General features: G+C 38.6%; 1 protein-coding gene across 1 annotated transcript; it reads left to right on the top strand.

Moving 5' to 3' along the window:
• Positions 1-57,240: 57,240 nt before the first annotated feature.
• prlra (prolactin receptor a) lies at positions 57,241-102,818 on the top strand. The gene is made up of 9 exons (XM_066710808.1): positions 57,241-57,432; positions 84,779-84,881; positions 85,288-85,417; positions 90,675-90,844; positions 93,767-93,930; positions 97,764-97,905; positions 98,807-98,903; positions 99,712-99,781; positions 101,366-102,818. The coding sequence occupies exons 2-9, from the start codon at positions 84,821-84,823 to the stop codon at positions 102,338-102,340; spliced, it is 1,809 nt and encodes a 602-aa protein (XP_066566905.1). The 5' UTR covers positions 57,241-57,432; positions 84,779-84,820; the 3' UTR covers positions 102,341-102,818.
• Positions 102,819-121,896: the final 19,078 nt, after the last annotated feature.

Genomic DNA, 121,896 nt, shown 5'->3' on the forward strand with positions numbered 1-121,896 from the left:
ACTTTATTATTGTTATTGACAGATTGAATGTCTGCATGCATAGACAACATCATTATTTGTACACAGAGACAGCACAAACTTACCCATGCGTCAATCAATCACTGTTTGCTCAAATAATCATTTTCAATCACACAAAGAGCAGACATTTGTGCTGCAGTCAAGACACGTAGACTCTCTGCAGATTCCACACAGACTGCGGTACATCTGTACAAGTTCATCGTCTTTGTGAAATGTATTCATCTATTGGTACTGTTGGTACGTCAGTCTGCTCTTCTGAACAAGGAAAGAGAGGGGGTGGTAACTGAGGATACATTGGAAGGGCGTAATTACAGTGGAAGAGCTGACAAGTGAGTTTTGGACATGGTAGATATCAACTCCAATCCTTGTATTGTATTGGATGTACTGTATTATGAACAAAGGAACCTGACAATATTTAGATTTAGTCATTCAGTTTGACCATTTGATTGAGGGTGATCTGAGGCCGAACTGAGGCTGATATTGATGTTAAGTGATCTGAGAAAGGCAGATCATACTCTTGAGGTGAATTGGGGTGCTTCGTCAGAGACTATATCCTCCAGGTTTCCATTTACAAGAAAAACATGATTTAACAGAAGCTCAGTAGTGTCCACGGCAGTGGGAATTCCTTTCAATGGGATGAGCCTGCATGCTTTAGAAAATCGATCTACTGCCACAAAGATAGTAGTATAGCCATGGGACTTGGGAAGGTCAGTGATGTAATCAATAGGTATGTGGTACCAGGCTCTGTGTGGCACAGGGAGTTGTTCCAGGAGACCATCAGGGGACTGACAGGAGGTCTTTGATTGAGAACAGGTTGTGCAGGCAGCAAATCATGTGATGTCCAGTGGATCACCAGAATTTTTTCTGTATCAAGGAGATGGCACATTGCACACCTGAATGTCCAGAAGCAGGATAGGAGTGAAGCTATTTCAATAGCTGAGGATGCACTGATGTGGGGACAAAGGTATACTTTACTGTACAGTCAGGCAGAGGTGATTCAGAAACTTGAGCCTGCTGTATCTGGTTCATAATATCTCACTGTAGAGGAGCAGGAGGATGGCAGAATGGGTTCTGTGGAAGACGGAGTGATTTTATTATCGAATTCCCGTGACAGGGCATCTTCCTTTGCATTCCTGGAGCCTGGCTTGATTAGTGATGGTGAAGAGAAATTGCTTTAAAAAGAGAGCCCATCTTGCTTGGCGAGGATTGAGACATTTGGCAGACTGGATGTATTATAAATTACGGTGATCCTTCAGGGCCAGGAAGGGATAAGCAGCTTATAAAATGCCAGTTTAATGGCCAGGAGCTCACAGTTGCCGATGTCATAGTTTTGTTCAGCGGAGGATAGCTTCCGTGAGAAGAAGGCACACAGGTATAATTTTGGTTGTATGCGCTGCTCAGATCAAGTTCGTGAAATAGCGATGTCCCTGGACTTGTTTTAGTGCAGCCGGCACCAGAGGCAAAGTATAAAGATATTTTGCCTCGGTTCCACTGGCTTAAGCGTCCGTGCCATGCGTGCCATGCTGGAGGCGTCCGTCCTTTTTGCAAAACAAGGCCGTTGTAGCAAGTCCGTCCCTGTTGTGGGAGGAGCAGAGCGATTGTGGGTTTGGTTTGTGTTTTGTTTTTAAAACAAAGACAGATAACACTACGAGTGATAGAGCCTGATGTGGAAAGGACTTTTGTGTCTATTTTATTCTTTATGCTTTACATGATTGAAGACAGCGTAATAAATACACAGGTACGTCAGTGGTAGGACATTCTCTTCTTGCTCTAAAAAGATGGCCTCATCCCTCATCCTGGCAAGCTAATTTGGACTGTATTTCAGAATGGAGTCCCAGTCTGAAGACTGAAGAAGAGCAAACTTGTCCCATATGCTGCTGGCTGCCAGCATATAAAACTTTAGTGCATAGTCAGCTGCCAAAGAAGTACCCTGCTTAAGGGCAAGAAGCTGTTTGCCGGACATCTCTGAAATTATAGAGGAAAACACTAAGGGAGCAAATTATTCTCCCTTTGCTGCGTCCAAACAGTCGAAGCCCATTGGAGCATCTTTCCAGTCAAGAGGGTTGTCATAAAGGCTATTTTCACTGAGTCATCAGGGAAGGCTGTTACCTGATGAGAGAAATACAAAGAACATTGTAGTAGGAAGCCCTCACAGCCTTCGGGGAACTATCATATCTTTCAGGGACCGCTAGATATGGTCTCATCTGCTGGTACTGCAGCAGCAACAGCATCTTCTGAATGAGATGAATCCGGGAAATGGGTGAGAGATAGAGGGCTGGTAACCAATTGTGTCAAAGGGAATCCAAAAGGCATGGTCAAGGAAACATGGGTGAATGGTACAAGGCAGAGAATCCAGAGACTGGTGGTCGGGGAAGAAAAGCTAAGGTCAATATCACCTAGGTAAATACAAAAGATAAAGGCTCTGAAATGTTGTGGAAGGTTAAACAAGACACAGAAGGTAAGAGACAAAGGGTTTATTATATAGAGAGGGTGAGGAGCAAGGGAACGAGGATCAGGTGAGTTAATTTGTGCATATAGACAGGAGTGATGATTCAATTATCAGCTGATTATTTGCCACTCCTGAGGGGCAGTACCAGAACAGGATCCTCCCGTTTGGATTGAATGGGGCTCCAGACACATTCCAGAGGTTGATAGACCGGGTGCATTGACCTCATTGTCAGTATGCACCTGCTTACTTGGATGATGTAATCATTCATAGTCACACCTAGGAGTCCCATCAGGAAAGACTGCAGGTGGTTAAAGATTCACTGCAGGAAGCAGGACTGACTGCAAACCCAAAAAAGTACATGCTCGGTGTGATCGAAGCTAAAAATATGGGGTTGTCAATAGGAATACAAAACAGGTTACGTCCTGTTACCAAGAAGCAGGTAAAAGCCTTCCTGGGTCTCATGGGCTATTATAGAAGGGTTATTCCTAACTTTGCTACAATTGCTGTTCCCCTCCGTGACCTCATTAGAAAAAGCCTGCCTAATATGATAAAGTGGAACCCACTTGTCCATACTTTATTTTTGTCTGTCAACGAAGCACCCGAGGTGGCTAAGCCGAGGAGGAGGGTATGTAACACAGTGTAGGGCAGGGTTATAGAGGTTCACTGTATACCTGCCCTTGTACTCCATTTCTTTGCTGTTTGCCAAGGATAAAAACTACCCTCAAGTTTTGGTACTTAACTTCCTGTTGGCTGTCAGCTGACCACCTCAAGCAGTCAGTTGACCCACCACCAGTAACAGGTGGCTCAGGTCTCACACCACTTGTGGACAGGAACAAGGAAGGTAACTAAGAGGCAAAGTAAAAAGTGAGCTAAGAGAACAAAGGAGAATATCAATATCAAGATTATGAATACCTGGCTTTTGACCACTTTTGGATTACAATCCCCCTTTGGAATAGACCTTGGACTGGCTAACGACACTTCCCCTGATAATTGAACTCTTACTGATCTATTGACCATGAATTCTCTTCTTGTATTATTGTTTGGTGTACTGGCACTCAGCTTATCTGACCCAAATTAGAGAGGGACTGGAAGAAAAGTAAGATAAGGCTCAAAGAAAAGCTAGGTTTTATTTTTTTATTTTTTTGTGCTCTGTATTGCAAAGTTGTCTGTTTAAAATAAACACAGCCATAGCCGTTGTATGAATCTCTATACTTGCAACCCACGCCTACATTTCCCCACCACACCCAACCCCCCACTGTGTCACACTTGTCTTTATTATTAGTTCCTTGTCTAAACTTGATCTTACATGTTACATCCCTGACTTCGGAGACAGAGGGCTGGCCACAGGTGGACTGGTGCCATTCTTAACAAGCTTACCAAGACCTGGATGTCATAAAAGTGGCAGCATATGCAACCTTTAAAGCTGAGTTCCACCCTTAATTGGGAGAAACTACAGCAGTCCAGGCACAACGGTACCACAACTGGACCTTCACAACAGCAGAACCACACCCACAACAGATGTTTGAACTCATGAGACTTACCCACAAGTGACTACAACCAGAGCCTCTGGAGACAACAAGTATGATTGAATGACTTGTAGTAAATTGTTATCTCTGCTCACCACAGGGCACCTCCTCTGCTCCCCCACTGTGCCCAGACGTCGCTGTGTTTCTCCTCCGACCTCCCCATCCCATGTCTGAGCGCCTTGCCCACCTGCCTGCAGTCTCTGGGCTCCTGCTGCATCCCAGTCGCCTTCTAACCAGACCTTGGTCACCTGGCGATTGCGCCTACCTGCTGGTCCTGGGGAGGAGGTGACCATGAATCACTTCTTCCCCATGAATGGCTCCCTACCTTTATAAAACAGGGAAGCGACAGGCTTCCTGGTGTGGGAAGTAGGAGGTGAGCCTGGGAGTTGGAGAGTGTATTGTGTTGGTGTAGCGACTGAGAAGAACGAGATAGAATTAAAGACAACAACAGTAACGGGACATTGCTTGTGCACTACAATTACAGACTTATAATTCAGGAAACATAATAATTCAGGAAACATGTCAAGCAATTGTAAACATCTACAACATTATGATTGTCATTAGAGCCATAGATGCTTAAATTGCCACACCAGTTAGGGATAAGCTGGTTTATGTACAACTCCTTAGTTACCACACATACTGCTTAATAATCGGATCAGTGGAGCCTGATCTTGATCTGCTTCGTATAACGCCTTTTCGTGATCCAGATCCAGTGAGCCCAGATCTGATCCCGTTAGTACAACCAGCCTCAGAAGACAGGTGAGATGATCCAGACATGGCTGGATGCTGCAGGGGAGAACCAATTTGGAAATCTGACAGCATGGGTGGAAATCATACTTTAACTTCATCTTTTACTGTTCACAAACGCTTTTGTGACTATTTCAACAACATGCAAAGTTGTGTACCATGGCAGGTGAGTCCAAATAACCAAAGAGAGAGATGCATGGTCAATCAAAAGGAATTTATTATGGACGGGCACATGGAAGAGGTGTTTAAGAGGCAATCTCAAGAACAGTCTTGGAGAAGTTGCAGAGTATAGGCATTTTTGATGTAGACCAGACAGGACAGAAAGCTCGATTTCTGCCTGACAACTGGTCAGGAAGACCCATATATGGTCAAACCTGGGCAAAATGAAGGCATACATAATGATTAATATAAGGGGGGCTTATACGATGTATCAAACCCAAATTGCTGGTGAAAACTGATTCTTATCACACCCTGTTTTTTCTAGGTATCAGAATTCCCTTCAGTGGAACTAAGGGGCCTAGCCCGAACCATGAAAAACAGCCCCAGACCATTATTCCTCCACCACCAAACTTTACAGTTAGCACTATGCATTTGGGCAGGTAGCATTCTCCTGGCTTCCGCCAAACCCAGATTCATCCTTCAGACTGCCAGATGGTGAAGTGCAATTCATCACTCCAGAGAACACATTTCCACTGCTCCAGAGTCCAATGGTGGTGAGTTCTACACCACTTCAGCAGAAGCTTGGCATTGTGCATGGTGATATTAGGCTTGTGTTAGGCTACTCAGCCATGGAAACCCATTTCATGAAGCTGCTGATGAATAGTTCTTGTACTGACGTTGCTTCTGAGGCAGTTTGGAACTCGGTATGGTTTGTTGCTTCAGCACTCGACTGTCCCGTTCTGTGAGCTAGTGTGGCCTAATACTTTGCGGTTGAACTGTTGTTGTTCCTAGATGTTTCCACTTCACAATAACAGCACTTACAGTTGACCGGGGCAGCTCTACCAGACATTGGACTTTTGAAATTGACTTTTTGGAAAGGTGGCATCCTATGACGGTGCCACATTGAAAGTCATTGACCTCTTCAGTATGAGCCATTCTAGTCTATGGAGAATGCATGGCTATGTGCTTGATTTTATACACCTGTCAGCAATGAGTGTGAATTAAATAGCCGAATCCGTTAATTAGAAGGGGTGTCCACATACTTTTGGCCATGTAGCATATGAACAATATTATTAGGTGTGGCTATAGATAATACAAGTCTGCTGACACATCGTGATGCTGAAAACCAAACAAAATAACAAAAAAAAAAACATTTGTTCTGCCACATTGCTGGTATATTTTTTGCACCATTAAGTGTTTTGTGTATGTGGTGTTTCAAATTGAATACTGTCTTCCATCACTGTTATTATAATGTACACTTGATTGTTAATGCTGCTGCTAATTTCTAAATTAAATGTAAGTTTAATCATTATAATAATATAAATATAAATATATTATATACATTAGAACTAGTAGTAGTAGTAGTAGGTTTATTTTTGGGGGAATAAAATAGATTTTTTTTTTGTGAAAGTCGTTGTACCCTACTCACCAGATATACCAATAACAGCTGGGATGTTCACCCATGCATTGTCATGTGGGTTTACATTACTTCTGATTAGTCAGAATCTTTCCAGTCTAGACAAAAAAATAAAAAAAATAATTGATGTCACTCATGTCTCTGTCACTGGCCGTATGGAAGCTCCTATTGAAATACAGGCATCACTTAAGCCCAGTGTGTATGCACTATAAGTCTTCTCAAGGGTTACAGTGCTGGATCAGACCCATTTTCACAATAATGGAAGAGTGCTAGATGATAGAGGGGTGCAGGAAACCATATACGATCCTCATTCCACGTCTTACTGTTACCTCTGAATCTCATAATTTTTCCCATGAATGACTACCTAGATATGACAATGTATTAAAATGTGAGGACGGCACGGTGGCACGGTGGTTAGTATGGGGCGCCAAATGTAAAACAGCGCACATTTTTTTCGAGTGTCTTTTCTCACACATTTAACTTAAACCTTATCAAATACTTTTTTCCCCCACTGTATTTAACATTTACATTTAGACTAAATATTTATTTAAAAACTATATATTTATTTTGTGACTCAGATTTAGGATTTAGTTAAATATTTAATCAAACGATAAATATTTATTTTTCAAAAACGGAGATTAGCATTTATTTAAGTATTTATTTAAATTAACGAAATATTTATAAATGTGGAATAAACGGATTAAGTATTTACTAAATGTGGAAAAAAACACAAGGTTTAACTTAAATGTATGAAAAAAAGACATGGAAAAAAAGAGTCCGCTGTTTTACATTTGGCGCCCCATAGGTTAGCACCGCTGCCTCACAGCTCCAGGGTCCCGGGCTCGAGTCCCGGCTCAGGGGGCCTGTCTGTGTGGAGTTCACATGTTCTCCCCATGTGTGCGTGGGTTTCCTCCCACCATCCAAAGACATGCAGGTTAGGTTAATTGGCCACGCTAAATTGCCCAGTAGGTATGTGTGTGTTTGTGTGTGTGTTTTGCCCAGCCATGGCTTGGCGTCCCATCCTGGGTGTATTCCTGCCTTGTGCCCTATGCCTGCCGAGATCAGCTCCAGCGTCCCCGTGACACTTGCCAGGATAAGCGGTTTCGAAAATGGATGGATGGATTAGAAAGTGAAAATAAAATATTTAAATTATTATAACATTGTTAAGGGAGGACTTTATTCATGAAACACTGCAATACCATCGCTTTGCTTAATTTCTAACCCATCTCATTCCATTAAACGTAAAAATAATGCTAAAGTAAGCCAAAAATTTTGGGTACTGCACAACCACCCATTAAGTGTGTGACATACTTTCTCTTAGTAGTTAGACAGCAGTTCCTTTACTGGGGAAAGGACCATCTAACATTTCCGTCTGTTTTAAGTCACAACATCTATGTTTACAGTAAACTGTCACAAGTCAGTGTCAAAGCATCTGAGCAAGGATTTTGCACTTATTAATACTGGTTCTAGGAATGTAAAATCTGATACCAATATTAATTGTTTACAGTGTTTGTAGGACATAACCCCTCCCAAACCCACTTTAAACTGAAAATAGCAAACGCTTGTCTCTTTCATCATTGTGGCATGTCTTAACAAGTTATATGCTTAAAACACAAAGTATAGTAGATCAGAAGCAGTTATAGAGTAACTGTCAGAATTTGCTCTCCATTTTCTGAATGTGAAAAAGTTTAAATTGTGAATCTTCCAATAGACCTCATAGGTAAGATGGAAAGGAAATATATATATATATATATATATATATATATATATATATATATATATGAATAAATACATATAATTGTGGATTCTGGTGGGGTTTTAAAACCAATAAACCTCTCCAATAAGCATTATAATTAATAGTGAATATATATGACATTGTTCTTTAAACATTTTGATTTAATTTTACATTTAACCTTGTCTCTCCACCCCTTCCTTTTTTGTCTCACTTAGGTGTCACATGTTAAATTGCTTGTTGTTTACACACCTGCATTTAAAGACCCATGAAGCATTTTTGCGGGGATGTCAGGCTGTGTAATATAAAAACAGTGTTCAAATTTGTGTACACATTTTTTTTATTATTTTTTAGTCTGAAGTGCCAGATTTAGAGAGGGGCACTGATGTAGCAGGTATGCATAAATATTTCCAGACCAGCTTCAAATGGTGGGGGAACCTCACACTTTCAGAGCCCTAAAACTTTACAGATTTCCTCTCAATGTTTAGGACAGCAAGGTAGATTTTTATGTAAGATACCATGTCTCTCATTTTGCAAACCAATTAACCATTCTCTTAACTTACATAAAGCGGTCACACTTTATAATAAGGTACCTTGATTCCTCATTAATTAATATATGAATACCACAGGATAAACACGTGAATATGTCATGCACTTCATTGTTAAAGTTTTACCAATAAAGATTTGTTTATTACACAAATATATAATAAACCTATAACCTAGTCTGGTATATTGGATAGCATCACTGATGCCACTACCTTTATTTGACTGAGGGTTGGGGTTGGTGTCCAGTATTTAAACAGTGAGGAGCAAGCAGGAGGAAAGGAGTATAATTATATATTTGATTCAATAAAATATATGGCTGTTAAAAAAATATTAAAACGATAGGTTGTGAATGCAGCCCGGTTATCTGAAAAAGGAAGCACTGCCCAAGGGGGAGGGGATTCTGCGTACTGCTGTAGGAACCCAGTTGAAAATGTCACTATGAAATCTGCCATTGGCCGCTGTACACGTCACTCAGAACAGGTTCCTTCCCACTTCTTGTTCAGGTCCGTCCTCTTTTGCCAGGAGCAGGACTCCTGTGTGACCTTGCAACCCTTGGGCAGTGCTTCTTTTTTCAGATAACCAGGGTTACATTCGCAACCTATCATTATCTTTTTAAGTTGGAAGCACTGCCCAAGGGGGAGGAGTTACTGTATAACAAAACTGTCATAAGGGAAGAGGCAGCGAGCTGATAAGGGAGCCTGCCCAAGGTGTACTGCTAGGGAACCTCGGCAACACAACTCCAGACAGTAATCTCATGGGCCCCATAGGGCTGCACCTGGGCCGCCCAGGAGCGAGGACCATAGTCACGCTCTTACTGGGAACTGTCTAGAATCAGCATATACAAAGCAGGGCTACACAGGTTAACTCTTATGCCCTCTTCTTAAAATGGCAAGGTCGGCTGCTCTACTAATGCAGCTAGGAGCGAAGTCATAATCTACTTGCACAGTATTTGGCGCGGGCAATCAAGCAACTTGTGCGGCCTCCGCGCATAATCATGGCAGTGGACCCCTGATCCAACAGGAGCGTGGGCCACAGACCCACTGAAACACAGCATAATACACAGCCGGCTAGTCAACAGAGTTATTAGCTCTACCGTGCTTACAAATGAACTATGTATTATTATTATTTATTTCTTAGCAGAAGCCCTTGTCCAGGGCGACTTACAAAATATCAGAACAATACAAAGTGCAATAATACAGTGCAGTTCAGGCATAATACATTTAGGGTGCCAATGCCAAAGGCTACCAATGATAAATTAGGGATATAAAAGTTTATACAGGGGCTAAACGGCATTTTTTTTTACAAATATTTATATATATTTTTTGTTGTAATTGTATTGTTGTAATTAAGTTATTAATCAAACATGTCAACACAACAAACCTCAATAGAGACAAATTTTAAAACTATGGACTAGGGCTGTGCGATATGACAATATATATCGTATGACGATAGAAAAACGTCTATCGTTTCATATTATGCTCTATCGTTTATATCGTGGTGTTGCAAATCCCACTCTTTACGGCAATATATTTCATCATTAGGATGCTTTGCGTTCTTCCCGGTTCTTCCACATGTGTCGGATGCAGCAAGAAATGTGCATCAGAAACACAAACAGACATGGAGGAGAGTGAACTGACACAGAATAACCAAAATAGACAAAAGAAACTTTAATGCGCAAGCGCACATGTTCTGCCCCCCTGTCGTCGCCGGGCTAAACTCGATCTGCAGGCACCCCCGACAATACGTCATCGCACCCCCACCCCCGCTAATTTAGACAGATACAATTTGTATAAAAATTAAAGAATAATAGTTTGTTTGCATTTTAATAAATTGCAAGCAATGCAAACAGATGCCGAAAGTTTCATTAGATGGTAAAGTGGTACAACAGCTATTATTATTATTATTATAACTATTTTGTATTAACACGTGCTGTACCAGTAAGCAGAATCAAGATGTGACAGTCAGAGAAGAAATGTCCCTGTCTAACAGATGTTAAATGCGCCACTATAAACCCAGATGTGGTAAATCTACCTGAATCTATACCATTTTACAGCGCATGTGTTGCGTGATTACTATTACTTGTGTTGTTGTTATGTGACAGTAAATCATGTGTATATGTATGTATGTATGTGTGTCTATATATATATATATATATATATATATATATATATATATATATATATATACACTCACCTAAAGGATTATTAGGAACACCATACTAATACTGTGTTTGACCCCCTTTCGCCTTCAGAACTGCCTTAATTCTACGTGGCATTGATTCAACAAGGTGCTGAAAGCATTCTTTAGAAATGTTGGCCCTTATTGATAGGATAGCATCTTGCAGTTGATGGAGATTTGTGGGATGCACATCCAGGGCACGAAGCTCCCGTTCCACCACATCCCAAAGATGCTCTTATTGGGTTGAGATCTGGTGACTGTGGGGGCCAGTTTAGTATAGTACGAATACAAATTGTACAAATTGTAGCCTCTTTTTCCTATTTGTAGTGGAGATGAGTGGTACCCGGTGGGGTCTTCTGCTGTTGTAGCCCATCCGCCTCAAGATTGTACGTGTTGTGGCTTCACAAATGCTTTGCTGCATACCTCGGTTGTAACGACTGGTTATTTCAGTCAAAGTTGCTCTTCTATCAGCTTGAATCAGTCGGCCCATTCTCCTCTGACCTCTAGCATCAACAAGGCATTTTCGGCCACAGGACTGCCGCATACTGGATGTTTTTCCCTTTTCACACCATTCTTTGTAAACCCTAGAAATGGTTGTGCGTGAAAATCCCAGTAACTGAGCAGATTGTGAAATACTCAGACCGGCCCGTCTGGCACCAACAACCATGCCACGCTCAAAATTGCTTAAATCACCTTTCTTTCCCATTCAGACATTCAGTTTGGAGTTCAGGAGATTGTCTTGACCAGGACCACACCCCTAAATGCATTGAAGCAACTGCCATGTGATTGGTTGGTTAGATTAAATTGCATTAATGAGAATTTGAACAGGTGTTCCTAATAATCCTTTAGGTGAGTGTATATATATATATATATATATATATATATATATATATATATATATATAATTCCATAACATAACACACGTAATAGTAATCACACACCATTTGCGCTGTAATATGTTGCATTCTGCATATATTTACCAATATATAAGCACACATATATGCAAATGTTTATGTCCCAATGGTCATGTGAACTGGATTTATAACTTTAGTCTTGTTCAATATATTGAATATTCCTAGTTTTAGTCAGTAGGAGGAATTAATGTATGTTTACTTTACCTAATAGACTATTACAAATATATTGTAAACAAATATAGTACAATTCATATAACACATATTCTGTCATTGGTGTTACTTTTATACAATTACATAATCAACTGGACGGACAGTAAAATTAACCACTTCCTGGGGTATAAGGTCAATCAGATGTCATAAACACAAGGTGAGTGAGCATGTTCTCTTTATGTTTTAACAAATTTGAATATTTTGTTCACAATTTAATTGGGTACTAATACCTGGTTAATTCCTGATGTAACACAATTTAAGTGAAGGATGATACATATTACAATAAAGTTTACAAAATCATACAAATTGCTTAAATGTGTTTTTAAAGGTTTTATGAAATTGTATTTCAGATGCTGCAGACTATATCTTGGAAAAACTTTCCTTTCCACAAATGTGTCATTGGTGTTACTGACATTGGTGTTACCATTCTCCTGGTTAACGTTTGATAACATCAGTGACAAATTTGTGCATTTCATTAATAGGTTTGAGTACTTTTATTATTCTTATGATATAAGCTCTTACAGCACATCTCAACAAAAAACATAAGACATACCTCAGGGATATTGAAAGTAAAAACAGAAAAAGTATAAATGATCTGTCAGAGAGGTAAGAGAGTACAGTACCTAGTGCTTCAAGTATTTTACATGTATGAGACATTTAGCCCTAAGGCTCATTTCAAATAAATACAATACAAAGAACATGTCTGCAAATTATTAATTCTATAATTATGTTTTACAAACAACAATGTGAAGGGCACAGAAGGGTGGTCAAAGCAAAGTACAGGTGCTACAAAACAAAAGTTGCAAGTGGAGAAAGATCATCACAAAAAGCTCTCTGAAAAGTACAGAAAAAGATTCTGTCAGTGCACACCAGTCTCAACCAGAAAGCCCTGGGTCAATTCTGTACAGTTGCCCTGTACCATCACCAGTCAAACTTTTCATTATGCCTTGGTGGGTGATTTGAAGGATCCAATGATTGTCCTAAAAAAAAAGGCCTGTGGGCAGGATAACCTTCAGTATAGAAGAGTCAACAAAGTGGCCTCAAAGTTGCAGAACCTTGTGAATACAAGCTCTTTTTAATAAGAAATTATATAAGCCGGCTTAGCACAGGCAAAAAAAAAAACACAATCACAGTGAAGAAGGTGAAGAAGCAACATCTGCTCAACCTGATTGTTCTGATGAAGGCCAACTGGCTGAAACATTAACAAACAAATTGAGCCTTATGTTATTATAATAATAATAATAATAATAATAATAATAATAATAATAATAATAATAATAATAATAATAATATTTTTTTTTAAATTGGAGCTTTAGTAAGTGTGCAAGTTCTATTTTTCGACTATCTGCTCAACCTGCACCAGAAGTCCTTGTCAGAACTACCACCTGAGACCTTTTTGGCTTGTAGCACCAACCACTGCAGACCATGACACCTACCAGTGCAAAATACAAGAAAATGTACAGTAAATGGCTGACAAACTTTACAATTTTAAGCTTTCCTCCACAAAAAGTATTGTGGAAATGTGCGATGCTGTAAGTAATGACATTTCTCTCTTTCAGTGGACATGAGCAAACATTTACCACTGCAGTGTTGAATGACAGTCTGAGAAAAGTTGTGCAACAATCACTGTCAGGGATGTGCAGAAACACTGGGGGGCAGTGGCTCAAAATTAAAATAAAGGCCACCTCCCATTGCAATGACTGGTGGGGCGGTGGTGGGGGGTGTTGACGAAGTGCCAACCTGGGGGTGGGTGGGTGGATAGAAGGTACTGATGAAGTGCCACCTGGCAGAAGGCATGATCCACCAGCCATCTGGGCTCATATTCATCAAGTCTTAGACATGGTGAAAGACAGGTATCCACCCATAAATTGTCTATATTTGTTTAGCGATGATCCTGAAACTCAATACAAAAATAAATGTAAATCCACCTTCTCTCCACTGTGCCACGCAAGAAAGGCTTCCATTTCCTGGAATTTATTTGAGGCTGGCCATGGAAAGGGAGCTCCAGATGGATATGGTATCTCTCTAAAATGATCAACTGATTCTGTGGTTGATGTTCATCTTGGTTCAGGTCTTTACAAACAACTTAACACTTTCAGTACATCTGTTCAGTTTTTATATCAGTTTTATATTGAGAACCATAAGGTGATGACCTGGGTGCAGAGGATGTTGGAGGTGCCTTCTCTCTTCACAAAAGGGACAATGAAGATGCATCAAGTGATAAGTCTCTCACCAGGTAGCCTAAAATGTAGAGACATAAGCTACATGTGGAAGCTAGCTGATGGTGTGCTGGACTGCCCATGTTTTTACCGTCAGCATTTTGAGTAAGTGCTGAAGGTCAAACTGCAGAACTCTGGGGAAAGTAATTTGCAAAATGACCTGTGAACAGCAGCCAACAACACCTCTGCATCTTCTATCCCAAAACTATATAGGCTGGATCAAATCAAAACTGATCATCTTGTACAGTGGTACATTGTCCTTTATGATGAGCACAAATCCTGTAATTATTCTTGAACTTGAAAAGCACAATGTTAAAGTTAAATGCGTGCACGTAAATGTAATCAATAAATTATAATGGCCCAGCCCAACAGAAGACATCATGTGGTATTCTGATGACAAAATTCTGGGTTAAATTTCAGAAACAGTGTCACAGTGTCTGCCAACAGCATTTACAGTGAGTGTTGTTAGGTTACATTTTCAGATTACAGCAGAAAACTCTGTAGGGATATTTATGACTTCAATATTTAAATGGTCACTTGATCAATTTATTCATTTTTGTTCTGCTGATGAATTGAAAGTGTGTTTAGATAATGTAAGAGAATAAATTAGGATATTGTCAATGTAGACAAGAAGGAATCAATTTAGAAAATGCCTCAGTACATCATTAACAAATGCCTGGAATTCGTAGAGTCCACTATGAATAATAAATGCAGTCTTCCACTCATCTCCCTCACTGATTCGTATGAGATTATATGAGCTGCATAAATCCAGTTTGGTGAAATATCCCGCACCTCTAATCTGTTCAAGGGCAGCGGGCAAAGGGGCAGGGGGTAGCGGTACTTTACTGTGACAGAATTGAGTCCTCTGTAATCAATACAGGGACAAAGTCCTGCATCCTTTTTGGTCATAAAGAAGAAACTGGCAGCAGCTGGTGAAGTAGAAGAACGATAGGTTGCGTATGCAACCCCCCTTATCTGAAAAAGGAAGCACTACCCAAGGGGGAGGGGTTTCTGCGCACTTCCGTAGGAACCCGATCGAAACGTCACTCTATCAAAGCTGCGATTGGCCACTGCGCACGTCACTCAGAACAGGTCCCTTCCACTTCCTGTTCTATATAACGTGACGTCAGCGCAGGTTCGTTCTCTTTTGCCAGGAGCCAGGACTCCCACGTGACCTTGCAACCCTTGGGCAGTGCTTCCTTTTTCAGATAACCAGGGTTGCATTCGCAACCTATCGTTATCTTTCAAGTTGGAACCACTGCCAAAGGGGGAGGGGTTACTGTATGACCAAGCCATCGCAAGGGAGGAGGCAGCGAGCCGATAAGGGAGCCTGCCCCAAGGTGTACCGCTACTCCAGACAGGAGCCACAGAGGCCCCTTGGAGCCAAACTGGGCTGTCCAGGAGCGAGGACCGCAGTCACGCTCTACCGGGGACTGTCTGCAATCAGCATATACAAAGCAGGGCTATAGAGGTCAACTCTTACACCCTCTGCTTACGATAGCAAGGCTGGCTGCTCTACTAGTGCATCTAGGAGCAAGGCCATATAACTACTTGCACAATATATGGTGGGGACCATCAAGCAACGTGTGCGCCTTCCGTGTATTAACGTGGCAGTGAACCCCTGATCCTGCAGGAGCGGGACCACAGACCCAATGAATAACACACAGCTGGCTAGTCACTGAGTAGCCACAGTTCGACATAACAGTATACACAGTGTGGCAGCAGGAACATTCATTCTGCCTCCGCGCAGCACAGGAAAAACATGTTCACTGAACGGTACAGAGCATCCAGCTCCACTGTGCTGTCATAACAACAAACACATCACAGGGTGCAGGATGCAAATCATACACCACCACGTAGCACTGGAGCAGTTGTCACCTATTAGCGCAGCTAATGCAGGACAACAGCAGGCTCTACCATGACCATCAAACCATAACATTGCGGTGTGCAGGAAACCATTAATGCACTCTTCGCATGACATGGGAGCATTGGCCAATTGCTCCACTAGCCCAGCTAGGAGCGAGGCCACACCAGTTCTACAATGTTGTACAAATGAACAACAATATATATCGTGTGGCAGCAGGAACATTCATGCCGCCTGCGCACAGCACAGGAGCATCCAACTCAACTGAATAGTACAGAGCTCCACTGTGCTGAGAAGTAGATTTTGTACAAACAAACTATATACACCACGGGGTGCAGGAATGAACTCATGCATCACCTATGGAACACAGGAGCAGTTGACGCCTGCTGGTTAGACCAGCTAACACAGGGCAACATTAGCTCTACTGTGTTGACAAATTGACTATATACACAGCGGAACATGAGAGCCTGCTCACGTGCTTACTGCTGAGGGCAGCAGCAGCAGACTCTTGCTCTATGGCACACAGCCAGAGTGGGCCACAGACCTGCTGATCAAGGAACTATGTACACAGCAAGGCAGTGAAATTCGAGTGCCATCAGCTGGGAAGAGCGGCAGTGAGCTCCATGCAGCACAGGTCAGGCGGAGCCACAGTCCTGCTGTTTAACACATTTTATATATATATATACAGAGTGGGGTACAGGCAGGCGCATGCACTGGAATAGTGGCTACTACCGAGTCTGACAGACCCCAGGCAATCAGTCACTCCCACTCAGGGGCCAGGCCCAGTGCTGGAAGAGGCCCGGATTGGGGTGCCAAAGCATGCCCTGCATCTGGGACAACAAGTCCGCTCTCACTGGAAGCTGCAAGGCCACCAAGGGGCTATCAGCAGAACTGTCACTCGTTCTCTCCTGACCTTCTCCAGGACCACCGGGAAAAGAAGGAACAGTGGGAACGCGTAAAGGAGACAGCGTGGCCACATGTAGGCTAGCGCATCGATCCCTAGGGTTCCTGAGCGGTCTTGGACGGAGAAACATAGTGGGCAGTGTGTGGACTCTGCAGAGGCAAAGAGGTCCTTGTCCGCCCTGCTGAACCGGCTCCACAGTTGCTGTACCACAGAGGGGTGGAGGTGCCATTCCCGAGACTGGGGGGCCTCCCCGAGAGGGTCTGTGCCCACAGAAGCAGACAACATGCTAGACAGTACAGTCTGCATGACCAGAGACCTCCTTGCCTGTTGATATAGGCGACCACTGCTGCGTTGTCTGTCCAAACCAGCATATGTCTGTCCCACAGGACTGGCAAGAAATGAGACAGTCTAAGGAGTACTGCTTATAACTCCAGGATGTTGATATGGAGGGCCCGTACTGGCTCTGTCCACCTGCTCGGTGGTAGACTGGCTCCAGGAGCACACTGAGGGTCAAATTATGAGGGCTCCACCACCAACGGAGCGCCTTCCAGCATGCCGGAGTGCCTGTGACTCGGCGTGCATAATCGCAGCGAGGATGCATCTGTAAAGACTCAAACCACTGCTGCAGCGTCCTCAATCAGAGGGTCGGGCTCAAGGGAGAGGGTCTGTGATGCTACCACTAGGAGGCTCAGCAGCCTCTGGCAAGGGGACACCCTGATGCGAGCTCAGTCAGAAGAGGGAGAGACACATGTATGAGACAACTCTTTCTGGTGCCAGCGCATAATTGAAGACAAAGTCCATGCACTTGGAACACGCGAACACTCGAACACTCAGCCCTCTTAGGCAAAGCAGAGGAATTTCCTGTGTACCTGTGCAATAGGGATGTGAAAGTAAGCAACTTTCAGATCCACTGAAATGAACCAGTTGCCGGGCCTGATGGCCTGGGACATGGTTCGCAGGTTGAGCCTGCTGAAGCACAACACCCTGAGGTGGCGGTTCAGGCGTCTCCAATCCAAGATGGGGCAGAAACCACCACTTTCCATGGGAACTAGGAAGTGTGGAGATGAAAATCCCCTGTGCTGCCCCAGTGGGGGCGCATCGCAAATTGCTCGTTTCTCCAGGAGAGTGGCGATCTTGACACGAAGTGCCACACACTGCAACGGGCTCCTCACTCACGGTCCCACCATGCCTCAGAAGGGGGGTGGATGGGCCTGAAACTACGGGGAGTAGCCAGCTGTTATAATTTGGAGTTGCTGGGAGCTGTACGGGTGGGCCAGAGACCACTGGAATGTCACAGGGTCGAGGCACAGGAGGGGGAGGGAGCAGAGGTCTGCTAGCCATCCTTCTGATGCCTGTCATGCCGGACCGCCGGGGGTCAGGACGTAAGGCCTGGCGCCGGGCTGCTGTGTGGTTCGCCTGCCTGCCGGTTCGAAGATCAGCAGGGGGGCGGGATTGCTGCCTGGGCTGCTGCCTGGGAGCAAAGGTCGAGAGAAATCGAACACCTGATGGCTGCCTGCGAGGCTGGGCCGAGAGAGTTATTGGGTAGACCCTGGCTCGCTACAGGGACTTTTCCCTCTCCTGGGGAGTGCGCCTCAGCATCTCCTCCATGGAGGGCCCAAACGTAAAGCCCGGCAATATGGGCACGTCAAGGAGGCGGGTCCTGTTCGTGACAGACACTCGTCTTGCCTGTGACAGCCAGAGCCGTGCCTCCACAATAGCTGCCAAGGAGCGTCCAGTTGCCCTTGCGCCATGACGCATCACATTGACCAGCAGGTCAGCCACCACCGCTACCTCTTTTATAGGGGGTGGGGCCTGTGATCCATGAGCTCTGCCTCTGATTTCAAACCCGCATGCGGACTGAGTAATAGGCAGTCCACCTCCCAGATTACGTGTCTGCTGTCCTTGTCCATAGACAGGGCAGAGAGGCTCCCCTCAGAGTCCCGTGGTACATGGGCCAGCAGTAGAGACTCGACATGTCGGGGGGTCAGGGTCTGCTGCTGCTGTTTGTGCTGTCTGTGCAGGCAGGAGGGCACAGATGTGGTCCATCCTGCTATTCAGGGCAAGGATGGCCTTATCTCTGCCTCTGTCTGTGAAGCCGGTTCTCTGTCGCCGATGGTGTGGCGGGGAGGGGGCTACCGACGACTCAGAAGAGGGGGAGGGAGCCCATGGGAACGCACTGCAGGCACGTCAGGCAGGGGGTCACGGCTGCCGTGGGGGGAGCAGCTGCCGTGGCAGGTGCAGTCACGGCTGCCGCGCAGCAGCAGATGCAGACGGAGAAGCGAGCATGGGGGGGTGCATGTCTGGAGGAGGAGACGGAGGGGCTCGGGGAGACGCAGAGATCAGCGGGGGCGCTGGTCAGTGTGTGCACCAGGGGCACACAACAACTGAAACACCGCCACGACAAGTGGAGCCCCTAGCGGGCCCACCGCTATAAGTCCGTCTCCACCTGGCAACGTTTATATACACGGGGGCACTGTAACACCAACTAAACGCAACCTTGCTGTTGCCGGACTGAACAGGTGCTGGATACAAGTGCCGTGTAGGCCCGTAGGCCTAACCACACCGTGTGTGCTGGGTTTTTCTGGGGACAACCGGGTGACGTGGAGTCCAGGGTCCGAGGGGGCTGAGGGTAGTTGACCACCAGCCGTAGCGGGATCTAAAACCGAGGCCTACACGCACGGACCAGGAGAGCTAGCAGAGCTCATTCTCAGCAAACTGAGAGAGCGAGATCTCCTACAGCCACAGCTGCGGGCTGTACATAAGAACATAAGAAAGTTTACAAACGAGAGGAGGCCATTCGACCCATCGAGTGATCCAAGGATCCTATCCAGCCTATTTTTAAATGTTCCCAAATTTTCAGCATCTACCACATTGTTGGGGAGTTTGTTCAAGATTGTGACTACTCTCTGTGTAAAGAAGTGTCTCCTGTTTTCCATTTTGAATGCCTTGAAGCCCAATTTCCATTTGTGTCCCCGGGTGCGTGTGTTCCTGCTGATCTGGAAAAGCTCCTCTGGTTTGATGCGGTCGATGCCCTTCATGATTTTAAAGACTTGGATCAAGTCCCCACGTAGTCTCCTCTGTTCCAGGGTGAAAAGGTTCAGTTCCCTCTGTCTCTCAGTAGTACATTCCCTTCAGACCTGGTATAAGTCTGGTTGCTCTCCTCTGAACTCCCTCTAGAGCAGCGATATCTTTCTTGAAGTGTGGAGCCCAGAACTGTACACAGTATCCAGGTGAGCTCTAACTAGCACATTGTACAGTCTGAACATTACTTCCCTTGTTTTAAATTCTACACTTTTGACAATATACCCTAACATTCTGTTTGCCTTTTTTATTGCTTCCCCACACTGTTTGGATGGAGAAAGTGAGGAGTCCATGTAGACTCCTAGGTCTTTCTCATGCGATACTTCATCTAGTTCTATTCCTCCCATAGTATAATTATAGTGGACATTTTTGTTACCTACATGTACAGTGAGGGAAAAAAGTATTTGATCACCTGCTGATTTTGTACGTTTGCCCACTGACAAGGAAATGATCAGTCTATAATTTTAATGGTAGGTGTATTTTAACAGTGAGAGACAGAATAACAACAAAAAAATCCAGAAAAACGCATTTCAAAAAAGTTATAAATTGATTTGCATGTTAATGAGGGAAATACGTATTTGACCCCTTCGACTTAGTACTTGGTGGCAAAACCCTTGTTGGCAATCACAGAGGTCAGACGTTTCTTGTAGTTGGCCACCAGGTTTGCACACATCTCAGGAGGGACTTTGTCCCACTCCTCTTTGCAGATCCTCTCCAAGTCATTAAGGTTTCGAGGCTGACGTTTGGCAACTCGAACCTTCAGCTCCCTCCACAGATTTTCTATGGGATTAAGGTCTGGAGACTGGCTAAGCCACTCCAGGACCTTAATGTGCTTCTTCTTGAGCCACTCCTTTGTTGCCTTGGCTGTGTGTTTTGGGTCATTGTCATGCTGGAATACCCATCCACGCCCATTTTCAATGCCCTGGCTGAGGGAAGGAGGTTCTCACCCAAGATTTGAAGGTACATGGCCCCGTCCATCGTCCCTTTGATGCGGTGCAGTTGTCCTGTCCCCTTAGCAGAAAAACACCCCCAAAGCATAATGTTTCCACCTCCATTCCTCCTCCTCCAAACACGGCGAGTTGAGTAGATGCCAAAGAGCTCGATTTTGGTCTCATCTGACCACAACACTTTCACCCAGTTCTCCTCTGAATCATTCAGATGTTCATTGGCAAACTTCAGACAGGCCTATACATGTGCTTTCTTGAGCAGGGGGACCTTGCGGGCGCTGCAGGATTTCAGTCCTTCACGGCGTAGTGTGTTACCAATTGTTCTCTTGGTGACTATGGTCCCAGCTGCCTTGAGATCATTAACAAGATCCTCCCATGTAGTTCTGGGCTGATTCCCCACCGTTCTCATGATCATTGAAACTCCACAAGGTGAGATCTTGCATGGAGCCCCAGACTGAGGGAAACTGACAGTTATTTTGTGTTTCTTCCTTTTGCAAATAATCGCACCAACTGTTGTCACCTTCTCTCCAAGCTGCTTGGCGATGGTCTTGTAGTCCATTCCAGCCTTGTGTAGGTCTACAATCTTGTCCCTGACATCCTTGGACAGCTCTTTGGTCTTGGCCATGGTGGAGAGTTTGGAATCTGATTGATTGATTGCTTCTGTGGACAGGTGTCTTTTATACAGGTAACGAGCTGAGAATAGGAGCACTCTCTTAAAGGGAGTGCTCCTAATCTCAGCTCGTTACCTGTATAAAAGACACCTGGGAGCCAGAAATCTCTCACTGTTAAAATACACCTACCATTAAAATTATAGACTGATAATTTATTTGTCAGTGGGCAAATGTACAAAATCAGCAGGGGATCAAAAAATTTTCCCCTCACTGTAATACCTTGCACTTGTCTACATTGAATTTCATCTGCCAGGTGTCGGCCCACAACTGAATGTTATCTAAGTCCCTTTGAATAGCCTGTGCTGCTGAGATTGAATCTGCTGAGCCACCTATTTTAGTATCATCTGCAAATTTGACAAGTTTCCCCTTTCTTGTGGATTGGAATGACATTTGCTGTCTTCCAATCAGTTGGCACATCCCCTATTCTAAGTGTCATTTGGAATATTTGAGTTAGAGGCCTACAAATAATTTCCCTAATTTCTTTAAGTACTGTTGGAAATATGCCATCTGGCCCAGGTGATTAGTTTGTTTTTAATTCTGCTAGTCCCTTTAGTACCTCCTCCTCATTTATCCTGATCTCTCTTAGGATTTGCCTGGACTGATTGTTAACCTGTGGAATGTTATCTGCCTTTTCTTTTGTAAAAACCTCTGTGAAATACTCATTTAGAACATTTTCCACATCTTGTTCGTTTTCCAAGATACTCCATTTTTGCCCTTTATCTGTTTCACTTCCTCCTTTATTGACCTCTTGCTGTTGTAGTATTGAAAAAAGCTCTTTGCATTAGTTTTAGCTCCAAGAGCTATGTTTCTTTCTATTTCCCTCTTTGCTTTCCTGATCCCTTTCTTAAGATCTCTTTGCAGCTCAACATATTCTATGTATTTTGTTTCATCTCCGTCCCTTTTGTATGCGCTATACAAAATTTTCTTCCTCTTGATATTTTTTTGCATACTTCTATTAAACTATTTTTTTGGTCCTCAATTTACTAAGCTTTGGTACAAATTGCTCCTGTGCCTCAATTAATATATTAAACTATAACCATCCATTTTCAACTGAATCTGTATCCAGTGTGCTCCAGTCTCCCTCTTCTAAGTGCCGCCTCATACCTTGTGAATGAAACTGAAACCGAAAGCACAGCCGGACCTCCAGTGCGTGGACGGGACAGAATCGGGATTAGCTATCAATAATAACTAAACACACACACAAGACGATGTGTAGCAAAAACGGTGGTGAGCAACACTATGAAGTGAGCCAGCCAGCTGAAATACGCATTTTCAATGTTTATTACAAACACAGACACAGAGAGCTTACGTTCTCAAGTCCAGCAAAATGGCAAAAGAGGACGAACCTGCGCTGATGTCACGTTTTATAGAGCAGGAAGTGGAAGGGACCTGTTCTGAGTGACGTGTGCAGGGGCCAATGGCAGCTTTGATAGAGTGACGTCCCTACGGAAGTGCGCAGAAACCCCTCCCCCTTGGGCAGTGGTTCCAACTTGAAAGATAACATATGATTCCCAGGTCCAGAGCCTCCTTGATGTAATCCTCCATGGATAGTGACAGGTATGTAGGGGGAATCCAATTTGAGGTCAGGTTAAACAGGCGCAGGGTCCCTGATCATACGGACGCACCAAGACAGATAATGCAGGACCGAGGGTCGAATGAGAAAAGCCAAGGTCGAGAACACTAAAGATCACAAAGAAAAGGCTCACAGATGCAGCATTAGAGGCAAACAAACCTTTGCAAAGAAGCAGTGTCACAAAGAGGTATATACAAAGAGTAAATGAACAAAGAGATGAGGAGCAGGTGAGGTAATTGTTCCAGGATGTGGAGATAATTCAATAATGAGGAGAGTCAAGGTCGAGACGAAAGACGAGCGGTGGTGAATTTGGGTATGGTTAGATCAAAACATGACAAGAGTAGGATCAAAATAAATGTAATATTTCTTGGTTAAATAAATTTGAATGTGAACTCAAATGCAAACGGTGCATAATTTTAAAAGATTCACAAATGCCACCTTATAGAACATATAGATATTTTATCTTAGTGGCAAAACTCTATGTGAAATCATTACTTAGTTGATTGTTGAGATTGTCCAGGATACTGGTTTCTAAAAGCTTTTAATTTCTGTGTGATCTCCTGACTTCCTGAATAGTGGAAAAACTACAAAATCACTGGATTTGTCCTCATTGCGGGAACTTGAGTCATTATTCCAATATAATGGAACATTTAATTTATACTTGAGAGGTTTCTTATCAATATTTAACATGGTTAAATATTACAAAAGAATTAAAGTGCAAACATTCCCCAGATGGCAGATTAAGGGCCAAACTGCCCACAGATATTCTGTCTGTCAGGGAAGGGTTTTTGCTTTGTTAGCAATATCATGGGTCTCATCAGATGTAACTGAATGAAACACTACCTTGTGCATCTTGTCCAGGAGTATCTGGAGGATGATAAGTGATATGAGGTGTATCATGTAAATTTTGTTGTTTAGTCAACAATAGAGATGTGGACAGTCTTCTGCACATAGTTGGAAATGCTTAAACATTTTTCCACTGTGCAATGTGCCATTCCACTGCTACTCCATGATACATGAGGAAATGAGGAGAGGTCAGTTGTTTCAACAACACTTCATGGCAATACCTCTGTTGGGCCCTGAATGGAGAATCTAGCTGTGTTGCAGTGTTGAATTGTGCTGTAGCCCACCTGTGTGTTGTCAACTGTGCCCTCTGTGTTTTTGTTAAGGTTTTAACCCTTAGCTGTGCAGGACCAACAATATGTATAAAAAACGTTCCACATACTGTAAAGAGTGTAGGCAGTTGTAGTCTTTACACAATTAGACTGCATGTTCGTGTCACTGAGATCTTCCTGTTCCTTGAACCCTCTTTGTTGTTACACAGCATTCAAATGTGTAGATCTCAATACATGTTATTGCTAGCTTATTCATTTAATTTATCAAGATGAAGATTTTTTATTTTATTAAAAATGGTCATGCCATGGCCCGGGTGGCCCCACCAGCTTAAATTAAATGAAAAAGGTTTCATGATACTTCCTTTTTAAAAAACATTTAAATTAAAATTAAAAATAAAAAGACGGACTTGCTACTGACACGATTTAAAAATCTGAGATTAAAAATATTTTCAAATGCATCAGCTGCATTTGTAACTATTTCAGAATCACCATCAAGACATACAGAATATGCTTTCGGTTTTTACCAAAGGTGGGTATGCAATTACAATTATTGTAATCTCCTTCCTTCTACTGCTGTTTGGGATAATCCATCTATGGAGGACATAAATAAGTAGCATATTGAATAGACTTTCCATGTATGTATTCAGTATCACACAATTTGTCTGCTTAATTTCTGCTATATAAATATTACAGTAAACCTCTACATGTATCTATCTATCCGAGCTCCTCTAGGGTATAACTGAACTTGTTACGGGTCCCTCTCTACACTACTAAACAGATAAACAAAGACACACAGCAACCATTCCAAATTGCAATCCACCAAAGTCACAGTCCAAAACAAATTTCAGATACGGGAGTTCAGTTTGTGTGTGTGTGTCTGTGTCTGTGTGTATGCATACATATGAGGTAAGTCCTGAAAGATTAAATGTGACCTTGGGAATATCTTTCTAAAAACAAATAATCACAAATTTATAAAAAAACAAAGAAGAGGAATTGTTGATAGAAGAAAACAAAGAAATGTTTAAACATTGTTTTATGTGTTTGTTTTTATATATGTTAATTTAATGGCATATGAATTTCTGATAATGTCTGAGCGGATCTACCTAGTTTTTACTTTGACATTTATAATGACTTATATTTTTCCAGTATTACAATGCAGGCAACTCATCGCCCGTTTCCAGAGTTCCAGTGTAACATAGAGAGACATTAATTTTAAGCTGATGTCAAAATGCATAAGCAGGTTAACAAGTACAGTTTGAGATAAAACCTTCAAAGCTTAATCAAGATCATCTATTTTAGCATGGGGAAATTGTACTGAGGTAATAATTACACAGGACTTTATGAAAGGTAATTTATTCATATTGTAAACATTCTTGTGTTATATGCCTTACTGGTAAATCTTTAAAAACAGATGCAAAACGTAATGTTTTGTTTGCATTGCTAGGTAGGTCTGGTGGGTGGAATGCAGTCATAAGAGATTTATAACAGGAAGATTGCATGGAGATTTGGGAATGATTGTACAGTGCAGTAAATATTGCATTTTGAAAGGGGTTTCATTGCACCTTACTGTTTTTCTCTGTGGTGTACTGTCATCAACTAAGTGCTTTTATTCTTGAAGACATAATTATTTTAGTACTCATTTAGGTAATGAAGGGTGAGGGACAGCAGTATATTTTTACAGCAGGTGTAAAAATACCATTTTAGCTTACCTCCCTGAAAAATCTCAGACCCAATCATGCATTTCTTCAGTACTGATTGTACACCAAGACAGACTTAAAAAATACACCATCCTTTTACTTTTTTTAAGTATTTGGTGACTCGGGATCTGTATTAATGGCTCTTTCGTTTGCACTTTGTTTAGTTTTTCCAAGATAAAGGGGCTTATATCGCTTTGGATCAGATAATCAGCAAAACAGTGGACAGAATAACAGATTTCAATACGTTGTTAAGATATAGGTTAATTGATATAAGAAGTGAGGCTAGTTCATTCCTAATGTATAGACATATCTTTAACAGTAACTGCTTTTCTGTCCTGTAACTGAGAAACTTTGACAGCCAATCCTATTTCTGTGTGAAACCTCATGCTTCAAGTTTGTTAAGACTCATGACCACAACAGGATTGGAGCATGGTTTACCAGAACAAAAAAGCCCAAACCAGAAAATAAAGGTTAGAAATAGACTGAAAAATAAACATCAGGAACACAGCAACAGAACAGAAACAATGGGTGCAAACAAAATCCCAAAATTGGATTGACTGGAGCATGACACAACGTTACACAGGTCCTCTAGTGAGGCGCCATGAAAAGAGCCCACGACATGGCCTGTCCCCTTGTGGAGTGCACCAAGATGTGCTCTGGCACGGGAACCTTTGCATTTTCATAGATGGAAGACGAATCGCATCTGCCACGCAGTGAGCCAGTCATTGTTTTGTCCCTGCCCGCCCTCTGGTGGTAGACCCATAGCAGACAAAAAGTTGGTCGGAGATGCAAAGTGTGCAGTCCTCTCCATATAACACCTGGAGGCCCAAACCAGACACAGTGTGTGAAGTCTGTGGGCGTATTCTTCCACAACTGCGGAGGAGGGATTGGAATGACTCCAGGATGATAGGTCAATTGATGTGAAAAGCCGACACAACCTTGGGTAGGAAGGCCAGGTTTGTCCTCAGTGTGACACTGTCAATGCATGCAGAGAAGTTCAGACAGGCTTTATCCACAGACAAGGCATGAATCACTGAGTCTCCTTGCTGAAGTTATCGCTAAAAGGAAGGAAACCTTAGCAAGAGAAAGCAGAGCTCCATTGTGGAAACAGGTTCGAAGGGAGCTCCGCTAAGCTCCTGAAGGACCAGCTCCATGTCCCAAACTGGACCAAATTGTGACCTTCAAAGGCAGTCTCAGCCGCCTCACTCCCATCAGGGATAGTGTCACCAGGAAATGGGCTCCTGGGGAGACAGTGTCAAACTTATCATGATATGCTGCAATAGCAGCCAGATAAACCTTCAGAGTGGATGCAGATTTCCCTTCCTCCAGTAGCTGCTGCAGGAAGCACAATATAGTCGTCATGGGGCATGACTCTGGATCCACCTTTCTGGCTAGGTGCCAGTTTCTGGAAGGCCACAGATGAACAAAGTGTCCACACCAGGAGACCCCTCCTGGCAGCACAGGAGCACTGAGCTGTTGACAGAGTAGCAAGAGGTCGACTCGAGCCCATCCAAAGTGTCTCCCAGATCTACTCTACCAGGACTCACTCTCCATTCCAAGCTGTCCTGTCTTCCCAGAAAGAGGAGGTCCAAAGCTCTGTTGGACACACCTGGCAGGTGTATTACCCTGATCAATCGGAGATTGTCTCAGGCCCACAGGAGAAGTTTGCAACACCACACGATGTAGTCCGGGTGAGCGCATGCCCCCTTTAGTGGTTGATTTAAGCCACCACTGTCCTGTTGTCTGTCCAAACTAAGACATGCTTGTTCGATAGGTCGTGCTGGCTTGCAGCTCCTGTGCATTAATGTGGGAGGATGATCAGAGACCACTCCACATCCTTTGTACCCCGATCCCATTCCAGACTGTGCCCCAGCTGTAGTTGGGGGTGTCTATAATGACGAGTCATGGTCAGTCAGCAGTGTCTGTGTCTTGCTGGGTGCGCCCATAAGTGTTTTCCCAGCGATGTAGCAGACGCATTGTCCTGAGTCCGAGGGAAAGGGTTTTCAAGGCGGCCGCCAACAGTCTCAACAGCTTTTGAAAGTAAATTAGCCGGAGAGTCTAGCTTCTTCTGCATTGCAGTAGGCTAGACTTCAGTGACTCAATCCTGTCTCTGACAGGATTACAATTATTGCTACGGAGTCAAACCGTATTCCCAAGAACACCACCAAATGTGTGGGTTTGAGAGAGCTCTGCTCCGTGTGAATTGAAACCCAGTGTATTCACATGTTGCATGACCTCTGTCATGTGTTCCTCCTCCTGTATGCTGGAGTCTGTCCAATTGGCCAGTCATGCAGATTGTTCTGATCCCCTTTGACCTGAGGGGGCCAGGACTGCATCCACACATCCATGCAGGGCACCAGTGAAAGGCCGAACTGCAGCATGCAGAATTCGTACGCTTGGTCCTGATTGGCGAAGTGTAGATATGTCCTGTGCATTGGGAGGATGGGGACATGGAAGTATGTGTCCCTGAGGTCTATCGACATGAACCAGTTGCCCAGTCAGACTGACTGGAGGATACGTGCAGTCAACATGCAGAAGGTTATTTTCTTCAGTAACATGTTGAGACCCCTCCTATTGAAGTCTCCATCCTTCTTTGGCACTAGGAAGTACCATGAGTAGAACCCCTCTCATGAGTTTTCTTGGTCCACCTTAGGTACAGCTAATTTCTCTTGCATAACTGCAATCTCCTGAGCCAGAGTTCTTGCCCTTCTGGGCATCCGACAGTAGTGGTCAGCACTCCTCTGAGAAAGGGAGGGCCAGAGTGGAAATGGAGGGCGTATCCATGGTTCATTGTCTTTCGTCTCTGGAGACATTCTCCCTATGGTTTACAGGGGGGGTTGCAGGGCTAGCTTCTCCCCTTAGGCTACCAGCTGAAAAGTCTATTTTTACCCTTGACCTGCATCTGGCCTCTATGCTGGTAACTTTTTGTTCCTCACACACTGTATCCCCTGAGGGTAGGGCCAGTGGCGCGACTGGGGCTGTCTTCTCGGCTGTTGAAGGTTGACGTACTTTGATCCCATTTCCTTCACCCTGGCTGAGCATTTATGCTCACGTCGACAGTGGTCCTGAAAGTTTGACCAGGCGTAATTGATGCGTTGAGGAGGATGGACATCTCCTCATGTAAGGGCAGGTGATGGAGGGCCTTCCATCAGCGCTGTGTCAATTTCCTCTCGTTCAGATGGTATTGCATTTGGTGGCCATAGACTCCCCATGGCATATATGCTGGACTCTCCCTTGGAGGAGATCTCCTAGGGGGAGGCCAGCATATATGCCATGGGGAATTGCGTCTGGGGGAGAAGTAGAGAAAGTGAGCGCCTGCTCGCCGGCAATCTCCATCTTTGGGAGAGACTCTCTGGGGAGCGCTTGCATAGAGGGGGGGGTGAAGCCAATTGCTCTCTAGCTGGGATGTTGATAGCCCAAAAAGGAGCTAAAATCCTGAGGCAGGATTGCTTCTCCCAGCTCCTCAAAACAGATCCTGGGTCTGTGTACAGGTTCTTATCCACCTCTGGGGTGTGGTTGATATCGATGGGTCAATGTCGAGAATGGCGCTTTGTACGTGAGGTAGGGAGGGAGGCACAATCCATAGATCGAGTCTCCTGAGAGACAATCTCCCTCCCTGAATACCTCGATGGAGAGGAGGTGAGATCCGTGGATCGAGTCTCAGCCAAGACACTCTCCTCTCCCAGTTTTGACTTTGATATAGGATAAAGGAGAGAGTGAGAAACTCTCCAGTGTATCCTGATGTGTCGACCTCGATGTATGTCGAGGTTGATAACGATGTGTTGACGTCGACGGATCTCAAGGTCAATAACAATGTGTCAACGTTGATGGATGTCGAGGTTGATATCGATGTATTGACGTTGACGGATGTCGAGGTCGATATTGATGTGTCGACGTCGATGGCGTCCATGTTAAGTGCAGGGATCTGCAGTGTCTGTCCCACAACAGGAACTGCTCAGCCGAGCAACACTCTCCCGTGGAGAACAGCAGCTGCTGAGCTCCAACACACACTCAAGAATATCTGAAAGATGGTACAAAGAGGTCATTTACACAGTAGATCTCTGTAGAGGCTGTGTGGTCCAGTGGTTAAAGACCACGGCTTCCCACCTTAGCCACTGACTTATTGTGTGACCCTAACCAAGTCACTTAACCTCCTTGTGCTCCGTCTTTCGGGTGAGATGTAATTGTAAGTGACTCTGCAGCTGATGCATAGTTCACACACCCTAGTCTCTGTAAGTTGCCTTGGATAAAGGTGTCTGCTAAAATACACAAATAATAATTATAGAGGAGCCAAAGCCAGCTCTATGTGTGAGAAAAATTACTGCGCAAAACTTGTGGATACGCACAGCACATCTCAATGGAGGGAATGAGCAAGACTCCTCCTGCTCTCCTCCGAAGAGAAGCAAAGCTCTATGAGAAGTCCAAAGTCTAAAAAACTCAGAAGAGCACTGAGCACACTTCTCCACTTTTACACGCACGCAAAGCGAAACAAAACTAAAAGCATGTATAACTGGAAAGGTGAAAGAAGAAATGGCAGGTTGCTACTGTGAGGAAGGACACTTCACAGACATGGGGGCGGGACTCCTCCTCCCAGCAGGGCCCCTATTGGGGAGCTTTGGTATATGTTTTCACATGATTGGCAGGTCAGAAGGCTCTTCCCATTCGGTAATGGCTGTCTTTCGACTTGAAAGGGAACATGAATGTTAATAAATGTTACCTTGGAAAGTAAGGTTGACTTTTGATTGCTAACAACTTCTGCTTTCAGATCCTGTCTCTTTCTGACCGCATCTCTACCTATAGAAATATGGCTTACAATAGGTGCTGCTGTGAACATCATCTGAGTTCTGATGTTGAGCACATGAACCCTAATACTAAAACCTAACCTTTACACTGTTATACATGTGATTAACATCAGAACTCAGATGAAGTGCATGACATATGCATGTGTTTATCCTGTGGTATTCATATAGTAATTCATGAGGAATAACACCACCTTATTTTAAAGTGTGACTGAAATATGTATATTTGTTATTCTGTTTGCCTGGATGGGAGGCAGCCATTAGGCCCTGGCCCCCCAGATAATGATTTCATCCTCTGGGAGATTGTTATTCTCTCCTCCAAGCGTAATGTTGTATCTACTGTACTTCATGTATACATTGATCCGACAAAGCATATTGATCCTGTAAAGGACACTGTGTCGAATAGATTGATTGATTGATTGATATAGGTGTGTTTGTGTATGTATAACAATAAACTGTTAAAACAATAAAATAATAATAATAATAAAATTATGAAGATACACTAGTAAGCTTGTACAAATGTAATTTTATATTTTAAAGTTTCATAATCAAGGGGCATAAGGGTTATATTGCTGGTCGTTGTAATATTAGCTGTTGGTGTGTGTCTGAGGTGGGGTATGAATTCTAGTCCTCAGGACACACACTCTCACTACACCAAGACAGTTAGCGCTTTTGTTGGGCTTAAGATACATGGTTTCTGCATCTCATTGCAGTGTAGTAAGCCTGCTCCCATCCAAAAACAAGATGTGGGTACACTCCTGCATTGCCATCTACAACTTAAGCTTTCAGCTTTGAATCATGGTATAGATGTTTTAATAAACACATGGCTGGTATCCTTTTCATTTATTTTTTTCTCTTCATATGTTCAATTTGAGATATTTGAGCATGCAAATATTGCCCTATATTTCCAAAAACCTTCAGGGAGAGAATGCCATTTTTCATTAATTAAATTATTACATGGTCACTGTAAAAGGCCTAATTTGACTATGGTGATTAGGTCATGTAAGAGTTATGATGTTGAGTCTCTTCCCATCTTTGTGTTATAGGATTGTAAGGTGTGGTAAAATATTGCATGAATATCATCATAAGAAGGGATAATTGTGCAGTATCCTCATGCATCAGCCAGATTGTAAAAGACTAGCAGTCCATCTGCCAAAAATTTGAATTTATCGCCATTCTCAATAGCATTCTATTAGAAGCATCCCATAAAACCTATTTCATGGATTTACACAGAGTCTGTTTCAGGAGTGGGCAGCAATTCTTCAGACAAAATGAGTGGTTTCATTCACACTATCTGAGAGCGCATTGCTGCCCTACAAGGCTGGCACTACTGTACAGTACTGAAATGCCTTTCTAGTGCCATGTGTGATTGGGCATGCATATACTTCCATTGGCAGTAAATATTTATTTAGACAGCTAAAATAAATACAAAATTCACATTCACAAAAGTGTTGATTAATGTTTAAAAAATGACCCTGACTGGTCTGCAGCTATGCAGCCCCATACGCAACAAACTGCGGTGCACTGTGTGTTCTGACATCTTTCTATCAGAAGCAGCATTAACTTTTTCAGCAATTTGAGCTACAGTAGCTTGTATGTTGGATTGGACCACATGGGCCAGCCTTCGCTCCCCACGTGCAGCAATGAGCCTTGGCCACCCATGACCCTGTTGCCAGTTCACCGCTTTTCCTTCCTTGGACCACTTTTGATAGGTACTGACCACTGCAGACCGGGAACACCCCACAAGTGCTGCAGTTGTGGAGATGCTCTGACCCAGTCGTCTAGCCATCACAATTTGGCCCTTGTCAAAGTCAATCAGATCCTTACGCTTGCCCATTTTTCCTGCTTCTAACACATCAACTTTTAGGACAAAATGTTCACTTGCTACCTAATATATCCCACCCACTGACAGGTGTAATGATAACGAGATTATCAGTGTTATTCACTTCACCTGTCAGTGGTCATAATGTTATGGCTGATCGGTGTATATACTAAATAAATCAGTAATACACTAATACACTCATGCCTCCCTTTCACTCCGCAGCTCCCACTTGCAAATAAAAGCCTGCAAAGCCAAGTCTTTTCACTTTCACTTTCTTCTGTTTTAGTACTTGCACAATATCATGAATGCACAATAATCCTTCCCAAGGAATAGTATTCTGTGAGAGAAACTGCAAGAAAGGTCACTCTTTTATACAGTGAAGTTCAGACAATAGTAAATGTGGAGAAACATTCTATGAAAACACGATGTGACAGAAAGAAGAAAGCATTTAAAAGCAGCAGGGAGACAGCCTTTCTCCGGAGTCCAAGGCCAATTAGAGCTCAACTTGCTGCTGCTTTCAATTCCAGTCTCACCATGTGGAAGGAAATAATGCAGTAGCCCTGGGGGCACAGTGTCTTGCTTGTTTTTGTTCCGATCAATGTCTTATTTAATTGAAATCTTAATTGAACTAATACTTTGCTCACATGGACTTTTTAAATTGTGGAGAACTATGGAGAATTAAATTGCTTCATATGCTTTTATATATATATATATATATATATATATATTGAAATCTCCAATTGTGTATAATATTTAAAAAACTCTGATTGGGATGTTTGCCCAGGACAGGGTTGAGAAGCACTGGTGTAATGATCACACAAAACAAAGTATTTTTAATTTGACTCCAAGCAGAAACTATATTACAATAAAAAAAGGCATATGAGTGTCAACAGTTTTTTAATGTATAGATGGGAACATGAAAGCTTTGATTTGCAGCTCTACAAACAATATAATATAGTCTAGCTATCCTGTGTAATTTTACTAACATTTCATTTGAATACAATTCCTCTCTTAATTTGCACAGTTAGGTTCTGTTGTGTATAGTCTACAATGTGCTTTCTATTCAGAAGGAATGGTATTATTTTTGCATCTCACTTGATTTCACTTAAAACTTTGAAATCCCAATGTAACTACAACTGGGAATAATGCTTTTTTTTTAAAAACCCTAAGTCACAATATGACATATTGTTGCTTTGCATACTTGTTTATAGTGTGGAAATTCACTGGATAGCTCTGGAAAAAAGGCACCTGCCAACAGTTAAAAGCAAAGTATATATTTTTAATTTGATAGAACTCAGGAGACTTATACGCAGCTCAACCTAACCGTAATTAAAAAATTGAACTTGCAATTGAAATGTGTTCAGAAAAAGACATCATGGAAAATTATTTGGAACAGCTGGACTCAATACAGCATTAATATCAAACTTTAATTTCACTTCTGGCTCAAGAGTATGTTTTTGTCCTTTTAAATGTTTTGAAATATATGTATATATATATACATATAACTTGATTACCATGTCATCATTCTTTTGTAGGATAAATGCTGCTGATTAGAATAACAATATTCTATATTTGATTTATTTCAGCTAACAAACATTAATTGTGTATAGTCTACATGTAGCCTATTTACTGTTTGATTCTGATTTCTCTCCGGTTTTTCAGTTTTGGGTCCCGTATAAATGTGATTCAATTCAGTAGTGTCAATCCCTTTCCTGTTGTTATATAGGTCACATTCTATGTGTATCAGATCCATGCTTCTTTAAAATAGGCATGGGACATTTGAATTCCTGATGTCCTTAATTCAACTATGCTTTTAGACAAAGCTGGTTTATTTCAGAGGCATACAGATGTGCAACAAAGCATTGTGAGATTGTGTCCCTGATCTGAAATCAAGATCTAGTTGATGTGCATATTTTCTTTTTTAAAGAGATGGACTCAACCGAGCAGTCAGAAGCACTTTCCCAGCTGTGTCTCTTTAAAACAACCACCATAATCTCTCTATTTAAGCGATTCACAATATAAGCTGTGTGGCATTGCTGGAGGGATATAAAGCTCTGGTGACTTTTTGTGATGGTTATTTATTCAATTTTTATATATTTATAAATATTTCTACTGGACACATTTGCAGGCTTTATTATAGATTCCTTTTCTATCTATCATTATATTTTCAATTATGTTAATTGTAGTCACTGTTTAAGCAGGGTACAGAGAAACAAATTAGATTTCAGTGGAATAGAAGCTTTATCCATTCCAGGATACGAGCTGCAGACCCTTCTGTAAGTTACATTAAAGAAACAGAAAAGCAATATTTACAAATGTGTTTCACTCCAGAAACCATCTATGTAATGGTGTTCCACGAGATAATCTAACATGTCCAGCACCTGATATTGTATTGCCTACAATTTATAAATGATTAAATAGATTCAATTGCTATACCTTGGGAGTTTTATTAGTTTCTCAGTCTTAAATTTCTATCCTACGGGAATACAATGTTTATTGAGAAGTGTCATTCTGAAGCTCAGATCTGAATGATGGTTTGATATCTGTCTCTACCAGCACAATTAAAGGTAGCTTTGCAGTACTGCTCTCCTGATGTTCTTACATAGCAAATTGCATTGCCAATGCACAATTTGGAAATGATGAATGAGGAAAACAACATATTTTTTTCTCTTCTCCATGCACTTTTTCCTCACATCTCTTGTTGTTTTTGAAGATTAATCCAATACATAAAATTGGTGGTAACCATCACCATCCAAGTTTTGAGTCTGATTAAGTTTAACTTATGGGAAGAGTTCAACCAGGCCCCCAACTCATTATTGATTTTGTTGTCCAAGTCTGAATTATATTTATGTCATTAATGTGTTTAGAATCAGTTTGTTTTTAGTTATATCCTAAATATCTTTAAATGTATTCTGTTAAATGTGTTTTCCTGGCCATAATCAATATGTTTTGTTAACAATCATTATTATATTTTTCTCACTATGAAATATCACATAAAACAAGTTTGACATTCAGGTATTATGGTTCCCTTGATAGCTGCTTTTATGAAGTCAGACAAAAGGGCTTTTCTCATTTGCAAATATAACAAGTTCACACTTCTCTTCACTAATTCATTCACCAAATAAGTTGCCTGGAGACTCACATCTGCCCTGCTTACTGATGTATGTTTACCTGATTATAATTTATAATGGAGCACAAAGGCTTCATGTGAAGGCTGAACTAATAAAGAGAATAGGAAATAAAATAAATATTGACTGGTACATTAGTACAGTAATGTACAATACCCACCCTTGTTAAGAGGTTTTCATATAGTGTGTAGGTGAGTTACACAAACAATGTTACATTTCAATTTGTATTTTAATTGTATTCAGCTTATAGCCAGGCAAACTTTTAAATATTATAATCATAATCATAATAATAATACATAATTAAAATGTACTTTTGGAAAAGTATTAAATATTTGACAATTTAATTTCAAACTAAGCCATGCAAACATAAAATTCATGTATTTTTTAAAAATAATTAATTTGTCAACATGGGTTTAGACAAGGCAGATCATGTCTTACTAATTAATTTGAGTTTTTGGAACATGCAGCTGCAGCTGTAGATCAGTGCTTCGCACTTAATGGTGAGACCAGCATGTTGTTTCTTTTTCACGACCTGCTGTATCTGAGTGAGATGTTCTTTCCAGGTGGTCCTGTAGATAACCACATCATCCAAGTAGGTTTGCAAAATATTGACAATTGATTAACACTTAATCCATAAGGCGTTGGAATGTGGCTGGTGCTCCATGAAGGCCAAATGCCATGACTCAGAAGTGAAACAATCCTAACAGTGTTCAGAAGAAAGTGAGCTCTCGGCCCCTGGTACCAAGGGAACCTGCCAATAGCCCTTAGTCCAACATACTGATATATCTAGCATGTCCAATCTGGTCCAAGAGTTCGTCAATACAGGGCAATGAATAGCTAGTCAACTTTGACACACTAATGAGCTGACGGACATCTATGCAGAATTGTATAGTCTCATGGGCCACTGGGCTACTCCAAGCACTAGTGGAGGGTTCAATGATCTAGAGTGCTAACATTGCATTCATTTCTCTCCTCAGCGTCTCCCACAAGCATTCTGGTATTTGGTAAAGTCGGTGTCTTGTAGGCTTTGGTTCGATGAGATGAATAGTATGCTGTTCCAGCATGGTGCACTCTGTTTTATCTGTGAAAAAAACAGGGAAGGAAGCAAACACTAGTATATTGATTCCCAGTAAGCTGTCAAATACTCTCTCTCAACTCCGTGCTTTTGACTTAGTCAATGTATGATCATTTTAGATTTAGACATGTCCTTTCCAACAACCAAATCTGCAGGAATACAGCCTCTGGCCACTCCCTGTATCTATTAAACCATACTCAGGCTTCCCATTCAAATGCCCCTGGGAGGTAACCACTGTTTTAATGGAAGTGGGAAAAGGTTTGTGAACAATGTGGGTTGGGAGGTATAGCAATAAGAACATAAGAAAGTTTACAAACGAGAGGAGGCCATTTGACCCATCGTGCTCATTTAGTGAGGATACTAGCCAGTCTGTTTTTAAATGTTCCCAAGTTTTCAGCTTCAACCACATCGTTGGGGAGTTTGTTCCAGATTGTGACAACTCTCTGTGTGAAGAAGTGTCTCCTGTTTTCGCTCTTGAATGCCTTGAAGCCTAATTTCCATTTGTGTCCCCGGGTGCGGGTGTCCCTGCTGATCTGGAAAAGCTCCCCTGGTTTGATGTGGTCATTGTCTTTCATGATTTTGAAGACTTAAATCAAGTCCCCACGTAGTCTCCTCTGTTCCAGGGTGAAAAGGTTCAGGTCCCTCAGTCTCTCAGTAGGACAGTCCCTTCAGACCTGGAACAAGTCTGGTTGCTCTCCTCTGAACTGCCTCTAGAGCAGCGATATCTTTCTTGAAGTGTGGAGCCCAGAACTGTACACAGTATCCAGATGAGCTCTAACTAGTGCATTGTACAGTCTTAACATTAGTTTCATTGTTTTAAATTCTACACTTTTGACAATATACCCTAGCATTTTGGTTGCCTTTTTTCTTGCTTCCCCACATTGTTTGGATGGGGAAAGTGATGAGTGCACATAGACTCCTAGGTCTTTCTCATGTGTTACTTCATCTAGATCGGTACCTCCCATAGTGTAATTATAGTGGACATTTTTGTTACCTGCAGGTAATAACTTGCACTTGTCTACATTGAATTTCATTTGCCAGATGTCAGCCCACAACTGAATATTATCTAAGTCCCTTTGAATAACCTGTGCTACTGAGATTGTATCTGCTGAGCCACCTATTTTAGTATCATCTGCAAATTTGACAAGTTTGCTAACTATCCCAGAGTCCAGATCATTAATATAGATTAGAAAAAAACACTGGTTCTCAGGATATGGTAGTATTCATAAATAAAATTAACAATCTAGAGGTTGATATTTAAATATACATTTATACAGGCACTTGCTCTATTCTATTACAAAAAATGTTGTCAATGTTAAAAAATGCAAAGTAGCAAAGAGAGCAAAGCCATCTGAAGTAGAGATATCAAACTATTAGGGCAAATTACAAACAACTATTGGAGCAAACTTTGCCAGCATGAAGATATCAAACCCATTAGTTGGGTAACAAGATTCGTGGGACAAACTTGACCAACTGAACATTTTGTTTGCCCACAATAAAAAGGGTGTCAGTTATACTGAAATCATGTAAAAAGGTTGATACAAAAGAAGTCAATCTGTTATAATAATTAATTCGGTAGGAATAAATGTAAAAAGCTGGCCAGCAAACAATTATGTTTTTTTCAGTCTCTCAGAAAATTATGAAAATTTGGTCTTATCTTAATTTTGAGGTGTCAAGTAATTGTTTTCTTATATCTTTCTGCTGATATACACACACACACACACACACACACACACACACACACACACACACATATATATATATGTATATTATTTCAACCAATATGTTCATTGGCTATAATCCAACAGAAACAGAAACCTCATTTGACTATTATATTTATTTGGGCATCGTTACAGTCCTCCAATCAAGTACAGAAGCCACAGGTCTGTTTGTGCTCATTGTGATATGCATGTAAATTAAAGTATTATAAGAAATTGGGAAATTATAATCTGAAAGAAACATTTGATTAATCCCTGGTTTGGTGTTCTTTTTGTGCAGCTACCCCTGATGATCCAGGAGCCAGGTCTGTGGACAACATCTTCCAGGGGAAGATGCCAGTTTCGTGCTGCTCCTGTTGACCCCTATTGACTTTTTGTGATTGGAGATTTTGCCTGGTAAATAGCACCACTGGAGAATTGAATACATTTTACCTTCAACTAGGACACATTTTTTTCTTTTACTTTTTCTTGGGAATAATTGATAGTCCATTTTATCTGCCCAGTGTTATCAAAGTTTATTTTAGCTCATTTTCTTATTCAACTTTTTTTTAGCTTGGACTTAGGGATTTATGTAAAAAATACAGAAGTGTAGAATTTTTGCCTTACAAAATAAACTAAACCTTGCACTTACCTTTATTTGTCCAATGTGGTTGTCCAGGGATTCTGGAAAAGCATCCTCTCCTCTCAAAAACAAGGGCAAAAGTAGTGGGCTATGACTTGTGAGTTATTTAGGTACAGTGTCGTACGCTCGTGCAACATGAGGCCTTCCTCTCTATTGTTTTTTTGTTGTTTTTTTTAATTGGTTATATTAGTATTTATATTACATAATTAATTAATACTGTTCATATTACATAATTAATTAAATAGTAAATTCACAAGCCTCGTCTGGCATTTAAAGTGATGTCAGTGCTGAAATGTATAGTTGTGAAAACAAATTGCAATATTTGTTGTAAGAAAACATCAACGTGCACCTGTTTGAATTACAGCCAGAAAAATGTGTATTAGAAACCACAATGAAAAGCTTGATATCTCAAATGTAGGGATTAGCCTGACATTCTAGTCCAGCTAGCACAATTGCGTAACATTTCAGAATGCTGCTATTTACAGTCTGTACCCCTACAGTTTAATGTATTGCCATATGCTGCTTTCTACTGTTTATGAATACATATGCCAGGGTTATGATTCGTAATTTTCGTAATTTGTGGATAGGTCAAAGTTTTGAATTGGTCTAGGCCAAAGTTACGTTAATTCCCGACAAAAGGGGCCATGGAAACAGTGGGTATCTGGGAGCAACAGCCACTTACTGATGTGGTTTAGTCAAATTAAGTGAAATAGCTTATATAATGCAAGAAGGAAAGTCAATTCAATCTGTCTTATTTGTATGTCCCAACTACTTTACTGATATGTATCATAACCAGATGTGTATATTGTATTGTTTCCATTAATTCCTGTTTTAAAACAAGAGAAAGGAATAACATTCATAAAATGAATCCAAAATATATGTACTAAAACAATATTAATGTGCTGGTGGGTGTCAGAATTCCAGGTTACAATGGAGAAGTTGCATAGCTGAGCAAGTATTCTAGAAATGTGCTGTGGTACTTATCCTTTGATACCTTGACTCTTGTTTCCAGACTTTATTTCAGTTATTATTGTTTTGTTTTTCTTGATGCTTGGAAATCATATACATTGTCAGGATTGGAATTATTGTTATTATTATTATTATATCAAAGCCTTTTATGTATTAAATTAGACTTTATAACTCTAAAGACATCATGCTTGAAATAGGAAAGGAAATACTTTTGGTTTATTTCTAATTCTAGCATGACTTGAGGCAGCGCTGTGTTTATCATATTATCATATTAAATCTCATTGCTTCTATTACAGACACGCAATACTTGCCATATTCATTTTTCTCAGAATATCTCCATAATTGCCTCAGGTAAAACAGCTTTCCTTAGGCATTGTATCAGATGAAAGTAACAAGGTACATATTGTGTCTTAAATGTACTTGATAAAATATTTATCTTTCAACTTAGGAAACAAATCAATTTTCCATTTCTTAAATAAAGCTTGCCCACTAGCAGTATTTAGTCCATTCATCAAAAATGATTAAATCATGTATTTCACTCCAGGCAGAGCCACACATAATAGTGCAATAAACTGTAGTATGCCCAGCCTCCTTATTTTTACATTTGTGTGTGTGCTGATTTTCAGCACTTAATGACTGGTACTTTGTACAGAAAACAAAAACCTCTGGCAAACAATTCTGCAGCCAAAGCATATACATTTGTAAGAGTTGTTTATTTTTGTATGTATTTATTTTATTTATGTATTTAAATGTTCACCATAATATGTCTATCATTCAGTAAAATCCTCAGCTGACAGTTTGTGAAGAAATATGCAGTATATACATATATACAGTACTGTGCAAATGTTTTTGGCAGGTGTGAAAAAATGCTGTAAATTAAGAATGCTTTCAAAAATAGACATGTAAATAGATTATATTCATCAGTTAACTAATTGCAAAGTGAGTGAACAAAAGAAAAATCTAAATCAATTCCATATTTGGTGTGACCACCCTTTCCCTTCAAAACAGCATCAATTCTTCTAGGTACACTTGCACACAGTTTATGAAGGAACTCGGCAGGAAGGTTGGCCCAAACATCTTGGAGAACTAACCACAGTTCTTCTGTGGATTAAGACAGCCTCAACTGATTCTCTCTCTTCATGTAATCCCAGACAGACACGGTGATGTTGAGATAAGGGCTCTGTGGAGTCATACCATCACTTTAATTTCCAGGACTCCTTGTTCTTCTTTACACTGAAGATAGTTCTTAGTGACTGTTGCTGTATGTTTGGTGTCGTTGTCATGCTGCAGAATAAATGTATGGCCTCCCTGATGGTATTGCATGATGGATAAGTATCTGCCTGTACTTCTCAGCATTGAGGAGACCATTAATTCTGACGAATCCCAATCTCAATTTGCAGAAATGCAGCCCCAAACTTGCAAGGAACCTCCACCATGCTTCACTGTTGCCTGCAGACACTCATTCGTGTGCTGCTCTCCAGCCCTTCAGTGAACAAACTGCCTTCTGCTACATCCAGATATTTCAAATTTTGACTCATCAGTCCAGAGCACCTGCTGCCATTTTTCTGCACACCAGTTCCTGTGATATCATGCATAGTTGAGTCGCTTGGCCTTGTTTCCACATCAGAGGTATGGCTTTTTTGTCTTCCATAAAGGCCACTTCTGACCAGACTTCTCTGGACAGTAGATGGGTGTACCAGGGTCCCACTGTTTTCTGCCAATTCTGAGCTGATGGCACTGCTGGACATCTTCTGATTGTGAAGGGAAGTAAGCATGATGTGTCTTTCATCTGCTGCAGTAAGTTTCCTTGGCCGACCACTGCGTCTAAGGTCCTCAACGTTGCCCGTTTCTTTGTGCTTCTTCAAAAGAGCTTGGAAACCCCTGTCTGCCTTGAAATTTGTGCCTGGGAGAGACCTTGCTGATGCAGTATAACTACCTTGTGTCTTGTTGCTGTGCTCAGTCTTGCCATGGTGTCTGACTTTTGACAGTAAACTGTCTTCAGCAACCTCACCTTGTTAGCTGAGTTTGGCTGTTCCTCACCCAGTTTTATTCCTCCTACACAGCTGTTTCTGTTTCAGTTAATGATTGTGTTTCAATCTACATTTTGAATTGATTATCCTTAGCATCGTGGTTATCTGAGAAAAGAAGCACTGCCCAAGGGGGAGGGGTTTTCAGCGCGCATTGCTGAAATGTATCAAAGACATTTATCTATCAAAGCTGCCAATGGCCCTTGTGCCCGTCACTCAAATAGGACCCTTCGACTTCCTGTTTGTATAAAAGGTGACATCTGCACAAAGACTTCCTCTTTTTGCCGGGAGCTAGAACTCCCGTGTGACCTTGCAACCCTTGGGCAGTGCTTCTTTTCTCAGATAACCACGGTTGTATACACAACCTATCGTTATCTTTCGAGTTAGAAGCACTGCCCAAGGGGAAGGGGTTACAGTATGACCAAACCGTTGCAAGGGAGGAGGCAGTGAGCTAGTAAGAGAGCTTGCCCCGAGGCGTACCTACTAGGAGCCATACCAACTCTATGATAGAAGCCACAGGAGCCCCTTGGGGCCACATCTGGGCTGCCCAGACACGAAGACCGCAGTCATGCTGAACTGGGAAGATATAAGGAATAGTGTATCCATGGGCAGCAAGAACCTTGTGCCTACCACGAAGCCTAGTAATAGCAGCCTCCTGCTCTACTAGCAGGGCTAGGAGTGGGGCCAAAACCAAGACCACACCATATAAGCACAGGGTGCAGTCTCACACCCTGTGCTCAACATACAGTGGGCTAACCAGCGAAATCGAATGCTTGGCCTTCAAAGGCGAAGCGGAGAAACTTCCTGAGTGCCTGCACAATGGGGATGTGAAAGTAGGCATCTTTCAAATCCACCAATGTGAATACAGTCTCCAGGCTTGATAGCCTGAGACATGACGCGCAGGGTGAGCATCTTGAAACACCTTGAAGTGGCGATTCAGGTACCTCAGATCCAAGATGGGGCGGAAACCGCCATCTTTCTTAGGCACAAGGAAGTATGGGGAATAGAATGGAGCCCTGGAGCGAGAACTCCAAGAGAGCGGTGATTTTGACGCGAAGTGCCACACACTGCAACGGGTCCCTCACTTGCGTCCACACCTCACCTCTGAAGGGGTGTGGCCGGGTCTGGAACTGTAGGGAGTAGCCAACTGTTATAATTTGAAGCATCCAGGAGTCCTGGGTGTGGAGGTGCTAATTGGAGAGTTGCTGGGGGTGTTTGAGGGTCCAGAGGCTGCTGGTGCCTATCGGTGAGTCGCTGGTGAGTCAGCAGGAGGTCGGGGCTGCTGCTGCCTGGGGGCTGGCCTTCTAGGCCCTGCAGGTTGTCTGCAGGCTTGGCCCAGAGGTGCTGCTTGGGGGTACACTCAGGCAAGCTGTAGTGACTGCATCCATCAGCCGGGTCCTGTCTGCGTCTGGGACTGCGTGCCTGCCAAGGAACGGCCATTCGCATGTGTCTTATGGTGCATGTCCATCACTAGGAGATCTGCTGCCACAGCCAACTCCCCAGTAGGCTGTGGGGCCCCTGAGGGCCTCGTATCCGTGGCCTCCACCAGCTGGGTGATGTAGAGGGCCAGCAGGGACACCATATTGCAGAGGCAGGCCGCCTGGGCTCCAGCCTCATATGCTTGGCGGAGCATCGGTCCCTTGGCATCGCAGGAGGTGGGGAAAGGATGGTGGAATTCACCTTGGGGAAATTCCTGCACACCCTGGGTCCTGGCGTAGACCTCATCTACCCGTGCTTGGGCAGGGGCCATCGCCAGGTGGTCCCAGCAGCTCTGCCAGCAGGTCAGGCAGTAGCGGAAGGGCCCGCGTGGGCCACTGCAAGCGCTCCACTCTCTCAAACCTGAAGGGTGGGGGGGCAGGGTTCACTGACCAGGGAATCTGGAGGGACTCCACAGCCTGCTGGGCGACTGCCCATAACTCAAACTGACGGCCCACCGAAGCGGGGACAAGATCCTTACCTGTGGGGGGAGGAGGGGGGGAAGCCACATCCTCCCTCAGATCCACCTCCAGATCAGACCCATGAGGGCTGAGGGAGATGATGTCATCACCTCAGGTTGCCTGCTGACTGTCCTCCTCCACAGAGTGGACAGACAGGCTCCCCTCAGACTCCATAGACATTGCCGGTGGAATGGCAGGTGGAGGAGGAGGAAAAGGAGGGGGGCGCGCTCGGGCCGTCTGTGCAGCAGTAGGGTGCAGATCTGGTACGTCCTGGTGTTGAGATCCAGAATGGCAGCATCTCACCCCTTGTCCGCAGAGCTCGGGTCCCTGCACTGGCATCTCGGTGGAGATGAGACCAACGGTGAGGAAGAGGAGGAGGAGGGAGCCCGGGGACGCCCCTCCATGGGCCTCCCTCTCTGTCCCCTAATTGTCACAGCCAGTGGTGCGACAGAAGCCCCAGCAGTCACTGGCCTGACAGACGAGACAGAGGGGCTAAGGGCTAGGGGGAAAGCAGGAAAGCTTGGAGAGGATGACAGCCAGGTCGTGACTGGGACCCGAGTGCGTGCCTGACTGGGGAGGGGGTTGCACAGTTGCTCCGCCCCCCTGGACCGAGGGGGAAGATCACTTCACTGGACACTGCACTGTTTGGAATCCGGAGGGCCCACAGTAGAAAAACCATCAGCTGAAGTAGGGCTTAACACACCAGAACCACTACACGGATGTGTGAGCGCAGCAGAGCTCAATCCAGTAACCTGGAAGACCAAGACCTCCTACAGCCGCTGCAGGCTGTAGTGTGGGCACAAGCCGGCATAGGAGCCCCTCTCACAGGCGAGGTCTCTTACGACAGACCGAGGCTTAGGCCAGCCTCAGCTATTACTGCCACTGCGTGCGCTCTTGCTGTGGAGGAAAAAGTCTAGTGAACTAGCCTGAATAATAATAACAATAATAATAATAGTAATAATAATAATAATAATAATAATAATAAACGACTAGTAGTTGTGTGAAAGCTGAGAACCGAGGCGCCGACGGACTTCCACGGCGGGGACGGAACAAAACACTGTGGCTAATTTAAGTAAAATTAAAATAGCACTACAACACACAAATGTAGCGAATCGTTGGAAGGAAAGCACAGTATGTATTGCCAACCAACCGAAAAATGCAGATTTCTGGTTTGGACAAACACAGAAGACTCTCTTACGTGTCTTGACGAACCAAGGCGAAGGGCAAAAAGAGGAAGTCTTTGTGCAGACGTCACCTTTTATACAAACAGGAAGTGGAAGGGTCCTGTTTGAGTGATGGACTCAAGGGTCATTGGCAGCTTTGATAGACAAATGTCTTCGATATGTTCCAGCATTGCGCGCTGAATACCCCTCCCCCTTGGGCAGTGCTTCCAACTCAAAAGATAACAAGTGGAGATCCTTATAAGAAGGTAATAGTATGTAATACTACCAGGAGCCTATATAAGTCATTCAATGCATTGTATTTCTTGTAGACCATTATTTTGTGCTTTGATATAGCTTTTAAACTGCAATGTAACTCATACCAACTTGTTTTTTCATAGTTCCTGTGATATGCTGTAGAATAAGGTTAGGAAGTGAATAACATTGAACTGTTTAACAATCAGCTGACCTTCTCTTTCTGCATCAACCTCTTTTGTTTGCAAAGCTATCATTTTTTTCTGTTGATTCTGGTCTGTGCTCAATTAAGTAAAACACTTGTAGTTTCCTTACAGTTTGCTTCACTGAAAACCTTTGATTGTGAAGGGTAACTATGGATACACAATCATTATACTTTATCTCCTTTCTTATAGCCGTGGTATCTCACCATTCCATTATATATGGGTTGATAGTGCAAAGTGTCAGGGCAATAAAATCTCAACTCCCCTGTGATGGTGAACCCTCAGATTATGGATGTTTCTGATAAACAGTAACCTAAGGAGGAGTGACTAGGTATGGAGAACCAGGCATTTTTCTAAAGCATAAAAGGAAATAGAAAGTACAGTACTGTTGTTGGTTGTGAAGAAATATGCAAGTGAGTTGGTTTTACTTGATGAAACTATTTTTTCTAAATATAGCTGTGTTTTAAAGGACTAATTTAATATATAATGAGGTTTGGACTTGTGTGCTAGTGTGCATGAGAGGACAACTGTGGCGGCTGAAAGTTGATCCTGATCAAATGGCAGTCTAAACGCAACATCACTGATGTTCAAGGAAAATGTTGAATACAAATTATTTTTTATTTGTTTATTTAGGGGTACACATACAATATACACAGTAAATGATTTTGGATCATGATCTGTGATCCATGTTTTTGTTTATTCTGTGTGTTGTTTGAGCCAGCAGTTTAGCTATTTAGATAAGGAGGAGCTAGGTTTTGGTTTTGTTTCGATTTCTTTTTCATTCACCAAACTAAATAATAAATAACACCTTTTTTCATCATATCCCTATCTCGGTAGGGTGTCCCTTAGACCCCTCCTGTATCATGAACCCAATGTTGTGACAACCCCCACGATGTTACAAAGGAAAGTCATTATTTTTACAAGAAACTTTTATGTGTTGGGGAAATCCACACATTTTCCCAAATGTATTAAATGTACAATTTGCACTATTTTAGTACAATAATATATTATTGCTATCTTCATGAAAATTATTGCACAATTAATTTGTCATATTATGAATTTAGCTGGAATTCCATTTATTGGTCTAATTAAATTGTTTGGCTTAATAACAATGTTGGTGCTGTATCAGTACCTTATGGTTTTCTGTGGTTTTGCATATGTAATTTGCTATCTGATATCCAATAATGTTACTTTAAATAAGAATTCTAATAGAACATTTATCTAATTTTCTTATTGGGATTTGAAAATAGATTGAAGATTTGAGTTCAGAAATGTACATCTTAATATTAACGATAATATTACAACATTTTATGAAACATTTTTTTATTTCAGCAAGGTAACAATGGTTACACAATTAGCATTGTGGTTACACAACTTTTAACTTTTTTGAACCCTTTCAATACTAGGCCCTCTCCAACATGCCACTCGTCTATGTTGCAGGGGAAGACAAACAATATAACATGGTAACAGTAACTCTTATTTATTTAAACAGGGTACGTACTTAAACAACAGTTATTATGGTTAAACAGCTTTCCACAGAATTCTATGCAGTAGCCCCTTCTCAATGTATCACTTTTCCAGGTGGCAGGAGAAGTTGAACTGTTTCTCCCTTCTGGCTGTTCCACCAACTGTAAGAGGTCTTTGCAGTTTTTTAATTGCACCACTTATATGAAGAATGTAGGTTATACTTGTTTTTGTAAACTGATCAGTTTTGCTGTGTGTAACATCAATGCATTGCATAGTGCTGAACAACCATTAACTTAAATACAGGCCTCTGACCTGTGCTATGAGGAGTGTACCTGTAGAGGTCTACTAGTGTTTATTAAATTCCTTACACTGAAGTACAATGTGCTCTATATTAGTGTATAATACATTGACTTTGGCATCCATTTAGTGATATGTATTCTGCAATGCAGTAATAAACCTATATATGTTTTAGTGTTAATTTTGTTCATCCTTTTAACTTTTCTTTTTAAGTCAACACACTTTTGCAGAACATGAGGTGTGCAAGCCTTTGTATTAAAAATAATATACACCTTATGGATTTTTGTGACTTTGCAAATGTCATATACAACAACAATCAGCTCTGAGTTTCATGCATCTGATATCCAATGTTAAAATCTTAAAATCAGAATTCTAATGGTATATTTATCAAATTTTCTCACTGTGATTTTAAAATAGTCTGAAGATTTGTGTTCAGAAATGTACATCTTAACATTTTCCATAATATAAAGAAATCTACAAGCTTGTGAATGCCATAGGCATAGGTTTAGGGGGTGACGGGTCCCCAGTGTTGACAGAATTTTAAATTGTCCCTCCCCAATAATGTATGCCGGGTCCCCCTCAATATTAACAGAGCCCCCCCCAATTCTGAAATGAAATCTGGTGAATGCACAGATTTACCCCATGTATTGTTAAGAGACTTTGAGTTCAATTGCATTATTGTGGTTTATTACCCTCCATTCTTATAATTCTAATAATCTTTGTTCAGATTAGGCAATTCCCTATTCCTCATTCATGCGTTATCCATACTTTCCCTCAGGACACCCTCCCATTATTATATACACTACCGGTCAAAAGTTTTAGAACACCGCCATTTTTCCAGTTTTTATTGAAATGTAAGAGGTCTGGCAGACCCAAAGCCACAACAGAATCAGAAGACAAGGTTCTGAGAGTCAACAGCTTGCATGATAGGCGGCTCTCAGGACAACAGCTTCAAGCACAGCTTAACACTGGTCAAAGTAAGCAAGTCTCAGTTTCAACTGTGAAGACAAGACTTCGACCTGCAGGTTTGACAGGTCGAGTGGCAGTAAGAAAGCCACTGCTACGGTGGCAAAATAAGAAAAAGAGGCTTGACTGGGCCATGAAGCACTGCCAGTGGACTACTGAAGACTGGAAGATGGTCTTATGGAACGATTAATCAAAATATTAAATCTTAGGTTCATCACGCATGGTTTTTGTATGCCCTTGAAGACTCGAAGAAATCCAGAGAGATATATATATATTAAAAGCAGCTGCAAGGAAGAGGCTCAAGAGGCAATCTCAAGAACAGTCTTAGAGAAGTTACAAGCTACAGGCACTTTTATGCAGACCAGACAGGATAGAAAGATACAGGACTCAAATGTCTGTCCCGTGATGAGTGCAAGTTTGGTTTCTGCCCGACAACTCATTAGGAAAACCCATATATGGAAATGTAAGGCATATGTATTTAATATAAGAGATATACCAAGCCCAAATGCCTGGAGAAAACTGGTTCTTATCAGACTCTGTTCCTCTGGGTATCAGGGTTGCACTATGGCACAGTACCGTAGCACAGCAAGGCCGCGAGACAGTGACCTTGTTTACACAGATACACAGGGAAAGAAATGCAGTTCATCACTGTCAAGTAGGTGAAAGGATGGTTCCTCAGTGTGTGACACCAACTGTCAAACATGGAGGAGGTGATGATCTGGGGCTCTTTTGCTGGTCCAGAGTCGGCGACTTGCACAGAGTGAGTGGCACCCTGAACCAAAACAGCTACCACAGCATTTTGCAGTGCCATGCAATACCCTCTGGTATACCCTTAGTTGTGGGAACTTCTGCAACAGTGTTGGGAAGAACATTCCAAACAATATTTGATTTCCATTGATGAAAGAATGTATTGAGACATTAAACTGCATACATTTCAATAAAAACTGGAAAAATTGAGGTGTTCTAAAACTTTTGATCCGTAGTGTATCCTACAGCGAAACCATCTGTGAGTTCATGAATGTTTTACATATGTGCAAGTATATAACACCTGAAGCAAACAAAATCAGACAAAAGTACATTTTAGTACTTTGCATTCGTCAACAACTCCAGGTTTGTACTCGACAAGTCTATTTATCTGATTCCTCTTATGCAGTAATAGTTGCTCAAGCAAGATAACGCAGTGCTTGGTCATCTAATTTACAGCAGCATTTTAAGCATACCAGTCAATCCTATTGCAGTCTTAACTGTTATAGATCATAGTTGGGGGGGGAATACAGGCCCGTCACAGGTTTCAATATGGTATCAAGGTAAGGAAATGCTTTGTGTGCTAAATACAACTAAAAGCAAAAAGTAACATGTGGATTACAATACATATGCTGTACATCATTGTTCTTCAAATCTGGTCTTCGAGGGCCAGAGCAATTCTATTCTCATTCCAACCAAGCTCTTAGTTAATGGAACTAATTATTCTCAAAATGTTCTATTGTGATTTTATTTCTATATTTTATTAATTGAATTGCTTTGTTGTTTGTTCTTTGATTGAATTAATCACCATGGTCACTAGAAGCGCTCCTTTGACTGCCTACAACTGTAACTTATAACCTCTCAATCAGATGCACCCTATAAGAAGCCCTAGGGAGCAGGTAATACTTTGTGAGAGACTTGTTCTGAGAGGTGCTCCCTTCCCTGACTGCTCCTGAATCAGGTGAAAGGAAAGCAGACACTGTCGCCTCTGAAGAGGATTATAATTATTAAGGGGATTACAGACAGTATTTTTTAAAAATTTATTTATTTTACTGTGTCTGTCTAGTTTTCCCTCTTTCTTTTTATCCTTGTTCATGGTTGTGCCATGTACCACATTGACCTGCCGGGGCCTGGAGGAGAAATACATGGAACAGATTAAAACTAACAAAAACACTTGGAATCCCTTACACTCAAGACGGCAAAGAGAGGTCCTGTGTGTTGCTGAGTCCCTATGCCTAAGAAAGCCTGGTCTGGTCTCCATGCCTGGGGTGAAACCTAGAGAAGCAGAGAGACAAAATGGGTGAGAGGGATGTGCGTTAATGTATGAGGAAAAAATAACTGAGCTAGTGCCTATTCATGAGTCTTACTTGTTGCTGAGACGTGCATTTTTACCTTCTGAGATTGTTATGTGAGCGTCAAGCTGCTGCAGCTGTCCGTGGTCCTGGGGGTGCCTGGTCGATGATTATGCAGTTATCAAGTTAGAAATAACTTTCACTTACCTTGTCAGTGAGGTATCCTGGGAATCTTGTCAACCTGTTGTGGGGAAATGTCATCCTCTTAAATAACGGGGTGGTGTATTCACTAAGTTTTAAACTGCCAGAGATATTGTAATGGCGTGTGTCAATTGAGTGCCAACATTGATAACAAATATAAATATATTTAAAAAAAAAAATCTGTGTAATGTTATAAAATCTTTTTCATATAGGCTACACAATGAGGTTTTAAAAAATGAAATTGTGCAGAAAATGATCAAAATTTGGCTTTTGATTTCAAATATCTAAATTTGTGGTACAAACTCACACCTTCGTTTTTTTTGGTGCCGATTCTAAAATAATGGAAAATGTTATCAGTTTTAAATGTTTGCCATTTGTGTAATGTGTGCTCAGATAAAGGTACTTTGTTCTCTGTACCATTAGAGCTGGGGATATCCAACAAATCCATTATCTAGAGAATTGTCATGTATTAGTGGCATACATATGTACTATAGTGAAAGTTTTTCTGAGGGAAAACAAGTACAGATATAGTCATACAGTACCTATGCTCAGTGCTACAAGACAACATCACCCAGATTGTCGTTGGATGTTTTCTTTATTGGACCTCTGAAGAAGCCTTGTGAAAGGTAATGGTGACCGAATTTAAATCTCATGTAATACCAATAACATAATTATCAACAAAACATTTGTCTTGTATGCCATGAATTTATATGTATATCCAACAAGAATGAGATTGGTCAAATTCTTCACACGATTCCATTCTCAAACGTTCAAGAAGTACATTAAAGATGAATTTATGGAATTATCATGTGCATGCTGTAAGTGATTCACAAAGGGGGGAAATTAAAATTTGAAATAAAATTACTATGTGTTAAGGAGATTGAATGTCACCGAAACCTGCTAAGGAAATACATACATTTGAAATGTACTGTATTCAGTAAGTATTATAAGTATTCAGCCCCCTAGGTCAATACTTCTTGGATACACCTTTGGCACTTTTGACATTTGGATTGCTGTGAGTCCGTTTGGGTCGGTGTCTAGCAGCTTTGCACAGAGGAGTAATGTAATTAATAGTCTTCCTCACAGAATTGCTCCAGTTCCGAAAAATGCATTGGGGTTGGTTAAGGCACTGCAATCTTTAAGTCTCGCTATATATTTACTATTAGATTCATTTTCTTCTTTTTTAACCATTCCAATGTGGCTTTGGCCTTGTACTTCGGGTTATTGTCCTGCTGAAATTAAATTTATTGGAAACAGTTTTAGATTCTTTAGAAAATGTTGGATAAAATACTTGGATCATATTGTCAAGTAAATGTAATTTTATGTATTTATTATTTAGGGGTACACTTACAATAAACACAGTAACTGAGTTTGCTAGCTGTGCATTATTTCAGCTCCATCTCAGTGGTTCTTGTGCAAAACCAGCCACTGACATAAATTGAGTCTGAGGCAACAAAGCCATTGGCTGCAGTCAGATTTGATTTTCATGATATTTCACTGACCTTCTATTCACCCTCAGTAATGTGCTGTGTGTAAGGGATGCAGTGGAGTGTACTTCGCTTTTGATTATTTGTGTTTCAAGCCTAGTTTATACCAAAGAATTTGAAATCTCCCCAGGTTTTATTCCCCACAAAAATGTAATTTATGTTTTAATATAAGTGGATCTATTCTTGGCTTTGTATTTCTGCCTTTCCTAGCGTTTGCATGTTTAATGAAGTAAGATAGTCTTCAATTATTTCTCACTCTTCTGTTGTGTTCAATTGGGCAGTAAAAGATCCCTTGTGGGAGGCACTGTGTATCATTGCCAACAGCAGTTCCTAGCGGTAGATGTAGGTTCCAGAGAGATAAAATATCTGAGATAGAGTTAAATGCAATGCTTTCTACTATACTTCTTCTTAAAGTGGGCATTAGACAGAAAATATACTTTATTTCAAATTATCTGCTTCCTCTTCTAATTGCTACATGGCATTTGCATTATATTTAAATTGATATACATAATCCACTCTATCCATTGGCTCCTGATCAAATCACGCATCGTCCATATACCTCCCCTTCACTCCCCTGCCTTTAGAGTCTGCTCCTTCTCCACCTTTGCCCCCCAGTGGTGGATTGGCCTACCCACGGATATCAGGACTGCCAATCCCTGACCACCTTATGGCAATTTCTGAAGACACCCTGGCACACTTCACTTGAAATACCTCAACCTTCCCCTTCTCCCCTGTTCCTTTGGTGCTTAACCTTGTATTTTACACTCACACTTATCTGCTCACCAACTTGATGCTCCTCATTATACATGTTCTTATTCTTGCACTGATGTGTCTTAGTTTTAATTGTACCTGTATTATTTGCAACTATTGACATAATTCCTGATCTTACTTGAATTACCCCTGACCTGCCTCTTTATTGTTCGTCTTCTTAGTTTTACACTTACTAGGAAGATATATTGTAGAATATTGTATTTTCTTAGTCTTACTGTACTAGGTTTCTGTATGTATTTATGTTATGCCATAATTGTAAGCTGCCCTGTGCAAGGGCATCTGCTAAATTTGTAATAGAATTTAAATTTAAATATAAGACCAATTGAAAGCAGGCTTCATCACCAGAACAATAATATAGCAGTGAATTTACAATCTATGTAAGGAAAAACATATATAATGATGTAAGTTTTTATTAGGTAATGGAATATCTTTATTTATCTACTCTGAAATTTTACTTCATAATTCAATACACGATTATAGAAAAAAATAAGAAACTGAAATAAATATACTAATGAGAAAAAATATACATCTGAAACCCAGATCTAAGCTGTACTGCAGCTTGTCTTTTTCTTTGTGACCTTTTGCATTCTTTCTCCATTCCTGCCTTTTACTTTTTTTTGCTGTGTTCGGGTGCAATGCTGACGATTTATGAATATGCAAATGCATGTTTGTCAAGAATTTCAATCATAAAGATTGTTATTGAAAGACGTCAGTTAACATTTTTGGTGTTACTTGTGCTCTGGTCTGAATTAAGTGGTTTGTTATTCTGAAATGTACACTCACCCAAGTCACAGACATTTTATTTTGTTGCTGTCAGGTAAAAGGTACCAGTGCACTGGCGCTCGGACTAACAGACTGAGAGACAGCATTTACCTACAAGCAATAATTACATAGCATATCAGCAAGTCAAATTTAACTTGAACTGACCCCTCTTTTTGCACTAGCTGTCCTGTACTCTTTTGTACACTTCATCTTCATACTTTTCTACCTCACGGACTGTGTACAGGCAGACCCCAGTCTGAGGTCCAGAGCGTTCTGGGGCAGGTTTTCATCAAGGATGTCTCTGTACATTGCTGCATTCATCTTTCCCCTCGATCCTGACTAGTCTTCCAGTTCCTGCCGCTGAAAAACATCCCCACAGCATGATGCTCCCACCAGCATGCTTCACTGTAGGGATGGTATTGGCCAGGTGATGAGCGGTGCTTGGTTTCCTCCAGACGCTTGCCAATCAGGCCAAAGAGTTCAATCTTTGTTTCTCATGGTCTGAGAGTCCTTCAGGTGCGTTTTCCAGGTGGGCTGTCATGTGCCTTTTACTGAGGAGTGGCTTCCGTCTGGCCACTCTACCATACAGGCCTGATTGGTGGAGTGCTGCAGAGATGGTTGTTCTTCTGGAAGGTTCTCCTCTTTCCATAGAGACATGCTGGAGCTCTGTCAGAGTGACCATCGGGTTCTTGGTCATCTCCCTGACTAAGGCTCTTCTCCCCCGATCGGCCAGCTCTAGGAAGAGTCCTGGTGGTTCCAAACTTCTTCCATTTACGGATGATGGAGGCCACTGTGCTCATTGGGACCTTCAGTGCTGCATACATTTTTTTGTACCCTTCCCCAGATCTGTGCCTCGATACAATCCTGTCTCGGCGGTCTACAGACAATTCCTTGGACTTCATGGCTTGGTTTGTGCTCTAAAATGCACTGTTAACTGTGGGACCTTATATAGACAGGTGTGTGCCTTTCCAAATCATGTCCAATCAACTGAATTTACCACAGGTGGACTCCAATCAAGTTGTAGAAACATCTCAAGGATGATCAGTGGAAACAGGATGCACCTGAGCTCAATTTGGGTGTCATGGCAAAGGCTGTGAATACTTATGTACATGTGCTTTTTTTTTTTTTTTTTTTAATAAATTTGCAAAGATTTCAAACAAACTTCTTTCACGTTGTCATTATGGGTATTCTTTGTAGAATTTTGAGGAAAATAATTAATTTAATCCATTTTGGAATAAGGCTGTAAGATAACTAAATGTGGAAAAAGTGAAGCACTGTGAATACTTTCCGGATGCACTGTACATGCATGCAATGCATTATGTACACAGCCACCATTCAGAACTTGGTTCTGTGTGATATCCAGCTTCTCCCATTTGCAAATTATGTTCCAAAGTTAATAGTCCCCATAATTACATTTCTGCAATACATGCTTACTGTAGTACTGAAAATTTATTTTTGATAAGATCTTGAGAAAAACTGCAATTTCTACAGGCATGGACCACTGATGTCAATTTAAACTGTTGTTTTGCATATAAATATTGCTAATTCTCTGCTTTCTACCCAAGAAACAAAAGAATTAAAAAAAAAACACTCCCAAAACAAAAACAATAAAAATTACTTAATTCTTACTGGGAACTGCCTCCTTTCTGTGATCCAATGATGTCTGCATTAAAGTGCAACTCCCAACTGCCTACTTTCTTATCTTAGCTAAAGGGGGTCTGCATGCCCCTGCAGGTTCACAAATACATACTTCCCCTTTTCATAGTATTCCTCTCCAGGCATCTTTCCATACCCTGCTCCTCTGCCCTCAGTTATTCTTTCAATTCTCTACTTTCTCATTCTGCCTTCCCTGTATGTGCTTTCCTTCTGAAAACTGAAAGTCAAAACAAGACAGAGCAGGACAGTTCACACCTGAGGCCAGAAAGTACGTTGGCCATGGCACCAACAAAATGTGTGAAAGAAAGAAAGAAAGAAAGAAAAATAAAATGTTTAAATAGAAAATACAAAATATTTTTGATTATTGCACACTGTAACATAATAACACTAGAAATAAACAGAGGCATGATTATTCAAAACAGTGTAGTCTAATCAGCACTGGCGTGACAACTGTGGCATATCCCTGCACTCGGGACTCAAAATGTTACAACTCATTCTTGTGCAAGGACGACGGGTAAGTATTATTATGGGCTAAACAAATAACAAAATTTGTTTGTATGACAACCCAAGTTTGCAGTTCAGTGTTGTAAAGATTAATGATGTCTTATTTCTGAGGTATTTTGTGTATAATACTGTTCATTAAAAAAAGTAGTTAATCTGTGGCAGTTAATGATGAAGATGAGCTTAATATAATATTAACTGCTTTTGCTCTGTGTTCTTCAGTTAAGTTAGCATTTTTCCATGCTCTTCAATTAATATTTTATAATATTTTAGTGTCCTTAAAAATACTTTACTGACAGACTCAGAATATGCTTTGTAATATTACAATTATTATTATACTGAATTAGTATTTCATACAGAAAGGTGAATTTTAAATCCAAAAAAAGGACAAAACACAAAACAATGTGTGATTTTTGTGATTAACATCTAATTCTATAAGTAATTAATACAAAAATACTTTGGTAAAAAAGATTTTGTGATTTTATATCATGTTTATAGTAAAGATCTTAATGGCTTATATAATAATAGTTGTCGTCGTCATCACAAGAGACGGACGTGCCCGGGACACCAGTTACTGCATAAACTGAACATGACTTCTGACGAAGTTCGTTGTTAATTAAATGTTTTACCAGATATTAACAGTCGACAGAAATATGTTTTGTATATAATTATTGTTTGCAAAAAGCCACCCCCATTGTATTAACGCGGTCAACATATAAGTCTAATGCCGTGTTATAGTGCGAGCATCTCGTTAACTATGTTGCATGTGACGCAGACCCGTGTAGCAGCTGCAGCGCACATTTTCACTTTGCAGTTGGAGACTAGACAGGACGTTGACGCCCAACAGGTGTCCTATTTATATTCCATTGTTTTCCTGAGTTAAACAGAAATCTGTTGGATTACCAACATATTGTTAAAGAAAACACCACCCCTCATTACGAAGAAAGGTGAACAGAAAGGAGAATGGCTTTAAACTTAGAACACATCTTGAGTATCTCACACCTGTATAGCTCTACATATTTGCTGAGTGAAACCTATAGCTGGCTAATTTGGAGGATCATATGATATTAACTTTGCTTTAGCTGATTGCGACTCTGAGATAAAAAAAATAATAATAAAAAAATAAACAATCTATAAAACGAAGTCGCTCTGTAGAATTGAGATGAACGCAAATCACGTTCTTAAAACGTCCTTTGTAGAGCGACTACAGTTTAAGGTTTCCGCAGATCTGCACAGGTCTCCAGATTCCCATTGGTGGAGCAGCGCAGATCCGCGCAGCACTGCGGAAATCTGCGCAACAGGAACGCGAGGGTGCCGTGGCGAGGGGGAGGGCCCGCCGGTCGGTGGCTGCGATGTGGCTGCGCTGTGGCTGCGCAGACTCCTCCCGCCGCTGGAGCTGTGTTGTGCTCGAAACCCGCAATCTGTCAGTGTCAGCCTGAAGACTGCGAGAAGAGGAGCTTCTATGTCCCTTCAGTTTCCATTGGAATTACCGAGCTATAGATAGGTTTTTAATACCTTGTCTTTTATATCATTTGGGGGGACAATGGAAAGGGAGGTTATTTAAAAACGCACAGGGATTATATTGACCTCACCATATGCGACACAGGTGAGTGCCTCTTCATTTATGTTTTCAGGATGAGATCATTTCTCAGGCGAATGTACGAAGTGTCACTAGTAGTACGTATTACATTTGAAGCATTTGAGTTCGTTTTGACATGATTTTTTAAATATGTTTGCAAGCTGAGCTTTTGTGTTTACTCATGTGGGGAAAAGGACAAATCGTGACACTGCCTTATTTTACCAAGGCTTTTTGGAGACTTTCTGCCTTTCTTAGCATAATCAGAAAGGCAGAAAGTTTCTAGAAAGGCATAAAACGTTATCACCTACATACGTGTGATTTATCATTACCCTCATTATGATGATTTATATTGCACTGTGAGAAATAGCTTGTTCCACTGTCTGTGCTTTATATCGTGTTATTTACAGTTAGCAGTGTACTATAAATCTTTCTAAAACCCAATGAAACAAAATCCTTTGGTTATAAATAACCGTTCATGTGCAAAGTAAATATGCATTTTCCCTTAATTTTCCTTAAATAGCTGAATTATATCAAATGATAATTTGACATTTAAACATTAATTGTAATTGTACAATTGAAGGAGCGGTATAGAAAATGAACTATATTTATGTGTGTATTATATATAATATTTTTATATATGTACATACATACATTTAATATATGTAATCACATACACACAAACACACAATCCTATAAAATCAACAGAAATCCCTTAATTAACACTTGCACATGAACTCTCTTGGGACGTATTTATAGGCTTAAAGTCAACTCGGAAATGCATTACCTTTCCAATTAGCAGAATAACAAAAATCTAATTATTTCATTTCTAAGCAAGCAGTTACAAATATTTGGTTTCATAGTGTTTTACTGATTACATATTTTTTGTTTTGGCATACTTATGGCATATTTTTACTTGATGTAAAGTTAGGCTACTTTAAACTGCATTTCTATCGAGTTATTTTAACATTCCCAATAACTTGAAAATTAAGCACTTTCTGTAAATTCAGATTTAGCGTAAAGACATTAAAATGAAGATAGATAAGATAATAATCAGATCATTTAAGGTCAAGGATGATTTTTATTTTCATAGGGAAAATAATAAATAAATACAAATATATAAATGGATGTGTATCTAATAGAGAAGCTCATAATTATATATATATATATATATATATATATATATATATATATATACACACACACACACACACTAATTTATTTTTGAGACACAACTACAACTGTTGGTTAGGCAAAGGATGAGTAATACAAGCCTTGCAATATAGAAATACATTTTCACCACTTCTGCTTTCACAGATGCTCGCACTATAACATAGTCTTGAGCAGCTTTATGTGCTGCATTTACCACATATAATGTTAGTATACTGTACACATTAATTATGCTGTGACAATGCACAATTTATATTTTAGCTTTTTAAGATTTCTGCTGAGTCTTCTGTCCCATCACTCTAAATTTACACATAACATGAGCTACAGAAGTGAACCATTACCAAAAGTAATTTTAATTAAGCTACAATACAGTCAAATGTGAAATACTTACATATGAGTTTGATCAAGTGAAAAAATATTCTGTGACAAGATTTTAAGTTTTAGTTTACCTTAACAGTACCAAAAGGATTTATGGCAATACAAAAATGTGAAGATTAACCAAGCACTCTTTGCACTGTGAATTGTCTCTTTTGCAGGCTGCTTATGGCTGGAAGGTGGAGAAGGATTGCTTCATTAACACATTAATACCTCTCCTACCAAATTCTTTCCTTGTTCTAGTTCCCCACCAAAACAATACAACAGATGATATAGTCTTTTTTAACCTGACATCTATCATGCATGGAATACAATACTAACAATTTCTTAGTGACTGATATTACATTTTCAGCAGCTCAAGGTGAAGAACCATTAAATAGCTGTGATTTATGTGACTTTTAATACTTCCTTTTCTGTGGCTTATACAGACTCAGATTTTCAGTCGCTTATCTGTGTATTCGAGTTCAACCTGAAAACAAACCAAACAGGTCAAGAGCTGTATCTGATTAAACACATGCAATTCTCTGAGATTCAAATTCAACATAGAAAAGAGATGGTAGTGGTGATGGAAAATAAGTTTGGTAAGATGACTAGGAACATTTTAAACTGCAGTTGCTATTCAGAATCTGCAGTTATTCAGAATACTGTCTCCATGTAAATGTAGTGGCTGAATTTATTTAGCCTTCTTAGTCATTCAAACACAAGAGTTAACCAGTTATACGATTCCCACCCCCCAACCCCAATCCTAATTTAAATGGCGTTTCGTTCTCAGACTTTGCTGATGTACCTTCCAATGTCTTGATTTTCTGTGTGTTGTTCTCAAGTACAATTATAAGCATTTTCTCGTAATTAGTATGCTAGTTCTTAACAACAACTGAAATAAGGAAAATCCTATGAAGATTTATATCTATAAAAAAAAACACATTTGGAAACAAAATCCAATAAATCCATAAAAACCTTAGTACAGAAAAGGGAAAGGTTTCAAACATTATTTCCCCTATTTGATTAACGTTTTCTTGCTCAACACACCTACAGCTAATAATTCCAAAACTATGTTAATGTCAAAACAATATTACTGAGTGATTGCTGGCCCAGACTTGATTTAAAAAAAAAATCCATCTATGTAATGCAGATCTGTCATCATGTAAGGTGGAGACAAGTTGCTCCTGAGTCCTAAGGCTTTCATATAATCTAGTTTTTTGCATTTTAAATAGCTGAGCAACAGTTACATGCCAATCTTAATGCCTTTGCACATATGATTTTATATATATTTTATTATCCATCATCTTAAAAGCCATCCATCAAGTTCATTGCACATTGGATGTATTGAAGCAGCACCAAGTTAAAAAATGACAGTTATCTTCAACCACCTCCTGCAGTATTGATGATAAATATTTTCCATCAAATTAATTAGTGACACTGTTAGGGCTGCCCCCTGAAAGTCAACAAGTCGACTCATCAGTCAGAGACTCCTCAGTCGACTGAGATTCTCGAGCAGTCAGTCAAATCAAAAGTTATTGGAGTTTTACAATAATTGTAGATGTAGGACTGTATTTTATATTGTAGCAGGGCAAGCTGGCGCGCTTGCACCAAAAATAATCTGCATGACAACATGCGCTGCCTGGTGGGGGCGTTTGTGCAGCTGACACTGCAGGCTCGTCTGACAGCGCCCCGCTGGGAGCGCCAGAGCGCAGGCGCAGCGCTGTTTCAGCTGAGACGCTTTGGTTGCTTTGAATCGGAATATCCGTGGAAGTCATGTGTTGAAGTACCTGATGTAACGGATAGTTTGTGTTGCTAACAAATACCGAATGTAAAATGTCCGCACAAGGTAGAGTAATAGGCCCTTGCTCTGGATGAAGGGAAGGCTGAAACACGTAGAGAGAGGACGGACGGTCGGTGTGGTATTTGTCCCGCCCTTCCTCCGCTGTGATTGGACTGTTGGGTAAAAAGTGACAGTGACGAGCGCTGTGTTTTACCCAAACTTGAACATTTTTCAACTCTCAGCGACAAGAAAAAACGCCCAGCGCCCAGCGCTCAGTGGGGAATAGACGCGCAGCACCGCGTCACGCTGTCCCCTGTTTAAATACGCGGCGCTCCCATTGCAAACTGGAAAAATAGCCTGGCCTCAGGAAAAATCGCTTTGGTGGACACACGGCCTAATTGATGAGAGAAGCTGAAACCTGAGGTGGTGGAATTTGTTGGTAAAGGCTATGTCTCAGAAGAAGTCTAAAGTATGGCGGCATTTCGATTTATTTATTAGTTGTTTAAACATAAATAAAGAAGTAGGCCTATCCTGTTGTAAGAAGAGTTGTCGTGAATTTATTTTAAACGGTCATTTGTTTACTCATTTACACGTTGTTTTTAATGTTTACAGTGAAATAAAACATTTTGGTTAGCTTGATTTAAAAAGAAATACATGTGTGCTGCCTGTCACATTATTCCGACAAATTCATATGTTAGCCCGACGTTGTCTGCAATTCAAATAGACCGCAATTCAAATCTTGCATCATATGCAGCTGTCTTCTATTGATTTTTAAATGCAAAAAATGTCCCCATGACTCTGTTGCATTTGCTTATGGTAATGTGTTCGAAATCATCACTGGAACTCATGCCAATGAATTTTCTGATTGCCAGATAGTCTATTATGAACAAAAAAGAAAAAAGGAACGAATAGTCGAATCTCTGTATTGATAGCCAAAACGATTCGACTGACAAAATTCTGAGTCGGTACAGCCTAGTCACTATGCTTTTTGTCACTAAGGATTAGTTTCATCATAGCCACATTAAACAGAAACAGGATCTGCAACAATCAAACCTATCTATACTACAATTATGCACCCATTTTGCAAGGTCCAATATTTTTGTTTCACTTGGTTTTATTTTGTTTGCTTTACAATTACGCATATTTGGATCCAGTAATCTCCTTTATTTATAAAGTAATGTATTTATAATTGAAATGTATGGTTGCATTGATATATGTAGATAACTAGTGTCATAATGTTTAACATTTTTAATATTAATTAATTTATCCTATTTCGTTATACAATATATTGACAGTATAGTGTTTGTCTGAATATATACCACTACTAAGTTGATCTTCACTGTTTATTGGAAACTATTTGGTAATGCAAGACATAATTCCATTATATAGAGAACTATATAGAAAATGTATTTTATCTGTACTTATACATATATACAAAATGGAGGTGCATCTAAATTGTTTAACTTTTAAGGACAAAATTTGATCTGTCAGCATTTTGTAGATCAGTGTTTCTCAAAACAGCTTGGGCCATATCATTAAAACTACAAAATCATGTTAAAAGATGTGAAGAAACACACAAAAATAAATTACATAAAAATAAAACCACTTACAGAAGCAACCTGAAAGATTTAAGTGCATTACCTCCACTGTGTTGTGTTTATTTCTTCATCAAGACAAATGTTAAATGAACATTTCCCCTGGTGACATAACTATGATTTCCATAACCTGAGAGTAGGTGTTAAAACATCATGCCGATTTGGGGCTGGATTAAATCAAAACTTTGACCCACTCGCTAATAGCAAACTACAAACCTGTACATCATAGCGGTTAGATTTTTGATTAGAAGAAAGTGGCATCTAAATAAAAATGAGTACAGTAATGTAGTTTTCTATTAGCAGGTGGGTCAAAGTTTTGATTTTTATCCCAGCCATGAACTCAGATCTCACCAAGACAATTAATACTTACCTTTAACATAACCTACTGTGATCCATCTGCATGAGAGTAATGTGTCTGCATATCCAACCTCTTATGTTTCCTTCCATAAGATGAAGTAGAAATCCTTCCGTCTGCTACTGATGGCTAGGTGTAATGCTGACTTTGGTGATCAGCTTAGTTTGCCTCCCCACCGCATCAGCACTGTGGCTTTGACACTGGCTCTAGGGATCAATCAAGTGTGGTCTCCCCAGTGCATCAGCACGACAGCCTTCTGGACTGAGCTATGTAGGGTACATCTCTGGGGTCTTCAAGTGGGCACCTTCTGTCTTTGGTGTTTTGTTGACTAGCCTGTGACACCTGACTAGGGCTTGACAGTGAATCTGCCATCCCAGAACCACTCCCCTCCATCCCATTGTTATTGACAAGCAAACATTTGGATGTGTGCTGTAGTTTAGAATGTATAGTCTATTTAATTGTTTGAAGTATAGCATCTTCCTTATTGCATTTAACATTGAAAGGTTATTGAAGGCCCAGCAAATTGTTTATAGTCCTTATTATTTTTTGTTTTTGATTTTTTAACTTAGTATTGGTATTTATGTATAACCTTGCTGCCGTTGTTTGGTGTTCTTATGCATTTGTTCTTGGGACGGATTAAAATAAATAATAATAATAGTAATAATAACATTAAAAATGAAGCTGCAACTGAGTACAATGTTGTAGATTTCTATTAGTAGGTCAAACTTTTGATTTAATCCGGCCCCTTGGTTCTTTATCAACTTAGTTTGATAAAATAATATATCTTGAAGTCTCTTAGTTATATTGTTATATGTAAAGCTTTGACTTTTGTCATTTTGAGTGCTCCACTGCTTAGACAGTGTACTCCCACTATTGCATGTTGAAACAAATGGAAAGAGGATGACGTCAGAGAGGGAGACAATATGAAGTATTTATGCTATTTACAGGGAATCTCCTTGTTGCCATGTCTTACTTGATTTACTTGCTTGGTTAAAAACATACTTATGATAATAAACAGAGTAATTATTTAACTTATTTATACAAATAAGTCACACACGTGACACACAGATTGTTTTTTATTTTGAGAAAAACAGTCTGAATGTATAGATAGATAGATTTAGTCAGATCTATTCTCAACTTGGTGCATTTTACATTGATATAGGAATACAATGTAGATCCCATATGCATAATTGTACTGATGATGTCTTTGATATCCCCAAATAAAGGTTACGAGAGAGAGAGAATGAAGGTTGGGGTTGATCATTATTGATAACTATATTATAATTATAGTTGATGTTAATAGGAAATGATTATTATCATTTTTAGGATAGACACCTGTAATTTTTTAATTCAGTTTATTTAAGCTATTTGAGCTTTGTTATTACTACAAACAACCTCAGTCCTTGGTAAGGTCACTGAAACAAAGGGCATGTGCATTGAAATAAAAAAGTTGCTGTAAGAACTGTGGGTTATAAAGTTATAATGCATGTTCCACATATAGGGTAGTTGTTATTTTTTACATATTAAATTAAATAGAAGAGCAGTTTGTAATTGCTTTATTTGCCATGTAAATGTATAGAACAGTCAGCTAATGATTGCCTGGCGGTAATATATTTCTATCAACCGCCATACTTTTTGCTGAAGCAAAACAATTCTTGTTTTCCAGAACTTGAATTTGGCATGCATTTCTTTCTCCACTGTTTTGAGGCACCAGACCAGTGCCAAAGATCTGGATGCATAAATGGTTTGTGCTGATAGATGATATGGGCTAAAGGTGAAAAGAAAGCCAATGATGCTTGAGGGTGATGCCCAGTACAAAATACAGCTGCTACAGTTTTGTGAAAGTTGACTTAAAAAGTAGTCCATGTAGAAATGATATAAGTACTGTTCATTATATATTTATTTTTCCTCCCTGTCTGTAAAATAAAACAATGTGACATTATAGACCCAACAATTTCCTTATTTTATGGATAATTCAACAGGAGGGAGTTCTCAAATTGGAAAAGATCTGGACAAGCTGACCTCCAGATCAACATGTCAGCAAATAAAACAGTGGAAAAGAGATACATTAATCAGAAATACTGGGTGGCTCGTACATATAATGGGCACTGGTACATTCCCAGTAAAACAAAGTATTGTAAGTAATAAGTATCACATTTTGATATTGTTCACTAAAATAACTACTGTTGTTTTCAATATTTATACTATGTTTTAAAGAAGCCAAGAAGTTGTCTCCAGAAAGAAAAACAAGTTTAAGCAAACTTCGCTTTAAAAATCTCTCAATTGATGTAGCAGTGTTGAGTTTTTTTTAATTGCGCAGTAGGCCCAAATTGTTTTTTGACAGGGCATTTTATAATTCTGTCCCAGTTATACAGAATTATTGAATTGTATCCAAATTATGCTTAAGTTTAATGTAATACAGCATTGTTCCTGTGCTACTACTGTAACTAAGCTATACATTGGACATTTTGGTTTCCCTTTGTGTCATAATAAATCCAGACAACATCCATGCTTATGTCTTGCTGCCATACTTGACATGGCAATAAATAAGTAAATAAATGGATGCGGGAAACTGGGAAAATAATATCATTTGACGGAAGTAGACTATACAATGAAAAAATGCACTGATTGAGAACAACACCCCTGGTAAAATGGTCATGGGCATGGCAATTCTGAATCTGATTCATATGATGTCTTGGGGAAACGATATGAATAATAACAATCTGACAACAGCAATCATATCAGTTATGGATTATGCAAAAAGAAAAGGAAAATAAATTAATATAATTTATATAATATAAAAATTAGTTATAAACATGTATTTCTACACTGTGCTAAGTGATTTTACATTGAAGGACAATTAACTATCACAATATTATTATTATTATTATTATTAGTAGTAGTAGTAGCAGTAGCAGTAGCAGTAGCAGCAGCAGCAGCAGCAGTAGCAGTAGTAGTAGTAATGGTTAAGACGTTATCCCAATGTACTGTAAGCACAATTGAACGAGATGCTGTAGGGCATACAAATTTGGTGCTTCTGTAGTTGGCTATATTAAGAAGTTATGACATGACACATCCTGAAACCCTTGAAATAGCACAGTTGTTTTTGATATCTTCCAATATTTCTTGAGTTTACATTTTAAAGTGTTACAAGTTGCTCATAGAAAAATTCCATACAACCTTATTTATTTACACAAAAAGCATAATTTTACCCCAGTAGTTCTGATTTTAAGGTAAGCCATTGATGTGGTCCCAGATCTTCATTACCTTTAGATGGAAAAAGTTTGGAAAGATGGAAATAGACTGCATGCTACTCTGAATAGAGGTCAAAAAAGTGGTACAGCACATTAGGTCAAGCATCCACATGGATCATAAAGTCTATCTGTCAGGACTCGGGACCAAAACCCTAAAGCCGAACTTAATTATTTAGTGTTCTTATTGAAGGAAATTTGTTTCAGAAATACACGTTTCCTGAGGATTAGATTAGATTCAGATGGCTGGGAGTGAATGATTTATATGTGTAACTTTGTCTGCCTCAATCTTGCAGAACGTCACTATTTGTGTCATGGGTCTAAATCTCGATGAAGTTCTGTATCAGAAACATTTATGGTTTACTAGTCAGTGTTGGAGATTAAGTTCATTGACTACAATAGACCTGTGGTGCAATGTGCCATGGAGCTTACCTGTTCAGATATTGACATTTGTGTATTTTTTGTATTTAAAACAAGGTGGCTTAACGACACTGAACGTGAAATCAGACCACTTGTTTTCTTTTTTTTTAAAGCATAGTTATTTAATACCCTATTATAATGCTGCTTGTTTTGGGAAAATCAGTGACATATCAGTTTTAAAGAAGATTAAATATTCCATGCATTCAGTGGTAACCTCTATGTGCTGATCACTGCTATGAGAAACAATACTGTGAAAGACTATGGCTCTGAAGTGTGTAATCAGGAAGTCTTGTTGAACAGGTTTCAAGTGCCTAACAATGGCAGAGATGAAATATGTTCACTGTGGCAACTGAAAAAGGTCTGTTTAATGCTTAACTGTTAAAATTGAAAGAACACATTTAGTAAATTAATGTGGGTGTATGTGTATATTACCTACAATTAGACAGTGCTTTATTTTCTCATCAGCTGATTATCTGTGTACGTATTTAGGGAAGTTATAAAACAAATCACTTTTCCTCATAATACATTTGTAAATAAAGATGACCAGATTATAACAAAATTAAGGTAGAAACACGGGAAAATCAGCAGGTGATAAACATCTTTTTAATTGCCAAGCAGTGAGACATGTTGGAAAATGAACTGGCTTAAATGGATATATAACAATAATAACAAAACTATGTCTATTATTTAAAGCTGTCTAATTGGTGCTGTAAGAGACAGTGTGACATATGAAAGTGTCTATTGAACATAACATAAATATAATGATTTAATGCAGGATAAGATAACACATTTTAGTGTAAAATCTAGCTTTATACCACATGTACCACTCTGAGAGAAATAGGAATTTCTGAGTTTCATTGCACTCAAGCTCTAAAGCACCAATTGCCTGATGAATAACGGTTACAGTATTTTATCACAGAAAACTAGGAACCTTTGGTTATCAGTATCTTATGGCAAGCCAAATTATCATTTAGAGATATCTCTAATTCATTTAAAGATATCTGCAAATATTTCAATAAGATTATTATTTGAAGATATCTTGAAATGATTTGCAGATATCTCTAAATGATCTGCAGATATCTTTAAATCATTTAGAGATATCTGCAAATCATTTAGAGATATCTTCAAATAATTTAGAGATATCTCTAAATGTACTTTTAAATTAGATATCTTGAAATGATTTAATAATCTAATCTTAATTACTTTAGGTTTCAGTTTTCATTCTTTAGTCAAATATACTGATGTATTTTCTTCCCGGTATGATGGACAAAAAATACATTATGATATGATACAGTAAAAGATTTACCTCATATATATTTTCATTACCAGTATTTATTTATTGACACAGTGAGCCTACATCAGAAGTCATGATGGATATTCATTAGATTCTTAAAACACTAACATAGCCTTTCAAAATCTTAATACATGGTCTGAACTCTTGAAAAAAAGAGAAAAAATCCTGTTGGATATAATTATAGCAGCAGGGGCTCCAAAATTATTCTGCCTCAATGACCCTAATTCAAACTGACTACAAATCATATAAATTATAATACTAACAGAACACTTAAAGCAGGACTTCTGGCAACAGATGCTCAGTAAGCACAGTCAAAGTATTTACATAAGGAATGAATAATTGGTTATTTAGTGATAATGTTGTTTATACACTACTTACCTTGACTGAAATTATCTGTATCTGTTAGGAACCCGGGGTTCTAGAATTTCAGTGTATAAAAATCAGGTTTTGTGTAAAAGCTGCTTTTCATGTATTTGTAAGTCCTAATTTGGTTAGGTAATTCCCAGGTTCAATATAGTGCAATTTAAATTGAAATGGGGGGGGATACGGATAGAAGGACATTATATACAGTTGCCTAAAACTAGTACAATGTTGAAGAGGGTAATGTGCTGTTGGTACATTATGGTATGTCCACACATTCCAATTTATTTGTATACCAAATAAATGTCTCCATAATGTAATGTTTTCAGTATAGTGATTTAAACAGACCAGTATCCTGTATATGGCACCTGGCTCATTTTCACACCTTTCATCCAATCTGAGGTATTGAATATCGAGCAGAAACCACACCACCTGAATAATTCATCACTTTAACTTGAAATGATGTCACTACCTGTGAAAACAGAAGATGAGTCATGTTTAACCAAAGAGTAATACAGTATTCTTTCACTTCATGCTGCCTCTACAATATAAAGTAATCTTTTTGCTTTGTCGTTTGCTTTTATTTTTCTACTTTCTATTGTGAACATAAGTATATTGACATTGTTTTGACTTTTGAAAGTATGACTGACTTATTACATTATATTAATTGTGTCAAGTTATGTTGACTATAGAAGAATGTGAAGTCAATAATAAAGTAAATGTTGTAGTCAGTTGTTTTATTCTAAATTTAAATGACTTGCATTTGAATTTATTTCAATCTAGAAAATATAAGGTAGGAATAAGGTTATGTAGTATGAGAGTACCAGCATATAAAGGTTGTTTGTATATGTATATTGTATTTGTATCTGTATGTATCTTCTATTTAATTTTAAATGTTAAAATCCTCCTAGATATTGTAATGCCACTCACACACTAAGCATTTTCCTCAATGTCAAATTATGTTTAAATGTTCTATTTTCTGCATGATCACAGGAGACAGTAGACCACAATAATGAACACTTTAACTGTATAGTCACTCCAGAACTTACCTTGTACAGCAATTGAAGATTGAAAATAGATCTGATCTGAGCCTTGCATTTCAGTTTTAGATATTCTTGAGTTTGACAATAATAGCCCAATAATATGTTGTCTTTTTATTATGCATAAAATTATATATATATATATATATATATATATATATATATATATATATATATATATATATATATTGTTCCTTTTTGCCATATAATGATACATATTTGTACTATGTTTTCAATTGGTGAACATGTGTTAATATATAATATATAATATATAATATGTGGGTCAATGACATGACGTGCATTTTTTGTTTCCAAAGCCATTATTTTTTTAAACATTTTTTAAAATAAATACATGTAATATATAAAATTATTCTATGATATCTACTTTATATGGAATTAATTTCATTTTATTTCAGTATAATACATTTTTTGAGTTTTGGTGTTCCAAAGCCCCAAAATATCAGGTGGTGCAACTGTCCGATTATATATGCAGAGAACAAATTTGTAGTAAAAAGGTTATTTTACTCAATAAAATTCTTATTCAAATAGTTTGGCATAATTGTATGTTAAATTGCTTATAAATTATTAAAAGTTGTGAAACAGTGCTATGTTAAATGTATTCTATTTAAAAAACGTTCTCCAAATGTCAAATGGCGCAACCCATAAAGGCAGCCTTGTGGGCTTTAAAAAAGCATTTTGTATGTAATATCACCTTTATATCACCTTAAGAAAACTATTAACAGGATATGGCATCACAAAAAAAACGTAATCTAAGCAGTTAAATCTTAAAACAAGCAAAAATGGGGGTGAGCTAAAAGCCAAAAGAAACCAGAATAAAATGCAAACTTCTTTCTTGTTATTAATTAATATACAGGTGCGCCACCTGATATTTCTTGGGTGGTAAAATCAGAAATCTTATAAAAAATTAATAAATGCCATCTTAAAAGCTATAAAACAAATACATAAAATACATTCTTGTGAACATAAAAATGAATTTTACATCCTTTTACATCTTGTATGATTTATATTAAATAAAGGATCACCATTATAATTAAATGCCATAAAAAGGTAGAAAGGTAGACATATCTATCATGCAATTCTGTGATGCTATCCTGAAATTACAGGTGTTAACTTTCTGTAAAAATGTACAGCTTTTCATAGAAATATGTCAATGTCAATGTCAAATTAAAAAAAATAGTATATTTGACTAATATACAGACCTGGTAGTATTATAAGCTGCTATTTCAGGTCAGTCAGTCCTATTGTTAAAGAAATGCATTTAAAGAACTTTGATACATGTATTGCAATCTGCCTGTTGCTTACAATCTGGATTTCAATAGCAATGGCAAATATATTTTGTGAATATGACAGAGAAGGGGACCAAGACAGACAGATGTACTTTCTTTGGGGTCAAGAGTGCTTTTGTCTGACTAACATGTTGATGGTAACAATCATTGTCAATGCACTTTCTCAGCTTAACAGCTTAACCAAGCAGCATTAAGTCAGATGGCTATATGCAGTAGAGGGCCAATCCTTCACTTTATCTCTGATCCCAATTATGAGATCAGCAGTGTTTTCTAAATCAAAGCACCATGGTGAAAATAAGTAAATACTTGTTTTGTCATTATTATATCACCAGCAGCTGTAACCAGTGAAATATCAATCAACACAATGGGTGTATTGTTCAGGTATTATGGTAATACAGTGAGGGAAAAAATTATTTGATCCCCTGCTGATTTTGTATGTTTGCCCACTGACAAAGAAATGATCAGTCTATAATTTTAATGGTAGGTGTATTTTAACAGTGAGAGACAGAATAACAACAAAAAAATCCAGAAAAAATGCATTTCAAAAAAGTTATAAATTGATTTGCATGTTAATGAGGGAAATAAGTATTTGACCCCTTCGACTTAGTACTTGGTGGCAAAACCCTTGTTGGCAATCATAGAGGTCAGACGTTTCTTGTAGTTGGCCACCAGGTTTGCACACATCTCAGGAGGGATTTTGTCCCACTCCTCTTTGCACATCCTCTCCAAGTCATTAAGGTTTCGAGGCTGACGTTTGGCAACTCGAACCTTCAGCTCCCTCCACAGATTTTCTATGGGATTAAGGTCTGGAGACTGGCTAGGCCACTCCAGGACCTTAATGTGCTTCTTCTTGAGCCACTCCTTTGTTGCCTTGGCTGTGTGTTTTGGGTCATTGTCATGCTGGAATACCCATCCACGACCCATTTTCAATGCCCTGGCTGAGGGAAGGAGGTTCTCACCCAAGATTTGACGGTACATGGCCACATCCATCGTCCCTTTGATGCGGTGCAGTTGTCCTGTCCCCTTAGCAGAAAAACACTCCCAAAGCGTAATGTTTCCACCTCCATGTTTGACGGTGGGGATGGTGTTCTTAGGGTCATTCCTCCTCCTCCAAACAGGGCGAGTTGAGTTGATGCCAAAGAGCTCGATTTTGGTCTCATCTGACCACAACACTTTCACCCAGTTCTCTGAATCATTCAGATGTTCACTGGCAAACTTCAGACGGGCCTGTACATGTGCTTTCTTGAGCAGGGGGACCTTGCGGGCGCTGCAGGATTTCAGTCCTTCACGGCGTAGTGTGTTACCAATTGTTTTCTTGGTGACTACGGTCCCAGCTGCCTTGAGATCATTAACAAGATCCCCCCGTGTAGTTCTGGGATGATTCCTCACCGTTCTCATGAGCATTGAAACTCCACGAGGTGAGATCTTGCATGGAGCCCCAGACCGAGGGAGACTGACAGTTATTTTGTGTTTCTTCCATTTGCGAATAATCGCACCAACTGTTGTCACCTTCTCACCAAGCTGCTTGGCGATTGTCTTGTAGCCCATTCCAGCCTTGTGTAGGTCTACAATCTTGTCCCTGACATCCTTGGACAGCTCTTTGGTCTTGGCCATGGTGGAGAGTTTGGAATCTGATTGATTGATTGCTTCTGTGGACAGGTGTCTTTTATACAGGTAACGAGCTGAGATTAGGAGCACTCCCTTTAAGAGAGTGCTCCTAATCTCAGCTCATTACCTGTATAAAAGACACCTGAGAGCCAGAAATCTTGCTGATTGATAGGGGATCAAATACTTATTTCCCTCATTAACATGCAAATCAATTTATAACTTTTTTGAAATGCATTTTTCTGGATTTTTTTGTTGTTATTCTGTCTCTCACTGTTAAAATACACCTACCATTAAAATTATAGACTGATCATTTCTTTGTCATTGGGCAAATGTACAAAATCAGCAGGGGATCAAATACTTTTTTCCCTCACTGTATGTATTTTGAGTTTTTTTTTTTTTCTTCTAAATCATTTTCAGAAATCTATACAGATGTACTTGAACAAATTCACACCAAACAATATGGTGATTCATCCTTCTTTATCAATGATGTCTGTTGAATTAATCCCAGACAAAATTATAAAGATTCCATTGTATTGAACCACATTCAAATGAGGGATATACTTTTGACAGTCCTCAAGTGATTTATATTTCAAAAATACAGTTTACTCACAGAAATCAAAAGCAGGGTGGACCCCTCAGTGTGTAAAATCTCGGAATTGTAATCCAGATTAATTACTAGCAAAGCCATTACTATATTCTGAATCATTCTTATGTATTAACATGAAAATACTTTTTCAGTGTGTTTTTATAAAGGACAGACAATTGACTAATCATTAGAGAATAGCTGCCAACTTTGCACAAGACCTACAAGACCTTTCGAAGGTGATTTTAAAATGACCTCAGTTTTCTATTTAGGAAAGATTTTCCATCTTTATATCACATTTTATGGATGATTGTGTTAAAAGGTAAGCTGTAATGAAATGTGTAATGGTACATTTATACTACACAATACCTTATTTATGTATTTACATAGGGGAACAAAAATTAACCTGGCAAATAGCCCTGTAGCTATTTAACAGGATTATGTTTGTTGTCTGTGCACCTTAACATATAGTTCCCATCAGTGAGATTCTTTGCACATCATTTATCATCACACCCCTAGAGATTTAAGTTATATATTTTAATTTCCATTACAACCCGTGCTTGTTAATTCACACTTGGAAATATCTAGAAACTGCAGCTGCTGTTGTTACTTAACCACCATTATCCTTAATACAGTATTACCCCTTTTCATGACCTTTGACCTGCTTCTCCACAGCCATATTATGTAACCACTGGGTGAAGTAAAGTGATGGAAGATGTGTGTATGGGTGACATGAGCCAGTGTTTTCTCTGATTATTAAACATACTTTGGACAGTGAAAGCAGAAAATGCCATAAGGATGTTAATGTGCTTTGGGATTGATTTATACTGATAAGACTTTGAATCCTGCAATGTTGAAAACTCTGCTGAGTGAACCTCCTCTGCACATCAACAACCATGCCTCAAACCAAAGACTAGCTTACAGTTATTTATTGATATGTGTTAAGAAGGTGGCTTAAATATTGTTTATTTTATATTTATTAGGTAGGCACTCATTATCTTGATTTCTTGTCAATAGCTATCTATGGAGCTGCAGACTTAATTTTGGAACCCAGTATTATAAATCTTAACTAATACTTGGAAGGATGAACCAGCATTCAGTTAACATCGACATATTATTGATAAATAGTAAACCATATTTATTAAACTAAAATAATTAATTAATTAATCTAAAAATAGTTTTAGTCTATCCAAAGTTGTAATTTGAAAGTGAAGACCACAGAATCAAGGAAAACTGCATCACTGTGGTACAAAGTAATAAAACAAGATTTTCAGACCCACATTTCGAAGATTAAATCAAATTTGTGTGAGCATGGACACATGGAGTGTTTATTTTCCTTATTTGTGAAAGAAAAGTAAAAAAGTTATGAGATAACAGATCATTTATATTTTTATATATACAATTTTCCAAAATATACTATGGAAATATACTACACAAATAGCAAAGGTCTCTGAATTATAAGCTTTGTAATTAGTAAAGATGAGGCAGGGACTCCTAACTTCTGAATATTAAAGGAAAATGCAGATTACTGTAAACAGATACTGGGACAGAACAGTCCTTCTGACTGTGTCCGTTATGACATAATCTGTTATGTAATATGCCAGCTGGAAGGGAAGCTATTTTAATCTGTGGTGGAACTCCACTCACAAGAGAAACATTATTGCTTTCTATTTCATTTTAATTTCTGTTTAGTCTTCCTGGAGATGCAATCTCCTTTACTGTAAATTTATGTTGGACTGTGCATTCATACAGTATAAGAATATGTGTGTGTGTGTGTGTGTGTGTGTGTATATATATATATACAGTGGGGGAAAAAAGTATTTGATCCCCTGCTGATTTTGTACGTTTGCCCACTGACAAAGAAATCATCAGTCTATAATTTTAATGGTAGGTGTATTTTAACAGTGAGAGACAGAATAACAACAAAAAAATCCAGAAAAACGCATTTCATAAAAGTTATAAATTGATTTGCATGTTAATGAGGGAAATAAGTATTTGACCCCTTCGACTTAGTACTTGGTGGCAAAACCCTCGTTACAACCGAGGTATGCAGCAAAGCATTTGTGAAGCCACAACACGTACAACCTTGAGGCGCATGGGCTACAACAGCAAAAGACCCCACCGGGTACCACTCATCTCCACTACAAATAGGAAAAAGAGGCTACAATTTGCACAAGCTCACCAAAATTGGACAGTTGAAGACTGGAAAAATGTTGCCTGGTCTGATGAGTCTCGATTTCTGTTGAGACATTCAGATGGTAGAGTCAGAATTTGGTGTAAACAGAATGAGAACATGGATCCATCATGCCTTGTTACCACTGTGCAGGCTGCTGGTGGTGGTGTAATGGTGTGGGGGATGTTTTCTTGGCACACTTTAGGCCCCTTAGTGCCAATTGGGCATCGTTTAAATGCTACGGCCTACCTGAGCATTGTTTCTGACCATGTCCATCCCTTTATGACCACCATGTACCCATCCTCTGATGGCTACTTCCAGCAGGATAATGCATCATGTCACAAAGGTCGAATCATTTCAAATTGGTTTCTTGAACATGACAATGAGTTCACTGTACTAAACTGGCCCCCACAGTCACCAGATCTCAACCCAATAGAGCATCTTTGGGATGTGGTGGAACGGGAGCTTCGTGCCCTGGATGTGCATCCCACAAATCTCAATCAACTGCAAGATGCTATCCTATCAATATGGGCCAACATTTCTAAAGAATGCTTTCAGCACCTTGTTGAATCAATGCCACGTAGAATGAAGGCAGTTCTGAAGGCAAAAGGGGGTCAAACACAGTATTAGTATGGTGTTCCTAATAATCCTTTAGGTGAGTGTATATATATACACACACACACACAATCATACAATATAAATGGATAGCAATAGATCATATAAGCACCTTCACAATATCCCCATATCTCCATCTCCCTGCTCACATCAGCTTTTTTGCAGATTTATTTGCTTTGGGCCGCAGCTCCCAGCTCAGGATTCGAACCATGCTGTGCAAACTCTACTCCTGTAGCAGCTCCACCCAGTAGAGTGATAAGACCACTATGCCAAAAGACCGGGTTTCCTGACGTGGGAGGCTTATTACTGTACTGTACTGAGCAGTTACATCACCTGTAATGAGCTCATGTACAGTGCATCCAGAAAGTATTCACAGCGCTTCACTTTTTCCACATTTTGTTATGTTACAGCCTTATTCCAAAATGGATTCAATGAATAATTTTCCTCAAAATTCTACAAACAATACCCCATAATGACAACGTGAAAGAAGTTAATTGGAAATCTTAAAATCTGCAAATTTATTAAAAATAAAAAACAAAAAAAGCACATGTACATAAGTATTCACAGCCTTTGCCATGACACTCAAAATTGAGCTCAGGTGCATCCTGTTTCCACTGATCATCCTTGAGATGTTTCTACAACTTGATTCTAGTCCACCTGTGGTAAATTCAGTTGATTGGACATGATTTGGAAAGGCACACACCTGTCTATATAAGGTCCCACAGTTAACAGTGCATGTCAGAGCACAAACCAAGCCATGAAGTCCAAGTCCGGGGGAGAAGGGCCTTAGTCAGGGAGATGACCAAGAACCCGGTGGTCACTCTGACAGAGCTCCAGCGTGTCTCTGTGGAGAGAGGAGAACCTTCCAGAAGAACAACCATCTCTGCAGCACTCCACCAATCAGGCCTGTATGGTAGAGTTGCCAGACGGAAGCCACTCCTCAGTTAAAGGCACATGACAGCCTGCCTGGAGTTTTCCAAAAGGCACCTGAAGGACTCTCCGGCCATGAGAAACAAAATTCTCTGGTCTGATGAAACAAAGATTGAACTCTTTGGCCTGAATGGCAAGCGTCATAGATGGAGGAAACCAGGCACCGCTCATCACCTGGCCAATACCATCCCTACAGTGAAGCATGGTGGTGGCAGCATCATGCTTTGGGGATGTTTTTCAGTGGCAGGAACTGGGAGACTAGTCAGGATCGAGGGAAAGATGAATGCAGCAATGTACAGAGACATCCTTGATGAAAACCTGCTCCAGAGCACTCTGGACCTCAGACTGGGGAATAGGTTCATCTTCCAACAGGACAACGACCCTAAGCACACAGCCAATCTGAAAATGGCTGTGCACCGACGCTCCCCATCCAACCTGATGGAGCTTGAGAGATCCTGCAAAGAGGAATGGGAGAAACTGCCCAAAAATAGGTGTGCCAAGCTTATAGCATCATACTCAAAAAGACTTGAGGCTGTAATTGGTGCCAAAGGTGCTTCTACAAAGTATTGAGCAAAGGCTGTGAATACTTCTGTATGTGTGCTTTTTTGTTTTTTATTTTTAATACATTTGCAAAGGTTTCAAACAAACTTCTTTCACATTGTCATTATGGGGTATTGTTTGTAGAATTTTGAGGAAAATAATTAATTTAATCCATTTTGGAATAAGGCTGTAACATAACAAAATGTGGAAAAAGTGAAGCGCTGTGAATACTTTCCGGTTGCACTGTACACTATGAACCCCGTTTCACAGAAGTGCACTAATTGTAACCTGTAGACAGGACTACTCTTTCAATCTTTTCTCTTTCCCTTACTCTTTCAAGTGGTACACCAACATAATATAATAGGGGCTGTGGTCAGAACAAGTGGTCACTTTAGTCCTCTGATATTGTTCCCCATTGTTCTTATTCGCTTAAACTCTTTAAATATGCAAGCTCTGACTGCTTCTGTCAGCTATTTATGCCTTAGACTTACCCATGTTCTGGTCTCAACACCCTCCTTACCCTAGAGTGTAATAGGCTTTGATGGGTCACTGGCCTTGTGAGGATGTACATCTTTAACAACACTCAGAACTGGTGAGTCATTAACAGAAAGCTTTCCTAATGTTTTTCAGTTGTGTATCATGTATCCATGATCCCTATATTCCTGTGATTAGCTATGTGGTTCTGTGAGAATACTTAAGCCAAGACAGCCACAGATTAACTGAATAACATAATTTAAGAATAAGACAATGATTGATTCCATCTGATGGCTAGAATAACAAATCAGAATTATGATAAAATGGCTTAAGAAAGATAACACAAAATATAGAAAATAAAAATACAGGCAATTATGATGTATCAGACAATACAGAAATGTGACTGGAATTGATGGAGAGATATATAAGTATAACAGTCATGATAATTTATATTTAGGATGAGTAGTGCAGGAAAAACATGTTTGTTTTTATGTTTGACACCATATAAAGGATAAACTGCTGAATGTGAGAATTTGCCAGACAACTGGGAGTAGGTGTGAAATGCAGGTCTATGAGTTCAGACAGAATCAAGTAACAAGATACAAAAGATTATATGTCTGAGGAATGGTATAAACATTCAACAGAACTAACTGAAATTATACAATTCAGATTTGAATGGGACGAAATAGAATACATTAAGGAATTTACCTTAAATATGTTTTTAGACACATACTTGTTTATATCTGAGATCACATGTAGGTCTATAATTGAAGCATTTTAATACATTTACAAGCATGGTCACTTCCTGTCATACAAGCAAACTGTCATTTTACACAAAAGATAGATTCATTTCATTTTCCTGCTATCAGCTGGAACAGCCTTGGCTAGCACTAGACTAAATTATTGTTTATTTATGTATTCATTGGAAATGTGAAAGGATTGTGTCTGAAACACTGAGATGAAATGATTACACTGTTTGAGCAATTTTGATCAATTAAAGCATGTAATGAAGGACTTAATTATTAGTTTAGTACTAAATTAATTATGCATTTTTTTTTTTTAATGGGACCAATGTCTGGATTTATACAATACATCAAAAACCAATCATTTCCAACAGTAAACACAAAGCTGCCGTCAAGTGGTACATTTGGAATTTGCTCATATCACTGGGTTGAAGTTTTGATTTATTCCAGACCCAAAGGTTCTCAATACACATTTAAGCAAACTTGTTTATATTATAAAGAAATAAAGTTTTATTAAATACAAAAAACTAAATAATTAATTTTGAATACTGAAGTAACTATTATGTGTTGTATTTGTTAACACTTTCAGGTTATATGTGATTACATTTTCCATTCCTATTGTAAATCATTTGTAATTTAGTTTCTAGAAATACACTCACCTAAAGGATTATTAGGAACACCATACTAATACTGTGTTTGACCCCCTTTCGCTTTCAGAACTGCCTTCATTCTACGTGGCATTGATTCAACAAGGTGCTGAAAGCATTCTTTAGAAATGTTGGCCCATATTGATAGGATAGCATCTTGCAGTTGATGGAGATTTGTGGGATGCACATCCAGGGCACGAAGCTCCCGTTCCACCACATCCCAAAGATGCTCTATTGGGTTGAGATCTGGTGACTGTGGGGGCCAGTTTAGTACAGTGAACTCATTGTCATGTTCAAGAAACCAATTTGAAATGATTCGACCTTTGTGACATGGTGCATTATCCTGCTGGAAGTAGCCATCAGAGGATGGGTACATGGTGGTCATAAAGAGATGGACATGGTCAGAAACAATGCTCAGGTAGGCCGTGGCATTTAAACGATGCCCAATTGGCACTAAGGGGCCTAAAGTGTGCCAAGAAAACATCCCCCACACCATTACACCACCACCACCAGCCTGCACAGTGGTAACAAGGCATGATGGATCCATGTTCTCATTCTGTTTACGCCAAATTCTGACTCTACCATCTGAATGTCTCAACAGAAATCGAGACTCATCAGACCAGGCAACATTTTTCCAGTCTTCAACTGTCCAATTTTGGTGAGCTTGTGCAAATTGTAGCCTCTTTTTCCTATTTGTAGTGGAGATGAGTGGTACCCGGTGGGGTCTTCTGCTGTTGTAGCCCATCTGCCTCAAGGTTGTACGTGTTGTGGCTTCACAAATGCTTTGCTGCATACCTCGGTTGTAACGAGTGGTTATTTCAGTCAAAGTTGCTCTTCTATCAGCTTGAATCAGTCGGCCCATTCTCCTCTGACCTCTAGCATCAACAAGGCATTTTCGCCCACAGGACTGCCGCATACTGGATGTTTTTCCCTTTTCACACCATTCTTTGTAAACCCTAGAAATGGTTGTGTGTGAAAATCCCAGTAACTGAGCAGATTGTGAAATACTCAGACCGGCCCGTCTGGCACCAACAACCATGCCACGCTCAAAATTGCTTAAATCACCTTTCTTTCCCATTCAGACATTCAGTTTGGAGTTCAGGAGATTGTCTTGACCAGGACCACACCCCTAAATGCATTGAAGCAACTGCCATGTGATTGGTTGGTTAGATAATTGCATTAATGAGAAATTGAACAGGTGTTCCTAATAATCCTTTAGGTGAGTGTACTTCATAATGGTTTATAAATTACCCAAATTCTCAATGGGATTACATTTCAATCTCTGTGCCACATGCTCACCTAGGCTATATCTCGCTTGCTTCTATGCAAATAGTTTTTTAGTCAAACAGCTTATCTTTATAAAGATCAAGGAAGGAGCCTCTAGAGATTTCTAGACAACTAAATTAATTCTCCATATTGCGCAATACAAAGAACTAATTAAAATTACAAGCCTAAAGTAACCTTCAGTAAACTTATTAAGAATAAAACATCACAGAGAAACCAATATTTAGGCTAACTACATTCTGTGTGTTTTGGTCCTTGAATACTAAAAGTTATTCAGGTATTGCTCCAAATGATCTTAGTCTTTATAAATTAAAAATGTACTGGTTACCTATAAAACCTAGTGGAATTTTACCCTCCAGGGGCAGCCCGGGGGACCTCTGCTGTAGCTACTTATGTTAATGGGTCACCTTGGGTAAATAATTAACAAGAATCTGTTAAAGTTTCAGCAGTCCATGGCGACGAGAATGCAAAAGCAGTATACCTGATTACAAATAAATATATATTTTATTTAAGCCTGTTGTGTATTCACATCATTAACAAGATCCTGACACTCTACATTCGACTTTACATGGTCTGTGCTTCAGGATTAGCCGTCTCACACTGGATCTTGCAGGAAATGTAGAACACTTTCTAGGCTACTTTACAAATACTGAAAAAATACAAAGTAACACAACATAGTTGAATTCAAATGTCACAAAATCAGAATGGTGTTATTTTATGTTACACAGAAGAATGTCAAGCATGGCTCTATCTGAGAGTTTTAAAAACTACCATCTTTCAATGTCAATCATGGAGGAAGTTATATTATATTAAGATAGTGTTGGGGTCCAAATCAGGTCCAACTGTGATAACCTGTACCTTAATCTGGAGATCATGTGGGCCTAAAATGTAGCCTACATGAGGCAAATGTATGAAAATGCAATCCACATTTCCTAATATATTGGCTAATGGTAGTAAGGCGAGAGCGCGGGGGGCGGGTCCGCATTTAACATTTAACCTCTGCACTACTACACTCATCTTGTTTTGGTTAAGGATGTTTAATATGTTTAAAGAAATCTCTTAAGAAAGGCACAAAAACTCAATTTATGTTTAGGAATTGCAGTGCTGAATATGTAAGAGTGTAGACAGTTTTTATTTTTGCTTCAAGGTTTCCAGGGGGCATGTGATGCAGATCTTTATAAGGGCTTGCTGATGTCATTTGTCATTGTTTACTCTTTAATGTCATCAGTCATTGTCAACTGTGGATGAAGGCTTTGCCTGTAACCTGTGCCCATAGCCAGATTGTCATGATATGTCACATTAAACAGGTCACACTGTTTTCCAAACAAAAATGATATTCAGCTCTGTGGGCTTTATTCTGAAGGGTCAGTTTAAAGTTCTTACACTCTAGGTGAAGATAAAAAATAACACAACTGTACAGGTCATACCCGTGCACTTCTATCCTAGAAAAAAGTGTACAGTATTAATACTAAGCAGAAATCAAGCTGGAAATAATAACCAACCTTTAAAAATAGCTCAGAAAGATTTAACTTTAAATTAAGAACATAATAACAGAATGTTGGGCTACATTGATAAAGGACATGAAATTAAAACTTTGACCCACCCACTAATAGAAAACTAAAGAACTGTACTCAGTTGCGGCTTCATTTTTAGTAAGATGACACTTTCTTCTACTCATAAATGTAACCGCTTTGGTGAACAGGTTTGTAGTTTGCTATTAGCGGGCGGGTCAAAGTTTTGATTTAATCCAGCCCCCAGAGTGTGTAAAGTTAGCTTGAAAACTAAAATAGAAAATCCATCAATCCATTAAACATATATATATATATATATTTTATGTCTACTATATTTTACCTTATCTTTACTAGTTCACCCATTATGCACAACCACAATTATGTTTCAGGAGTCAAAATAAATTACAGTCAGTGAAGATTTAATCTGGGGCCGGATTAAATCAAAACTTTAACCCACCCGCTAATAGAAAACTACAGAACTATACTCAGTTGTGGCTGCATTTTTAGTAAGATGCTGCTTTCTTCTAATCATAAATCACAGAGGTCAGACGTTTCATGTAGTTGGTCACCAGGTTTGCACACATCTCAGGAGGGATTTTGTCCCACTCCTCTTAGCAGATCCTCTCCAAGTCATTAAGGTTTCGAGGCTGACGTTTGGCAACTCGAACCTTCAGCTCCCTCCACAGATTTTCTATGGGATTAAGGTCTGGAGACTGGCTAGGCCACTCCAGGACCTTAATGTGCTTCTTCTTGAGCCACTCCTTTGTTGCCTTGGCTGTGTGTTTTGGGTCATTGTCATGCTGGAATAGCCATCCACGACCCATTTTCAATGCCCTGGCTGAGGGAAGGAGGTTCTCACCCAAGATTTGACGGTACATGGCCCTGTCCATCGTCCCTTTGATGCGGTGCAGTTGTCCTGTCCCCTTAGCAGAAAAACACCCCCAAAGCATAATGTTTCCACCTCCATGTTTGACAGTGGGGATGGTGTTCTTGGGGTCATTCCTCCTCCTCCAAACACGGCGAGTTGAGTTGATGCCAAAGAGCTCGATTTTGGTCTCATCTGACCACAACACTTTCACCCAGTTCTCTGAATCATTCAGATGTTCATTGGCAAACTTCAGACGGGCCTGTACATGTGCTTTCTTGAGCAAGGGACCTTGCGGGCGCTGCAGGATTTCAGTCCTTCACGGCGTAGTGTGTTACCAATTGTTTTCTTGGGGACTATGGTCCCAAGCTGCCTTGAGATCATTAACAAGATCCTCCCGTGTAGTTCTGGGCTGATTCCTCACCGTTCTCATGATCATTGAAACTCCACGAGGTGAGATCTTGCATGGAGCCCCAGACCAAGGGAGACTGACAGTTATTTTGTGTTTCTTCCATTTGCGAATAATCACACCAACTGTTGTCACCTTCTCACCAAGCTGCTTGGCGATGGTCTTGTAGTCCATTCCAGCCTTGTGTAGGTCTACAATCTTGTCCCTGACATCCTTGGACAGCTCTTTGGTCTTGGCCATGGTGGAGAGTTTGGAATCTGATTGATTGCTTGCTTCTGTGGACAGGTGTCTTTTATACAGGTAACGAGCTGAGATTAGGAGCACTCCCTTTAAGAGAGTGCTCCTAATCTCAGCTCGTTACCTGTATAAAAGACACCTGGGAGCCAGAAATCTTGCTGATTGATAGGGGATCAAATACTTATTTCCCTCATTAACATGCAAATCAATTTATAACTTTTTTGAAACGCGTTTTTCAGGATTTTTTTGTTGTTATTCTGTCTCTCACTGTTAAAATACACCTACCATTACAATTATAGACCGATCATTTCTTTGTCAGTGGGCAAACGTACAAAATCAGCAGGGGATCACTGTAACTAAAAAAGAGTAAGTAATTAAGATAATTAAAGATATAATGTCTGCATATCATCCATTCTAGTAGTTTGGATATTATTAGTATTAAGATTATAGACTCGAGAAATGGATTGTATAATTATGTATTAAGCCTAGTATGGGAGTGAGAGTTGTTTCAGGGGGGTGGGTTAAAATGTGGTGGTCTGCCTGATGTCACATGGGCTGAGTTCAGGTTCTGAGAAGAGCATGTTTCTGTGACACTTTTACCAGGTCCAACATTTATTTATTTGTATTAATCATTACAAGTAAAGTGCCAGAAAGTGGTAAAGCAAACAAACAGTTCTTAATAATTTTTTTCTTGTTGTTAATAAGGAACAAATTAATAATTAACTAATTAAGTAACACTGTTCAGTCAACTTTTAAAATAGCTTTATCTTTAAAATAGTCAGTGACTGAATTGGTTTGAAATAAATACATTGACATAAAAAGGAGAGGGAGGGTGTAACAACAGCAGGGAATTTATGTGATGATATTATATGGGAGAGCTGTAGTGAATTATGTTAGTTGAATGAACTTGTCGTGCTACAATACCTACTTCTGAACACATCACAGACCTCTTTTTCATCCTTAATCCTTTTGCAGGAATCTGAAGACGGGGCAGCCATCATTAGCTTTGTTCTTCTAGTGTCTTACGTTGCTTAATAATGGCATTTAAAACACCGGAGAGAATCCTATAAATGATGGCCTTCTGATTTAAATACCTGGGTATACAGTTTATACAATATTGTCTATGAGAAGACATACACAGGCAATGTTGTGTTTAAATCTCAAGGTCTCAAGGGAACCTAATTCAAGAAAACCACTTCTGCGTATCCCAGCTCTTACACTATCCTCTATGTATACTTCGAAATCTACCATCTATACAAATATTTTATAACAGGCTACATATATTTTACCTCAGAAAAAAAACATTCTTCCTACCTTTAAAGATATCATATGCATATAATGCTTGATAGTATTAAGGATATTGTTGTCTTTAGCAGTAGTTACTTTGATGCTGTGCGTGTGTATCGTCTATCTTGCATTCTCAAATGCAATTGTGTAAGGGCATAAAATATGAATTCCACATGAAGAAGCTATTTATGACACAGCTGTAGCTGTACAATATGTTGTTTTCATCAGGACACATTTAAGAGACTTCATGTGACATTAGAGTAGCACATAAATTAATGAATGGATTTTTAAAAATATATATCTGTAAGTATTGTACCTGAGGTGTTTTCACAATGTGCTTTGGCAAAACCAAGCAACTCAAACGTGATTCTGTTTATACAGATACTACCAAGGTTATTTGTTCCCAAATGACTTGTTTCTATTGCAAACACAAGAAACTCCCAAGACCATTCTATCATTTGCTATCTGACAGTGCTTGATGAACTGTTGTCAAAGTATTTGCTCTATGAAATTTTAACAGTGCTTTCTCAAATGCTTTCAGTGAGCTATCTTCGTTGAGAAGAACTTTAAAAGAGGATAAAACATGAGGCTAGCCATCAGAGCCACACTGATTCTGGTCTGTGCTGAGATTCTGGAATGTACTGGTAAGTGCTTCTGAGACAAGTGCAAGCATAGTGCACACCATTTTGTTTTTTTAAGTTACCTTATTAAATGCTTTCTTATTGTTTTATTGTTACAGATTTGGTAATGAGTTAATGCATTAGATTAACAGCTGTTTCTCAAATAATATTATAGTGAAAATGCATGATTCAGATTCATGTTATAAAAGGTATTTAAAAGTTAATGGTGTCCCATTATTTTATGTGAACCCCTGTGCATGCATCGTGGTTGCATCAGTGATGCACTAGAGTTTTCAAGTAGCAGTTCAGTTTGATCTTTAGTTTAGAATTTAAGTTCGTAACTAAGGTACAGTGTGATCCAAAACATCTATGCAAATCTTTCTAAAGAGATGGTTCCATTTGTTGCATCTCAACCTCACTATTTCTGCAGTTTATAGACCTCCCGGAAAGCCAAATGTCCAATGCAGATCGCCAGAAAAAGAGACTTTTACTTGCTGGTGGGAGCCAGGTTCTGATGGAGGGCTGCCTACTAACTACTCACTGTTCTACAGAAAGGAAAAGTGAGTGCTTTTATTTTTACAAAAGTACTTGTGTTTCTTGCAGAGCTAATTATTTCCTTTATTAACAAGCTGCATCCTTGAAGAAGGCTTTTGGAATCTTTATCAGTCATTTTTTTAGCTTATTGGACCATTTGATGAATTATTAATTATTATAATTATTATGTACAATACTTTACAATAGACTTAAACATTTTATTTTGAAAGTGAAGTATTGTCTCGTTTGCTTCGCAAAGACCAGGGACGGTGCCAAAGAATTATCGTGCCACTGCTTTTACTTTTTAAGTTTTGTATATGGTCAGTGTTTTTAGTCTATTTGCGAGCAATCGTCATTGTTTGTCATTGTACTGGTTTCAGTACCTTCATTCAAAAAAGGAAAGCAGATAAGTGAGATGCTAAATTGATTAGTAAATTGCTAAGCTATAGTCAGAGGGAGGGTAGAAAATCAGGGACTCCAGAGGGCAGATACAATAGTTAACCAGTCATTATTGTTTAGTATTAAAAAAAAAAACATCAATAACAATTTCATATGAACACTTATATAGATACCTAAAACAGTAAATCTCGACTCTATAAAATATATTAAAAACTCTTAACAATACAGTTCAGTTTGTTAATTAATCCCGTGGGGTGGGTGCACTTGATTTATTTCTATAGAATTACATGCCAAAGTCTACACACACCTTCTAAATATACCATTGATAAATGTAATGGATATTTAATCAAATGAAGGATGTGAATACTTCCAACTACAAGGGTTTGTATGTGTATATATGTGTGTGTTTGTATATTATATACCTGAAAAGAAAGTAAAGCTTAAAAGCTTTATAAGTCACGAACAATTGTGTAAAACCAATACCAAAATAAATTGTCAGCCTGTCTAAATGACACAACTGGAACAATCTTTTCTCTTATCTTGGTTTCATCATGGTCTTTGTCATGTCTTGGGTTCATCTTTCAATCACACAGATGGGGTTCTTCTTGGTCCTTTTTTTGTCTTTTGGATCCTATCCAGTTTTTCCTTGATCCACCAATGATCCATTCTAGTCTTTTTGCTGTTGGAATGATATCACGTTCATTTTGACTAATTTGTTCATTTGTATGTATGTTCTTGTTATTCCAAGCATATATGCTTCCTTTTAAAATGTTTGTGTTCAGGGCCAAAGTTTAATTTTAATCTTTCTAATGAAGGAAAAGTTGGCACCAAGGGAGAGTATCTTCTAGTGGAGAACAGAAGCAGAATAGAGGTGTTTCGCTCCACTACTTATTAACAAAACAGAGAAAGAATAAACAAGACCAGGATATCTTCCTCACTTGCAATTTCTCTCTAATGGCTGTGAGAAGATAATATGGTGGACAGGTCTACTTAAAATGTCTTATTGGTCAAAAGAGCATTGGAAAAGACAATTAGGGGCAGATAATATTGCTTTTAGGATAGGTTTAGGATTGCTTTGCTGATGTACAAACAGATTTACTAAAGGTACCAAAAATACAGTTTCTCCTCATCATACAATAACCATGAACACACTAGAAGATAAATTAAGAGAGAGCAACAACAGGTGTTCCACTGGTCTCTCCAGTGGCCTGACTTTAATCTTTCATTTCATTATGTTATTTAGTATCTTGATGTGAAACACAAATTAATAGAAATGCCACACCTTCACCTTAGTCTTTTATGCATAAACCAAATGTAATGAACCAGAAAACAAAATAAACAAACCCAGTGACAGAAAGAAACAGTACATTACAAAATATTATACATGGACCATCAATATAAAACACAGCTAATGTAGTATTGTCCTTGTGATAGTGTTAATAAATGTCCAAGTTAACAGTTCATTTTAATTTTCATCCTTTCTTAATTATATTTCAGGAAAATGTTGGTATATAGGTGACCCTATAATTATTGACCACCAAGGTATACACAAATATGGGCTTGATGGCTCAAAAGGACAGTGGAAGCTGTCACCTCCGGAACTGTAACATTATTATATATATATATATATAACATTAATAACATTTAACTTATATCACAACAGTGTAAGGCTTAAAGTATATTGATAAAAATATATTGTAAAACTAATAAACAGTGAGCCTTGTTTTGTTCTATTATTTCAACATATTAATTTCTGTGGAGATCTGAGCAGTGGAGTTTCAACAACAGGCTGAAACTAACTGAAATTACATGCCCTGCTGCTAACAACCAAAGGCACTCACACACAAACATAAAAAGGCAAACCAGTTTGGCAGCCTATTGCTAGTATCCAAGCAGAAACAAGTTTCTGTGAGTCATCCGCATACTGAAGTGTGGAATATTTCTACACAAATTCATTGCTCTTTACATGTATACTATACTTTGTTTAAACTGTTTTAATAGTACTGAAGAGATTATTTCTCTGACTTTAATTTAGCATGAAATCACATTTAAATCTGTATTGCATATTTTGTATTGCAAGGGAGTGCATAATAAAACAAGAATATGGATGCCAAGACACTATATACATATGTATATCTATACATATATTATAATTATTATTATCACTACATTTCTTAGCAGATGATGCCTTTATCCAGGCAGCTTTTCTGACGTGACCTTGAAAAGAGGGTGCCGTACATCAAAACATGTGGAAATAATATTTTAATATTCATCCAGCAGTGGATTGATAAAGGCTAATGACGATGATGATGATGATGATGATGATGATATATATGATATATATTTTTGCTATTGACAGTCTTATTTAAAGCCCATTGTAGGGGGTTATATATTCTCTCTCTCTCTATATATATATATATATATATACAGTGAGGGAAAAAAGTATTTGATCCCCTGCTGATTTTGTACGTTTGCCCACTCACAAAGAAATGATCAGTCTATAATTTTAATGATAGGTGTATTTTAACAGTGAAACACAGAATAACAACAAAAAATCCAGAAAAATGCATTTCAAAAAAGTTATAAATTGATTTGCATGTTAATGAGGGAAATAAGTATTTGACCCCTTCGACTTAGTACTTGGTGGCAAAACCCTTGTAGGAAATCACAGAGGTCAGACGTTTCTTGTAGTTGGCCACCAGGTTTGCACACATCTCAGGAGGGATTTTGTCCCACTCCTCTTTGCAGATCCTCTCCAAGTCATTAAGGTTTCGAGGCTGACATTTGGCAACTCGAACCTTCAGCTCCCTCCACAGATTTTCTATGGGATTAAGGTCTGGAGACTGGCTAGGCCACTCCAGGACCTTAATGTGCTTCTTCTTGAGCCACTCCTTTGTTGCCTTGGCTGTGTGTTTTGGGTCATTGTCATGCTGGAATACCCATCCACGACCCATTTTCAATGTCCTGGCTGAGGGAAGGAGGTTCTCACCCAAGATTTGACGGTACATGGCCCCGTCCATCGTCCCTTTGATGCAGTGCAGTTGTCCTGTCCCCTTAGCAGAAAAACACCCCCAAAGAATAATGTTTCCACCTCCATGTTTGACGGTGGGGATGGTGTTCTTGGGGTCATTCCTCCTCCTCCAAACACGGTGAGTTGAGTTGATGCCAAAGAGCTTGATTTTGGTCTCATCTGAGACCACTTTCACCCAGTTCTCCTCTGAATCATTCAGATGTTCATTGGCAAACTTCAGATGGGCCTGTACATGTGCTTTCTTGAGCAAGGGACCTTGCGGGCGCTGCAGGATTTCAGTCCTTCACGGCGTAGTGTGTTACCAATTGTTTTCTTGGGGACTATGGTCCCAGCTGCCTTGACATCATTAACAAGATCCTCCCGTGTAGTTCTGAGCTGATTCCTCACCATTCTCATGAGCATTTAAACTCCACGAGGTGAGATCTTGCATGGAGCCCCAGACCGAGGGAGACTGACAGTTATTTTGTGTTTCTTCCATTTGCGAATAATCGCACCAACTGTTGTCACCTTCTCACCAAGCTGCTTGGCGATGGTCTTGTAGCCCATTCCAGCCTTGTGTAGGTCTACAATCTTGTCCCTGACATCCTTGGACAGCTCTTTGGTCTTGGCCATGGTGGAGAGTTTGGAATCTGATTGATTGATTGCTTCTGTGGACAGGTGTCTTTTATACAGGTAACGAGCTGAGATTAGGAGCACTCCCTTTAAGAGAGTGCTCCTAATCTCAGCTCATTACCTGTATAAAAGACACCTGGGAGCCAGAAATCTTGCTGATTGATAGGGGGTCAAATACTTATTTCCCTCATTAACATGCAAATCAATTTTTTGAAATGCGTTTTCTTGATTTTTTTGTTGTTATTCTGTCTCTCACTGTTAAAATACACCTACCATTGAAATTATAGACTGATCATTTCTTTGTCAGTGGGCAAACGTACAAAATCAGCAGGGGATCAAATACTTTTATCCCTCACTGTATATATATATATATATATATATATAGAGAGAGAGAGAGAGAGAGAGAGAGAGAGAAAGAGAGAGAATATACAACCCCCTACATAATAATAATTGAAAACAAAAACTATCTCTCTCTCTCTATATATATATATATAGATATATATATATATATATATATATATATATATATAGAGAGAGAGAGAGAGAGAGAGATAGTTTTTGTTTTCAATTATTATTATTATTATTATTATTATTATTATTATTATTATTATTATTATTATTTGTTTTTAATATAGTCATTGAGTGAACTGTGCAGGTTGATAGAATGTCTATTCAGCAGTAGAGAAACATTCATGCCTGAATTTGTTTTTTATATCTTAAAAAATACATTTTCTTTAAGAATATCATGAATGCCAAGCATGGTATGCTGTCCCAAACAGTTTTTAAGACCTTTATTTAAAATCTTATTCACACAAGGAGTTTAAGTACGTAGCTAGGAATAAGACCCATTGTGTCAGTGACTTTGGGTAAATAAGCCACCAGTCTTAACCTATACTTTTATTGCTATGCTTAGGCATGAATGTTTCTCTACTGCTGAAGAAACAGATTCTATCAACCTGCTCTATTTGATGAGACATGTATTTTGTGAATAGATTTTACCCGCAAAAAGCAATCTCTTCAAATAGCATTGAGAAATAATCAGTAGTTATCCTGGGATAACACCAAAAATCCATGCATTATGCAGTAATTTCCTGGGGTTGTTTAAGAAAATCAAGCTGGGCTGTTGTACCCATGAGATATAGCTGGTCAAAATAGACCTAGTGGTCCTACCTGCTTTCAAGTATTTTACTTATTTCAAACCATAATTGAATGTCCCTTTTCCCTTTGTGCTTTTTTTACAGCTCTGAAACAGTCAACGAGTGTCCAGATTACAAAACAGCTGGGAAAAACTCCTGTTTCTTTGACAAAAATCACACCACTATTTGGGTAACCTACAACATCACTGTCGTGGCAACCAATGCCTTAGGGAGCAATTTTTCTGACCCAAAAGATGTTGACGTGGTATACATCGGTAGGTTTCTTTTCACATCATGTTTTTATATGTTCATGTAATGAGACATTTGTTTTTTGGAAAGAATATTACAATTTATTTGTTGTTGTTTTTCATCTCAAACAGATGCCATGATTTATTATTTATTTCTTTTTAAATAGGCATTATAACAGAAGTTTTAATATGCCTCAGCTGGGAATTGTTCATTAAAATAATGTTTACCATCCATAAACAACCATATGTTTAATACAATCCACCATCTTGACACACTATTCTCTTTAAATGTTTTCCTCCTTCTGTATACTCTTAACTTGAATCAGTTATAAGTAAGTAGGAATAGATCAAATTACACAAAATTGTAACATAAATTGAGCAAAATCATTTGTTAGCTATAGTTCTTAATTTAGTGCTGTACATTACATAAACCATAGAGGCTGATCAGAAGCATTAAAATATATAGGCCTATATGGGAAATTAGGGGCAGATAATATTGCTTTTAGGATAGGTTTAGGATTGCTTTGCTGATGTACAGATTTACTAAAGGTACCAAAAATGCAGTTTCTCCTCATCATACAATAACCCTGAACACACTAGAAGATAAATTAAGAGAGAGCAACAACAGGTGTTCCACTGGTCTCTCCAGTGGCCTGACTTTAATCTTTCATTTCATTGTTATTTTGTATCTTGATGTGAAATACAAATTAATAGAAATATCACACCTTAGTCTTTTTTGCATAAACCAAATGTAATGAACCAGAAAACAAAATAAACAAACCCGGCTACAGAAAGAAACAGTACATTACAAAATATTATACATAGACCATCAATATAAAACACAGCTAATGTAGTATTGTCCTTGTGTAAGTGTTAATAAATGGCCAAGTTAACAGTTCATTTTAATTTTCATCCTTTCTTAATTATATTTCAGGAAAATGTCAGTATATAGGTGACCCTATAATTATTGACCACCAAGGTATACACAAATATGGGCTTGATGGCTCAGATAGCATGGTGGTGATAACAGTGGAAGCTGTCACCTCCGGAACTGTAACATTATATATATATATTTTTTTTTTTTTTTTTTTTTATATTGATAAAATATAATGTAAAACTATAACAGTGAACCTTGTTTTGTTCTATTATTTCAACATATGCATTTCTGTGGAGATCTGAGCAGTGGAGTTTCAACAACAGGCTGAAACTAACTGAAATTACATGCCCTACTGCTACAACCAAAGGCACTCACACACAAACATAAAAAGGCAAACCAGTTTGGCAGCCCATATTGCTAGTATCCACTTCAATCAGTTATAAGTAAGTAGGGATAGATCAAATTACTTACACTCAATTATAACATAAATTGAGCAAAATTATTTGCTAGCTATAGTTCTTAAGTTAGTGCTTTACATTACATAAACCTTAGAGTATGATCAGAAGACAAATATATAGGCCTATATGGGAAATTACAAAATGGTTGGAAAGTGTCTGTTTAGCTAAGCTAATGCAAAGAGAATGAAGATAAGCCAGTTTCAACTCCTGTATATGGCTTGAAAATTCTGTATCATATTTAATTGCCCACCTGTATTAAATTACAGGAAATACTGTTGTTAATTTAAAATAGTAATTTTAGACATAGAGTAAGAACACTGAAAATGTTGGAATACATTTTTACATTTTCAGAATATTTAACGTTTAGTTTGACATGCTGTGTAGATCAAGAATTTCACTTATTTAGCTAGTACCTAGAACAAACTCAGTGTTTTGACTTGAACTTGGTTATTGAACTGTATTATGTTTTGCCATTGTTTTGTCTGGTGCCTTCTATCTCCTGCTAAACAAGAGATGTTGTAGCTCTAGAGATAATTCTCTCACATGGTATATGTATTAGTGCATAACAGGAAAGCCAAAAATATTTTTAAATCATGCTTAAACAAATTGTTGTCTGATTTGGTCTTTGTTAGACCATGGAACCTTGATTTTTTAATATTTTAAAAAAGGTTTGCAGTGGTTTTCTTTGAGTTCATTGTGCATTGCTACACATTGTACCATGGTGTATTATAGTCTTAAAACATTAAACATAACTTCTAGCTATATAGTACAGTATTGGTATTTTGTGTATTATAGTTTTTAGTTTATTTATTTATTTGTTTACTGTTTACGATTGCTAAAAAAAAAAAAAATCAGATGCCCACATGCTAACCTTAAGAAAGAAAATCTACTTCTGATTTGATCTTAATCTTGCACACAAGTTGCTTTGTACAAATCTTTATTAAACTTTAAAATTCTAAGGAACTTATGTAAACACATAAGGATTGTAAAACAAACTGAAGTAAAGTACAAATCCTGTACAGCATGTATCCCTTTGTTGAATTCTGAAGGAAAAATTACAGTGTGATTAACGGCTAGAAATGACAGGCAGGGACAAGCATAGAAACATCCGGAAGTATCAGGAATGTTTTACCTAGTGTGTACTTATGGATGGCTTTTTCAGCATAATAAAAGTATTTCCCCCCGTTAAGTTTCTTATAACAATGCTCTATGATCCTGATATTTTCCTGAATAAAGTTCACAGAAAATGTGTACAGACTTATTTTAAAAAGCTTAACCACCATGTCTGGTTATCTTATTGTGGAAATATTTACTGGTTTATGTGAAAGAGCTTGTTTTTAGCAAGTTCTTGGGATAATACTCAGCTCTGCATTGCTGTTACCTTTACTACCTTACATAATCTTTTTGTACTCCATTCTTGTATCTGCAAAATGCTGATAAAGTGTCTGATAAACTACTAATGCCTTATTTTCTTCTTTCTTATTGTTAAAATTATACATACAAGTCTGTTTCACTGTGAAGGAAACTGAAATGTAGCCCGTTGGGTGACATGTTTAAAGCACTAGCAAAGGTGACAAAGTGTCTCTGCTCAAGGTCTCAAACCTCTCTTCACAGTTCAGCCCCACAAACCTGAGAATTTGACAGTGGAACTGCAAAACAATGATCAGCCTTACCTTGTGGTGAATTGGGAACCCCCTCGCAAAGCTGACACAAGATCGGGCTGGATCACCCTCATCTACGAGCTGCGCATCAAGCGGGAGAAAGAAGACACATGGGAGGTGTGTAGACCTGACTAACCACTGGTTTGGCGCGTTTAATTGAACTGGCATGGTTGTTTGGTTCATGTTTACCGTAAAGGTTCTACAGTCTACAGTTTTATCCCACAGTTCTTTGGTGTTTACTATTGCTTCTTCACCTAGTCAATACCTAGGAGCACTGGCCGTAACAAACCTTCTATGCTGTCCTGGGAGGATATGAAAACACAGCTCATTCTGCTCTGCTTGCTTTCAACCCTAGTGAATATAATGAGAACAGAAATACAATAAATAATTAACTGGTGTAAGACATGGTATTTTATTCGTAGATCTATTGAAGGTGTCTGATAATACAATAATTCATTCCTTCCTTTGTCAAAATTTGCTTGGTTTCCATTCACTGAAGATTGCTTCCACAGTCATGATATTATGACATACAATGCACATATCACACATGCCTCACAAAGCAAATGTTTATGTTTATGGTATTTACAATATCTTTTAAATGCCTTATAATCTTAAACTGGAATTGTACTTGGATTTCATGAGATTTCAACAATGAAGATGTAATTTACCTGATGTAATTTCATGTTACTCCCCAGACTAAAAGCCATTCCAAAACACCAGCAATATGAGTCATTTTCACTTCTTAGATCTGATTGTGCAAGCAGATCATTTTCTCAACCACACCAGTATTACTCTAACCCCCCATGCATATAGTGTGGGTAAAACTCAGCCCTGTCTGTTCTCCCAGGCCAACAAGAAATCCACATCTCTTTTATATGTGATATGCACATTTGTTTGTGTGTCCGCATGTGTGTGCATGTGTGTGCGTGTGTGTGTGTGTTACAACAGCGTAACAAGAGTAAGCAAGTATGGGAAATAACCCCTCTTACTATTATGAATGAATTAACTTGCATTAGCATAGTCATTTTCTCTTGCTAAATCAGAACAGAAAAGCAACACTTTTCTGTAAGGTACAAACAGAATGCACTGAGAAAATCTGTCATGATATTGATATTAAGTAATTCATTAATTCATTGCTAGTACATTTCCATCATTAAAATACTGCCCATGCCTTTATGTTTTTATTGTGTTTTACTTCACATCGGTGGCTCTGGACTCTAAGGACTCCACTAATGACTGTGGGGGTTTCTAACATTGGCTACTACTTTATATTTTATGAACAGCTAAGTGATGTTTTCATAATGTTGTTAAATAAATAATCACAGCTGAAAACATAGCCGTTTAGAAATTATAAAACTGTTCTTTTAGATAAAAAGCAACATAGCAATTAGCACATTTGCTGATAGTGAGTGAATTTGACCTGTGAATTCTTAATTTAGCAATACTAGTTTCAAATATTTGTTCTTAATTTTTTCTTTTCAACCTTCTTGCATTAAAAATGTCTATATGTAAGCTAATGGAACTTGTGTAGAATACAGACAGACCTCAGATTCAAAATGCCATTACAGGCATACCTCCAAGCATCTGATCCACAAACCCATTATGCCTAAAGACCAATGCCTGAAATGAGGTATCTGTACACTCTTTCACTTTCAGAGTAGCAATGTAACCAGAACAGGCCCATTTACACAGTATTACAAATGTTTTGGAACTTAATACCATAGCTGGCAAAATCTATTGCTCAATTATCCCATCTGAGATTATTATATATCACTGAACTTTTGTTTTTTAATTAACACCTTTGAGGTTATTAGCTCAGATTGATTGAAAGGGACCAATAAAAACTCATGATAGATGGCATTAAACATCTTTCCACCATTTTGCCAACCATCCTTTAAATCCTTTACATTGTTTTTTCCCGGACAGCAAAACAAACCTATAAATATATTACATACTTTTGTTTACCTGTCTGGATCCCTAAATTATTCAATATGATTAAATTGTTTTCCAACTTTTTGAGTTTACAATTTATAAATGTTAAAATGTCTCTCTCCTTTGGGAGGATTTCGAAACTTGCTCTTCTTAAACATACCAAAAGCAATGTGACCTTGTAACCCCTATCACAGACACAGCCATTCTAATTGCACAGTCCGTTGGGAAGTTATACATTCCTAATTAATTTTAAAAGTTAAGGAAAATGTGAACCAAGATATTCTAATCTAAGTGATTGTTGCATCTGAGCTAGAGCTCAAATGGACACTACATGGGGCTGATGTAGTCTGTTTATGAACATATTTATGGTTCTAGTGTGTACTGAGTAGCAGTTAAAAGTTGATATACCACCTATTTTAACTCTGTTCAGTCAACTGCAATCTTACCATTTTTGTATCTATGCTAAATAACTTTTGTTTGTGAAGTTATTTAATATATATATAATTGATAGATAAAGTATAGTTTAATGAGTAAAATTAATAAATTGTTTTAAATGAGGGGTGTGAATGCTTCTGACTACAACTGTATATAAGTCAACCACCAGAAAAGAGGAAATATGGAATGCACTATACATAATCACACTTATTGTAAATACAAATCTATTTTATAGTGTTTCATCATATACCTGTTTACGCTAGTGCATGCAGATTAGTGAAGTGCAAAGAATGACAATATATGATTGCAAAATGCATGTAAAATGTGTGTCACTCTTGTATTCAGGTGCAGAGTACTGTTAAAAAAATGCTCAGTCGTACAGGTCTAGCCTCAGGTCTGCTTACTGCAAATGACATTATGTAGCCTTAATATGTCAAATAGTCTTAAAGTATTTTTTTGTTATTCTGTCACAAGACTACCACATGACCTATGTCATAAGTTCCATAAGATGCATGGCATGTGAAGTTTTATGGCAGATGAATACTAAGGCATTTCCTGCCTCCAGGTTCGTTTAGTTTTATTTAAAATTAAGTTACTGGTCACAACAGAGTTTTATACTTTTTTGGTTCAGAATGCCACATGCCCCAGACCCAGTTTTAACTTGCACAGCTTTAAGAAAAGCATGCAAAAGGGCATCTAAGATGAATAGTTAGCCTAGTAGTGTACTAGTATACTGCAACTTCCGAAATGGTTTAAAAGGAGTTTGGTGGATAATAAACAACCGGAAACTATTTAATGTAAGTCTTAGATTGAGTTCACTGGCATGAGAGTTGATGGCAAAATAGGTGTCTATTTAATGGAAAATAAGACATTGGCCCTTTTAGAATTAAAAACACAAAGAAAACAACACATACATACATGACTGTAATCAAACAAAATACACTAAACAAAACCGAGGACCAGGATGCTCGAATGCAGTGCTGGCCTCTCAGGCAGCCTAGTCCAAATGACCACCAGAGTGAAACAGAACTAATCACAGACCAAAACCTTAAACTCAGCTAAACCTCCAGGCCCATACTTGGCCTTCAATAAGGCTACAGCTGTGCCCCCAGGTGGCCAACAGGCTGATTGACTGTGCAGTGAGAGTAAGGAAACAGACTATCAGGCACTCCTCAGAGAAAGCTTCCTATGCATTTAACTAATTAAGTGCAGGCCTTGCCACACATACTATATATTTTCATTTTACACTTACATGAATTGGTCAAATACTTAACATGTCTCCTTTTTTTTAAACATATTTCAATACTACATGACACTATCAATGGGTACCTCGGAGAAGGAAATCTTGAAGACAGGCACTCCATGTGGGAATAGCATTATTTTCAAATACTTTTAATCTAAACACACAATATCAAAATGTAAAAATTGTGTGTATATATATATGTTGAAATACTACCAATTAATGTATATAATATCATAAACACATGCCCAATATATTTTATTAGTGGAAAAAGGCATGCTCTGTTGCCCCACTGTGTTAACCCATATCCTTTTTTTATATCCTCTTTCTTTTTTGTGTGCAGATGCACTTTGCTGGTCAGCAGAAGCAGTACAACCTGTTTAGTTTGCACCCAGGGGAGATTTACATGATTCAAGTTCGGTGTAAACCAGACCATGGATTCTGGAGTGAATGGAGTTCCACTTCCTACATTGAAATCCCTGACTGTAAGCCCAGAGTTTTAAGTGTTACATTATATTATGTAGGCAATTATTCAGGCATATTTAAAAATGGAGAACTATAGTGTGCTAGTCTGTATTTTCATCATCCAGTTGATTAAACTATCATGTGCTGTTCTGTAGCTCTAAAATTATACTTAATCTGTCATTAAATTAAATGTCCAAATTTGATAAATTGCCTGTATCATCTTATTTAAAAACCTAAATTGTATTGTTCTCTGTTATTTTGTTATAATCATAACCAAGTTCTAACTAAATGGAAATGTCACAGGTCTGTGTTGATTGTTTTTCTGCCATAGTACCTATTTAGAGCATATGCATATTATTACCAGCATAACATAAACAATACATTATTATTTTATAGCGTAATCAAAGAAGGTTCCGAAAGTAATATAAGTTAAAAGCTTTGGTCTTAATTTAGATTAAATTAAATTAAAATGGATAAAATAGAATAAAAATGTGCTGGAAAAACACATACTGATATAATCAAAGTGAGGTCAGCATTTTCTCTGTTCAGTTTTTATTTTTAGTTATACGCGTAAAACAATGCCTAAGGAAAAATACAGCATCTGTCTTGATCATATTAATGCAAATAATTTTGCTTTGTTATTTCACTGGACACTGCATTTTGTTTCAAGCTGAATTGACTTTTGATATATATTTTACTTGACTGTTTTGATTGGTTGGAGAACAATTTTGACTGGAAACCTTTCCCTACCATAAAAAAACCCAGGCAGCAACAGTGCCTGTAATTCAGTCATTATCCACCTCCTACATATTTGCCTAAAAGTCAACTCTTTGTACCTTAGGTGTTGAATCAAATGTTTTTAAATTAACCACTTGTGTGCATTTAATTTGTTTTTATATATGTGCGTGTTTGTGCTTCCAGATATTCAAAGAGACAGATCAATGTGGATACTGATAGCAATCCTGTCTACATTTGTTTTTCTGATTCTTTTGTTGACAATGAATCTTAAACTAAACAGGTATAGTACCTTTTTTTAATGTCTTTTACAGTAGGCTATTTTTATTTTACAGTTTTATGGTGGTGCTGTGCATATTTCAATACTTAAAAAACAGGATATTAAACAAATGCACTATGGCAATAAAAATATACTGACCTTTTACTCTGCCCCCTCAACAAAAATCTTTTTGCTAAAGCTTTTTTTTTTTGGAAAGCAATTCTAGAAGGAATTGCTCAATAATACAATTTCAATATTAGAAATAAAATTTAAAAAGATGAGAGGCATAAAATAAAAGTGCAGGGTCGTTCTTAAAAGTGCACTGGTTATGTTGTGGTTACAGAAAAAATAATAAATGCCTATTGTGTATAAAAAAGGAAAAAGTTTAGGCTAACAATTAGGCTGCTCTTTAGTTTGCTCCTAACTCCTAACAATTTTTAGATCAATTTTTGCTATTTTATTTTAAGCTCTGTGAAGTTTTTTTTTTCTTTTAAAGGTCTGAAGGCTACCTCCTCAAAACATTAAATTATTTACATACAAATATCCCCACTATTATCATGTGTATATTTGGTTGCTGTGCTTTTCAGAATTCTGAATGTCAGTTTTCTCATTTTAAATGACTTACAAATTTGCAAATGAGATAAACACCTCAGTGTGTTGTAAAATAAATGTACTTTCCACCTCCACCCTTCATGAGACATGCAACTTTTGTTTTGTATTGTCATTACTTTTTAAATAGCAGAAATTGTATTACATTTCTCATCACACTATTGTGGGATGAATCCGAATGTTATAATGGTAAGTAATAACATAACTTTATTTTTGTTCTCAGTGTGAAGCAGTGGCTGTTGCCACCAGTCCCAGGACCAAAGATTAAAGGATTTGACACACAGTTGCTTAAGGTACATTTCTTGAATTCCAATGTATTGTCTTATTCTATGACACAACATAGGAAAAAAGGCATGCAATTGAAATGTATTCTATTACATAAACAGATAAAAATACCTGAGTTATTAGGACTGTTATGTCCAATTTCATAAATCATAATATATATTTTTCCCCATATATTTCCATAACATTGAAACTTAGTTTATTAGTAAGATAATTACTGAAAAAAATAAATATGACATTAACTCCATTATGTTTATTTTATTAATGGACACTGATTAAAACAATACAATTAACAGTATAATTAGCCTATAAACAAATACTTGTGTTGAAGTATTGTGTACCCGTTTGAATTTCACTGGAACAAACTCTTTACTCTTTAAACTCAGCCCCATTGTTTTCAACCCGCTGGTGGGTTGAGATATATCTATTAAAAATGCCATTATTATAGCCAGAGGGCTTAGGGCTTTCAAATGATAACAAGATAGTTAAGATCTGATGTTGTTGTGTGGAGATATTGACTTGCAAATTAGGGGAAATATTTACAGGTTCTAGAATTGCTATTTTTAATACATACAAAATAAATGATCATAACTCCTTCAATTTTTTGTCAAGTTTTCACCCACTTTGTTTTAAAAGTTGTATTTTGACTAGTACTTTAAGGGCAAATTGTAAGAAAAATCTGTTTGACATAATTATGCTATTATTTATCTTGGAAATAAAGGTAGTAGTGTTGCAATATAGTGTGTCTAATTATGATCAACAATGCAGAAACTGGTTCTGTTGTTTGTATGCTTTTATTTGAGTATGGTATTTCAACATATTGAAATATTAATATTATAGTACAGGTTGTCTAGTTTCATTTGATAGATGTCACATACCTGTACTTCTTATAATGTCCATATTAAATGTGCGTCTAAGAAGTCCAACCAGACGAAAATAAAAGAGTAAAGAGTTAAATGGAAAAGATTGCTTTGTAAAATATACTGAAATTCAGGTTTGAAGTTTGAACCTGGTTATGATAAGAGGATAATCTTGCACCCAATTGTAACTATGCTCCATTTTTATTCTTGATATAATATAGTTATCTTTAAATTTGGAAACAACCATCAGTATGGAAAATGTGACATGCATGTGGGAAGTTCTTTATGTCAAAGCTGCTGATTGGCCCTGCAGTGGGTTGGATGCAGAAGCACACCCAGGTTTCCAGCTTCTTCACTGAACCCCTCTTTTACAATGCAACCCTGGTTCTCTGAAAGCAGTCATCAAAATGGGAAAAATGGGCACACATCTAATTCACCCCACTGAAGGATTTTTCTCTGTCAGAGAACCAGAGTTGCACTGCAATCTAACGATAGCTATCCCTTATGTGAAAACTAACCACTTTCAAACATGAAAGAAATATATTTTCAAAATTAATTTTATTGTTTTTAATTTTTAATTTTGTTGTAACACAGGCTGAAAGATGTTAATAAACTGGACATATTAAATTAAGAAATTAAAATAAACTAAAAGGCATTTCAATGCTATACCATATACTATTCAAAGAAATGTTAAACTGTTTTTGTTGTTTTTCCTACTGTTTTTACTGTATTTAGTATGGGAAATCGGAAGACATGCTCAGTGCTTTGGTGAGCCAGGGCTTCCCTCCGACCTCAGACTGCGAGGATCTTCTAGTGGAATTCCTAGAGGTGGACGACAGTGATGAGAGGGAGCAAGTGATTAAAGTAAAAGATCTTCAGGAGAACAGAATTAAGTCAGCCAACAATTCACTGGATAATGACTCGGGTCGAGGGAGCTGCGACAGCCACACCCTGCTGCTAGAAAACAGCAATGAACCCAAAATGCCTGGCCTGGATAATGAGCATGTCATGAAAGAAGGCCACAGTGAGGCGACAAAGGATAGAAGTATCAGCCTATCTTGGAACAGCAACCCAGTGAGGCAACTAGACAACTTAGAAAATGCTGACAGGAACACCAAGACCTGGCCAACAAGCTTCTTGTCCCACCATCCTCAGAAACAGTCTTTCCACAGCATCCCTGAAATCCAGAAGCAAGGCTACATTTCAAGCAACCTCCAGTTTATGGCCAATCAGCCAGACCAAGCAGAAAACAACACCGATCCCCGCCCAATCAAAATCTCTACTGGCTATGGAAATCTACAGGGATACAGTGAGTTCTGTGTCAAGATCCCAGAAAACCAAATGACACAAGCGTCTGCATTCCCGCCTTCTAAATTCATGGAGTATGTTGAAGTCCAGAAAGTTAATCAGGAGAACATTCTCATTTTGAAAGCAAAAACTCAGGAAAGTCCTCAAGTCTTATCTCCAGAATTCACAGGGCAGGAGTATACCAAGGTGAGCGGTGTGGTAAATGACAATGTCCTTTTGTTGCAAAGGGATGCAGATGCGTCATGTTCCAGTGATCATCAGGAAAGAACAAACCCGGTGGAAAACCCTGGTCTTCAGCGGAAATTATTAAACAATATTCCTGTGCCACCCACACAAGACACAGTAATGCAGATGGCACCAAATGGCTATGTGGATTCATCTGCATTGCCAACCTTCAATTAACTTAAACTATTCATGGCGGGGGGCTTCTGTTTTTTTGGTTTGCTTGTTTGTGGTAACATAAAAAAAAAATTGACCAAAAAAACAACAAACTATTGCACTTTGAGAAGAGTAACATTTTGCTTTCAACACCCTTAAAAATGTGTATGTGTGGTTGGGGTGGAATGGGGGCGGAGGCTTTCTCTGAATTTGCTTTCTCTGAACACCAAAAGACTGCTATTACCTTTATTAACAGATGTATTCAATTCGTCTGTAGTGTATGATGTTTCAACTAATTCTAAAAATATACATTTTAAGCATTGTACTAAGAAACAATATGCAAGATAAAATAATTTCCAATTAAAATAAAATTATGCTTTAGATAAAAATAGATACTGAAAACTCAAATACACATACAGTGAGGGAAAAAAGTATTTGATCCCCTGCTGATTTTGTACGTTTGCCCGCTGACAAAGAAATGATCAGTCTATAATTTTAATGGTAGGTGTATTTTAACAGTGAGAGACAGAATAACAACAAAAAAATCCAGAAAAACGCATTTCAAAAAAGTTATACATTGATTTGCATGTTAATGAGGGAAATAAGTATTTGACCCCTTCGACTTAGTACTTGGTGGCAAAACCCTTGTTGGCAATCACAGAGGTCAGATGTTTCTTGTAGTTGGCCACCAGGTTTGCGCACACATCTCAGGAGGGATTTTGTCCCACTCCTCTTTGCAGATCCTCTCCAAGTCATTAAGGTTTCGAGGCTGACGTTTGGCAACTTGAACCTTCAGCTCCCTCCACAGATTTTCTATGGGATTAAGGTCTGGAGACTGGCTAGGCCACTCCAGGACCTTAATGTGCTTCTTCTTGAGCCACTCCTTTGTTGCCTTGGCTGTGTGTTTTGGGTCATTGTCATGCTGGAATACCCATCCACGACCCATTTTCAATGCCCTGGCTGAGGGAAGGAGGTTCTCACCCAAGATTTGACGGTACATGGCCCCATCCATCGTCCCTTTGATGCGGTGCAGTTGTCCTGTCCCCTTAGCAGAAAAACACCCCCAAAGCATAATGTTTCCACCTCCATGTTTGACGGTGGGGATGGTGTTCTTGGGGTCATTCCTCCTCCTCCAAACACGGCGAGTTGAGTTGATGCCAAAGAGCTCGATTTTGGTCTCATCTGACCACAACACTTTCACCCAGTTGTCCTCTGAATCATTTAGATGTTGGCAAACTTCAGACGGGCCTGTACATGTGCTTTCTTGAGCAGGGGGACCTTGCGGGTGCTGCAGGATTTCAGTCCTTCACGGCGTAGTGTGTTACCAATTGTTTTCTTGGTGACTATGGTCCCAGCTGCCTTGAGGTCATTAACAAAATCCTCCCGTGTAGTTCTGGGCTGATTCCTCACTGTTCTTATGATCATTGAAACTCCACGAGGTGAGATCTTGCATGGAGCCCCAGACCGAGGGAGACTGACAGTTATTTTGTGTTTCTTCCATTTGCGAATAATCGCACCAACTGTTGTCACCTTCTCACCAAGCTGCTTGGCGATGGTCTTGTAGCCCATTCCAGCCTTGTGTAGGTCTACAATCTTGTCCCTGACATCCTTGGACAGCTCTTTGGTCTTGGCCATGGTGGAGAGTTTGGAATCTGATTGATTGATAGCTTCTGTGGACAGGTGTCTTTTATACAGGTAACGAGCTGAGATTAGGAGCACTCCCTTTAAGTGAGTGCTCCTAATCTCAGCTCGTTACCTGTATAAAAGACACCTGGGAGCCAGAAATCTTGCTGATTGATAGGGGATCAAATACTTATTTCCCTCATTAACATGCAAATCAATATATAACTTTTTTGAAATGCGTTTTTCTGGATTTTTGTGTTGTTATTCTGTCTCTCACTGTTAAAATACACCTACCATTAAAATTATAGACTGATCATTTCTTTGTCAGTGGGCAGACTTACAAAATCAGCAGGGGATCAAATACTTTTTTCCCTCACTGTATGTGTATGTCTATTACACACACACACACACACACGTGTATATAAACATATATACATACATATATATATACATGCAGAAATTCTAAGTCGGAGAAAAGATCAGCATTACAACTGAATTTTTGTCAGATGCTTTACCATTTTGTTTATGTGTTTGTTTCAAAGAATTTAAACAGCAGGGATTATTATAACTTGTATATATTCTTATATGTATGGGACATATATATTAATATTTGCACATAGATTGGTGGTTACATTTATGAAAATGTGTTTATTTTACTATAATACGATTAAGTAATCATAAACTTGATTTACAAGAAGCTGTTGAGGAGAGAAAATATTTTGTTGGCAATATACTAACCCCCCACCTGGTAGTGTGTTACCCTCTATTTTTGCACATTCAGTCTTGATTGTCTACCAAAGCATCTTTTTCCAGACTCTTGGCAAGCATATTTGACCATATTTCAAGGGTTTAAGTTAAGTGACAGGTCAATGGTTTATCTATAATTTACCTTTGTTGAATTTCAGTAATATTTACAGGTGTCACCACCAGTGTACATTATGCTGTATTGTGAGAAGACGACACAACTAGCACCAAATAATCTCCCATCGTATTGTGTCAGATAGCACCTGAGCCGGAAGCATTACAACACTGCTGTTTATTTTGGATAGAGTATCTGACATTGACATAAATTCTGTTCTCAATTAGAAGCATTACAAAACCCGATTTTACTTTTCAAATATCTAATATCTAAAATACTGGCAACAACCAAATATCCATTCATTCATCCATTTTCAAAATGCTGCACATCCATGCAAAATCAACAAAATACATTTTGTAGCAATAGTAGAAGTAGTGCTTGTAATGGTAGTGGATTAAAAAAGAATGAAAAGAAAGTCAGAGTATTCCCAAAATAAAAATGTTATGAGACATCCATGTACCTATTTAGAAATATACTTACAATCCATGGAGGTCCAGATTACTGAGGTTAAATAGTGCACTGTACAATTGCCTGTGTATGTATGTATGTATGTATGTATGTATGTATGTATGTATGTATTTATCTCTCTATTCCACATTGGTGTTGTAAACAAATCAATATTTGTGACAATACAGCTTACAAGGCTAATTAGGCAAAAGTACTATTGTATCTCCATATATTTGTATTGGGTGATTGGGATTACATAATATGAATGTAAAATATATAAATTCATAATGTAAGGCAATAACAATATGTATTGTAACCACATGAGAAAAAACAGATTTGAACAACAAGTTCTTTTAAGTTCTCTTTTCATGCACATAGTGGCTTTCCAAAGGGAAACTTTTGTATCAAGGAAAGAGAACTTCCTTATAACTCTTTCCCTCATAAATTGTAATGCAACATTCATCTACTCTGTTCATGTATAAGTAAATGTGTTGTATAGTTCACGGCATCAGTGTAGACATTTTTCAAGAATAAATGTGGCCACTCTTGTGAAGTGATTTCAGTGCAGTAATCTGAAGAGGCTTCCTGGATTTCCTGCATTAGACATCTGACACTCATTTTACCAGTATCACAAAACCAGCCAGGATTCTGTATAATGATTACATGTAATTCAGAGAAGACACTAACTACTCTTTTACTAACTTTTTCAAAACACTGGTTCCATTATTAAGAAATTCCCACATTTGTAGTATTTCCAGACGATTTTTCTTAAGTAAACAAATGGAAAGAAAAGGAATTTAAAAATGCATATGCAACAGGGCTGATAGTGTGTAAAAATGTGCCAGTCTTTTGGCGATGTTTTTGCTCTGTTGTGGCTGTGCAGATCTGGCGCTTGGAGGTGTTCCTGAATCAGGGTCCAGCAGGGTCTACACACACATATAACTGACCAATCTCCAGGAACATTTACTGTAAAAAGCTAACAACTACTGTGAAAAATGTGGTTGCTCTACACCATCAATGCACTTATGCAAACACAGAATAGCCTTTTTAACATACAGAGTAATTCAATATTTTTAAGCAGAGGGGTCCTATTGTAACTACAGAGAATAAATGTTATATGTATTTATAGCGTGTCATCAATAAAATATTAAAATATCTAAAATAACTTCATCTTATTTTCAGGCTTGCTTTCAAAATATATTTTACATAACTAAGACAATATATATATATATATATATATATATATATATATATATATATATATATATATAAATCTGATATTTTTACAGTTTACTTAACACAATATGTAAACATTTTAAAACCAATCAGGTGAATCTTTAGTAAGATGTTAGCACACACAGTGTCAGATGCAAAGCTATTTTACTGCCTTATTTTAAATACAAATAATAACTGTCCTAAAAATATAGCACATGTGTTGATATGTTTAGAATACCTAATTGTAAATATATGTACATACATAAATATTCTGTTGAATTTTTGTGTAGATAATGTATTTATGTATGAGCATTATGATGTGATTTATTGGTTATTTGCTGTGTTTCACTGTTGAAAGTCTCTGCAAATGTCATAGGGTGTACAGGTGAAAAAAAAGTAACAACAGTATAGTAAAAGACCTGTCAACTTGTATGCTGTCAACTTGAAGTCTGCTTAGATTTAGACAGTACATCTCTTGCTAATACAATTGTAACTTAGTGGAACTGATAATGACAAATCAGCAAGATTTGTTTTATTTTATTGTAATGGGATTTAAAGGCTGACTTCTCCTTAATATGTACCTTTTTTTTTAAGAAAAAACAAGTTCCATCCTAGTTAGATTATCAGCTATTTTGTCACTTTATTTTTCTTTGACCATTTGGCCTTTTGTCTATAGCATTTCTGCATGTGCTGGGAATTGTCAAACATTTAATTAGATAAACCTTCAAGATCTGGCATTTCATCCTGCTTTTTAAAAAAACACATAATTATCTGCTTTAAATTATTATTGATGCAGATCTCTCTACCTACTGTCCTCTCTAAACTGTAATTACTGTCTTTAAACCAATTTAGTTCTTAATTGAATGATGGATATCTGATTATTAGTAAACAAGATCAAATATTTTTCTACTTATGTATTTATTAAAGAAGACTGATTGCTTTACACTCACTGTATAGAAGCTGCGGTGGCAACAAGCTGCTTCTTCCATAAAATATAGATACTAGAAGAATTGTCAGGATTAATTGGGGGCTTGAAATAATAAATATGCTACTTAAATGACAATGAGGGGTTACACAGCAATCAGCAGTTAATGCAATTATTTTATTTGCAAATAATTTGTTTAATCAGCACAATAAACATTTATTTTTGTTGAGGATTAATGCTGAAAGCCTTCAGACCTGGATATGTCCTGGATACAGTTAATCTGTGAACCTATAGTAGGAGCATTCCATGGATATGCACTACTATAAAAAGTCATTTAAATGTGCTTAAAACCCTAATAACTGTTTTATTCAAGAGAACTCACACTGGAACATTAAAGATGCAGTTTCCATCTAAGAGGGAAATGGAGAGAGATACGTTTGGGCATGCTAACCAGGTCTGAATGTACCCTAAAATGTTTGAACACAGGCATTTCACTGGCAGCAGTTATATCATCTCATTTTGAATTGACTTTGAGCATTCCAAGCTAAATACCTTGTAAAACTCTAAAATAAATCATTAACATACAAGACAATCATCACTTGAAATCTACCTCCAAAAATAAATTATTATGCAATGCATGATATTTAGCAGACATTACATAACTGTGGGTTTGCTGGTCCGATTGATTATAGAGGCCATTTATTCTCAGGTTTGTTGTTATTCAACCATCATAGTAAGGCCTTAACCAGCATCTTTATGAAAATGTTTAATATTGAACATGTGATGCCCCAGGATGTTAAGAAGTAGCTGTAACAGCATTTCATATTATGTGAAAAGATTAATACACAGTTTTCTTGTAATAAAAAAGCTTATGTGGCACCAATCTACACTATATTTCTTTTGTCACTCGAAACTGAACACAAATTGTGTGATTGAGAACAATAAAGTCTTTGTAAAAGAAAGTTTGAAATCTTCTTTGTGTTTTCAGTTCAGACAGTTTAAATTTAAATATTGGGCACTGAAATGTCCTCAGTTTATTTTAATAAGAGCAAAATATCAATGATTATTCATACATAACATGACATTCACAGCTCCATACAAGGTATGAGTATTATTGTTTTCCAGCTGATTCATTTTTGATCAATTCACATTCAATAAATATAAGAATTGAATCCATTATATATAGTATTTATTAAAGCTATTTTGGCATGTTTGTCTGTTAGTTAGTCTTAGTAGGTTAGTAGTTAGTAGGTTCAAATTAACTGGGAAGGGTTTGTGATGTGTTGTTTTTTTTGCAGAAAATATGAATGATGATGACGTGAAACTAAAGAAAAACAATAAAACCCTAGTGTGCAGTGTATACAAACACATTTATTAATTCCCCAGGAATAAAGGAAAAAAATTCAATTGACAGCAGGCTCTTCAGTCCTGTGAGAGCTGTGTTTATGTAGCAACACCATGGCTGTCCTTCAAGACAGTTCCCAATAGGTCAAAATGTGGGAATGCCTGCAGAAAACTAACAGAAAAGCAGGGCAGGCGTTAAAACTAGGTGCAAAGTCATTACTCAGTGTCCGCAGGAGTAACCTTTCCCAAGAGAGAGATTTTGATCAGATCTAAGATTGGCTGAAGGTCAGAATCAGTGCTGTATCTTTAGGCTAAGCCAATTGCTGTCTAATCACAGCACCAAATTCTTGTTAAGAAGCTGTAACACATAATGCCAAAATTGTCCCTTTTTTGTTGTGATGTATTTAAAAAATGTTTGTAATCCGTACATTTATGCAATATATTTTCTATTTAAAACCTAAAATTAGAATATCTGCTTATACTGTATCTGTCTTCAGCCTTAGGATGAGCAATGTCATGTAAAACTCATTAGGCTTTTCATTGCAATTCACCATTACCAACTCTTCTAAAGCCAAAAATATATACAAATAAGCTGTGACATACATGATTCACTTGCATACAGCATCTCTAAATGGAACTGTATGTGCTGTGACTTAAGTATGCTAACTTTTGTTTGGATTTTATTCAATTGACAAAAATTCACCAACCATGCTGAATATATCTTTTAGGATAAATTAATTGTACATAGCCAGTTTCAGAGTGGAAGGGACGACAGGGAAAGCAAAATACAGAATCTACATTATACAATCCAAGGAAATGTGTTGTAATTAAAAAATGAAAAATAATGGTTTTATTTACCTAAAACTCTCTATGGAAAATCAGGCTCATGTGGTTGACTGGGCCCAGTGCTTGTTTCTCCAAGGTCTGAAGCAGTTCTGCTTCTCACATCGTATTCAGATTAATCAGAGATCTCCTACATTGAAAGGTTCAGGTTGTTCTTCTTGTACTTTGTGATGATATGGCATCTCATTTACATCTCATCTATTCAGAGTCAACGCTGGCTGTGGCAGAGCCTGACCTGAAGGTTTTGTGGTCACTTCCACAAAAACTGCAGAATATCCATATTAGATTGTCTTCACTCTAGGTAGGTCAATCAAATTATATTATGCTCTGTAAAAGGTTAATTTTGAATGTTTTATATTAGTGTTCACTCACAAGTCAAGTGTCCTGTTTCATACTGTTGCGTCAGTATTTGCATATACCACAATACCTGCTGTGAAGGGCAGAAACCACAGAGGAGTTTGTTTTTGCTGCTCACATTAGTGCATACTATTTTTGTATCTGTACCGTGAAGTACCCAAAAACAGAAGCAATCCAGTTTTGTAATCAGGGCTTAAACTGTTTTTTAAAGATACAATTCAGCTACACTCTATTTTTGTGTTTCTATCTTACATTGTCCCGTTTAATACTGGTTTTGCTTCAGTTTTATAAACATTTACACACGTTACCCTGCTACCTGTGTCTTTGACCTTTTGGAATCAACGCACCCTGGTTTATATGCTGCAGAATTGTTTTCCCAGGTGATTGCACTCTGAATTAGCCTCCCTGTGACGGCACTTTCAAAACACACAAGTAATACTCTGCACTGGTGTGGCCCTGTCATCATAACTGCATAATAAACGTTAATGATCACACTCATAATGTAAGTGATATAAGACAGCATGAAGAATGACACTTTGTTATCCCTGGGTACAGACAATTGATATACCTTTACATCAAATGAATATGTTGAAAATCACAATAAACACAACAGGCCTTTGTATCAAAGGTATAAGCAGCTACACAGATTGTAATATTAGTAAATGAACACTGATTTTTTTTTTAATAAATGTTTATTTTATTATTTTTAACAGTTGTAAATTAGGTATGCAAAATGTTTTTTTTGTGTGTTTGTTTTTTACATTATAAGTGTATATAACATGTTTTTTAATGAATACTTAAATAAATAATATGGTAATATTAAGGGGAAATTTCGGATAAAAACAAAACATCTCAAAAGACACCTACCCAGTTTTTATTTATTAATATTGCTTATTATATGGTTATATGACATTGTTCAGATATCACTGGGAATTAAGTCATAAAATAGATTATGTTCAGTGGAATATATCAATCCCAAAGATCAGCTTCTGTGTCACTAAATGCACCAGTGAAGATCAGAAGGAAAACAGGCTTTATCCACAATAACACCAGACACAGTGAACAAAGGTATAAGTAAAAGGATTTATATACATACTCACCTCTTTCCTTGTTGTAACACATTCAGATATGATAAAAATAGTAAGAAAAACAGGGCCAAAGAATTATGTGCTCTTCAGGAAGATGGCTGAAATATGCATCCTTTTCCATATTTCTTGGTTTTGTTTCACATTTGATATTACTGGTTTACCGGTTATCACATCTTCAGTGTTTATTCACAGCTAAAATGGTGACATGGACTAAAAAGATTAAGGCTAAAGAGTAGTGGATTGAATACTGAATAATTTAAGTACTAGGTATAGCAGCTTTTCCCTTAGTTAGCATATTGGCCTCGATGTGCTAAGTTGTTTTGTGCAACACCTTTTAACTCCAGCTATAAATTAAGAGACATTTTCACTTAAGCTTTTTTTGGCCACAGCTCCTTCAGCTAGACAGCTATTGCGTCTAATGTGACTACATTTCACGGGCAACTGAGTTGGACCATTCACACATGCATATTAGAGGTGTCTGTTCTTTTAACATGCTGGAATGATTCTGTGCAGCTGAGCCATCTTGTGGACTGACTGCAGTGCTGCAATAAGACAGCAAGGCTGAGATCACATCAAAACTATGACCTACCCATTAGTCAAAAATAACAAACCTGTACCCAATCGCATTTTTACTTATAGCCATAACAAAGTGGCTTCTGACAATAAAAAAACACAACCACTTTGGTAATATGTTATTCACAGATACGTCAGAGTTTTGTTTCGGTCAAGGCCTGGGTGTATTTTCTCTGTACTGTACATAAGATAACAATAACAAACAAATGTAAAAATGTAAACCTGACAAAATACAAGATATCTGAAATGCAGAATGGAGCAGCGGTGGCACTCATATATAGGTTGGTATGAAGATTCACAAGCATCAATGATTGACACCAGAAGAGATCTGTATCACAATGCCTAATTGGTCCATATTACAATGTGACTGTATGTGAAAAACCACATTATGAAAAAGGGCACTTGCAACACTCTCTCTCATGCACAAGTATATGTGACTTGTCCACAAGATGCCTTTATCATCATGTACATATTGTAGCGTTTTAGCCTTTTACACTACTTGGATTCACCAGACAAAAACAACAAATAATAGGAGAGGAAGACGGGTTTCCTTGCAACAGTTTTATTGCAAAGCAACAGCTTTTAAATGGAGCAGAGCTGAGAACGGTCTCTCTAGGCTATATAACTCTACTACTTCTACCCAGCGGGAACTGGGGCACACCAATATATGTCCTTGCACCCTGTGGCTGCCTCCCCCAATCATGGCGCACCCCTGATCCTGCACAGGGTTAACCCTCAACCCCAGAAACTACAACAATTCCTGCTAACTACATCAGATCCCCAAACTAACTGCCCAACACACAGAACTGACAGACACACACACTGCAGTCCCCAAACACGTACGTAGAGATTGCTACAATATATATAAACATGCAACAAAGTCAGTCGGCATCAACCGCCCCTATATATTTTTTCATCGGATTATCGCTTGTCTCAAAAAAGAACCATGGGATTGCCTGAATTTCAAAATATGGCAAAAAATCTGAGAACTGATCTGAAACAAACACATTACTCCAGGTTACTATGCAAAAGTGGGCTGGCTGAATAAGCTGAATAACACTTGAATGCTGTCCTGGACCATTGCTGCACCCTGACACTCTTCTCCTCAGCCTTCCTTCTTTTCTCTTCTTGACCTGCCATTTTCACTACGTTTTACTATATTTCCATAGCAATATGTAAGCACTAATTAGTTCTCAACCAGAAGTCAAAGCAAAATGATGTATGAAGCTAATTGCGTGAATGCAAGTCATCAATGCAAGAACTCGAATACCAAAAACAATATTGAATATTAAAATAATCTATTCAGTTCAATTAATTTGATTCTCCCAGCTCTAGTACAGTCTGTATATTATTTAAATAGATCATAAAAATGTCATATAGGTTATTATATGAATAATGGTCATCTTAAATAAACTCCCTGTCCAGATAGATCTATAGATTTATTTTTCTTGACACCAAAGCTCACACAGGACTTACACAATAAATATTACATAAACTGGTCCACATCTGGGTGTGATTTGAAATGCAACTGACAGCTTTTTTTATTACTTTATAGAATGATGCACATCTATGGACATTTCAAGACGTTTTTGCATGTGCAAAAAAGAAATTGACTTCAAGGTCTTAACAGGTTATTTATGAATATTGTGTGATGTAAGTAAACATTGTGGTGGTGTTACCAGTGGAAAATAGAATGATGAACCTTAGTACATGTTTAAAAACAATTATTTGTTACAAACGTCAAACATGCTGTTTCAACGGTTGAGTTATTATTTTATGCTATCATCATAATCTATATAAAAATAACAATGCCTGTTTATTTTAATTATTTATTTGTTTTCATTGGAATTATTCCCAATCTGCTGAGCCTGCCTTGACCTGTTGTATGGTTGGGAATTCTTATAGCTTTCAGTTTTGAAAACGAGTGCACAGTGCTCACTAGCACAAACAAAGGGAAAACTTGCTGCTGAAGCACCGTTGTCCACAAGCAGCATGTTTGGCAGTGATTGCTCCAAACAAGATTTGAATGAGAACAACCAACCAAGTAAAAGTTTGCAAAATGTACCTTAAACTGCTTGGCCAGATTTTCAGTCCCTTCATGTACTTGTGTGTAGTGGTGACCATATAGTGAGAACAAACAACCTATACTTTATACTATATGGAGGTCCTTAGTAGAACCCAAATGTATTTTATTAAATAAACACAGACTCAAGTTCAACAGCGGATAAAAATAAGTTGGATTTTGTGTGTAAGAAAAGTTTATTTGGCTGAAAAGCAAATTGGGGAACTTAACGTATTTTCTAGATGAAACCTAAAATTTCATCTACAATTGGAAATTTAAATAAATCGGGACTATGTAAACATACCTTTCACTGAAACGAGGAAAAGTGCAAAACTGATGGATTGTTTAAAAGACATTTGATTTCAAACCAACCGTTTCACATTCTCGAAAGGGACGTTACTTTTCTGAATTTTCTAAATAGTTGTGCTTGGATGGTTATTTTTTCAATGGAGACAAGGACATTCTTTATTTTTCTTTATTTTTGAAACAGCAATTGGGACTTGTACATTATTATTATTATTATTATTATTATTATTATTATTATTATTATTATTATTAGTGGTAGTAGTAGTATTTGGTATTGGGGTCGCTAATTAATGACAGAACTCTTAGTAGGTGGTACCATAGTCTGTTGAATTGTATTATTTTCCATATGGTGTGCATGTGCAAATTAAAAAAGGGAGACAAGTGAAATTAAATTCAGGTTGTTTGTGATTTGTCTATAAAATAACTAATTCCAACCAGTTCATTTTCAATTTCAGTTCTAGTAAATAACTGTAATGATTGTTTTGCCATGATTATTGTTTTTTAATTAAAGTTAAAGGTTTTTGGGTATAACCATTTACACTGCTTACTATGGGATCTACATTTTTCTAGAAGGGTAATTAAATGTACTCAGTTATATAATTAACCCTGGTATTGGAGGCACCGTGCTATGGTAGTTTTTTTTTTTTCACATGCCAAAAATCACCTTTTCTCTGTACATATGTGTTTAGTCCACTCTAATGCCACTATCTCAATGGCTTTTCACAAGCCAAAACATCTAGAAGGACCCAGATCCCATATTTCTCCTCTCGTGCCAATTAAAAGTACAGAGAAGTGTGGAGAAGTGGGGTCACAATACATTGTGAAATTTAATATTTGTAGTGTTGTAAAATAAAATACAGGTCTTTAAAACTAAAATCTCACAATTAGGAAAATATGTAAATATGACCAAGTCCCAGACGATTGTCAATAGTAACACTAAGAGCTATACAAGAGTAATGCTACAATGATACAATTACATTAAGTACAACAAAATATTTTGATCTTTCCATCATCAAAGAAACATAGCTCTTGGAGCTAAAACTAATGCAAAGAGTTTTTTCAATACTACAACAGAAAGAGGTCAATAAACGAGGAAGTGAAACAGATAAAGGGTGAAAATGGAAGTATCTTGGAAAATGAATGTTCTAAATGAGTATTTCACAAAGGTTTTTATAAAATAAAAAATGGATAACATGCCACAGGTTAACAACCAGACCAGTCAAACCCTAAGAGAGATCAGGATAAATGAGGAGGAGGTACTAAAGGGACTAGCAGAATCAAACAAATCACCTGGGCCAGATGGTATATTTCCAACAGTACAAATGAGGGGAAATATTTTATAGGCCACTAACTCAAATATTCCAAATGTGCCAACTGACTGGAAGACAGCAAATGTCATACCAATCCACAAGAAAGGGGACAAAACTGAGCCAGGAAATTACAGGCCAATCAGTCTCACCTGCATCACCTGTAAAATGTTGGAAAAAAATATTAGACAGAAAACAGAGGAGCATCTTAATGAAAAACATATTCTTGGAGACAATCAACATGGGTTTAGACAAGGCAGATCATGTCTTACTAATTTATTAGAATAGTTTGAACATGCAACTGCAGCTGTAGATCAGGTGAAAGCATATGATATGATATACTTAGATTTCCAAAAAGCTTTTGATAAGGTTCCACACCAAAGACTGATCCTCAAATTGGAAGCTGTATTCATTCAGGGTAATGTAAGTAGATGGATTATGAACTGGTTGATGTATAGGAAACAGAGGGTGTCTATTAGAGGAGTCACTTCTAACTGGAGTGAGGTTGTTAGAGGAGTTCCACAGGGATCAGTACTAGGGCCTTTGCTTTTTCTAATCTATATTAATGATCTGGACTCTGGGATAGTTAGCAAACTTGTCAAATTTGCAAGGTATTACATGCAGGTAACAGAAATGTCCATTATACAGTGCATCCAGAAAGTATTCACAGCGCTTCACTTTTTCCACATTTAGTTATGTTACAGCCTTATTCCAAAATGGATTAAATTCATTATTTTCCTCAAAATTCTACAAACAATACCCCATAATGACAACGTGAAAGAAGTTTGTTTGAAATCTTTGCAAATTTATTAAAAATAAAAAACAAAAAAGCACATGTACATAAGTATTCACAGCCTTTGCCATGACACTCAAAATTGAGCTCAGGTGCATCCTGTTTCCACTGATCATCCTTGAGATGTTTCTACAACTTGATTGGAGTCCACCTGTGGTAAATTCAGTTGATTGGACATGATTTGGAAAGGCACACACCTGTCTATATAAGGTCCCACAGTTAACAGTGCATGTCAAAGCACAAACCAAGCCATGAAGTCCAAGGAATTGTCTGTAGACCTCCGAGACAGGATTGTATCGAGGCACAGATCTGGGGAAGGGTACAAAAAAATGTATGCAGCACTGAAGGTCCCAATGAGCACAGTGGCCTCCATCATCCGTAAATGGAAGAAGTTTGGAACCACCAGGACTCTTCCTAGAGCTGGCCGCCCGGCCAAACTGAGCGATTGGGGAGAAGGGCCTTAGTCAGGGAGGTGACCAAGAACCCGATGTTCACTCTGACAGAGCTCCAGCATGTCTCTGTGGAAAGAGGAGAACCTTCCAGAAGAACAACCATCTCTGCAGCACTCCACCAATCAGGCCTGTATGGTAGAGTGGCCAGACGGAAGCCACTCCTCAGTAAAAGGCACATGACAGCCCACCTGGAAAACGCACCTGAAGGACTCTCAGACCATGAGAAACAAAGATTGAACTCTTTGGCCTGGTTGGCAAGCGTCATGTCTGGAGGAAACCAGGCACTGCTCATCACCTGGCCAATACCATCCCTACAGGGAAGCATGGTGGTGGCAGCATCATGCTGTGGGGATGTTTTTCAGTGGCAGGAACTGGGAGACTAGTCAGGATCGAGGGAAAGATGAATGCAGCAATTTACAGAGACATCCTTGATGAAAACCTGCTCAAGAGCGCTCTGGACCTCAGACTGGGGTGAAGGTTTATCTTCCAACAGGACAACGACCCTAAGCACACAGCCAAGATAACAAGGTGTGGCTACAGGAAAACTCTGAATGTCCTTGAGTGGCCCAGCCAGAGCCCAGACTTGAACCCGATTGAACATCTCTGGAGAGATCTGAAAGTGGCTGTGCACCGACGCTCCCCATCCAACCTGATGGAGCTTGAGAGGTCCTGCAAAGAAGAATGGGAGAAACGGCCCAAAAATAGGTGTGCCAAGCTTGTAGCATCATACTCAAAAAGACTTGAGGCTGTAATTGGTGCCAAAGGTGCTTCAACAAAGTATTGAGTAAAGGCTGTGAATACTTATGTACATGTGCTTATATAGACAGGTGTGTGCCTTTCCAAATCATGTCCAATCAACTGAATTTACCACAGGTGGACTCCAATCAAGTTGTAGAAACATCTCAAGGATGATCAGTGGAAACAGGATGCACCTGAGCTCAATTTTGAGTGGCTGGTGACTCAAAAAATTGGGGAGGACAGGAGGAAAACCAACCCACTGCATCATGTTATTTTACACTAGTTGGCTACTTATCTCTACTTTCTTATGTTCAAATTATGCTATGTTCTTTTGTTCAAATGTAGCAATAATCCAACTAGCAACCTAATGCAAACTTACTATACAACTGAGGTAAGGTATTGCACCCATCTTACATAAGGAACAAATATCTTATTATCATATATCATATTACAACACAAAGGATGAATATATAAAAGGGGCCAGGTGAACGAGCGGGAAAGACACATCTAATCACTACGGGCTGTGGATGGGAATGAACCTCGTGTGTGCGTAATGTGTCACTAGAAGCCTGTCAGTCCAATTAGGGATGACGCAGCACCCAGTACATTACAGTGGGAATTTTACACAACACCCTCTGATTTAAAAAGGAAAAACAAAAAACATGAAAATCTGGAATTATTATTATTATTATTATTATTATTATTATTATTATTATTATTATTATTATTATTATTTTCTAATATGGTACTGTATCAATCGTTATCTATCGCTTTACCACCAGTTCGTCAGACTCATGGACAATACAGTATTAGAGAACTGAAGATGAAATTTGGAAATTATCATTGGACGAACGCGATGTCAATATTGTATTGTGGTTGTTGATTGGTTAGGGAGGACATCCTCCCTTGGAGCATCATTTTACTTATTTTGGCCAATAACAGATTAGCATGAAAAAAATGAAGTACATTAAATTAATATAAGAGATCCCACCCTAAGGAGGACAGCAGGAGCCCGCAGGAGCAGGAGATCCTAGATACCATGGTTTAATTTGTAATTTAAAAGCTATCAGCTTTTATAAATAAATAAATGAATCTATAGTGAGAGAGAACAAGTAAAATGAGTGGACATTACAGGTTAAAGACCTATCTTACAGATAAAGAAGGGCTATCGCACAAAACAACCTGTAACATTATTTAATTTAAACTCTTTTGTGTAGATTGATCCTATGAGTTTTTACCACTATATAGGCTAAATAGCAGTAGTAGTTTGTTAAGTATTTGTAATGTATTTTATGAATGTATTAAGTATTTGTAATATATTTAAAACTAGTAATAGGGCAGACTGATGCTACGTGATGGCAAGTTCAGATAACTCCTCACCCGGCCTGCAGTAGGTAAGAAGCAAGGTAAGCTGAAAATTCACGGCCTGATTCCGGGTCAGCTCGACAAAGTTGCGAGTCAGTATCGTGCCGAGCCGTGCCAGCATGGGTCTGGCTCGGGTCAGATATACCAGTGGAAAAGGGGTAGCTGCCGTACATTATATATGCATATTAATTCTAATACTTATTAAACATATATGGTTTCATTAAAATACCGGCAGCTTACTTTTTGAGCTCTACTACTGCTCTGTGCAGACTTTACAGACAGGACAAGACTGGGACGTGGAGTGGATTGTCTTCATCTTTTCTTTTTTTCTGTTGCCTTGTTGTGACTGTTCCCTATGTATCTGTGGAAAAGAGGTTTACTTTGGTTTACCATTTAGTAGATTAGGGATCTAGCTTTTAGGGGTTTTAGCTTTCTAGCTTTTAGGGGTTTTAGCTTTCATTCAGTTTTATTTAAGCTTTCCCTGTACTATACAATAACACAGACTTTGTGCCCTGTGTACAGTATGTATTGTAAATTTAAAAAAATGTGTCCATGGTGACCATGTGCTGAGCCTGCGCAGGGGGTGCATTGGGGGTGTTGTGAGGGTCCCCTCTTCATTAAATAATCTGGGGTGGATCACCTGTGACACTTATTTGTCCACACCTCAACCTCTCTCAACAGGTATTCCGCAATGATCTGTCCCAGGCCCTCTTTTATTATTTCTCTACACCCACTCTCTGTAGGCACATCTAATCGCATCCCAGCAGTTCTCCTACCACTTCTATACAGATGGTACCCAGATCTACCTTTCTGTTCCCTCTCCTGATCATCCCCTCTCACATCTCTTCCTGTCTCTCTGGTATCATCTCCTGGTTGCGCTCACATAATCTCAAACTTCTAATTTTTTGCCCTCCTTGTCTTTATCCACTTACGTATCTTTAGAATTAAATTACCCTGGAATCTGCCACACTCTCCCCCTCTCCTTCTGCTACAAATCTTGGAGTCACCCTTGACCCCAATCTTCCTACTCTCAGCACATCTCCATTCTGACACACACTTGCCCATTCCTCCTGAGCAACATATCTAGAATCTGACCCTTCTTCACCAACTACTCAATTTAGCTGCTCATCCAGACCCTGGTTCTTTCCTGTTTGGATTACTTAAACTCCCTCTATGGTTGGCCTGCTTACATCTGCTACCTGCCTGGTCCAGCTAATCCCAAATTTGGCAGCTGGTCTGCCTTGATTCGCACATGTTACTATACTACTTTGCTCTTTCCACTGGTTCCCCTTCTCAGCTCACATCTAGTTCAAGACCATTGTCTCAACCAGACTGCACCTAACTACCTACAGACTCTTGTCTCTTCTTACACTACATCAAGACCACTCCAGTCTTCTTGCTTAAGAAGACTCGCTGTGTCCTCTCTCCTCTCCCCTTGCTCCAGAACCTGCTCCTTTTCCACCCTTGTCCCTAAGTGGTGGAGCAATCTACTCACCAAAGTCAGGACCACACAGTCCCTGACCACCTTCCAGCATCTGTTCAGACTGTACCTGTAATACAGAAGACTAATATCCTGTACAGCTGAGCACTTCTTATTAAACTATGCTACCTTATGCTCGTACTTATGTATTTAAGTACTTCTATCATTTTGCTGTAACTACCTCACTTTACTTCATGCCTATCTCAACTCTTATCTAATAACATGGACATAGCTCCATTATGTTTGCACTTGTTAGCTCATTTGTACTAGGATATGTGCTTATTGTGTTTTGTACTGATTGGATTTACTGCACTTGTAAAAACTTAGTCAGCTTTGTGTTCGGGACAGGCTCTCATCTGTTTACATAAATTGGTATTTAATGGTAACAAAAGGATTAGCCTGGGGGTTGTATCACTTGATCTAGCAGTGACTCCATTCAGGGAAGAAACACAGAGACAGAGAAAGGAATTGGGTTTCAAATCCATCCCAGAATTTGTTATTTCATAACAGAAATGTATGACATTACCAGCATGACACGAAAGATGGCTGACATTGGAAACACCTGCCATCAAACTGTGAAAGGGCTTGGAAAGCCATGAACTAAAAACCACTTTGACTTGAAGTAACTTTCATAATCAACAAGCCTTATTTGGTGATGCCAAATTTGGTGGTGGGGCAGGTGTAATAATAAATAACACAAAACAGTGCTTTTACATTCCAAACTTTATAAAACGCATATTATTATAGATTTTGTGGATAATAAAGTACAGTTTACAAAGGCAGATGCTAATAACAGGAAGTAAACAGAGCAGTAACGTCACATGTATGGCAAGCCAACAAGGTCACGCGGTAGTGAACTTGGCCAAGCAATCATGGTGGGGCCGGCCCTGTTGTTTGCACTGAATCAATAACAGTGTGCTGTAAATAAATACAGCAAATATGGCCAGTTGCCCCTGCACTTTACAAGTTATAATGAGTCCAGAAGGGGCACTTCAGCTTTGGACACTTGCCTTACTGTGCATGAACTTGTCATTTCCCACTTGTCAGTTAGTTACTGCTATTGTGAGTACTGTACAAATGTGATCAGGTTAAAGATGATCAGTATCAAGTTTTAATTATTCTTTGTTGTGTTGTCAAATTTAAATTTAAACGTTTAGGTCCACAAGATCAGTCACCTGATGAGATCACCCAAAAAGGAAAATAAAAAAATAGGGTTGAAAAATAAAAAGATGCATTAATGGAAAATCACTTTTTTGTCAGAGAGACCAAGAAAACAGGAAAGTATTTAAAGGGATATCCAAAACAACCCAGGCTGAGCTATGCTAGATTGCATGTTTCAAGTGTACGTATCACGTATCTCATGAATTGGTTTATTGAATAATTATCTTGTGTTACTTCATTTTATTTAATAAGAACATAAGAACATTTACAAATGAGAGGAGGCCATTCGACCCATCGTGCTCGTTTGCTCTCGTTTCGTCATGATCCTTGGTTGGTGCTCTGGTGCTCAACTGCCCTCCCATCACCCTCGGAACTGTCACTGTCCAATTCAGTGTCCAGCAGTTGAAACCTGTTGGGCATTTCTAGCTCTTGGGATGTCTCTAAGGGTTGTGCGCTCCCTTTTCTGTGGTTACGACCTACGGTAACCCAGCAGTTCTCTATGCTGTCTTGCTCTAAGGTCTCAACTCTCCTAGGTTTTGGGGTGCACACCATCTCTCTCATGGGCTGATTGACTAGTTCTTCTAAATCAGTAATACAGCACAGATCAACAAGCTGAGCCTCAAGATCACGGACCTTCATCTC

The sequence above is a fragment of the Amia ocellicauda genome, chromosome 8 (genome assembly GCF_036373705.1).
Source record: "Amia ocellicauda isolate fAmiCal2 chromosome 8, fAmiCal2.hap1, whole genome shotgun sequence".
In the NCBI taxonomy this organism is placed as follows: Eukaryota; Metazoa; Chordata; class Actinopteri; order Amiiformes; family Amiidae; genus Amia; species Amia ocellicauda.

What these genes read in the sequence shown, in the direction of transcription:
- prlra (XM_066710808.1), top strand. Translation starts at nt 84,821, where the DNA reads ATGAGGCTAGCCATCAGAGCCACACTGATTCTGGTCTGTGCTGAGATT. An exon ending in TGAGATTCTGGAATGTACTG is followed by an intron (nt 84,882 to 85,287) that starts GTAAGTGCTTCT and finishes CTATTTCTGCAG; the next exon opens with TTTATAGACCTCCCGGAAAG. An exon ending in TGTTGACGTGGTATACATCG is followed by an intron (nt 90,845 to 93,766) that starts GTAGGTTTCTTT and finishes CTCTCTTCACAG; the next exon opens with TTCAGCCCCACAAACCTGAG.